A 132,363-nucleotide genomic window follows, 5' to 3' on the forward strand; every position below is an offset into this window, starting at 1 on the left:
AGCGACATGTGGCGATGGCGGGACGCAAAGGGGTTCCGGCCGCTCCGACGCTCCGCCGCACCACGGTTCGCGCTCGGCGGCAGCGGCGGCCTCTCGCTCCTCATTAGAATTTCAGGGCGGCCGCCGGGATCCTGCGGTCCCAACATATTTTATTTAACTGCTTTTGTAGAAGCTAATATTGGGCTCCTGTGATCTATAGCGGAATTACAATTTTAAGGGTCAAGGAGGGATTTTGATATGAGGAGGATGGGCACAATTGCTGAGGGAAAAAATCTCACAAGTTCTCTTTAAAAATAAATGAGAAAATCGGTAATCCAGGAACGGCTGCGTGGAGCAAGGAGAGCAGGAGAGCAGCAGAGCAGGAGCGCGGGATGCATCGTATCGACAGGCGGCTGCACGCTGCCAGGGCCGCCAGAAATCCTTGAAACAAAGAGAAGTTGTGCCGCTGCTGCCCACAGCGTCTCTTCCTCAGGAAGGAGCAGAGGAAAGGTGAACGCTGGGCCCTGACTCCTCCCCTCCGTGGCGGTCGCTCCTTTTTCCGCCCACTCCCCATCACGCGCCGCCGGAGGAGGGAGGGGGTTGGCACATCACACACACTCCTAACCTTTGAACCTGTCATCCGTGTGCCCCCCATCGCCATCCCGCGTGAGTCGAGAGCGAGCGAGCGAGCGAGGAGGAGAGAGAGAGAGCGTGCGCCACTCGCTGATGGGATCCTCCCTCATTAATATTTAACGAGCCTCGTTCTGGAAAGGTGACAACGAGGGGCATCCCTGGAATTTGCCCTTTCCACTATGGTGTGGGAGAGCGCAGAGCTGGAGATCCTCTTCGCTCTCTGTAACCGGGTTTAACCCGTTGGACCGCGGGTGAGACGCCGTTGGGTGCCCCCCCCCCCCCCCCCAACGCCCACCCCCCCCCCCCCCCAACGCCCACCCCTCTCCGGCACGCCCCCCACCCCCACCCCGCCCCATTCGCTAGTAGGCTCCTCAGTGGCCTGTCAGAGCAGATTGGCTCCATCAAAGCTGACTGGCTCTCATTCTCCACAAAGACGTCCCGGGTTATCACTGTTGGCTCAGATCTCTGCGTATGAGGAGTGTGAGTGGCAGGAGCGCTTCCACTGAAGCCTCGCCGTCGGTGAGACGTCGTTCCGCGGAGCGAGCGGCGCGATGAGGCTCCGTACATGGCTCCGCTCGTGGCCCCTGAGGCGGCGTCCCGATACGCCGCCAACCGTAAATCGCTCGCGTTTGCCCTGCGAAACGGCCCGCTCGCCGCTGGCTCTGCCCACACATCCCGCTTCACGCGCCTTCGGGGCAGGTGAGGTCCAAAAGCGGCGAGCAGCGCAGCGGCGGCGCTCTACCTGTCTGACGAAGACGATCGCAACCTGTTGGGGTCCATCTCGCGGAGACGCCCAAACCCAGGATGGAGGCGTCACACCGGTGTGTCTGGGATACGTCACTTTCAGGGCAGGAGGCGTGTCAACCGTTTCAGAGCCGGTCGAACGGGGGGAAGGAACAGGGGCCGGGGGAGGGGGCGAGGCCTGTGCTCTGGCTCATGATGGACCAGCTCATCTCCACCTTGTTGGCTCTCGCTGCTCAGCGAGGGAACGAAAGACCGGCGAGTCCCTCTAGGACTCGTCGCCGCCACGGACACCCGCACAGGATGTGGCGAAAGCGCTAAGAGGAAAACGGCAAGTGAAGAACACAGAAGAGCGCGGGAATAAATGAGACGAACGAGGTTCTCCTTGAAACACAGTGCTGCTTTAATGAGTGTTAAGCAGGGAGCAGTTCGTACAGCACAACAGTTCACAGCTCCAGGAGGTCGCAACTGCAGAACCGCGTGAGCTTCTGCAGCAGGACGTCAGAGTCAAAAAGGCAACACACTGCAAACCGTCCCGGTCGCGGCCGGCAGAAACTACCGACCGTGGGAGTGCAGAGACGACGGCCGTTTCCTCCGTGGCTACGAGGGGAACTCGAGCGCCGAGCACAAACGTGACGAACGGCAGAGACGGCTTGTAGCCGACGGGCGGTGCGAAGGACCACGACGGCCGGGGAAAGCGGTGAGGGGAGCTCAAGGAACGAGGGAGGGAGGCGGCTCGAAAACTGGGCCACGGTTCTTGGGAACTTTCTAGAAGTCGCCTGTTTGACTCGGAATTTGTCTCGCGGATCCCGGAAGTGGTTTGTCGCGGTGCCCGGAAGCCACGCGGCATGTGACTCGCTTAGAACGCAGTAAAACCCAGGGGAGGGGGGAGTGTGTGTGTGTGTGTGTGTGTGTGTCTGTGTCTGCGAGGGTGGGCGTGGCCAGGCCTCTGTAAACATCGCGTCTCCACGGTAATGAGGAGCAGCCGCACGCCCGAGAGGAGGGCGCCGGCGCTCACCTGGCGGCTCGGTCCAGGTGTGGCCACGCCCCTCTCTGACCGGCTGCCAATTAAGAGCCATTAGGGGTGCGGAGCGCGGAGCCCGAGTCACTGATGGGGGTTAACATCAAGCTTAATGAAATATTAAAGTGCGCCTGTACCTGCTGCTACTGTGCCCCCTCGGAATAAGATATAACCTATTTTTGACAAGTTTTCATCTTCCTTCGTGGAAGACGCTACATGAAACCAAATCAGTGCCAAGAAGGAGGGTAATGAATAATCTATTCCATATTCCAGAGGCACCAGGAGCCGAGAGCGCGGGCGGGGGGCGGGGGCGGGGGCGGGGGGTGGGAGCAGCGGATCCTCGCAGATGATAGCGCGAGTCTGCCAAGCTACCTCATGACATGGCGGAGCTTTAAATAATAAAAAGGGATATAAACAAATCATTAGCCCCCCTCCCCCCCGCCGCTTGTTTAATGCGATATCTTAATGAACATAATAGCCAGGACTAATAATGAAAGAAAATAAAAACATCTAAACGGACACCAAGTTGTCGGCGATGCTCAATTATTCCCCTGTCAAGTTTTTATGATTTAATGAGGCCCTCTGGGACTGACGTCTGTCAGTCAGCCGTGACTTTCTGACACCATTACAACTTCAAATAGCGAGCAGCCGCCATGCCTTCCTTGGGCTGCAGGAACGAAACCATCTGACAGGTTGGGAGAAGGAAGTACGGCGTGCGCGCGCACGCACACACACACACACACACACACACACACACACACACACACACACACACAAATAGAAACAGAGAGGGAGAAAGAAAGAGGGAGATGCGCACACACCCCGACACAGTGGATACGAACACACAGGAACAGAGACGTGCTGCCACACACGTGTGCGTGCACGCAGGCAGAGAGACAGACACACACACACATATATGTGTGTGTATACGCACGCACGCACGCACGCTCAGAGGGCTGATCAATCTGCATGCTGTTTGGAGAAACCAATCACCGAGGTCATTATCTGATGAGGTTTGTCAAAGTGGCGCGCCGCGGCCCGGCTCCCCCCTCGCCCTCCTTCTCCCGGCGCTCTCCGTGATTCCTCGCCGTAATGATGCGTCTCGACGGGTCGGCCCCACGCGGGACACCCAGAGCTGCACAATTTTGTTGGCCATTAATTTGAGCCTTTGAAGGCGGGAGCTCAGAGCGCGCCAGAGAAAGCCCCCCACCAAGCCGCCTTCCAAAATAAGGCCGTCCGCTCGCCCTGAAACAGAATACCAAATGGCCTCGGTGGCAGCGCTCCGCCGGGCCCCGCCACACCCCCACACCGCGCCGCACCGCGTCGACCCGCACGGGCAGCCCGCTCACACTCGCCACTTTGGGCAAGCCGCCCTTTTATTTATTTTATTTTATTTCATGATGGCGATATGAAAGGGTCTCCCCGGCGCTCCTCCCGCTCGCCGACGGCCGACCCGGAGACGGCGGACGGGACTCGTTACTGTGGCCGTTTCTCCCCTGGTGCCAGAAGGTGGGACGTGCGCCACGCTAACAGCCAGCGTGTTGCCACAACAGACTCGACCTGATCTCCGCTCCGATTTAGGGTGTTACATCGCTATTGGTCCCCAGTTTCAAAATCAGTCTATCAGGGGTTATTATGTATAATTACACCACTTTACATGTGTTAGTGAGCGACAGCATATGATCAAAATAATAGAAATCTCCTTATAAATAAATACAGTTCTATACAGGTATCACGCGCCGTCATGCAACTTTTACAATGATCACGGGAGCTGGCGTCTCCAGGGAATGTGAAGCACGTGTCGTGTGCGGAGGGACGGGTCACGTGTGAGGATCATGGCTCAGCGCTGCTTTCGAGAGGCACCTCTGCTAAAGGCGCTGATTCGGCAGGGCTCCTGCACAGCACAGGCTACGAAGGCCAACATGAGTCAAGAGATGCCAACAAAGACCAACGGAGATCACTGGCCCCCAACGCAGGCCAAGGCAGGCCGATACAGGCTAGCACGGTTGGCCCAGATGGGGAAAAGGGAGCCTCGAGGGGCCATGCTGATTGGCTGTTTACTGAGGAGACCTGGAAACGGACCTTTCCGGAATGTTCTTACAGACCTTTGCCACACAAGACTGCAGCAGGAAGGCCTGATAGACACTTAACATCTGTAGGGTTTATCGGCGCCCTGGCCGAGGAAAGGGAGGGCTTCTTTAACTCAAACTAATAAAGTTCCACAAGGGAGGGGGTGTAGTTTAGCCTAAAGCAAAGAGTGAAAATGAACTAAACAAACAATCATGAGGAACACAGCCCCTCGTCCCGTGTGCTGGGAGAGCGGCAGGGCTGGACGAGGACACGAACGCCCACGTTCCTCCCTGTCCCGTCTCAAGGGCTCCAAGGTACCGCGATGATCCCTCCCACCTGCAGGGCGTGGGGGCTTCCATGCAAACACACAAATAACAACAGAGAGACACAGGAGGAGGAGTGACAAAGGCGGGCTGAGGACCCTTCGCAGCTCCAGACATGATTAATGTGACCACTTTGTCCTAATTAGTCCCGCCTGTGCTTCTGTCACCATCAATCACAGGGGAGGCTGAGGAAGGGGTCGGGGGCGGGGCGGGGCGGGCGGGGGGTGCGGTCAGTTCCCTCTGATGTTGAAGTAAATGGCCAAGACGATGGTGAGCAGGATGATGGCTCCCAGGACGAAGACCAGGATGCGGTTCTGGATGATCCTGCAGGGACACAGAGAGGACACGTCCAGTGACTCAACACGCAAGCGTCCCGCAACGGTCACACGGCCTTCCTCACACACGCACCGCTGCGGCAAAGCGGTAGTTGGCAGGTCCTTTTTTCCATTCCAAAATCCTCATTAATAGAGCTTAAGAAGGCGGCTTATGAAATATTGACGAGCGCACGCCTTTCCCCCAAACAAACACTTAAGGCAGAGCTGCGAAACTCGCTGCTGAACATGTGATCAAATGCAGCGGCTCCACCTGGACTTGTCGACACGGCGCCCCCAACCTCCGTGCGACAGAATCGCACCAGCCGAACTGTCGCCACGCAGCATGCGAGTGGAGCTGCTGCAGCGGGTCTGTGTATTCAAATGCTTCCACTTTCAGCGCGCGCACACGCACACACACACACACACACACACACACACACGCACACACACACACAGCTCAATAAAGAAGATTCGAGTGGTATTACGGGAAGGACTTGAAAGGATGAGGGACGCAAACAGTGGCATCGTGGTGCCACCCTCCAGTGAGCCCACCCCCACATCCACAATGACTAAGTTCTCACATTTGACATGACTGCTGAAGATGTGTCCAGTGTCCACTTCCCTAAGCAGGAGACGAATGGCCAGACCTCCCCGCATTCATCACTCGCGCAGCGAGCCCCGAACCCGAGGCCCCGCACTGCCAGCCCTGCTACACCGGGTCTCGCACCGATGACCCCGACACGCTGACACAAATAAGGATACCAATACATGTGTGCCTGCGAATACGAGTACCAGTACGTGTGTCTGTGTGAGAACGTGTATACATGTGTGTTTAAAGGACACTGCAGTCCTGACCAAAGGGACCGAAAGGCTCGTGCTACAGCATCACCTCATTTACGACGCGGTCGACGGACGAGTCCGTAGCAGCGGGGCGAAGACGTGAGGAGCAGAATCAGGAGGAAGCTTCTGGCTCCATGTCGTGACCTGTGAGCTGCGCTCCCTCCTGTCCTCCGCAGCCTGGACCCCCCCAGCGCCAACCCAAACGAGATCAACCGGAGCGATACGCACTCCCGCAGGTGGCCGAACGACACCCCGTCGGTGTGAGCCCTGCCCTGGCCCGCCCCCCCACCCGCAGCTGGGCTCGGTGGCTCTATGGTCGGACCGGGAGCGCCGCACGGTCGGGTCCTTGCCGCTCCGTCATGTTTATTGAGAGGAATAGGAATAATCCTTCAGCCATTATTAATGACGCGCTCCTCTCTATGGCTCCTGTTTTATTTATTCCTCCTCTTCCCTCAGTCTCCAGCGTGGCCTCGCGGGGTCCCGCGTGTACCGTGGGGGGCGGTGGGGGCACTGCTGAGGGTGCTTTCTGCTGTTTTGGAAATAAAATTTAAAAAAAAAAAAGAACCAAAGGAACGGCAGTCAGATAAGAGGTGTAACCCGAGTCCACTGTGACCTGGCGTGCGCGCAAGCCACGATCGCAACCACACGTCAACCACACGTGAACCGCCGTCCCACTGGTCATAGACAGGGCTCTCAGCGCGTCCCATCTGACCCTCGCCGTCAAACACGCAGCCAATAAAACTGATGAGACTGGGTGTGTTACAGCACCGCAGAGTTGGGGGCCCATGGAGCAGCCAGAGCCAAGAGCATGGGGCGGGACTATGGGGCGGGGCTAAGGGCGGGGCTAATGCATTTTTAAAGACACGGTTCAGGGTGTGGTTACAGGCAGGACTGGGAGTGGCTAAACGATTAACTGTTGATTAGGGTGTGTCTAAAATTAGTTAAAGGCGGGACCGGGGCATTTCTGAAGGCGGAGCTTGAGAAGACGCCACAGTAGGACAGTATGCAGGGCAATGATGGTGGTACCACGGTATCCCTCTGACCCCAAAGGGTCACACATGTTGAGTAACATAAGAGCGATGAAAAGAGCCCGGTTTTCTGGACCCCGCATTAAGATGGTCGAGGTTGAAGCACGTCCGGCGACCCCCTGCGCACCCGTGTGAGGGACAGAGAGGAGACGGCGGAGCGACGTGCGCAGACACAGCGCAGCGAACCCCGTGGAGGAGCGATAAAAGACGGGCCAAAGGAAGGGGGGAAAAAAAAAAGCAGTTTGAGAAAGTGCGTTTAACAGGGGAGGTGGTGGAAAAAAATTCCTCAGAGACAGATAAAAATAATGAGGACTTTTCTGTCAGGAAAGATTTACAAAATCGTACCAGTGTTATTAAAATTTAAAATCCTTTTTTTTCCACAGTTTTTCTGCACCCCTTATTACCAGCTTTAATGAGGACTGGGATATACCTCCACTATGAGAGGGCTTGTTGTGCAAAATAAACCGGAGCCCTTCTTCTCCCGGGCTGAAGGTAGAGACACATGCGTGTGCGCGCGCACACACTCGCTCACACACACACACACACACACACACACACACAGACACACACGGACACAAGTTGATTAAAAAAAATAAACAAAAAAAGTTCCACCCTCGTCGACTGAGCCAATAAAACAAATAAAAATCAATTGCTGTCTGACCGGTTCAAGTTTCTGAAAATCCTGGGAATAAACAGCGCCGGGTGGAGCAGCGGGCGGGGGGGGGGTCAGTCGATCAATGCATCCACAAACGGTTTGACTGATGGACAACGTGCGGATCGTCCATGGGCATTCCGTCCATCCGTCCGCCCATCCATCCGTCCACCTCCTAACATCTCCCTTCTGTCTCCGGTCACACAGCTAGCAGCGGTTAATGCTCCACGGGGCCGTGTGGACAGCGGGAGGCCCCCGTCGGCGACGGGCGCCGCGGCTCTTCACGAGTCGCAAAGAGGAGCCATGAGAGGGATGATGAGTGCGATGAGTTCGATGAGCGCGATGAGCACCTTCACAGCGATCAATTACTGAGAGCCAGGAGGCGCCGGCGCACGTTCCACCGCTCCTCATCTTTGTTTAAACAAAAAAAGACATGGTGAGATTCTGCTATCCTGCGAAGGCTGCAGGCATGAATTGTTTTAAATGCACGGGTCTGGGAGACTCCCCTGCTCCGTACCTTACCTCTGGTTAAAAACACACACACACAACAAACCCCGAAACAAAAGAGAGGGAGAGGGAGGCGTTTCGCAGCCCAGCTGGTGTTTGCCAATAAATTATACAGTCCGAGGGCCGGAGACCGGGTTCGTACACGCGTGTGTGTGCAAACCACCTGAAGGACTGTGATCTCATGGCACCAGCGCCACCCCCTTCCTCACACCTCAGCCTGCGTTAATATGCACACCTCCTGCTGAGCAGCCCGGGTTCAGAGCCAAAAGTGGTGTGTGTACAAGGGAGTAACAGCACTCTTACTTTGCTCAAGTATTTACCCAATAAGAAGAGGACTCGGGACATGACCTTGGCCAGGTACGGAAGCAGGCCCCACCCCCTGCTCCGCCCTCCACAGCCACACCTGTCATGCTGTCACTCAGCGCTGCTTCCATTACACCGCTTTCTGAGTAAAATTTGAGCCGGCCTCTTGGGTCGTGGTGCCGAGTGACGGGACGGGACGGGACGGATCGTCCGTAACGGAGAGCAGAGCGTCTCTCGGAGCCCAAGAGGACAGCCGCCGTCGGAAGCGGCAGCCACAACCTCGCATCGCTGGCAGAAGAGAGGAGGAACGCAGAAACAAACAAAAAGGCTTCTCCACATTCTTACTTTTAAGAGGCGGGGAGCAGGGTGCGAGGCGCCGCGCGGCGGGGCTCCTCGTGTCAGAAAGGGGCCGCTTTGCGAAGCTGCTGAGCGCTGTGAGACAAGCGGGACCGGGCTGCGCTACAACTTCATACATTTTTTATTTGGCAGCTAACAATCCGGCTAGCGGCCTCGGCTGGGACCGGGGCCTTTGCTGGAAAAGGTGTTGGGGGGGTGAGGGGGGGGCGAGGAATGAAACACACACACCTTGTTTGCAGCACTTTGTGGGATTTTCAGGAACTTTTGCCTGCGGCAGCGGAGGAGTTCGGCAGCCCCCCCCCCCAGTCTGTGATGTATGGGTGGCTCCTTCACACTCTGTTTTATACCATCTATACATTTCTCACACACAGACACACACACACACACCACTCTCGTGTTGTCTCGAGGGGGGTCAGGCAGGCAGGCATCGGTGAGGCCTGACATTGCGCTGCATTCGTTTGCTTCCCCTGGAAAAAGTGAACGGTAACGGTGTCTGTGTGGTGACCCCCTGCAAACAACTCTTCAAACTGCAGACAAACGGTGAACAAAGACCCAAACTGCCTTTCTATTGGTGCAACGTGGCCCAGCAGTCTCTGCTCCGAGTTGAGAAGGGGGGGGGAAAAAAAAAAAAAAAAACAGATAAAGAACATTCAAACAAACTTCTCAACTTGAATCCTGCTGCTATCTTCGCTGATATTTCACCGCATGAATTTTTCTGCACTCATTTTTACGGCTTCGGATCCGTTCGTTTCAGGAAGCGCAGGACAGGGGATTCGTCTGCTGGGGCGAACGCGAGGGTTCAACCCCTCCTGGAGGGCTGTGGGAAGCCGGTTCCACAGTGGGAACCCCCTCTGGCCGAACCCGAGCCCCGCTCTGGTTTCAGAGACACACACACACACACACGCCATTTGTTCCAGTGGAAATTACATTTACATGTATTCATTTAGCTGTTGCTTTTCTCCAAATTGACTTACAATGTTAGTCTACCTACAATTATTTACCCATTTATACAGCTGGGTAATTTTACTGGAGCAATTTAGGGTAAGTACCTTGCCCAAGGGTACTACAGCTGGAGATCGAACCAGTAGCCTTTGGATCCAAAGGCAGTAGCGCTAATTACTACGGTACCAGCTACCCCCAATAGAAATTACGGTACAGAGGTGCAAAATCAGTGTTCTGAGCTGCAGCTACAAAAGATAATGATATGAAGGGATCATTCAGAAACGCTGGAAACACTCCGACATGACTTTCACTCCTGACTTATATGGATGACCCGCATCCCGAGCAGGTGGGAAGTCAGCGAGCGAGCAATCACACTCCTTGGGGAGAGGTGAACTCAGAGGGGTGTTGGCAGTGGACAGGGACTCAGCAGTGCCGAAGAGCCACTGGGAGCAAAGCGCTGTTTATATCTTTAATAATCGGCCTTCTCTGGACATGACCGCCGCTGCCGCCACGCCGCTACGATTTTGCACACAAAGCGCCTGCGTTCCTGAGCTCCACCAGCTGTGTGTTATATTACACAGGCTGCTGAAAGGACGTAACACAAGCCATGAAACCGTGGGCCTCCAACAATGTGATGCACATAAATTTTTATTGTTTGCTCAGGATTGAAATCTCATTAGGGCCCATAATTCTCCCGTACATGTCAGCGTCTGGGGGGAGGGGCGGTCCTGCCTTTCCGACACGGTCCTCGCGTCACCTGCTCTCGCTGGCGGCCGCCCCCCCCACTTCACCGTTCACCTTTTTACACCTCTGTGGAGTGAAACCACATGTCCACTGGAAGGGGGGGGGGGGTTGAGGCACAGAGGGAGAGCAGATTAAAGTAATGACTAAAAGACTTTGGAACCAACAGCAAAACTTCCAAAAAAAAGTCACACGGAACACTCAGCAATATGAGTGCGCGCGCGCACACACACACACACACACACACACACACACACACACACACACACACACACCCCTGCTAAGCAAGTTCACACTTCAGGAACCCCTTTCTCACAACCTCTCAATGACCACCAACAAAACTAGCTACAGCAAAGAGCAATAATCAAATCAAAACAAAAAGCAATAACAATCAAAACTGAACAAGTGAACAAACAAAAGTGCAGACAAACAAGGATGCAGCGCCCCCAGCGAACACCGAGGAGCTGCGAACAACAGCAAGAGGTGACAAAAGCCACTAACGAGCAACACGAAACAACCAACAGCAAAACAAACAAGCAGCAGCAAACAAAAAACACAAAGCCGTCAGAGAGAAAAACAGCAACTGGCAATAAACAAACAGCAGTTAACAAACAGAAGCAACCGATTAGCAGCTCGTCTTTCCAGTAAGATGCGGCTCAAGACAACCGTTCTCCCACAGGGAAGTAAGAAATTTATGCTGATGTCTACGGTTTCTTATAAAATCTCACTGAAAGAGCCTCCGTGTTTACCGATTTATTATATTTGAACAAAAACACTTGGAATTTACTGAGCATCCAGGTTTGCCAAAAATTGATATAACTTAGAGATATGAAATATCCCTGAGAAAACATGATGTGAACAATAACAGCTGGAATCTGGGTAGTTTTATGCTCCCAAATCTTATTCACAAAAAGTATTCATAAAAATCATGAAAGGTCATAAAAGGTTAAAATCATAAAGGTCACTTTGATGCATGACTTTAACAGACAGAGTTGATCATTTTTAATAACAATACGCTCAGAGGATGTTTCTTGACACAGCACTTCCAAATCTGGATCACCAATGTCACAAAAGGGTGTGTCTCCCACAAAAGTTTATTCCCACCCGAGTCTGAAACTGCTTGTCCCAAGTGGGATTACGGTGAATTGGAGCCTAACCTTACAACACAGGGCGCAGAGCTGGATTGGGAGGGGACACACCCAGGATGGGACACCAGTCCATTGCAAGGCACCCCAAGGAGGGCTCAAACCCCAGACCCACCAGATAGCAGGCACAGGCCAAACCCTCTGTGCCACCGCGCCCCCATCCTCCCCAACCATATGAGCTCTTATTTCAGGTGTGAAAACATAGACGAATACCATTCCTAAGTGCTAGTGTTCAGTTGATGGTACAACGGGGAAAAATCTGAGTGACAAAAGGTTTGTTTTTTCCCCCAAACACGGAAAATTCCCACAGCGTTTCCTCTGTACGCGCAAAAAATGTGATCCAAACCAAGTCCAGAATGACACCTATAAATCCAGGCTTAAGGCCCACATGTTCCACATCAATGGCACGCAACACATCTGTGTTACCCGCCTCATCATTTATTTATCTTATTTTCTCTCAACTGCCCACAGCGTGCATCAGTGTGTGAGCGAAGGAGAGTGTGTCCACGGCTGCCCTGAGATGGACCTGTGTCCTTGCGTCCAGGATGTACTCTGCCTCGTGCCTTCAGCTTCAGGAATCGTCTCTGGTCCTCTGTGACGCTAGACTGGACCAGCGGTTATAAATAAATAAAGAATGGATTCTGTCGCTCTTATAATAGCTTTATATAAATGGCTGAAATTTATTGTAAATAGCTTGTAGCCCACATATCATATAGATTTTTCGCTAAAAGCACTTGGAGAATTCCCATGAAACGCTTAAAGGCGCTATGCGGTATGAAGATCACTGTATCGCTGTGATCACTCTCAACCCATGTCTGCTGAGCCCTTTTTAAAGCATGAATTGAGATGAACGAGCAGTAAAGAGGAATCACACATAGTCATTCCGATCCTATCTGTTTTATCACTTTGGGTTTTAAACTGATAGGTGAGGCTTTCCTTTGCCTTTGCTTTGGGGCTCATTGCGACAGATGATGGTTTTGCAGATATGCGTGCAAGCGAGAACACGGCCACACGGCAGCGGAGATGTGCAGAAGATGCCATGGCCTGGGTGGGTGGGGCTGCTTGTCCTGCATGGGCCTCAACATCACCGTGCCTCCTATTTTGAAGTAAAACATCCATCCCTTAAGGTGTTTCTCCTATGCGAGCCACATGTGGTCCTAAGTGTGAGTGGGACTCTTCCCACATGTCCATTAGGAGACAGTCGCTCTGTGGGGGCGTGGAGCGCTGAGTGGATCATGTTGACCCAGAACTGCTGTCCACAAGCCTCGCCACGTCTCCCTGCTCATTCGCTCTCTCGCTCTCTCTCTCTCTCTCTCCACCCATGTCTCCCTGTTAAAGTGTGTTAAAATTTCAGCTCTGCGCAGTGTCAGACCACATCGCCGCATTTGACACTACAACTGAGGTTTTAGTCTCCCTAAATTATCGATGCGGCTGCATTAAATTTGCAGAACTGCCTTCCCCGTGCGGCGGAGCAGTGAGCGGGACGCGCCGGGGATCCGTCAGTGAGACACCGCGCACATGGATACGGCTGCACAGACGCACAGAGGACTGCGGCTGCGGTAACGGCATTATTGAATTGTTGCTCCGGCTCCATACCCAGCTGCCCCAGGGGGCCGCAGTCGATACACTCTGCGCTGCGGCCGACTAATAAAGACCCCCGGCCCCCAAGGGTCGGCTGCAGAAAACACCAGAAAATCTATGGCAGTCAAGTGCTGGGAGGGAGGGGGTTCGCTAATGACCCTGACAGCTACAGAAATTAATTAACACAGACCACATCCTCCTCCCGCACCTGTCTGTGTCCCTGTACCGCAGTATGACCCCAGTGTGACCTCTGCTGGCTGTACAGCCACAGGTACGAAGCGACAGGTTACCCAAGTGCTGCAAACTCTGTGCTGTACACGAGTCCACAGCGTGTGTGTGTGTGTGTATTTCGATGAGGGAAAACAAGGCTTTAAGTTCTGCATGGGTAAACATCTATCGTTAGGATGCAGGTAGAAGATGAGGCTTTCCGGCACTTTCCGGAGAGTCCACAGAGCGGCTGGTTCCACCTGAGTGGTGAACAGGAAATCCTGGGTTCGCGAAAAAGGTAAGCGAACAGGCGGCTCCCCCGCGGCCGGTAACTAGCGTCTCCACGGCGCGGACGCTTTCCTCGCCACCTTCGACAGCCCATCGACCCCGGCGCCGCCGGTCGAAGCCCCCGGGCCCCTGGCCAGAGACGGATTTACAGAGGAGGTAAAAGGTGCTTCTTCTGTCTAAATAAATCAACAGTGCAGCGTGAGCTGAGCCCCCACGATGTGGGAAAAGGGGCCGCATTCTGGTAGGACCACGTGCTCACATTACACACACACACACATACACACACACACACACACTTTACCATGAGTGCTTCTGAAGACACGGTGACTGTCAAGGTGTCTCATCTGTTCCTGTTCCCAGACACATGTCACACGTCTACATGTGCATTTACATCTATTCCTTTATCTGACGCTTCTCTCCAAAGTCACTTCTGGTGTGAAGCTGCTTTACACAGCTGGGTAGATGTTATAGCAGCACTGTTTTAGGATAAGTACCTTGCTCAAGGGGACTACAGCAGGAGGTGGGATTTGAACCTGTAACCTTTAGCTCTGAAGACGGGACACACCGGGTCAATGGGAGGACTGGCAGAATTGCCTTTCAGTGACCAGCGAGTCCCAATGAATCATGGGAAATGTGCCACAAGGTGGGAAACCACAGGTGGACGGGAGGCGCTTAAAACCCCCACGCAAGAGCAAACAGCAGAGTCAAATGGGGGAGTGAGACACCCCCATCCCCCCCATCCACGAAGCCCTGGAAGCCCCCTGGGTTTATGAACAGGAGCTTGTCGTTATTTTTACCCAGCAGGGTCACCGGACACCGTGGAACCCCCCTCCCCGCAGGGGTGCGAAGGCTCAGATACCGCGGTGTTCCGTGGTGCCTCCGCAGCGTCCCAGGGAGCTCACAGACACGCGTGCTGCTGCACACATCGCCCCGCCCCCTCCGCGCACACACAGCGTCGACCACGACCGGCAACGGAACGACCCGGAATACCACACACACGCTGTAGGTCAAGCGGAGCCCCGCAGTCCCAACGTGCGTGAAAAATGACTTTCGCCCATTTCTGAAAGCCTCGGCAGTAGAAGGAACGGGGGGTGTGGGGGCTCCCCACCCGGCACGGTGACGGACGTCCAGGAGCGTATTGGGCGCCTGCTGAACCGGCGGAGCCCGCTGTCAAAGAGAGCTTTGTGAGCGCTCTGGCCGCCGGCCAATCAGATCCTCCCGCTGTCTGTCGCCGGCAACAAAATGGTGCCCATGGTATTCGAGTCATGCCAAGGAGTGCAGACAGGACGGCTGCCCGTCCCCTCCCCCGACACTACCGCCCTCACCCCGCCCGACCTGTCTCAACCCGGCCCAAAATACGCAGAGGGGAAAATTACCTGTTTGGCCGTTGGCCAAGAGCACCGTCTACAGGGCATCTTTATCTGCTCATTAAGGCACCCGTCGACACACTTGTACCCCTCCGCGGGACTCTCCCCTCACTCGTCACCTGCCACAGGACCTCCCGCTGAGTGGACAGAGAAGGGTGTAGCAGGATCCCCCCCCCCAGGCCGTCGAGACACAGTGCAAATTAACTCCATATTTGCAACGAGATGATGAGAGTACGTGGGATGGAGCCCAGGAAACGGGGGTGACCCGGGCCTTATGGCGCCACGGACATACACACACGCACACGTAAACGCACCTCTGCGGGACCTGCCCCTCCTCCAGCTGACGGCCGGGTGCGAGCCGACGCAAACACAGCCCTGCCTGTCACTTACCTGCTATTGTTAGCTTAGCAGCGGGGGCAGAGCGCCAAGGGCCCCATGGGACGCCACGGAGACGCGCCGCGGGCCTTTCCCACAGTGATCGCTTAACAGCTCTTCGCGCCAATGACACAGCGTAAACAGGCACATGCACAGCACACCAGTTTGCATGTCACAGGGGACGAAGCTTCCTCTTTGCTGTAGTTTTGGCGTTGCCGTGGTAACCCGGCACTCGGCTGCTGGACACACAGCCAGTGGACAGGTGGAAGTGCAGGAGGACCCGGCGCGCTCCAGTCCGACCCGGTCCCGTCTGAGCCATAGGTGCCACAGGAGTGAAGAGTGCCCACGCCCGTCCATTTCGAAGCACGCTGCTAAAACAGGCGCGCTTGTTTGCTCCGCTCTCGCTCGCACCCGGGTGACCTGGAGTGACCTCTGCGTGTTCGGCCTACGGCCACACGCCGCACTCCAGCCCCTCTTCCACCTCCTTCCTACTCACCGGCCCTTCGCAGGAAGTACGGGGTGATCTGTCCTGCGCTCGAACCGCCACACGCAGGGGTCCACCCAGCAGTAATAGATTATCATAACAATCTATTATATTATGTAATCTATTTATAATAATTTTCAGAAAGACGTGAAGTTTGGGCGGGAAGACAGTTCTCAGTGCTCTCAGCGTCAGTTGGCTGATCAGCAATGATGTCATTGACCACGGCGACCGCAGACACACACACTGGGGTGATTAAATGACACTTCTGCATTCCTGCAGGAGGCGCCGCTGGTCACAGCCCCCCCAGCCACTCGCCTTGCCGGTTCGCACCCAGAGAGGCCAATCCGGTGGGGACAGATTAAGCCGCAAGACTTGACAGTAAAGCAGAACATCATGTGCCAGGTGGTGCAGTGGTTGTTAAAAGTCCTGGGTTCAAACCCTATCTCCTGCTGTAGTACCCTTAATCCAGACACTTACCCTGAACTGACAAATAAAAAATTAAAAAAAAAAAAAAAAGTGTACAAATGGGTAAATCAGTGTAAGTGAGATAAATGAATTAAAGAATAAATAAGATAAAATAAAGCTCTGATCTGCAGCTGCCATAATTAACTAGGGGGCGAGGCACACTGAAGGGTAACACCCACAGACCCAAGGAAACCAATCAGACTGTCCCAGTGAAGAGCACTGGTGGTCCAGAGCAGTCCTCCTTTTCTTCATCGCCATCCTCTTGTGTGCTCCTCTTAGGGAGATGTTGGGTCCTTACCGGCCCAATGAGCGAGCGAGCAAGTGAATGAGGACGGATGGAGAGGGGTCTGCAGGCGCACGTGGAGGGGGGAGGGGCTATTACATAAGCAACGGTTAAAATCGGCTGATGATACAAAACGAGCCCTGAAAGTCCACATTTGCCCGCCGGTGAACCCCCGTAATGAGCCAGCTCCTCCACGCCGTTCTACTCCAAGCGGTCGACCCCACCCACCATCGTTGGCCCACATTATATAGCTCCGATGGGAACAGCTCCTGTCTGCACCGCCCCCCGTTTCGTTCCCTTAATCACAACGCCTGGACAATTCTCACTCGCCAGTTTATGAGACGAGGGCGATCCTGGGAGAAACCGCCGCCTCCCCGACAGGTGACGAGACGCAACATAGGACCGCAGGCTGTGAGGCGAAACATGTCCTGCCTCTGGAGCAATCCGGGTTGTCAAGGCAAGGAAAAAACTGCAGATGATCAGGACGAACGAGTTAAGTCTCGCAGACAAAACACACACACACAGGTATTTGAACATACACTTCATGTACGCTGTAGTTTGAAGCAGGAAATGCCTTTGGAACGTAAGAGGAGATTCTATCTTGGTCCCAGAGGACCTCGGAGCGGTGACCTCATCTTCACCTGGGTCTCACCTGGTAACCCCATTTCCACTCACAGCCAACACAAGATGGCTATTCGTGTCCTTTTTCGTTACTATAACTGCTCAACATCAGAACGCCACCAAGTTGGTCCAAAAACAGCTGAACTAAGAGAAAGAGCGAGTGCCGACTCAGTTCCGGGAACAACCTTGATCAAGGGAACTATAGCAGGGGCAGGGATTCAAACCAAGGGCCTTTGACTGCTAGGTGACAGCTCTAACCACTACACTCCTACCATCTCTAGCACCATTTGTTGCTGGTTTCTGCAACAGAAGAAGTGTGAGAGAAGCACATGCAATCAAGCGACCGTTCCAACTCCCTGCCCCCGTGTCCATGTTAAAGCATGGACCAGCTAGCGGCGGGATAGCGACGCGGTACATGCCGTCCTCCCGGTCCACAGACGCATGAGGATGCGTCTCGCGACGAGCACAGCACGGTCTTTATTTTGCACCGCACACAATGGACAGTGGACACGCACAGACCCCATAAGAAGCGGCGAGTCGCGGGACGGTTGCCCCATTGTGGGTCGCTCACGGTCACAATGGCGACTGTCGCCGTCGACGACGGGAGCCAAGTGCCGCCTTTTACAAAGAAGTGAAGCGTAGATCTGGTGCAAACGGTGCTCGCGTGCTCCTGTCACGCAGAAGCCACACACAACGAACACAACACGGGACAATTCACTGCCGGTCATTGAACCGCAAACGCAAACGGAGCAGAATCTGCAGAGCTACAGGAACTGGTGCGCAAGGTGTCGCGCAGCCTCTTGCCCTCGTACCCTTCCGTTGTTTCTCTTGTGTACAAGGCCGCGCCTCTGCACTTGGGGTCCAACACACGTGGGGACCTCTTCGTACAGGTTCCTGGGGGGCCTCCCGTCAACGCCATTTTCGAAGCGAGGCTTCAGCCCCAAGGAGCCAAACAGTATTGTGGCGTCAAAAAGAGCCTTTCAATGTCCAGAGAGCGCCCTGCGTGTGTCTTACTGCACTGTATGACACCCCTGAAATACTCCACTGTACTGCACTATACCTCTATGTGGCCCAGTGAACTCCACCGTACTGCCATGTACCCTACTGTACCCCATGGTCCCGCAATGTATCCTAGTGTACTGCACTGTAGCAAGTACTGTGCCCGACCCTCCCCCCACTAAATAGCACAACCACAGCACTGGGAACGGACCACAGTGGCTGAAGGTCAACCACTCACTTCCGAACCTGGTGGTGCATCGGTGTCCTCCCGTGTCCCATCTCCCACCAGCGGAAGTTAAAAAAGCAGTGGTGATTGTTTCCCGTTGCAGCCGTTGACCAGGGTGAGGCGCCCATGTGCACCTTTCACTGTTCCTGCAGAGGCCCTGAGACTCCTGAGAAAGGCAGCAGAGCGTCTGTCTCCGGCGTCCCTCCGGCCGCTTCCCCCACATCGATCTGCTTACCGGGCAGATCAAAGACAGGCGCTGCAGCGGCGCATTTAACCTTCGTGGGGTCTTCCCCCGGCACGCCTAAATATTAATGCTAATAGTTCCACACCCAGCCATGTCAGGCAATTACAACACGTATTGATCCGCTCATCTGCCGGCCAATTAAAATCCGGCCCTTCTAATGTGCCCGGGCACTTCAAAGGGCACCCCATCGATCGACGCGTCCCACTTCTACCGTTTACCGTAAGAGCAATAAAGCCGAACGAGGCCTCCTATACAATGGAGCGTTCATGGGTACCACTCGCTCACTGCGCCGGCACTTCCTGTCCGGCTCCTCCTTCCATCTGTTGCTCAAGCAGCGTTTCCTCTATATATACATACACGTGTGTGTGGTCAGATGTGGGACTCATAACTGTCAGTATGAAGACCACGCTGGAAGGTACTGGACATAAGCTCCACTGTGTCTCACCTCTTCACCTCAGACATTCCATCTGTCTCAGACACCCAAGGATCCTTCTGGAATGGGCCCGTCGGCTGCTGGCCTGCTAACTGGATTGTTTGTTTGTTTGTTTGCGTATCTCCAGTCTGCTGCGACCTCCCACTTGACTCTGGGCCACCAGGCATGTTGAAACGAGGAAGTGGAAGGCAGGGCGTCCTGTTGAATGGACCCACCCCCCCACGAGCAGTATAACACAGAACAAACACAGAGTCGGTCTGCACACTGTCACAGGTTACGGCTTAGCAGACACTACAGTCATGTGCAGGCAGGCCCCCACCGCAGACCACACTCCACAGAACAAACAGTTCGCCCAGCCATTGGCCGTTATTTGGTCTCCCAATATTCGGTTTTTATACTTATCTGAAGTCCAGGATTATTAATAGCACTTATCAGTAATCGGTCTGCTCTTTCATTTATCAATGCATGACATCCAGTCTGGGGAGTGACATTCGATCCGGCACAATAAACTAAGACTGCATCTGGGAACTGCTCCAGGCGGCTGTGTGAGAAAGACCATGGAGATGCACTGCATTGTGGGAATGGTGTACCCACACTCTAAGGTGTGTTCTGGTACCCTATGGTCTCACTTGTGTATTCAGATGTTTGTGTTTGCATAGCTGTGCTTTAATATTCTAATTATTCTTTAATTCAAATGGGACACAAAGCCACCTTCCTCAGGCCAGTCCACACACACCACCACAGAAAGGTTACTTTATGACTATATGAAATCATTATTAATTTCACAAAAATTTATTTTATACATAATTTCATTGTTTTTGCATTTAATTGCTATGTTTCACACAACTTTTCCTTTGAGATATTAGGGATCATTGAGGGTGATATGGTGAACTTGGGATGTCCTGAAATGAGCTGGAATTTTCCCCACAATAAATAATGGAATAATTAATATTGTTATTTTTTTTAATGTTCGGTCTGTTTTTAAGTGCAAATGAGGATTGATCTATGGGGAATGAGTATATTCCCACTCCCGCACACATGTGGCGCAGTGCTAAGCGAGCAATCACATGTGGGAATTAAGTGAAGCCGGGAAATACTGAAAACAACCAAGAAAGAGCAGTTCACAAACGAAGGGCACCGCTATGCATGTGTGCACATGCACACAATGACGTTACGGTGCACCAATTGTCGGCTGCATGAGGCCATTGTCTGCGGCCCGCCGTCTCGCACCCGTGCACCACGTCGGGCCCCAACTATCCTCCCTGACTGCTCCTTTGTGTGGGTGCGGGCAACAATGGCGCTCTTCATAGGGTTACAACAGCGCAAACGCGAAAGCGTGACCCACCGTCGCATGTCTCTTCGACGGAGTGACCGCCGGTGGCCGGGCGCCGTTCACAGGCCGCAGCACCGCACAAGGGCGCTCTTTTGGCGGAGCCACAAGGAGCACTTTTACACACAAAATAACAGAAAAACAAACAGAAACAACAGCTATGATAAAGGACATGAATGCAAACTCCCAGAATCCTTCAGTACGGCGCCAGCCTAGTGTGTCTGCTCTTGACCGTGTACAGCAGAACCGACTACTCTCACACTGTGGTCACACCTGGGGAGGTTAGAGTACGGTACACTGTAGTTCATCCAAAGTGGAATGCTCAGGGTAGTACATTAACTGTGGTACGCTCGGTGCAGTACAATCACCGCGGTATGATCACTGCAGTCAAGGTGCAGGTCATTTATGAGACTGCAACGGAGAGGAGGGTGGACAGCCGGTGGGACTCATTAAACACACATTTCCTCCTCCTTGACCGGCCTTGAAAAGAGGCAGGAAGTAGAGGGTCCTTCACACGACAAGAAGAAGAGTAAACGCACCGCGGCCACCGTTTTACACCGCACCGTGGAGAAGTGTGCTGGATGGTCAGGTCTATAGCTATGTGAGGACCCCTGTGCTCGACAGGAGAGCCAACTTCCTCTTCGTCTCCAACTCCATCACCCTTCATGTCCACCCTCTTGTCCACTGAAGACGGGAACGCGTGTCAACCTCCACGGCGCCACCCCGAGGACGCATGGCTCCGCACAGCCAGTGCGCGGCTCGATTCTCACAGCGACGCCTCTGTTTACCGCGCTGCGCTTGCTGCCAAAAGTTTAATAAAAGATTTGTGAAAGGAAAGCAGTGTTTAAATTGTTTATGTGGAGCGCATCCCGAAATAGCCGCCCGCCGAGCCCTTTTTAGCTCCTACTGTACGCAGGGACGTCTCGGCGAACAAGAGCCGCGCTCGGGTCACCGCGGTGTTCTCGCAACGTTGCCTGGATGCTGCGGAAACGTTACCGTGCTTCTGAAACCACGAGAGCCAAAAGCGGAGCGAAGCGGGACGGCTCCCGGGGCCCTGTTCGAACGGCCGCAGCTCAGCACAGATGCGGTGTTACGCTGTTTTACCGCACTCTGCAGTGGGGAACACAGTAGGAGGGAAGAGAGCACAAGAGAACGTGAGTACAAGTTAGAGCACTGAGGCCACGATGAAGCAGAAGATTCAGTCGGACACTTTCATCACATTTCACGTACGCTGTTTCCGAAACACCTGCAGTGTTGGGTATCGGGGTGTGGTCACTGCGGCCGTACCTGTGTGTACCTGTGTTTACCTGTGTGGGGCCCCAGCCTTTCTTACCCCTGACGTGGCCATTAGCAAAGACAGAAAACAGCTCCTTTCACATACACAGCCAACGGGTGCAGCAGAAAGCACTTAAGGGTTTGAATGTGAACGGCTGAGGGACCGAGGCTCTGCCTCCCCATCAAAGAGGCAGGTTTCACCATGTCTGTACTGACAGTGAAGCTGAGGTTCGACGCAGAGCTCTGCCTCCTCTCCATTAAGTGGAAGAAAGCTGGGGCCGCGCGAGTCGCTCAGCACAACGGGTGAAACGAATAAAATGCGAGAAAGTGAGCAGCAGGTGACATGGAGCCTCGGCGTGACCCCATCCTCCAGCGGGGGGGCAGGAGCGGGGCGACGAGGTTCCGGTGCGCTGAAGGCCAAGGGGGCCGTGGGGCCACAGGAGTTGCACTCTGCCTGCCGCCTCTGTTTAATTGGCAGACTGAGGGCGGCGCTCGGGCAGCAGGTGGCCTCACCTGGACTACAGGTGTGCGCTGTGCGCGTGATTGACAGGCCAGGCCGGCACCTTGCTGTGGGCCAAGGGCACCACTGAGCGTGCCTGAGAGAGAAGCCCCGCCCCCGCTAATGGCACTCTTGGCTGGCGCCGGCCACACACACTGGCATGTTGCGGAGCGGCGCTCCCAGGCCTGTTAGCTGCAGGGCCCTAGAGTTAAACGGCAAATGGGCGGGGGCCTGAGCCCCTGTGGACACTCTGCATTGGGGGGACACGTGTCCAGCTGGCGGGCGGCATCCCATGGACGACGGCGTGCCAAACATGGGCCTGTTGGCCACATCGTGGGCTCCCCACGCCGGTCCTGGAACCAGAGCAGGCCACTGAACTACCAGCTCTTACATACACACACATACACACACACACACCATGGACTGTTCCCAGAATGCGGAGTGCTCTCCCCAGTTGACATCTGTTTCCACACACTTTGGAGACACACACTGCTGTGAGGACTGTTTGTTTGTGTGTGTGTGTGTGTGTGTGTGTGTGTTTGCGCTTGCGCATGCACCACTGGGTGATGGACCCAGATTAGCTCCCAATCAGCACCGGTGGGTTTAACACATGTGCCACCCGCTGCGGCGCTCTGGGGTCACTGGGGGCGCTGTCAAACATGTGGCCTGCAGCTCTGCTAAAGCAGGTCAACTGCCGGCACGGGAGACCGTATGGACCCTCCGACGTGAGCCGGAACCTTCCGTGCACATGTGATGCGGAGACCCCGCGAGAAACACAAACTGCTTGCCTTCTGCCGCTGTGACACACTTAGAGATGGTGGACGGACCGCGCGCCTGCGCGCAAGACCACGGAGGGAGAGTGCGATGGTTCAGAGCAGGTTCCGATGTGGGTTCGAATCCAGCTTAGTTCCAGTGAACTTTGCACATTCTCCCCATGTAATGTGAGCTTCCTCCCACAGTCCAAAGACTTGCTTCAGGTGGACTGATGACTCTAAATAATCTGAAGTGCAGTACGCACGTGTGTGCGTGTGTGTACGCGGGTCTGCTGTATAAATGTGTGAATGATGGCAGGGAATTTACTAGCATATTTACCAGGTCAGTTCAATGCTAATAGCACTAAATAACTAGTCGTTCCTGTGGAGAAAAATGTCTCCTTGTGAATGAATGGAAAAGCAGTGTGTGTTGCTGATGGTGAGCGATAAGTGATGAACGATGAGTGAAGAAACTGCTTTGCGAAGGGATCCGTGTGGAATGGGGGTCCGAGGCTGTGGTGACACCTGGGACAGCTGAACATCGGCGACTCCCGACAAAGGAGTCCTTTATCTAAGACAAAAGAGCCCCCAAACAAAGATTGGAAAAATAAAGATGTTTGGTCCTGTAAACATTTCAGACTTTCACAGCAGAAGCAGAAGAACGGATCAAGTAAAACAACAGCAAAGAGTAAACGAAATGGCAGCAGGAGAGCAAAAGACTCGAACGACTCGGTGAGAAGGTCCCTCAGCTGTCCTCTCTGACCACAGGGCCTGACGGACCGGTCCATTGTCCAGCACGGACTGTCCACTCCTCAGGATGATGGACAGCCGTGTTATTTCCTTCGCCGATTTCCGTACAACTCGGAGTAAACAAGTGCGTTATCACAAGAGGAGGAGGTACGGACACGGATGGGGGTTTCCCACAGTATGGACACTGAGTCCTGGACCACTGCCTATGCCTGCATACAAGACACAAACAGCCCTGTGTTGAGTTGACAAGGAGTCCATTTTTTTTTTTTTTTTTTTAACAATAATGCAGTGAAAGTTTATGGAGCAGACAGATCAGGGGCCAGGAAGAGATGTGTCTTGAGACCCTTCTTGAACATGGAGAGGGATTCAGCAGCTCTGAGGGACAGAGGGAGCTCATTCCCCACCATGGACCCAAAACCGAGCACCTTAAGGTTTTTGATTTTAGACCTCTTATGTGTGGGACCACCAGGAGCCCAGAGGTGGAGGAGCTGAGCAGTCTGGCTGGGGCGTCGGGCAATTGGTGTTTCACCAGTAAGGTGTTTTTCTTTTATTACAGAGGCATGTGTTTAACCGCAACACACACCCCAAACACACCAATGCTGATGACTGAGATCCCAGTAGACTGCTGGTGCAGACTTTGCCCCTCAGAGCTGCCGAATCCCTCTCAACGTTGAAGAAGGGTCTGAAAACACCTCTCTTCATGGCTCCTGAGGGGGAGACGGCAACGAGGTGTCAATGGGCAACACCTGGCTTGGAAACGCCCCTTAGTGACACGACGAGAAGCAGAGGGTCAACCACCACTCCCGCTGCCTGCTGACACCGCTAGGGTCCGTCTCCAGTGTCCTCTGTACGCTGTATCCCTCGCCACGAAAGACATTTTATTGTATAAATATATATATTTATGGACACCCTCAGAAGTGTCACTCAAAAGCTGCCAGGCCCAGTAAAAAAATGTAAGTTTAGTGCACGCCAGGTTTGTTTGCTCGCTGTCCTCCAAGGTGCACGGGACGCTCCGACAGCCGCCCGACAGCACATGAAAAGGCCGCCATCTCTGTGGGAGCCACTTCCACCACTGATCCTGCATTACGAGCGCAAAGGGCCCCTGCTCCCCCTGTCAGGAGATCACCTCTCCAGACGTGCCGGTGAAGGGAAGCTGAATAAACCATGGCTTCAACGTGGCGGCGCCGTGACCCCATCGTGTTTAAACGGGGGAGTGGCCCAGTCTCCTCCGCCACGGCCCATGAAGAGGCACCTGAAAGGAAGGCCACTGTAGAGGGACGAGGGACATTCACACAGCAGCCGCTGCTCAAGGCTCCTCCCACTTGTCCGCGTAGCATTGTTAATAATACCTATAAAAAGTATTCACCCCCTTTTATTGAACCTGGCTTTTTGACAGAAATATACTCTTTAATGTAAAACCGAAAACCCATTTCTACAAACCAATTTCTAATTAACTGCAACAACTAAACCACAAAGGGAGTGAGTGCATAAGTATTCACTCCCTTTACTGAAATCAGTTGTACCAAAACTAATTGTTTTTAGAAGTAATTTCACTGGTCCCTTGGTCCTCGGCGAATTACAGTCACTTAAAGGAGGCAGAGGTTAAGATCCCAGGGGCTGGAAAACGAGTCGGTCGGGGGTGGGGTCATTTCTCAGGGTGCTGAAGTGATACCACCTCACCTGAATTTTTGGCCAACAAATCGCAGAATGACCGCAGTCCGAGAGCCTCGGTGAGGACAGCAACCATATTGGAAACATGCGGGCGAAATTTGCAGATTCGTCAAATGCAGCAGCAGTGCGTTTGGGTCCTGCCCCGTGTGGCCAACGGATGGACCTACTGCCGGAACGCTCGCACCGCGGGCCGTGGAAAATAGGGCCCCGTTCCCGGGACGACAGGAGAGCGGCGCTCGTTTGCCAGTGTGGCGCTAAAGTTCAGAGAGCCGATGGCTGGAGACGGCGTGTCTCCGAGGGAAACGAACCAAAGCATATCAGCCGCGCTGAATAAATGCATAGATGGGAACGAGTACAAATGTGGTACAAGGAAGCATCCGGCACAGCCCGGGGAAGAGATCAGAGCGAGCTGGAGATGGGGGACCCAGAGGGAGAGCGCCCCCCAGGCCTCTACCCACACACGCCCCACTTAGCAGCGGTCACTGAGGTCCCGTTACGTGTGCGCGCACACACACGCACACACACAGGGAACAGACTTTGAGAGAAAAGGGTGGAAAGCAAACTATGCAAACAAAAAGGAGCGTTGTCGAACCTTCCGCCCAAGGTGTCATAACCCATGTGCGGGTTGGGGGGGAGCCCCACATGGCGTACTGCGTTCACAGGACTGCTGGTCAACTGTGAATATCATCATAATGCTGAAAAATTACTGTGTTTTTACTGGAACTGGGGCCAAACGCGTTACAGTCGACCCAAGGAAGCGAACCCAGCACCGTTCGGTCAAGGGGCCGTCACCTTCGGCTATGACCCTGGTCTCTTGACTCTACGGAGAGACGCTCCTTGTATTTGGCCAAACTGAGGAAGGATGCACTGTCCCGTCTGGACACGGGACCCCTGCTGGTGCGTCGGCGCGGTGAGGGACCGCAGTGAGGCTGGAGGAGCCGTGTGAGGAAGAAGGATTGCGTGAGGGAATGCGCCCTGCCCCTGGTGCCCCCCATCCCCAGGCGCCCTCCCTCGCTCCCGGAGCAGTAATGAGGCCTTCCCCGGCGCTGCGCTGAGCGGGGAAAAAAGGGAAGCTAAATAAATAAAAGAATAAAAACAGAGCGAACCATAATTTGTTATATCTTTCAGCTCCAATTAAAAATGATGTTAAATCTTTTTGTTTGACTTCAGAGCGGCTCCTCGCGGCCCCCAACGCGGCCCCCATTTGCATCGCAGTGCAGCCCACGAGAACCTACTGCATTCCATTAATTATATGACCTACATATCTCAGCTTTAATACTGTAGGCTGGGGGGGGCTCGAACCCCGTACTCGGGCAGTGTGGAGATGTTGAGGACGTCAGTCCTCACCGCTGTACCCCGCCACACCCCCACACCCGTACGTGGCGTTTCACCTCCACTGTTTGTGTCTGCGTGACAGAGAGTGGGGACGGGACACAGTGGGCTCCTCCTGCACTCGTTACGTCAGACATGTGGACAAGGAGGACGGTGAGGACAGTGAAGACAAGGGGCAGCATCTTGTCTATGAGCACATGGAGCAGACTGAGGTAGACCACAGCGCTGGAGAACAACCCCGCACAAGTGGTCCTCCACTTTCTGTGGGGTTCTGTCCTCAAAACCTGTGTTATAAATTACAGTTCATGCTACAGTATGTCATCGTATATTTTGACTACCGTTTTAATGCTTGGTTTTATATTCTGCCGAATGAATGAGACTTTCAGGTTCGCATTTCCACTATTTGCTGAATGTAAGAGTTAATGTTTATTTGGTTTATTTTAATTTATGACTTTACATTTACAGTTACAGATTTTCTCCAAAGCAACTTAAATTGTTAAGGTGCCTACAATTATTTACCCATTTATACAGCTGAGTAGTTTTACTGGAGTAATTTAGGGTAAGTAGCTAAGTTGCGGGTACTACAGCTGGGTGTTGGATTCCAACCTGTGACCTTTGTACTTTGGCCCTTTGGGTCCAAAGCAGCAACGCTAACCACTACACCACCAGTATATTTATTGTGATGTTTGCTGTATTTGATGCATTTTAATACTTTATTGAAACATATTAAAGTCACTGGAAATTAAAATATTATATAAGCCATACGGATATCTACACAATTTACATAAATGCTGCATCGTACAATAGGAATGTGTTATATTTTCATTATAACATTTATTATATTATATACATCTTGTTATAGAATTCCACACATATATACTAGTATACAACAATACAGTTCACTAGATATATTTTCATGCTATTTTCACTTTCCTTTTACTTTCGCACACCATTCCTGCCAGCCATATTTTTTTAAAAAAAAAAAAAAAAAAAAAAAAAAAAAAAAAGGTGGAATCACAAAGAGAACCACCATCTTGAAACACTGACCAAAACGCTCAGTGCAGCATTGCATTCTGGGAGGAATTGAGCTAAGAGCGAATCCCTGCGTGTCTGTGTCGGAAAACCCAGTGGCGAATCGAACCTGGTACCCGATGCCACACTGCAGCACTCAGGGTGCAGCGTTCAGACCTGTCCATCATCCCCAAACACTCAAACATCGGCCAACCGTCATCCACCCCCCATCACCCTCCCATCCACTGTTCGTGTGGAACGAAAGAGGCAAGGTGAGAGAGAGCTCTCCTTCACCTTACGCACATTTGACATGGTAACCCTCCGTCTCAGTCAGATAGAACCAAACGCCACAACCCAACACACTGCGTACAGGAACAAGTGTGGAAGGCAGAGCACGCTTTCTCTTTTGCAAATCATTGCCTAACTGCTGAGGATGTGAACTGCACCCACCTCCGATGAGGTGAAATACCGTGGTCCACGGGGTGCTGCTCATTTCCACACAGCGTGCGCGCACACACACACACACACACATGCACATGGGAAACACAGGAGAAGGTGAAACCTCCATTAACAGAAATCTTTGGGTGTGAGGTGTTACATGGACATGAAAAGAGTGGTTGTGTGTGTTGCCTCCGTGCTTCCCGGTTATAAATGAATGTGAGAGTTAAGAAATGCTTCATTTTATGTAAAGCAGGCCGTGTGGCCCGGAGCTCACTGGCTGCGCCGTCCCGTCAGGCAGAAAGCGCCCGTTTAGAAAAGCCATAAATCCTGATTTGAAGGGGCTGCTGTGCAGACGGGGCCGCGCCACTCGCACCCCTGCCTTCCCAAATGCTACGTCTGATTAAGTCCTCCCATTAAGTGACAGCTGAACTTTAACATTAATGTGATATTATTTAAATAAGTGTGCGTTATTTACTTTGCGGCGGGAAAATGATGAATGATCCCCGGACAGCGGGCGGCGCTCTAATGAGAGCTGACGAAACGGAGACATATGCACAATATTGGTTACAGTTGGCATCACCGGCCTGTGCGCCGCACACGGGCCGTCCTGATTGTCTGCACGCACCCAAGCATCTATTTCAATTGCCACTTCCTTCCTGGCCGTGGTTTTAAATTTAGCCCGTGTCATTTACATATTAGTCTTAATGAAAAAAAGCGGGGCGACACGGCTGAGGGGCCACCGGGGCCCCGGCGAAATGGAGATGTGACAGGCATTTAGCGCCGCGCCGCTTTCCTGTGTTCCTGCTCTCGTTGCCGTTTCTGTTTGTCTGCGCAAAGCCGGGCGCTTTTCATTACAGCCGAAACGGAACGCTACACACACACACACACACACACACACACACACACACACACAGAGCGTTCAACCCAGTGCAGAGCATTCGAGGCCCTTTGTTCACTTAGCCATACGTTCAATACTGGGGGCCTAAGTAATACAGTGGTTAGGAACATCACCTTGCACTCAAAGCCCCTGGGTTCGAATCCCATCCCTTGCTGTGGTACCCTTAATCACAGTACTTACCTTGAACTAATACAGTAAAAATTGCCCTGCAGTATTAATGGGTAAGTCATTTACAAACCTAACACTATAAACCACTATGCAGAAAAGTGTCACATAAATAATTTCAGCTACCAAATATTAAATGCCAACATTACATTATGTAAATGTTAAGTGCATCTTGTTAACTGTGCAAAAAAAAAAAACTCTATATATATATATATATATATATATATGCGCATTTGAATACAGCAAAGAATTATTGAAGCCTTATTATCTGAACATTATCTGAATGCAGGGAGGATTAGGGTTTTAAATACACACACGCACATGCACGCATACACACACACAAACACAAGGGTAAGTCAAAAAGTATCCGCAACAATATTTGCAGAAAGAGTTTAAGCACTACAGCAGATACTTTTTCACTTCCTCCTGGCATCCAGAAGCACTCTGTGCCCTGATGATGCTGTAATCCTGCGTCTGTGTCTAAAGCTCTTCATTTCTTGATGCTCCCCCTTTTTTTTTTTTTTTTTAAAACTCTGAGCTCTGAGTTGTGTGTCTCTTTGGAGGAATGTGTCAGATCCAGGTTGTTGTCACAGAAGTAACATTTGGATAAAACCGACGACCATAACGAAATGTAAAACTTTATCTGACACTTCTCTCCAGGGTTACTAACATTGTGAGGTTTGTACATTCAGCTACTGACACTGATTTACTCATTGATACAGCTGGGTGACTTTTTACTGTATCAATTCAGGGTAACTACCTTGATCAAGGGCACTGCAGCAGGAGGTGGCATTCAAACCCCGGACTTTCACCCTACAAGGTGTTGCTCTAATCACCATGGCACCTGCGTGTCCTAACGTAAAATAAACAGCGTTATGCTGCTCTAAAGGTGTGTTTCCGTGGGAACACGGAGAGAGTGTGGTACACACACTGCCGTAACACATGACAAACAGCAGCCCTACAAAGGAACAAGGCAGCAGAGGCAGCGCTCCACCCCTGTGCCACTGCATGCTGTCTCTCACTGACTGCGTGTCATTTCAATGTTCATATGTAATTGAGACGAGTGAACCGCAGCACTGTGTGTGTGTGTGTGAGAGAGAGAGAGAGAGAGAAGCTCACCAGACACACTAAGCGTGGCCATACCTTCTTCTTACCTTCTCAGCATTCCCGTCAGAATCCTGGAGCTCTTCCCAAGGTTGGCGTCTGTCTCCCTCAGCTGTAGGGCACAAGGAGAGTTGTGACGTTACTGTTTCCATAGTGATAAAGGGACTTAAACAAACAACCGGCCACCAAGCCGACAGGTGCAGGTAGCACAAACCTTTTCCTTTTTCATCCATGCATTTTCCCATCTCCACCCCCTTTCCCTGTGTGTGTGTGAAGCTCTGTTTCTGAACCCGTGTGATGAGCAGCGCAGGCAGGAAGTAACTCGGGGCTGCCCTCGAAGGGCGCTCTGGACGCCCCGTGTCACAGGAAGTGCTATGAGAGGTCGCGGCCCCCAGCCCTTCCCTCCCCTCGCCTCCGCGGCTTCTCCAGCAACGATGCGGTTCGGGTGGAATGCGCCGCTTGGCGTGGGATCCCGCCTGAGAGCCGCCCGGCGTCCTGCTCCACATGCCGGAGACGCCCTGGGGAACGTCCCCACTCTTCCTTAAATACACTGTGTGACAGCAAGCACTGCAGCCAGGAAACATAAAAAGCCCAACGCAATTATTATATTATGGCTGGATGCTGGAAGATGCCGGAGACCTTCTCGCAGCCTGACCTCCTGCCAGAAGAGAAAAGTCGAAGCAGCCGGAAGGAAGACGAGGACCGCGATGGAACCGGAAGAAAGTGGACGAAACGAGCAGATGGAGCTCAGCGAAGCTCCGAAAACACAGGGCGATGGATAAGGAGGCGCACAAGTGCAGCAATGCCACCCCACAAGACTGCTCCCCTCATTCGTCTGGTCCCGTACGATTTCACCGCCCTTTCGGATGCGACCAAAGCGACGAACACGAGAAGAGCGACATCATCGCTGGGAGAGGAGCAATGGTGCCGGAGCGTCAGGCTCTTTTACGTTCGATAATCGGAACCAACCGCGTGAACAGATCACAGCAGCAACATCTGCACTCTCCGGGAGACCCAGGCCATGTCCTTTGCCATTTACACCACAAATACTGTAAACCGTTTCATTTGTAGCTTTTCAAAGCACAGCTTTGTTCAGTGAAGTACCTGTGTGTGTGTGTGTGTGTGTGTGTGTATCACTTCTGCTCACTCTGTCATAAGTTCAAAAATGAAGGGCGTCCACATTGCGTTTCTTTACATCCTGTCTTCTCTTTCTGTTCTCACTCTTTGCCCAGCAAATGGCCTGGTAAAGGGAGCGGCCGCCGGGGCTCGTGGGATACGCCGGCCCTCAGCTGACTGCAGCCTTTGAAAGGAAATGTTTTATTTCCTTTGAAATCGACTTGCGGTGCCAGCTGACTTGTTGTGATCTTTAAGCATCCCTCGTAAGGAGCTCCTTTGCCCGACCCCTGGCTGCGATCGCGCGGCCTGCTGGTCAGCCTCGGACAGCTTCTGGATCCGGATCCCTGGCTCCGGTGCCAGAAAGGGCCCCACACCTGAAGCTTAACCCCCCCCCCCGGCCCCTTGGCTGTAGCGCAGACTTGAGAAAACTTTTACCGCACTGCTGCACACCAGAGTAAAGTGCAACCGTGGAACATGCAGGAAACAGGTCTGATTAAAATCAGTCCGGTTATGGTCATGACTCATTCCTATTCCTCTTGGGTGCTCTTTACTGCCATCTATCATCCGGGAGGGTAAACACAGGTTCCGTACATGTGGCTACAGATACAAATTTACGAAAATAAATGTGAAGAAAATGAAGGGGAAAATACATAAATATGAAAAATTCAGAAAGCAAGGAAGCAGTGTACTGTATTCATAAACTGGTTTCGGGGGAGGCGGGGAATGGGTGTTACTCACCCGATCTCGGGAGCGCTGGATCTTCTCTCTGTCAGTGTGCAGATTGGCCAGGATTTCCTGGCCGACTTGCTCTGCAAAACAGGGAGACACACAAATACATTTCTTCACTTATTCATTGATCCGACATGTCTGTCCAAAGCGGCTTACAGCATTAACCTGCTTACCATGATTTCTCATTTACACAGCTGGATACTTTTTACTGTATCAAAACAGGGTAAGTAGCATTATCAAGGGTATTACACTGGGGCGGAATCTGAACCTGTAACCTTCGGATCCAAAGGCAACAGTTCCAATCACTGTGGCACCTGCTGCCGCACGCAACACCGTCCCACTAAAAGTGAATGGCGAGCGCTTTTCATGCTGTCCAGTACAAACACCCTTTATAGCACATTGATGCACATTTAGAAGAGCGGTCGAGTTCCGGTTCCATGTGTGACGGACCCAGTGCACCTGAGAGCAGAGCAGAGACACGCTCAGACTACTAAATAAAATAGAAGGAGGAGGGGAAGGAAAAAAAAAAAATCAGATGCCATCGGTGACCCCACAAGCTGCAGTCACACTCGGCTGTACCGTTCCTCTACGCTGGTTGGGGGGGATGAGGGGACACATCTGGGTGTCCAGGGTGAGATGGTTGCACTGAAGCACGGAGATGCAGAAAATCTCGACAAACACACGTGGGAGTGCATGGAACATGGGATCACGCACACGAGGGATCGCGTTCACGAGAAATCAATAAGCGCACACACATTCGCACACCCGGGACGCACACGCCGAACAGAAGCGGGTGGTGAGCTCTCCCCCCTCGACTCCGGGTGGGATGAAAGCGGCGGTGGCCACCGCCCGCCACTCTGGGCCCGGGAGCTGGCTGCGGGAGCGAGCCCGGTCGCCAGCAGGCACCCTTTGAAGCGGCGCGGAGCTGAGCGGGGCCACGCTGTACGGGCCCCCCCCGGTTCCCGGGGCCCGGCTGGGGAGCCAAGAGGCGTGGGACCCCCGCTCCGGCGCTTTCAAGTGAGGAGGCGGTGGCGCGACGTCCAGATGGCCGGGGCGTGAGGGAGGTATGAGGCGGTCCTGGTGGACGGGGCCGAAGCGAGGAGACGGTTCGCCCCAGCAGGTGGACGCTCCTTCACAGGGGCAAACAGCAGCTTCTGCCCGTTCCCCCATAAAGCGGGGGGGGCGCTGGTCACACGGCCAGATCCTCCCAGGAGCACCTGAAACACGCACGCGAGACCCTCGTCCTGCCTCCACCACAGCGGATGACGACCACGGCCCCCTTCTGCTCAGCAATCCGCCATAGCTTTGCTCCTCCAAGTCGTGTGGTCATCAGCACTGACCGTTCGGCCCGTGTCTGAATGTGTGTGGCGCTGTCAGACTGCATGATGACCGCTGTTCCCACATCCAGCTTGCGGTCACTGCCACAGCAAAGCAGCGTTGCAGAGCATTTCAGCAGATGTCCACTTATTCACTTATTTATCAGTGCTCAGCTGTTCATGGGAAGGAACCGTGGTACTATGATTGTGTTTCTACTGGATGTACCACTCACTCACTCATTCCAGAACCCCAAAGGGAAGCACAAATGAAGCGTTCAGTAAATAAAACAACATTTCTGCAGACAAAACAGGGTTACTGAAGGATACACAGAGTCCCTAAGAAATACGGTTATCGTGGAGCAGGTGGAGTGTTTGGCGTTAAGACGTTATCGCCAAACGTTGAGACTCATATATAAACTGTTAAGGTTGACGGGCCAGTTGTCATAAATTCCATATTTTCAATGTCCAAGGCCACGGGTAATGTCACCATCTGACTGTGGCGCTAAGGTAAGACTGCAGCGCAGTCATAAGTGGGCGTGGCTCTTCAGGGGTTGGACGTGTTCTGAATTCCCACCCTTCCCTGCAGAAACAACATCCACACGTCTGAAATGCGTTGCTTTGCCCGACAGCTTTTTGTTGGCCGCTGTCGAGTTTTGAATCCCTGGGGCGGACAGACAAAAACAGGCTGAAGAACCCAAACAAACGAAACAACAAAAGTGCGCTAAGAGTGAGCGCATTCGAAGGAGCCGAGGAGGAGATAAACAAATTAAATGGAATAAGGGATCTTTACGCAGATCAAAGGGAGGCGGTGGGACGTGCCGGGCGAACGCCGCGAAACAGCGCAGCGACTGCGGTGGCGAACAAACGCGAACGAAAGCAGGCAGGCCCTATCGGCCCGTGTTGGGTCAGGAGTCCTCGTCTCCGTCTTCGGCGGTCCTGCACGCGGTCGACCGCCTTCATTAATTTCCACTCGGCGCAGACAGAGTGAAGGATTCACAGATTAAATAAAGCAGTCAGACAGATATATGACAGATAGGGCAGATTAAAAGAATGAACACAAAGATTAATAACAATAATCGTAACGACACACACGGGCGTGTAGAACAGAGGACCTGCGTGGGGGAGGTGAAAGAGGGACCCTGCGGCTGCTACCGGGACAAACGGCGTCCATCGATCTCCGTCCCGGCTGGGGGGTCTGCGGGGGTCGCCTCCAATTAGGGTGTTGTGCCGCGTGAGTCCCGCCTCTGCAGCGGGTGGGGGGGGCAGCAGGTCTGAGAGTCCGAGTCAGCGTTGAGGGACCGTCAGAGCGAGGAAGGAAGGTCTCTATCTCCATGCTTCCTGAACATTCCGTCTGCGGTCCCACAAACGGATCACTGCAACTGCAGGGCCTCAGGAAGCCAGGCAGGATCCTGGTGCTGTACCTTAGAATGAGGTACATCACCGCATCGACCGAGAAGCGCTCGGTACAGGACTTGTTGGAAGCGCAATGCGAAGACACACTTATCTAGAAGACACACACACACACACACACATTTTCAGAACCGCTTGTCCCATACGGGGTCACGGGGAACCGGAGCCTACCCGGCAACACAGGGCGTAAGGCTGGAGAGAGGGAGGGGACACACCCAGGACGGGACGCCGGTCCGTATCTAGAAGACTGACTGCAAAAAGTTCTAGGATTACTGCTATTATTATCATTTAATATTTTATTTATTTTGGAGGCAGTATGCCATTACCTTGGATTCACTGGATCTGGGTTCAAATCCCACCTCCTGCTTTAGTGTCCTTCATCAAAGTACTTACCCTGAACGGAAACAGTAAAAATTACCCTGCTGTGTAAATGAGTAAATCACTCTGGAGTCAGATGACATCAAATTCAACTTCACTGTCATCCCCAGAATATGTTTAAGACATAAACAGGAGTGAAACTGTGTTTCTCCTCGACCACGGTGTGAACATGGAGGAAAACATATACTGTTACTACCACTAAAAAAATATTTACAATAAAAACTGCAAAACTAAACACACTCCAGGATAAAGAGCAGTGATATGTTCAGTCTGGTAAATAGCAATGTAAACAGATTGTACAGGAGAATTTTATTCTTCTTTATCAATTTAGAGGATGCAAATCAGAGGACAGATCATCACCACCAGGAAGAGCACCTCCAATGTGAGAACGTGATGAGATGGTGATCGTCTGGCCCAAGACAGTGTCCTCCTCATCAGGGTGGACTCGGTTGCTGACCACACTGTGACCGTGTGCCCTGTGGCACGCTGACCAAAACAATGACCAGACAGTAAACCCCCCCCACAGTGCACAGCTGTGGCCCCCTGCGGGTCAACATCTCTACTGTGCGCTGAACCTCACAGAGACCTGCCATGTGTAACCAGTTGTGTCATGTCTGATAAATGATATCTGTACCCTTTGGCCCCACCCCCTTTAATGTGGGGCTGTTAGATGGGGGCCGGTTCCTGTAAACAACAGCTTAACATCGACAGCCCAGAGGAGGTATCTGTGATGAGGGTGTAACTCCAGAAACACTGTCCCAGGATGCCCCCCCTTGGTGAACACAAAAAATTGGAGAAGTCATCAATTTTACAGAAGCTACTTTGCGTGTGTGTCTATGAGAGAGCGAGAGAGACTACCGACACTGATTTATACAGCTGAGTAATTTTTAGTGTGTCCAGTGTGTGTACCTTGATTAAGGGACAACAGCAAGAGGTGGGATTCAAACACAGGTCTTTTGAGTGTGAAGTGACAGGTCTAACCACTGCACCACCTGCTGCCTGTTCAGTAAGCTGGAGGTAGAAAAAGTAGCACATGCCCAAGGGTGGCGACTGTCCACGGCCCAGCACTCGTACCATCTCGTGTACATCAACAGACACGGGTGGTGGGTGAGCAAGGCCACGCCCCTGACCCCCTGTGGGGCGGCGCTGGGTTCCTCATGGCCAGGTTCCCGACCCGCCAAGCTCCCGCTCCCGCAAATTATGCCTGATGAAGACAAATCTTTATTAGTTCGACCCCCATTCGTCATGTGGAGATGGCAGCACCGCAGCCCACCCCCACCCCCCCGGCCCCTCACACCGCTCCGGGAATCTGCTGGAGCCGTTTAAAATGCTGATTAGAGACAATTGGCGTTTCTCCGAGATGTGAGGGTCAGTTATGGGTGATGAGACGTAGGTCTAATGGGTATAAATGACCGCCGCTGCTCCAAACTAATGGAACTATTTATTTAAGCAGAGAAAATAGATGCAATTTCTCTCACTTGGGCTCATTTTGTCCTGCTTCGAAGTTCAAACATTCCCCCCACCATCGACTTCACAGGGCCCCTCCCGCCCCACCCCATCTGGGAGGAGGGGGCAGTCAAACCACGGTGGGCAGTGAGAGGTGGGTGGGCAAAGGGTCTGCTTCACCAAGGGCATAGGGGCACGGGCAGGGGGGAACAACGGCACAAACGCCAAGAGAAGGAGGACCACAAAGGAAGGAGGTAAACGGCTGAGTCCCGCCGTAACTACGGCGACGGAGATCTGATTGCCAGGAGCCGCCGAGTGGCTTTAGCCAATTAGCATCCCACCAGCAGCGAGGCGCGGCGGAGCCCACGGTGCTAAACAGTAGTGACACGGCTAACCTGCCCCGTGCCGCCGGGCCGAGGGGGTCCGCAGGGGGTCCGGGAAGCGGGGGGGCACGAAGGCTCTGCCTGTCAGCAAATTGGCCCGACTTAATCAAGCACTCCTACTGAAGCATCCAAATTGAAACTAATGGACTTTCCCGGCAATTGTGATTGTGAGCGCAGACACGTAGAGAGCGGCGCGCCGCCTCCCCCCTACACATTCCTGTACGGGCCGTGCGAGCGTGTCAGCGTGTTCGTGTGTGAGGAACTCGTGGACAGTCGCAGTCCACAAAAATCGTTTTAAATAAAACGGCCAGCAGGCTTTCTTCTAAGCGTAAAGCAAAAGACCATAAAAGTGGTGCTGCTACTTGGTCCTCTGTGTCTTCACAGCACAGAGGATGGACGGACACGGACACACACACGGACACACACACACACACACACACAGGTACATCACTCACTCCAGCAACCGGGACTTCTGCAGAGTCTTCTGTCTGGAAACAACAGCGGATTAATATCTATACTGACAACTGTATGCATTTATTAAAGACTTTCAGGTTACATCCCAGATAGAGTCTCAAATAATAAAAAATGATCATGTCATTAAATATTAATTATCTGACACCTTTCTCCCAAGTGACTTACACCGAGTTACCCACTTGAAGAGCACAGTAATTTTAACTATCCATTCAGCATAGGTACTATGCTCAAGCGCTACAGCTGGGGGCGGCACTCAAACCCAGGTCCTTTGATTGAAAGGTGACAGCCCTAAGCACCACGCCACCAGCTGCTCCCAACCTGGACTCAGAACTGAAATGGAGACTCAAAACAGGAGGAACCTTTAAGCAAGACAAACACTCTGCTACGTTCGAAAAACAAACAAACGGATAAACGGGCAAAGCGGTGAGTTGAGGTGGGAGGTGAACTGCGCCAAAAAATTTCATGTTTCCAAATCGGCCATTACAGACAATTTATTAGCCAAATGAAGGGTTCGGAGCGGCGCTCCTCTCGTGCCGCGACAACGGCATTACCGTTGATTAAAGGAACGGCAGCGCTCTAATGGGAAGTTGACAGACACATCAAAGCGGCCGACACAAGCGCGGCCTTAATTACGAGCGCGGCAGCACACCTCCGGCCGTCCGGCGCCCGTCACCAAACCGTGCACCTCACCAGTTCATTATCCAATAAAAGTCCTCGGAGCCCAAAAAGCTACGCGCACAATTAGCAGAGACCTTGGGGAGTCTTTATTAGCGACTCCGTGTCCAAACACCTTCGTTAGATTTGTCAAACGGACGCCGGGAAAAGGTGTCGTGGGCGCGACTGCGGTGTCCGCCGGAGCGCAGGTCCGAGCGCACCGAGACCAATTTATCACCTCTCAGCACCTGCTGCTTGCAGCCAAGGAGCGGAAACACGTGAGGAATGTGGGAAATATCTAATAACGTGAATGTTGGCTGTCCACCGCTGAGCCGATGCAGAGGGTGGCTACCTTCGGCAGGTGCAGCGCACCTGTGGCCTGTTTTGTCCATCTTTATGGCACAGACTCCATCATTCGAACCACTGCTCAACAACTAATTCTACTTTTCTAAGGCTACTTACACCGATTTACCATTTACGCGGGTGGGTGATTTACGCAGTCCTGGTGAGGACTTGAACCTGTGACCCCCGAGTTCAAAGGCTGCAGCTCTAACCACTATGCCCCCTTCTGAAAGCCAAAAAAAAAAAAGTAACTCTTACTCAACTACACAGAGTACCTGAGGGCATTGAAACTCATTCCCTTATGGGGAAATAAACCTGCAACCTTCAGGGTCAGAAGTCCAACTCTCGTAACACCCCCCATGACCTCCACCCTGGAAGCACAAAGTGATTCGATCGTGGTACAAAAACACAGAGGACAGGGTGGAATTGCTCACTGCCCACAGCTGAAGAGTGTGTGCGTGTTTTTGTCGAGCAACGGGCAAATAACGGCAGCGGCAGCAATGTCTCCGCTTGTGTTTAAAGAACTCTAAATATATCGCACGCCTCTCCTCTCCTCGCTAAGGCCCGGCCCGCATCCTGCCGGCGCCCATAACGGAGGAGAACAGTACGTGGGAACTGATTTGAGAATGATATGTAAAATACGCACCCCTAGCAAAGCAAACAAACAGCCTACCGGGAAACGGGACTGTCGGCGGTAATTTAGCGCTAGCAGAAATCGGGGGCAGAAAACCAGGACATCAAACATGAGTGCGGATGGAGAGGGGAGCGCTGCTCGGGTTTACTGTGTCATAAAGAGTTTTGCCACTGACAAAGCCTGACAGTTACAGATACTTAAGATTCTTTTCCCTCAAACTTTGAAATCATAAATACACATGAGCGCATCGCCTCTCCAAACAAAAATGAGGGAAAACACGTCAGGCGTTTATCAATCACATGGGTAAAAGCCCTTGACTTGTGTTTGTCCAACCAAATACCGTCCTCCGTGTCACTGGACCTCTGAAAAATTAATTTTTAAGTTCTCACTGCAAAATAAGAAACCGCATGAAACTGTAATCAATGATAGTTCAATCAAGTATTAGGCCCAACTGCCCCAGTCAATCAAGTATCAGGTCCAATTAATTAACAGCCACAGTTAATCAAGTATCAGGTCCAATCAATTAAGTAACCCCCCCCAGTTAATCAAGTAACAGCACTGATCTATCATCAGCTCCAGTCAATCAAGTATCAGGTCCAATCAATTAAGTAAACCCCCCCAGTCAATCAAGTAACGGTTCCAGTCAATCAAGTATCAAATTCACCCAGTTAAGTAATGGCCCCTAGTCAATCAAGTAATAGCACCAATCAAGCAACCACTCCAGTCAATTAAGTAATAGGTGCAATCAATTAACAATCCCAGTCAATCAAGTAACTGATCCAGTGTATTAGTGACAGCTCCCTTCGATCAATAACAGATCTAGTCACTCAAGTAAAGGCAGTAATCATTCATGTAATGTCAGCAGTCAATCTAGTAGCGGTAACAATTGTTCAATTAACCAGTAGATCAAGTAACGGCAAAAGTTAATCATGTAATGGCACTAATCATTAAGTGATAACTCCCATTAGAGTTATTACTTGAACGATCGGAGCGTTACATCATTAACTGGTTAACCATTATTTTATTATTGTCTATAATTTTATTTCTCCCATAATTTTCTCCTTAAGAAATCCAGTCCATTAATAAGGGCTTCATTTAACTTCAATCAAGTAATGGTGCCAATCAATCTAGATGCTGCTGTAATCAATCAAGTAAAACCTCTAATCAATCGCGTAGGTTGTCATGACAAACCCCCCCCAAAATATCAAAGTGACTGTGATAATTCTGTAGTTGTGGAGAGTTACACACTGGGGGAACAAAGTCTTGCCCTCCGGTCCTTGGTCCCGGTCACACCGCCACAGCGCTCCCACTTGACACAACGCGGGAACTGCAATGCCGACCCCGAGGGGAAGTTCTGCAGGAAAAGGCGGAGTTTGGGGCGAAGACCCCGATCAGTGGTCTCAGTGCTTTCTGTTTAAGACTGAAACCCAAAGCAAAATTTTACAGCAGCAAGAAAGTGTAAAAGGGCCAAGGCGCCTGGCAAGACGGAGCGAGCGAGCGAGCGGCGTGTGCTGTGACTGGCAGAGACAGACCAACTCGGGGAAGCGGATCGGCGTGTCGGTCCACGTGAACAACCGCCCTGCTGTAAGGACGTCAATCAGGGCGCCAATCGCTTCCAATGTTCTTCCAAACGAAGAACAAAATCGCGCTCGCGTGAAACCTCCCCCCGACGCACTAATGAAGCATGTCTAACTTTTTAGACATGGCAGAACTAATTTAATCTAACTTCTGAGCACACGGCACCATCAAATTAATTATTCATAAAGGACACGATATTATAACTCAATTGTCAACACAGTCCCTGTCCTTTTTAAATCCCCGCCTGCCACACTCTCTGTTATGCCGCTTTCTGTGAGGTGCCTCGCTTTTAATCTATTACTGAACGTTACACTTCATTTTGGTTGCAGTCGCACAAATAATTTGCTTTGTTTTGAAGTTCCTTGGCGGTGTGCAGAATTCCACTTCCCTGCCTCCCCGTGGGTGTTCGAACCCGTCAGTGGGCCGGCCACACCAAAGGGAGACGACACAGAGATAATAATAACATAACCCGGACGCCGTTCTCCGCTCATACATAATACATGGCGCCGTGCCGAGACAACCTTTTTAATGTTGTTTAGATTGCCGGACGGGGACGCGAGAAGCTGCGTCGCCACGCTGCGGAGAATGACCGGCGCGCGTCCTCCGCCGCGTTCCTCCCGCACCCTGGGTGACGTGACGAGAAACGGCCCGGGAGGCCCCTCCCTCGGTGCCACAGGGTCCTCGGAACCAGGAAGGGGAAAAAAATGAAGGCCGGACGAGCGAGTGTCCTTTCCCTTAGTGGAAATAGTATATACAGTGACACGGTACATGAGCAGGTGACGAACGCACACACAACTGTTAATGTGTCAATGCTGGAAAAACTTACAGTAAACTTACACAATTTACTCTCATCCATTCATCTACATTAACGGAGCAAAATGCTTACTGTGTGGATAGCTTCAGAGGCAAGACGTACAGAGCAGGGTGGTCACACACATCCATACACACACACACACACACACACACACACACACACTTATTCCTGAGCTCCGGCCACATCGGCCACCCCCTCCCCCCCATGACCAATACAGTACTGGCCTACATGGTACTCTGTGTGTGTTGTGTGTGTGTGTGTGTGTGGCCACAAAGGGTGCTCTGTCTCCCTCCCCGGAAGCGGGGTCAAAGAGGGGCATTGTGGGCTGGGGGTCAAGAATCCCTCACAGCCTGGACTGCCAGAAAGGACAGAGAAGAAGGGTGGTTGTGAGATCATATCCTGTCATTGAGCTGTCAGGAGAACATCCGCCGCCCGCCTCCCTTCTGGGGGTTCGATTTCAGAGCTGTTCGGGAGCCCACGTCCCCTCCTTCTGCAGACCTGCTGAAAAACATGTTCATAGTCACAGTGCTTCTGCTTCTCTCTCGATAACTTAAAGAAAACATATCTGGTGGAAAAGTATCTGAGGAAGGAAAACCCAGTGACTTGAGCTCCACCCACCCCAGGAATGTGTCTCCTCTGCAGCCCCATCCAGCTGTGCCTGCGGTAGGAAGTGGAGCTGGAGGACAGGAAGGTGGAGCACAGAAAGAAGAAGGCGGAGCTGGAGAAGAAGGCGTGGCAGGCTAATGAGAAGGGGGAGCTCAGGTACAAATGGGCTGAACTGAACAACGAGAAGCTGGCCATCCTATGTGTAACAGGATCCTATGTGGAATATTCAAACACACACTATGCATTTTTTGCACGTGGTGTTTCGTTTTGATCTACTTACTACATTTAAACATGGCTGGACAAAGTGATAAGAGTGCGAAGAAGTGATCTGCTGGTCCTAGTTGCAATGAGTTCCGTGGGGGGTGTGCTGCCTCAACCACTTTCCCCCCCCACTGAAACTGTTATTGTATCAGACAAGTTGGCATAATGAGATGTTTCACAGAACTCTGTATACAGATGCGCACACACACGCACACACATTCACACAATGGATCAGCGTCCTGCTCCAGGTGGCACACTGGCTGCGCTAGAGGGGATCGGTGTGACAGCTCCTGTTTCCACGTGGCACGGCGCTTGAGGGGTTAAGAGCGATGGCTCCGTTTCCTCGCACACTGAGCCTAATTGAGCCTGACGCGTGACAGCCCCGTGTGCTGCCACGGCGACCAGCCCGCCCCGCCTCCACTGACAGGGGGCAAGTGGCACATGGCGACGGGTTCTGGTCTAGCGTGCCACGTCACGGGGGCAACCGCTGCACCCCCTCCTGAAGTGCCGGCGTGGTACAGGGGCCAGAGGCGGGGCGGGCGTTGTTCAGAATTCCCCGCAACATACACTTGAGTTCCTGCACAATGGAAAGGGAAAATTTTGTGCTAATTTATTTTTGTGCTAATTTATTTATTGTATAAAGTGGCAGGGTGGCACAGCGAGTAGCAGTAGGGCCCCCCAAGCCCAAGGGGGGTCGGTTCAGGCATGAATTTGAATCTCGCTCAAACTGTACAGTGTGCGCATATCCCCCCCATGTTCTCGAGGGTTTCCTCCAGATGCTCTGGTTTCCGCCCATAGTCCAAAGACGTGGGGAATTTGAGACTGAATTTCCCGTACCGTTAGTGCACGTGTGCAAGTCACTGAGTGTGAATGCTTATCCTGTGATGGACTGGTGTCCCATCCAGGGTGCACCCTGCCTCATGCCCCGTGTTCCTGTGATAGACTATGCACCACCGTGATCCTACACCAACATGGATGGATGCATGAATGAATATTACCGTACGGTATAAAAACCGTACATTAAGTGTACCTTTGTCCTCCAAAGTAAGAGCCAATCTGGCCACGGAGAGGGGGGGAAATGGTTACTCTCTTAAGGGAACCTAATAACAGCAGAACTGAACAAAGATGGACACGAGGAGCACTGCCATAACCGTTGACCTGGCTGGCGTTTCCTCTCTGAAACGAGCTACGTCAAAGCTGCAGCATCTGGCCTAACCCAAATAAATGAACGAAACCTGTTTGCATTAGAGCCAATTCAACATGCGCCCCGCAGGCCGAGTCGGCCCGGTTCTGCACGTGTCAGCTCGCCGCAGCCGCTGCCGGAACTTAACCCTGACAACCGCGCTGCATTAATTCACACTTCCAATGTCATACAAAACATTCGACTTCAAGCCAAAATCAGGCAAGATTTAAGCTCATGGCTGTTTTATATATATGTGTGTATAAAAAATGGATTAAATGAGTGGGAAGCAGAGCTGCCTTTAATGAGCTCCCCAGGCAAGGAGCAGCTGGGACGCGCTGCTGGCTTTGAGGAAGAGCCCTGGCACTGCTGTAGCCCGACGGCCACGCCGCAGCCTCTACCTGTCAGCTGGCCCCGGTCGCCTCGACCCGATCTGTGTCCAGCACTGGATCGCAACCTCTACCAGGGAGAGCGGTGACCTGAACTGATCCCTTCAATCGCCTGGGAGACACCAAGCAAATTAAAATACCAGTCAAACAACCAAGTAAAGAACCAATGAACCAACTAAGCAACTATCCAAGCGACCAATGAACTAGTCCAGACATCCGAACAACCAGTAAACCAAAATCCAACCAACCAACCAACCAAACATCCAGTGAGCCAATGAAATGACCAAAAAAAGAGAAAAAAAAATATAGCCAAACACTGAAGCCAACATTGAACCAACAAACCAACGAAGCACTCAGTGAAGTAAATAACCAAAGAATTAACCAAATAACCAACAAACCAACCAAGCGGTCAATAAAACCAAGCAAGCAAGCAAGCAACCAACGAGCAAACGAAGCGAGCGTCCAAAAACACCGTGCACCAATCGCCTGGATAACCAAACATGTCGCAGTGTCAAAAGACACCACACAATGTGTCAGATCCCACAATATCTCCAGTGGGTTCTCTCCACGTCTGCATTCCCACAGTGCTCCTTGTGTTCCGACGGGCAAACGGAGGCCGTGGCGCTCGATGGCGATGACAGCAGCGGGCCTCAAACAAGCGTGCCTTTTCACAGAGCAACCCCAACAGCTGTCTGCACCGCGGGAGATGGGTGAAAGGGGGCAGCATCGGGCAGGTACCCCTGGAGCGTGGCCAGCAAAAGCCTGGCATTCTGCTGCTGCCGCTTCGCTCCTCAGCCATTAGCACCTGTTGCGGACAACCCACGTGATCGGAGCCACGGCCTTTAAAAAAAGCCCTGATTAAAATACCAGACCGTGACCCTGATATATATGGGGGGTGGGGTGGTTCAGGAGTGGCCCCTGACTCAGGGCTCCTTCTCAGAGGAGAGGCCACATGACTGAGGGCTATGATTTTACCTTCTTCTGTGCCTACATGACCTGCTAACCCCCTGCAGCACAGAGACCAGCGCAGAGCAGAGAACCCCTCAGGTGTGTGTGTCAGCATGTGCATGTGTGCGCGCGCATATTGGTGGGTTCTCTTGCAGGACCCCGACAGGCCGGGCGCCTCGGGTGCGAACGCCCCCCAGATCAGGGTCAGCGGCTCCAGTGTGGACGCAGAGCCCTCGCTCCTTTCAGCGGCGGAGCGTCACTGGCCTCCTGCAGCTCGCCAGTTTACATGACAAAAAAAAAAAAAAAGAAAAAAGATCAGGGGCTTTTACATGATAGATGTTTCAAAGAAATCATTTACGAGTCCGTTTCATAGACAACAGCGCTGGAGCACTCTATTCACCACGGGCCGGACTGACAGCCTCTCTAAAGTGGCGTGTTAGAAAATAAAAAGTCTCCACTCAAAGACATGTTAAATGTGTCTAATACACAGATCAGGAGCTTTTAACACAGGCTTTTCCTAATTAAGCGTGGATCTACCACAGAGGAATCCCGTTCCGCACGCTGCTGCCACCACCACCTCCGGCACCGCCACCTCCCGTCCATGCGCGCCCACAAGTGCAGGAAGGAATGAGGCATCCAGGGTTGCGGGGCTCCAAATGCCGCAGATGTGAGGTGACCTTTAGCGTACAAGTATCACCCATCCAGTCATATCCCATGGTACAGAAGAGCGTATGAAAGGTGGGAATTGAATATAAATCAACATATATTGGAAATTTTATATACATACGCCTGCGTCACTCTCTAACTCACTTTGTTCGTAACTTCAATGTTATTTTTACCATCAAGTCAAAGTCAATAATAAAGTAAGAATAATAGAGATGCCCCTGCGCTCATTTACAGGTTAGGTTCTGTAAAAATCTTATACGGCAACAACATATAAAAATATATATAAATAAATACTGTAATACTGTTGAAATATGTTAAAAAGTAAATTTTAAATTTAAAAATCCCGAAAATATAAATTGTCTGCATAAAGTCCTGTTCAATGCCGACTGTTCAGATTTCAACGATAAACATTCCTCAACTTGTTTTTGGTGAGGACTGCAAACAGTAAAAACTATGGAAGTGAGTTGAACTGAACTGGTCTCACACTGTGATTCTGTTTAAATACTATTCCGTTTTACTGCCACCTATTGGCATGGAGGGTAAATGCAGGTCTATTTTTATCTTTTCAAGTTTTTAACTGGAAAATGTTCATATCTTCCAAGGTTCACATCTTTGTTCTTAGCACAAAGATCCTGTTTACAGCACATATAATTTAGAAACCATTAAAATAAAATGTTTTTGGGAAACTGGAACGGCGCAGTGTGCCTGACCACAGGCGCAAGCTACGGAGCGCGAGGGAAACGTAAGATGGGAAAACGTATTCTGACAGTCACATGGAACATGAGCACTACAGGTATGCAAATGGGCCCCATAAATCTACAGCAAGCCTCGGCAGCCCTGCCTGACCCTGAGGGTGGAGCTGCCGGCAGGTAGGGGCAGCCATTAGAGACGCTAGGACCGTAGGGCGCAGGTTAAAGAAAGGGGCTCTGGCTGAGCATTCCCATGATGCCACGGGGTTTCATTGTTCTCACAATGGTGCCTGCAGTAATCTCACATCCCCACCGCCGAAAACTGGGACACGGTCACAGACATAAAAAATATGAGGAAACAATTAATAAAAGCCAGACAGAACTGCGATTCATGCATAGTGGGAGAAAGCAGAGAAGATTAAAAGGGCAGTTTGTTCTTGGATATGTTTTATTGCTCCATTGTTATGTGTCTTTAATAAGCCTCGCATTAAAACTACGGCATCACATTTTAATGCTCTTTTAGCACACGTTCAAAATCACTGCGTTAGGTGTTCGTGTTCCGATTCAAATTTGCGCCGATTATTTGCACACTCGCTTCTTCTGGCAAGGGCCCGGGAAAGATTTTCCATTTGATTCCCTCCAGGTGACTGTCAGCCAACGGAGAGAAGCTTTATGTTTTTTTGTTCTTTTAAATCTACTTACACGGAACTGCTACAATAGAAGAAAAAAAAAAATTACCCAGCTGCATAAATGGGTAAATCATTTCAAGAAGCTTAGTGTATAAATCTCATACTGTAATCTGCTTGGGAAAGAGGCATCAGATAGATTAATTCTAACATTATTATTATTATTATTATTACTATTAACAACAATAACAATAATAATAGTGCAGCAGGTGGCATAGTGGTGAGAGCTGCTGTCTCTGACCTCGAAGGTTGCAGGGTTGAATTCGACCTGCTGTAAAGCCTCAAGCAAGGCATTTACCCTAAATATTGCTCCAGCAAAACAGATAAATAAAATTAAAAAAACTACCCACCTGTATAAAAGTGACTAAGATGTTTTGGAGAAAGGCACCGGATAATCAATTAATGTAAATAAATAATAATAACAGTAATTATAATACATATGAAACACAGGTTGCCATGCTGTCACTGCAGATCGGTCACCGGAGCCCCGTCATTTCCGCCCATCCCCAGAAACACGGAGCCTCGATTTAGTGCCGAATTTCCGCAGATCGGCTCCGGCTCCTCGGGCAACTTAATTAGTCACTCGGCCTAATTGCTCCGAGTCACAGAGACGGGGGAGAACAAGCACCACAAAGAGACAAGACCAAATTAGTGGAAAACAAGAAAGGTAGGTGGCACTCATCTCCACCATTGATCTCTCTAATTGAAACTTTTTTGCTGCCTCTCTCTCTCTCCAGAGAGAACAAACCCATTCGGTTCAATGGATGCACCCCGGCAGGCCCGTCTCAATTAGCGGCACGGCGCGGCCACCAGGGGAGGCCGCAGAGCGGGGGTCCCCGAGCGCGAGAGCGACCCGCGACCCGAGCCTGCCGTGGCGCACGCGGACAGGGAGGACGGCCGCTCCGCACCTCCCGCAACAAAGGAGTCTCCGCGTTGCCGCCCGCCGAAGCACGTGACTCGTCGCTCGCCGTTTGAAGTGCAAAACCGTCCGTCAGTACACGGTGTACACAAGAAACCCGCGCACGCCGTAATGACGACTGCACCCCGGCACGAGTCTTCTGGGGCTCCTGTGACTGCTGTGACAGACATCACCATTTTTGAAATATTTAAGCCTTTCGCACGATCACTGCGAGCACAATTTTTCCTTTGTGAGGAAACGTGTGCAGAACAAACAGCGAGATCCTATACCTGTTTTTCAGGGCAATTTCACTCCCCTTTTTTGCATTTCTACTGCGGAGCCTGAGCACAGTCAATACAAAGAGAAAGCAAGGCGCTTCTGAGCCGGCACACTGCACTGCCATCTTGAGGCTGGAGGACCAAAAAGCAAGAAAACAATAACGGTAATAACAAAGACACAACAGATATGAAAATGGAAAGAAAAAACCCTATACATTATTTACATATGGTACAATATGTACAAGCACACTGTATAATGCTGCGGAATTCGGAAGTTAAATATATTCCTAGCGCTGAGGTATACAAGCATAAATCACAGCGCGGCTCTTCTCACTGCACAAAGCTGACCCTCTCTGGGGCACAAATAAACATGCACACACTGTGCAGGCTCTAATCAGAAAGAAAGAATAAAATATATTCGGCCATTAATATTTTAGCAGACGGCCATGTGAAAGAGCATGAATGATTAATTTAGACATCACCTCTGTCACAATATGTTAACCACCATACTGCTGATCCACCTTTGAGAATTCAAAACAAAGCCCATTTCCTTTTATTTTAATGTCTGCTAGCGAATGATAGTCCATGCATATCGATCGCGCGACAGGGACCATCACCCGGGAGGAGGTGGCCCGCAGCGCGTGCCCTCGGTCCTGCGCCACCCCCGGCACACGGGGGAATACGCCTGACATGAGTCACACAAAGACACCTGCATTTCTGCCATTTTTCATTTATTTATTTATTTTTTTTAAAAATATTTTTGCCTGCATGCCTGTGCGTTTGAAGTCTTGAGGGGGAGCTGCAAGACGTGGAAATATGGTGACGCTGGTTTTAAAACTATTAATAAAGTACCAGAAATACGCACACACGCACGCACCCATACACACAGCCACACAACACTCACACTCATACCCACACAAATGCACCCACACATACATACATAAAAGGGCTGTTGTACAAAATTTAAAAATAATAATTTGCCTGAATGGTAATCGACATCAGGAATGGAGTCCAAAGAGGTCAAATTGCTAGGAAAAAAAAAAAAAAAAACATTTCGAAGAAATTTTCCCTTAAATATGCAGGACTTGGAATGAGACGATATCAGAGTATATAAAGGGATATGGATCAATATGTGATATAACTGGATGATCTTTTGCCAGGGGTTACTCTTTTACTCCAAGGAAGAGCGTTGGGGGGGAAGAAAGTTCCGGTATGAAAAGTTTTCCTAATAGATTTTGACAAAGAGCCGGCAGGGTTTGGAAGAGGGCTGGGGTCTGGTCAATATTTCAACAGTGCCGAGCTTCAGCAGCCAACACAGAGCCGCTACCTCCTCACACTCACAGCGGGAGAACCTGGCGTGGCTAGCAAGGCCTCGAACCCTCTGGGGGCATCTGGATCGAAGGTACCATGCTGACCAATCACGGCGCTGCTCACCTGGAAGGTCGTTACTACACCAACCGATGAGGTCACTGTTCACCTAGATGTAGTTACTACACTGACCAGTGAGGACTCTATATCTGGACGTTAATGTCACTGACCAATAAGAGCACAGTTCATCTTAAGTTAAATACATTTACCTGATTCCTTTCTCCAAAGCAACTTACAATCTTAAGGTTACAATTACTGTAAGTAGACAATTATTTACTCATTTATATAGCTGGGTAATTTTACTGCAGCAATTTAGGCTAAGTACCTTGCTCAAGAGTACTACAGCCAGAGGTGGGGATCAAACCTGTGACCTTCGGATCCAAAGGCAGTAGCGCTTGCCACTACGCTACCAGCTGCACACATTACAACACATTACTGACCAAAAAGAATATAGTTCATCTTAATTTAAATACAACACTAACCAATAAGAGCACATTCTCACCAGGATGTTAATATCGCTCACCAATGACATCAATGTTTACCTGCAGGTTTATTAAACTGACCAATGAGAGCGCCGTTCATCAGAATGTTTAAAGGTCACTGACCAATGGCAGCACGGCTTATCTGTGTATAACTATCATATGGACCAAGGAAGGTACTTTTCCCCTGGATTTACAGGTAAACTATTAGTTAAATTACAGGGTGTGGGGTACTGTTACTGATCTGGGACCTGTTCTCTACCAACTTGATTTCACTCAGACACATTAATAAGGGTGCAGAGCACACGTCTGGTCGCTCTTGATGGTATCATTTCCCGTTTTCTTACAACCACTTTAGTGAATCTCAGTTTTCCAATTTCAACCAACTTTTTGGACCTCGCGAAACCGGGGCATCATTTACATCTACGTGAGGGGGCACCCAGGAAAACCCAGACGACACGTGTTCAACAGCAACACTACTACCCTACTGCACCCGGCCGTGTCGCTCAGCACGCCCCTTCGGGCTGATACCCGACATCGACCCAAACACGCGGTCAAAATGTCCCTGTTGTGCATCGTGCACAGCGGGGATGATCAGATTTGGGCAGTTAGTGGAAGTACAGCGGTAATGCGGGGTTAGAATCAGGGTTACAGAGGGTGCGGTCCATAGAGAGGAAATCCAGAATCGGGTGCCCGGACCGATTTGGGCTACAACCCAAGCCCATGTGTTTGTGCGTGGGGGTGGGGGATTAGAGAGGCACCGATGCGCCACGTACGCCTTTGATGGCATTATTAACACATTCTGATTACTGTGGTCCAGTTGTCACAGAAAACATAACCCCCATCTGAGCAGGAGATGAGCTCTTTTCCCGCACCTCCCCATGTCAAAGCCGTCCACTAATTGAAATGGGAAACGTGGTAAAACACTAATAGAGCGACGGCGAGGTGCGTCTCGCTTAATGGAAGTGATAACTGCTGTTTTCTCACATTAATTCAATTGCACGGCACTTTGCGCTGCCTGCTACTGTAGCCACAGAACAATTTAACACCTCTCTAAACGTGCGGCGCGCTTCGCCTGCCCTCCCTCCCTCCCTCCCTAGCCAGCGACACCATTGCCCACAATCGGCGCAATAATCACCTTTTCTGAACGGAAAGAGCGTCTCATTAAGGGCCACCGATCTGATTGACAGCCTTTGATTGTACGGCAAACGCACCAAATTAGCGAACAGTAGGGGAACGGGCCCACGGTCCCTCCGACTGTCTCCTCCGACTGTCTCCCACTGTAATCACTCTGCGCATGTGCAGCTCCGCGCCTCCGGCCCACGGCCTGCCTGACCTCGGGTCAGAGCGCTAACAAATACAGGCGTTCTGCGACTGTTTGGCCACCGTTACTATGGCGATCCGAGCTACCCACCTGCATTGTCGCCGCAATCCAACTGATGAGCATGAACAGAGGAACACCAGTGGATGTGGGATGCTGCTCGAACTGACACATCGCCGTCACGCATCTCCTTCTCCTACACGGCAGTGGCACATCACCACACCCCCCACGGTGCTCCCTTTCCAGCATTCACACCTGGATGCTACTGGGAAGGATTCGGGAGAGCGCTGCACGTGGACGGCCTGCGAAACAGAACGAGTGGGGGGCTCCGTCACGCGACCCGGACCGGAGTTATCAAAGGGTCGCGGCTGGCGCTTCGGAAAAGGACGCGGCGCAGTAAACGCTTCTTCCGCCAATCAAAGAGCCGTTAGTTAACAGGGCGTTGCACTGCAGGCGCCTGACGGCGTGTGAAACGTATACACCAACAGGCGCCGTCCGTGTGTACAAATAGAGAGAATCAAAGTGAGAGGCCCACAAACGGCATGCGCCGAAAGTAGGACACAACCTGGCCAGAGAGCGAGGGAGCTGGGGAGTCTGGGAGCGGCGGGGGCGGGGCGCCCGGCACATGAAGGTGGTCCCGGGCTGGGAGAGGCTCAGGTGCCAGTTCTGAGGAGGCCCTTCTGCTCGGCGCGCCCCTCCTGGGCAGGCGGCGCCAGGCTGGGGACCGTGCCAGGCGGAGGAGTCCAGGTGGCCGCAGCACTACGTCACGACCGCCCCGTGGACGAGTGAGGAGCCGCAAAACGGGAGAAACGGCACAGATGGCCTCAGGCAGAACCGGGCCGCCTGCAGAGACGGCGAGGGAGCGGGAGCCGTTGCGGCCGTGACAACATGAAAGGGTGGAGAAGGATGGCTAAGGTCCGTCGCACTTGCCCTTCTCCAAGAGTGCGGTACTGCGCCGCAAACACCGCAGAGTCTCGGTTCAGTCACTGTGTCAGGTTCCATACCCCAGTTGAGGGAGACACTTCTCACACGCTGTTCCTGCACTTCAACTCACTCTTCTATGCCATGGCTTCAGGTGGAGCTGTGCTTGAAGCCCACCTGGACCCACTTGGGCTGGACGTTGTGGACAAAAATGTGGTGTTTTACCAATCTGATGTTCCATTAAGGGTACGCAGGCAAATGAATCGAAGACCAAATCAAGCGGGAGCTGTGGCGGTCTGCACCCCCCTTCGGGAGTGACCACATGACGGTCGGATCAGGGAGAGAAAGCGGTCATCTTTAGCAGCTGCCTTCCTCATCTCCTCATCGGTGGGGGATGGAAAACGGCATGGGGGCCGTACAGATGGTAGAACTGTAACCCTTAAAGTCTGTGTGATGTCGCTCTGACTAATGAAACGCCCCAAGAAGTCATCCCAAAACACACGTCAGGGTGCGGAACCCAGAGGGCCTCTGGTGTCAGAGCCATACGACCGCGTTCAAAAACTTTTACAGCTTACGAAAGTCGACCGTATACGAACAAGTTTTCACGAGGCCAGTTGTGACTGTGTGTGTGTAAGATTGAAAGAGACGCTCCTCCCGTTCATCCAGAGGACACACCACTTCACCTAGTCGGCTCCTGGGAAGATGACCACGTGATGCCACGGTCGCTGTTCCCGTTGTACCCCCAGCACGATGGCTGCCGCTGCCAGGGTCGAAAAGCTCTTTGGTAGGAGAAAGACCACAGTTCCTGCGTGTCTGTACAGAACACAGGGAACGAGTTCATACTGACCGTGATAAACGCTGCAGTCGGTGAAACCCACCGCCCACCTCCACCAAAGTTGCGAAACACACTTGCTCCATATTTCACAAGTTCTCATACTTACTTTTTGTTCCTTTTTAATCCCAAAGAGAAGAAGAGCACAAGTGCTGCAGCTCCACATGTCAGGACCAATAACCGCTTCCTGCTAAATCTCTTTTCCGTCCATAAAACAAATTATGCCACATTTAGACACAACCTTCCTGCTTCTCATTCTCTCCTCAATTCCCTTTCATCAGGAGCTGCAAATGGTCCGACTCCCCCCGCGGTGACCGCCAATGTTCCTTCGCGGTCACACGCCTCGCAGGCCCACTGCACGTGCAGCGCATTCGGGACTGGTGCCATCATCACACGGAGACAGGCATGTGGTGCACTGGTACACACATACATGTACATCAACACTTAATGAACCTGGAGCAAAAGAGCGGGACTAAAATAAAATGTAAGAAACAACCGGAAAGTGATGGCAAGTGACGCCGGGTACAAGAGATCAGATTCCTCTCGGCGATTCTGTTTAATGGGCCAGCAGGGAGCATAGTGGTTCCAGCTGCCCCCCTGCACTTGAAATACCTGGGTTCAAATCCCACCTCCTCCTGTAGCTCCCTTGCTGAAAGTTCTTACTTTGAAATGCTACGGTAATAATTACCCTGATGTATGAATGGGGAAAATCACTAAATAGCTTAACACTCTAAGTCGCTTTAGAGAAAAGTGTGAGATAAAGAAACGTAAATAAAAAAAAAATGTCAAAGTGACAAACGGCCTGCAGGACCACGGGGGCAGAATGGGAGGAAGGATGGACAGAAATATGAAGAGAAATAAAAATGTAAGATGATTAGAAAAGGATGGACGCTCCAGGCGGAGGACAGTAACTGTGCAGGGATCAGCAGCTGTACCACACACACAGAGACACACTAACATTTAATGCGGTATTGATGTTCGCAGCAGGCACGCAACAGCAAATCACACCAATAAATAAATAAAAGTGTAAACGGAGTCGCCCGGCGAGGAGCCGCGCTCTTCTTTCCAGGAAACTCTCGCCGCTGAATCGTCCAAAGAATTTAACAGCGTGTAAAGTGTGGAGTGACCCGGAGCTGCGCGCTTCTCACCACCCGGAATCTGCAGAGCCGTTGCGCCAAGGCTCTACGGTGGCTCAAGGGCGCAGCCTATCTGTGGCGCGGCAGAACTGCGGCTAGACTGCTAGACTGCTCCGTGTGCAGCTTCAACGGCCCCCTTTTTTCCCCAACCTTCAAGGTTGTCTTTGTGGAAATTTAAAAAAAAAATTTAAAAAAAAAGTCAACATTATTTTAGATAATTTATGCCACAGCACTCCTCCAAGGGTGGCCACTTCTAATTATACACAGACAGTGCCGTCTGTTGATGCCAAGAAAAAACTCTTTTTCTTTAAATAAAATGTTTTGATGCACTCATTTCCGTCAGGTTGTTTATTTATGCACAATGTATAGGAATTATATCAAGTACGTGTGTCTGTCTACTCAGCGGTTCAGTATGGATGTAACAAGAAAGCCGTTTCTGGTTGTGTGGTTGGATCCTGCACCACAAACACAACAAACTTGCGTCGAGTGCAAGTTTCCCCTGGGCTCAGGAAGCTCTGAGGGCTCGGCCCCGCAGCCCCGCCCCCTCCTCGAGCCGGGACGGGAACGATGCCGCCGTTTACGGCCCGCGGTGCCGTTTCTCGGGCTGCTTCGGCCCGTGCCCCCCCATTCCGCTCGAGCGCTCCTGCCGACCAGCAGATGGACGGACCAGCTGACTGTGCAGCACGTGCGTTTCATCTGTCCAGGTGTCCTGCGCATGGGGCTGCAGCGTGGCAAGGCTGGGGGGCCAGGGGACGCATCGTCACGGCAACAGACGGATCCCACTAATTATGTTGTTTTTCTGTTTCCGGGAGGTGGGGGGGGGGGGGGGGGGTTGCTGGGGGTGGATGGGCAGGTGGGTGAGGAAGGTGTCTGGGCCTGTATGGTACAGACAAAAATGTACCACGTTTTGGGAAATACCGAAGGCGAACAAAAACAAAGAAAATCATAGTAAAAGAAAGGAGAAAGAAGCAGCGTAACCCCAAATCTTTACGCGATCAAAAAGCTTATTATACTTGCACACAAAAACAAGCTGTGCAATTGGTTAAAAAAAATATATAAGTTATGGCAGCTACCGTACAAGTAGAGCCATTATGGCAACTGATAACAGACTCACACTTCAGAAGTACTGACACACTGGAATCAGGGAAAATAAAAAAAAAAAAAAATCTAAAAGAAAGGAGGGGGGACTGTCAGTACTGTGAACAACTGAAAAAGGAGGATGAAAAATACCAGAAAATGTTGGGAAACAAGAAAAAGGGGCAAACAAAATAGTAATAATGAGAGTAAGAATAACAACAGTAATGATTTAAAAAAAAAAAAAAAAAGTGCTGGTGGGCAGTGCGTTACGGAGCGCACTCCAAGTGCTGACCACATGGCCCTGGGCAATTCAAAGCGAAGCGGGCCCCATCGCCATGCTCTCCTCCCGCTCGTGCCCGCTCCCCCCTCATTAGCGAATTACGTGTCTCCGCCGCCGTCAATCTGCTGTCACTGCCGTGTCACTCTCTGCGCGCCATTAACATTTATGATCCCGGCCCCAAAGTGACGAGCGGGTACCTCTCTCCGTCTCCCATCCCGTCCCGTTCGTTCATTTGAGCGCGTTTTGAAATTTCGGCGCCTCTGATCTGTCAGCTCTTTAATGCGTCAATAAGGAAGCGCCCATGGGGGCGTCTCTTCTTCCTTTTGTCTCCCATTTCCTTCTAAAACATTTTATTAAACACAATCCAGTGGAGCCAAGTTATTTTTTATTTCCCTCTCTCTCGCCGCTCTCCCCGAGCGTGTCACCCGTGGGTCAGCGCAGCGGCTGTTCCGTCGGGAGACAAAGCGCCTTGTTTATTTCCTGCCATCGGAGAAGATGACAAACGAGACTCTGATTGATTACTGGATTCTTCCTGACGGCGATGCCCTCTCGGTTCACGCACGACTTCGGGCCACTTTCCTCTCACAGATAAACTCATAATTCCGGGCTTTCTACTCTGTGTGTGCGTGCGTGCATGCGTGTGTGTCTCTGTCTTTGTGTGGGGTATTTACCTCCTTCCATGGTAACTCTACACTGCAGTGAAACCGCTTATCTCCTGCACTTAATCAAGATCATCTTTTCTCGTAATCTTCTGTTAAGCTCTAGTAGCCTTCCAGCCTTTATAGACTGCAGATCTTTTGTTTATGGTAATCCCGTGTTTACTGTAGTTTAGATAGCCAGGCTGCCCCGGATCATCGGGCACCAATCGGACGAGCCATTTCCACCCTCTGGCCCGCGGTAAACCGTTGTAATATCGCTCCGCGTAGACTAACCGAGTTTGGCCAGCAGGCTGCGGTCAACTAAAATTATTTGAATGTCGTTTAAATAAAATCGAGGACAAAACTTTGCAGTCCGTCGTCAACACTTTCTCAACTAACTGTCGAGCGATGCTTTTTGGCGCCGCGGTGTCAACGGAGACACTTGAGCGGAGCCAGTGTTGCAAGGTTGAATTCGTACCCTGGGCTCAGACCCCTGCATAACCCGCACCCCATTCAGCCACGTCTTCTGCTCGCTCAGCTACGGCCTAAAGTGTCCGTATGCCGGCGTGCCATTGTGTGGCCGGAGGCCTTTGTCTGCGCGGCTTAAACTGCCGACTGCACCTTAGCTACCGCAGTTCAAGCGTAAACCTACTTTTTTTGTGTGTCACAATATATACTGTTGCCAACGAGCCGCTAAATCCCGTAACCAGCTGAGTCCTACGGAGCCAAAGATAATGCCAATTTATTTGCGGTGTGTGGCTCGCTCGTTTTCCCTCCTCCCCCTCGAACCGATTAAAATTAAGCCGTAAACATGTGACGATGGAATTAGCACATTTAGCGAGGCCCTTTTCCCACATCCCATTTTGCGCCAGTGCGGCTGATCCCTGCAACCGTACGCGGGTGCAATTTTAATGACTGGCGACGTTTTTGAAGTCCACATGAAAAAAGCGGCACTCGCCGTTTGTGGTGGCGCTAGATATGGAGGCTGAGTCGGCTGTGATTGGTGACGGCGCGGACACGGAGTCCGTCTCTTCGATAGGATCGGTGTCATTTTCCTCTCCACGATAAGGCGCCTCGCTGACAAGGCCCGATTAGGGAAAAAAAATTATTATTACGATTTCTTTCATCCGCCAGGGGCTTAGCGATAAACAGCTCACCCTTGGGTAGACTTACGGGGTACAAAATGTTATACCCCGCATATACACTTAAAAATCGACCTAGAAAAAGGAATGTATTTGCTAACTACTTAAATACAAAAAACATACAATTTTAGAAAATTATCGTTTTCACAGTAGCTAAATCTGTGTACCTTGAATTTTCCCCTTCTTTTCACCGAGTTTTATTTAGGAAAAAATACAGTTTATAAAATACATTTTCTAGATCGGCCCAATAAAATGTATTTTACTTATATAACTCGGCGTATTTGCATAACTACAAAATCAAGTCGTGAAATATTTAACTCGGAAGAGAGCACAGCACCATGAATCAAACAATTATCAAAAAACTTTGAATTCTTTTTGAAACACAATACAGTATTCAAAAAAAACAGAAAAGCTATTTAATATGCTATACCTTGAGGAAATCTGTTTTTACTAAGTGTCTTTACAGAAGGGAAATGAATGGAAAAACAACTAAAATATTAAACAGCCTGTACCACCATTAAATGTAGTCAAGCAGATATTTAGAGAATGTTTTTCAGCACTGTATAAAAAAAAAAAAAAAACCCACAAAAATAGTGCACGGATTTAACTAAAATAAGCAAAATCCATTTTGTGCTAAGAAAGTAATATTAAAGAAAAATTACACAAAAAAATTCCAAGAGAACTCATTTATCAACACTAAAAATTTCCACAAACCTCCAAAAATGTTGGTCCTTCTGAAAAAACTGTGTTTTAATTTATCTCTTCATTTTAGAAAACTTTTGATATTTTATGTGACAAATGTGTAAATATTTAGACAATAATCATGGGCACAAAATAAAATGCAAAAAGAAAAAATCTCGACTGGTAAAACCGCAAGACTCTGGCAAAACCCTGTATTTCTGTCAATTGTATCACATTTAATGGATTGTGTTTAATGTTTTATCTCAGTATCTGTGTGTCCAGGGAAAGCCGCACAACTCTCCGCTCGGTCTTGTTAAACGAACACTGAGGACACGTCCCACATAAATAGAACCACTTATCCACATCCACTGGCTCCACAGCGTGATGCTATACAGCTACAATTAATTAATATTTCAACAGTCTGTCAATATAAACAAGAAAACAGTCACTTTTGGATGAAATATTAAAACAAACATTAATATCTAAAAAAGCTTACGTTTTATTTGAAAAAACAGAATGAGAAACAAACAATAGTGTTAGATGATGTGGCATTTTTGATTGCTTTCATAAGCAACATTTAATGCTGTATATTACAAATTAATTATATATATATTATAATTTCATTCACTCACTTTGTATACAAGTAATCAAATAAATTCCATTTTTTAATTTTTACCTTATCGGTCTCTATTTATACATTACATATAAACATACACACACATATATTAAATGCATAGATAATGTTAACGCTGCATACTTTTTACTTTTTTCTCTAGTAATAGTAATAACTAAATTAAAAATATAAAAAGTTTTTTGTTATATATTTTTATATATTATTTTTTTTTTATTATAAACAAGTTTAAAAATAAATGAAGAGCTATAAATCCCATTTCACCTGATATTACTATACTACTCATTACCGGCAAAAACAATTGTGTTAGAAGAAAGCGGGGTGTCGGCAGCCTGTCCAAAGTAGTGCGGCTGTATGCGTGTGTGTGTGTGTATGTATGTGTGTGTGGCTGTTTATCGGCAAGCGTTCCCTCGCGACGCAGAGGGCCGGGATGAGCAGGAGCGCGGACGGCAGAGGGACACTCCAGCACCCGTGGACTTACACAGCAAGTCTCAAAGCCGTCGTGGGCTTCAAACGGGAGCCCCCCCACACACACACTTATTTATATATTTATTTATTTTTATCGCAGCTCACTTTGCTTTCCAGAGAACCCATATTGACAGTGACAACAGCAGCCTCCCAAACCCCTCCTTTAAACTGCCGCTGCAAGAAAAAAAAAAAAAAAAAAAAACTGAAACAGAAACAGAAATGAAACCGCTGTAAAACAAATTGATGTTCCCTTTAATACAGTCGCCACATCATCACAGGGTCGTCACGTCTGGCGTGGTGACAACTGCAGACCTGTTTAGCGGCACATCTCCGCTCCGATGATTTATCACAAAACAAACAGGAGCGGGGGGAAAAAGGGACCATCGATGGAGTCCTCGCTCGCCCTGATTGACAACTCCTAATCAGCTTATCGGAGCCTAATAAAGCCGATGGCCACCGGAGTCGCTCTCCACCTGACCGTGGGTGAGGCCCCATCATGCCAGGCCGGTGGGGGCTGGCGGGGACCAGCCGGGGGCCCTCTCCGCTTATCTCGACGAGCTGAAATCAATCCCTAATGAGCTATTTCATTTTCACATCGATCTGGAGCGGAGAGCGACAGGGAGCACGCGGCCCACCCTCCACAACGCCGCCAAAGTCCGTTTTTCTTCTGCCCCGAGCAGCCGTTCAAGGGGGACGTGAACACGCTGTGCGTCTTCCCCTTTCGCCTTATTTTCACCCATCGACTGGCCGTTCCCTGCATCGAGATCGAAAGTGCCGCGCTGCTTTTCTTCGGCCGACTGACTGCACCATACGGAACTGTAAGACGGCGGCACTTTTGAAGAAGCTCGCTGTGTCGCAAGCGTTGACGTGCCTTCAACAAATGCACAAAATGAGACGTTTACGCGTGAGGCCACGGAGTGGCGATGGGTCCGTTTAAAGGTGCAGAGAGCGCGGCCGAAGCGCCCCGGACTCGGTCGGCGGCCGGATGACACGCAGCTCCTCACGCTGCGCCCACATGAAAGCCGGTGGGCCTTTGAAATAGAAAACCTGGGGAAGGCGTGTAGCTGAACGGTGCCGCTCGTCTGTCGGCCGGCCTGCTGAGGAGTATCTCCTCGGTGCGCGCTTGGCAAATGAATTACAGCGAGGTCAAGTACGAGCAAACAGCGCGGACACCCTTTAGCAAGCACCCAGACAGGCGGGCGGCGCTACTCGGTGAGCGATGCCATGTTGATATGACACAAACAAATAATCAAACAATAGCCTGACAAATGAAAGTGCCAGAACAAAAATGAAAGGGCAGGGGTCCAAAACGGCCGTGTCGAATGGGGGTCTCCACGGGGCCAGAGAGCATTTAATTCCCACCCGGCTCCGTTCACGGTAAAACCAGCCAAGCTGCGCCCGGAGCCGCCCGTGCATGACGGATCGGCGTGCAAACGCCCCAAAACGGTGCCGCTCCTGCACCGATGAGCGCCAACGTCATTCTTCCCCATGTAAAGTCGAACCCGCTTGATGCACATTATTTCCAACTTCTCAATTTGTGCGCCCATAATTCCAATTTATTTCCTTCCTTCTAATTAAAACTTAATTTGGCGCTCAGGGCTCCCACGTAGGCCGGCGATTGGAAGCGGTGCGAGCGTGTGCCCACCGCGTGTGCCCGCCCGCCACTAATGAACCCCCATGTGTTATTTATGAGACAAACAGCGCCCAGCGGTTACGGCGCACGGCCCTAATAGTGTGCCATGTTCAGAGCACTTCGCCGACGTTCACACGATATATTGGTCGGCCAACCGCTGTCAGAACATGCGCTGTGACGCAAGCTCCTTAAGTGAATACATAATTATATAAACAGATACGTGAGACTTGCACGGGGTTAATAAGTGGATGCGGTTCAGCCCGACCCCTTAGGACTGAGGTCACCCATTAGGACAAACGTGTTTATGCCAAACGCCTTCGCTTCTGTCTTTGTTCCAATAAAAATTAAACAAAGAGCACATATAAACAAACTAAGTAAACTGATCGATAACTGACATTAGGTCAATTAATTACCCACATTAAGAAGTTATTTTGCAATGTAACAGATGTACATAAAATATTTTTTCCCCATTTGCCTGGAATCCAAGATTAAGGCTCATTGTAATAGCAAAAAAAAAAATTCATTTTGATCCATATTTCAAGACTGGAATCTAAGATCAAAATATTTTGACCCCAACAGCTACATATTTGTATGATCTGCAGAACATTTTGTACTATAACACTTCCATGGCCACTGTCAGCTAGTTTGACAATGCCGTCGCGAAACAAAAATAATACATGTTCCTGTTGATGTATTTAATTCACAGTTTATTCACTCAGCAGATGTTCTCGCATGGAGCCATACGTGACCAGAGAGGAAATGCATATTTGTTGGTTTTCTCTGCTTTCTCTTTAACTTCAGTCATTATAAATTTTTCCTCATTAATTAATTCATTAATTTTTACAAGGCGGCTCAGGAAACATTAATCCAGAATTGCTGGTGGCGCAGCGATTTACTTCCTCGCATTCTGCAGTGGCATTAGGACAACACAAACATATGGTGGGAAGGGGAAAAAAAAAGGTGTGAGGAGAGAAAGGAAGCGAAGAGGCGCGTGCGCAGAGCCATTAGAGAAAACCCTGCTTCCTTCCCAAGGACAAAAACAGCCCGAGACCCCCCAGGGAGCCTCGCTGTCGCCCGACAGCCACCGACGTCGAGATCTGGTGCGAATGCGGTGCTGCACACGGGCAACTTTCTGCATCTGCATGAGAGCACAGAAGGAAGCGGGGCTCTGCCCGGGCTTTGGAGCTGAAGCTCATGGTGACCGCGCCTGTGTGCGGTCGAGACCCCGGTTTGCTCCCGTGTCGGGCCCTCGGTGTCAAGGCGGCGGTCCAGCTGGGGCCGATGGGCGGGGGCGAGCACGGAGCAGCGGGGTCTCCTGGATTAGATGCGAGGGGCGAGAGGGGAAACCCTGGTGCCCCCAGCGACCTCCAGAGTCGCTATTTGTTCGGGGTTGAAAGCACAGCAGATAAAGGGCGTCTCGCACTCCTCGGCCCCTCGCTTCCGACAGGGCCGCCACACACCTCCACCGAGAGGAAAGCACCTTCTGCTTTACAGCATAATATCCTGACACAATTTTTTATGCAACAAAAGCATGACAAAATTAACTGTAAGCATATTTCCCAAAAAACTAAAATAAAAAAATAACCAAAAAACAGTTGCATGGTTTAAGGTTCTAGCCACCGAAACAAAACACGTGGGCCAAGGATTATTATTTGAAACAATTGAAACTAAATTTTTTAGCAGCGAATGCAAATTTTATTTATGAATTTGTGAGCTCTACTTACAACATCAAACGGGGATGGTCTATGCATCCCATCCACCACTTGAATTATTAAATGTGCCGAGGTAGTGTGCTACCCGCCCTGCCATTATAGTGTAAATTAACAAACTTTCTCAAACTACAGCAGAAGCGACTGAAAGGCGGTTGATACTTGAAGAATGAGCTTTGATACCTCTCTGAGGAATACACAGCGCCTCAATGTGGCAGCGGAGGAAGAAAAGCAAGCAACATTTATATTTCATCTATTTAAAATCCAAATGAGGTAATTTTCCAATCGTTAAACATAAAACAGACCTTTAAAAAATCTGATTTAGGTTTTAGGGTTGTTGTGTTTTTTTTTCTAAGCACATTTATTGGTACAGAAATGATGACGCTCTTGTTTTTGTTTCGTTTTCTGCGGGTGATCCCAGAAAAAGGCTTCGGCTGTTTATTCCAGCAGCCGCCCGTCTTTGTGCGCGTTGCGAACACGCATATGGGCGGAAATCGAGCTCCCCCCAACACGCCCCGCCCTAGCCGTGCGTCTGCCACTAGCGCCTCTACCTCGTACCCTCTTTGATGTGCTCCCGAAAATGTCACCAGCCGTCACGGCTGCGCGGCGCGTCCACGGCTGCGCTCCGTGAGGCCTAGCTGCGCTGCTGCTACTCGGGTCGTACCTGTCTCCACGGCGATCTGGTAGCCCGCCTCCAGTCTGCGCGATGACCTTTCGAGTCTCTCAGTATTGTCCAGCAGATGTGCTCTCTGAGACGAATGGGAAAGAGGGAGAAACACCATAAACAATGAGTGGGACAGATGGAATGTCACCCTAAATAATCAATACCTTACAAGAATTAAAAAAAAAAAAAAAAAAAAAAAAAAAAAAAAAAAAAAAAAAAATCTACACTTTATTCCGGCGATTTTGTTTACTCACGATTCCAGTGTGTATATACTTATATATATTTGGATATTGCCCACGGTCATACAGCAGAGATAACGTGATGTGCACAACACTTATGACCATAACAAAGACACTTTCAGCAGCTGTATTAATGAGTGATATCAGTGTTTGTCTGTGTGTAGGTATGTTCAAGTATGTGGAGCTGTACATATGGCCCGAATATTGGCACGGTGTCGTCCCCATCTCTGGCCTTTAATTGCACTTCTCCAGCCTCTACGTGGCTCCTCTGTGCAGGTGCTCAGAGCTGCTACCCACAGCCTGCAACTCATTATTTCATATTTAGCGTCTGGGGCAAAGTTGATGGAGGGAGGACGAGTTAATTGAGATATAATAAATGATAATTTGCTGCTTTCATGCAAAATAATCTGCCGACGTGATAGCTCTGAAAAAACTCAATAAACTCCCCATTAAAGCAGTCTTTAAGCCGATTAAACTGCACAAGAATATCACACGTTTTGAAAAAGGAACTATTTTCAAAAGACAGAAAGACATTCCACTGAGAGGGGCCTGAAAGGACAGTTAATGGTTTGCAGCCACCACCCATGTCCTCCTCCAGAGCTGAGTCACCGGCCAGGACCAGTAGGGGGGGGCCTTTTTCGAAACCGTGGTCAAGGTAGTCAGGCTGCCCACCAGGCCACTGAAACAAGGGGATCTTTTTAATAATACTGCCAACATTGATGCACAATCTACTCATCCCCTGAAAAACACTGGTTCCTCCTGTTGTGGCCAAGCAATACATTTGCAGACATTTATTTATTTCTATCGCAATTTTTTACATATCTGTTCTCTATAACTTCTGTTTTTAGCGGCACAAACAACCAGCATTTACCCTCCAAGCCAACAGATGGCGGTAAAGTAATAAGTGGTGCTCAATAATGGCAATCAGTAACAAAATGAGGAATGCTGCATATTTCTTGGATAAATCATTCACCAATCAGCACTGAGACATTTTTATTTTCAAGAATTTCAAAAGAAAGTCAAAATTAATACAAATATTGAAATAAACTGTTGTTTAAATTGACATATTTTTATTATAGCAACAGCCAAGATTTTACAGAACTTCACCAGGGAGTAAACTGAAGGATGCTGGCTTTACCGACTTGTTAAGGGATAACAGTAACTCTGGTCCAGTGCATATTTACATCCAGGACCCGTGTCTAGCTCAGTGACTCGCACCACCTACTGTCACCAAAGCCTTCGTTGCGGTTACGCTGAAGATACGATCCGCTCCGATTCCAGACGTACAAAGTACCGCAGACTCGACTGGGACCTGGAGATCTATCGCTGGAAGACGGGAGGAAGCCTACATAGGAGACCACCATGACAACAGCTTTGTGGAGGTGGAGACGTCACCGGCGGCAGGTAACCGCAGGGAAGAGATGCCAGCTTTAGCTTCAGCGACGCTGATGCGAGGTACCCTTCTCCTGCACGCAAGCAGCGCGCAGAGTACAGCCGACCATGACGTGGAGCGCCTCGCGATTGATGTACACATGGTGTCACAGGCGCTGTGAGGAAACGACGCCCAAGAGCGCCTCCAACAGGCCTGCCTTCATGGGCAGCAAGAGAAGTGTCAAAATCACATCAAATTCTGTCCGGCGACTCCCCCGACAGGCACAGGGGACACAACAAGAGCAGAAGAGGAACAGGCGTGCATTTCAACACATTATTCAGGTAACGGACCTTTTGTGCAGTCTTCGCACAGCCAATATTAGGCGGGAGTAATTTTTTGAAGTTATTTCGCCCGTTGCCTTTTACCTTCAGTTTGTACCAGTTTGCCGTGACTTTGAGAGTGACCAAGCGGCTCTGCGGCCTCGGCGAACACGTTACACTTCCTCAAAGGCAGGAGGGGAACTTTGTGAAGAAAATTTAATCTTTCCCTCACCGAAGGGGAAAAGAAGAAGAAGAAAAAAAAAGGAGTGAATCTCCAGCTCTACTAAAGCTGTCAAAATATGTACAAACTAATCACTCTGAGGAGGAAGAAAGGAAACGACGACATTCCACTTCTCAAAGTTTGACAATGAGAAAAAGAGGAAAAAAAACCCATCCTCTGAACTTTTTTCCTCCTCCACGTCGTTGACAGATGTCATTTAAAATTGCAGAAATACTTTTTAATAGTTTAAAGGGGGGGGGGGTGGAGGTGGGGTGGGGGGTGGGGTGGCGGCTGGGGGAGGAGCGGGCGCGCAGGGAAAAGGGAGCCGCTTCCTCCTAATGAGCCCCAATGGATCCGCCGAGACGAAGGTGCCGTATTGACATGCACGCTTAAGCTAATACACCTAGACCAGGATGCCTCGGTGCCTCGGTGCCTCCGAGGAGAGGCAACCAGGGATACTGACAGAGGATCTCGCTCCCCCATCTTCAAAGAAGTCGAGTGATTAGTATGTTATCATTACCATTCGAAACGTGATTTCCCTATTCCCTCTTGGCAAAGGTGACACGTCTCAGGAAGGCGGCCGGCAGACTCTCGCAGCGAAAGCCACTTCAAAGCTTTTCCTTGAATCTCTCTCTCGCTCTCCCTCTCTCTCTCGTGCACGCTGTCTTTTTTAAGGGATGGGGGGTAGGGGGGTGGATGGGGGGGCATTTCACGATGGTGTTGGTAGAGCGGGGAGGATCATTAGAACGACGTGCACCGGCTTGGTGCTGACAGAACCCAACGTCGAGGGTCAGGGAGGCGTAGAAGCCCAACAACAATTAATGCGGGCCTCGAGACGGCCGGCCAGAACCAAACGGATCGATGGCGGGGGGGCACAGGGAAAACGATGTGCATCTGGACCGTATTAAAAAATAAACGATAAATAGAGCCAAGTATAAAGACGCCCCTGCATTCCAGACGCCACCTCCTTCCTGCAAGAGCTGGTCTTTGCGTCACCTCTTCGAATGGGTTTCGCCTCTCAACCGACCCTCTCCCAGACACCCGAGCTCCGGGCGCTGTCGTCACACCAATGGCAGCACTCAGGTGGCTGTGGGGGTGCAGATGTGTGATCCCTCAATCAACCAACCAACTCTTAATCAGCCATCCAATCAACCAATCAAATGTTTACTTATTTGCATGGGAAATTTTTTACCAGAAAGAACTGCACATGAGCATTTTCGATCGCGTGCCAGATTTTTTATAATTGTTTCAAAATGCTGCACAAGCAAACAAAAAAAAAAAAAAAAAAAAAAAAAGAGTAAGGCGTTGCGGAGCGTCGCAGCTTTGCGGCACCAGTGCTAATCAAACCGAGAAGCGACACGAGGCATCCAGTTGTTCACCAACAGATAAACGCCATTTTTCAACTCAACACATAAAGGTAAACTCCATATTGTGAGCGCCTGTATGCAAGTTGGCATTTCTCCCTGACACTTCCATTTTCTACAAAGACCTTCCTGGGAACTATATAATGTGCTTTTTTGTTGTTGTTTTTTAGCGAGAGACACGCTTCAGTTGTACGTTATAAAGAGGGAGTCGGGAACAATGCAGCTGTGCCGAAAAGATCCGTCTTGTGTCTCTCCGTCTCCCCCCGTTCGATATCAAACACACCGGCGCGCGCTATCACAGCTTTCAAAAGGGCAGATGATTCCTTATTATTTCAATAAGGATGAGCGTCAAACTGAATAATAAGGACAGCTCTGCTTCATCACCACTATGTGATCTTTTCCCAGTTTGTTTGGGACTTGTAAGATGAGAAATTACAAGTGTCAAACAGCACTGAATATGGGTGCTAAATATTTAAACATGTTTTCCAGCGATGGAAAAGTATAGTTTTTAAAAAGAGTGGTAAGTGTATATTAGCTGCACGGTCTTTGATTAAATTGCTGCAATGGAGACCACTCTTAAGAAGAAGAAGTGGAGGGGGGGAGTGAAAATGGGGGGAAAAAACCAAATGAAATGGAATAATTATGCACTCTGTTTCGGAACGGGGAAACGGCTGTGCAGGTGAGGTGGGGAGAGTTCCCAAAAGCTTCAAACACGTTCACCCCATTTTGTTTGTCAGCATGGCGGTGGGTGGGTGGGGGGTAAACAGAAAATAAATAGAGAAACACAAGTTAAGGACTGAAAGTGCTGAGTACTGTGAGCTCAGTGAATTATGAATGGTGGCAGGATGAAGTGGCTTTGTGCAGAGAGGGTTGCTCAGCCCTCGATCCCCGTGAAACCGAGCGAGAAGCTAAACAATGTGCAGGGACTCACACGGTGCGGAGGAGACGCGCTCCCAGAGGGCACACACACCCCCAAAGGGCTGCCGAAAACCAGGGCGCGAGGACATCACTAGCGGGGGTGCTGTTCACGGGACAGGGGTTGTGTGAACCAACAGCCGAAGAAGTGAGCAGTGGGCCAGAGACCTTCAGAAAAACAGTTTTGCACCCAGCTGCTCAAGGAGGGACTCTGTGTCTAAGAGGAAATACGACTGCAGTGCAGCCTTTTCTTCAACATCTGACATCACCACTTTAAATAAGAAAATATTATCACCAAGGTGCAAACTCAGCAACAGTGCAACCATCAGATGCTGACAGACAGTTGTCCCTGCCTAGTGTACCGATTAATGTGCCAGATTGTTGTACACACGACATTTTATAAAATTATTAACTAGCAAACTTGGCATGATATTAATCATCTAATCTAAAGAGTATTTCTACCTGTCTCCATGTGGACTGGTGTTTCTGCGTTTGTCCAGAGAGCGAGCACTTGAACGATTCTGTGTGGCGCGAACTAGGCCGAGTGGCACGAGCATGTCGCCGAGCTAATGGAGGAGGACATGAGAGTGGAGATCCTGCCTCTATTCTGGTATGGGAGTGAAGCGGGGCTTCCTTCCCCAGGAACAACAGTCGTCTTTGTGCCAGAGTTCCAGCGACGGCAGTCGTGTCTCTAAACTGGGGACTGACGCTGTGCAGAAGGGAGGGTCAAGAGCTAAACATCGAAACACTTGCTACGTTATTATGTATGATCGTGGACAATAAATTATTTGCTACTTTCAGGTATGTGTTTATACTGTATAAACATCAGCAAATAACTGACACCATGTGCACAACACACATACACATTTTCTGGCACCGCAGGTAAAAAGAAAAACATTATTATTAATTTACGTGCATACGTATAATAAATCATATTTCATTTATATAATCATTAAACTTCTATTATTCTTTTGATTATGTTTTCAGAACCACTATAAAACAACAAGAAATTTTCATTACCAAACAACGATTTAATAAAAGTGCTGTCATTTGTAAGTAAATATCAGCATGGCAGCTGCACACAAACTATGACATTGTGTGCAGGTGTGTGTGGGGGGGGGTCCTTAGAAATCACATTAAACTGTTTGCATCTGGGTGAGTGAGGAGCACGAGCAAACCATGTCTGAGAGCAAGCGAGTGTGTGTGTGTGTGTGTGTGTGGAGGGGGTTGGCAAGAACAACACTGGGCTTCTTTAACTACGAGGAAAATCAATTGGAAGCTGAGAAAGAAATGAAGACTAAAATAGCTAGCGAGGAAGTACTCACCTCTTCACGTAACTTTATCAGCTAGCAAGCAGGGAGAAGGAGAGAGAGCGAGAGAGAGAGACAGAGAGAGTGAGGAGGAGATGAAAAGGAAGACATGGCAGGAGAGAGATCAGTCATGCGGCAGGGTACAGAATTAACCTTGACGATTTATCTGTTTGCATGTTTAGCATTTAGAAATCACAGACAAACACATTAAACGAAGCTAAACACAGATTCATGCAGAGTTTTTGAACAAACAAAGATCAACTTCTTGCGCTGTCACATTAAACAAAGAGAGTGGGGATGGATTTCTCTCCTCGTTGCATCTAAAGTATCATCATCAAGGAAAAAATAAAAATCAGAGTCACATCACAACACTTGCGATGGCAAAGGCAGAAAACCCAGAATCCCTCAGTACAGCAGTAAAATGCCGAGCTGGTACAGTACAAACGAAAAGCAGCAGTCATTTGCGGGCCATTTCGCTTTTTCTACACACATCATAACCCATTATGTCACTTTTCTGGGGTCTTGCCTTTGAGTCTCTGCACCCACTGACACACTTCCCACATTTTGATACTCCGTACACACACTATAAATACACCAAGAGCAGATACACTATGTTTTCATATGGACTAAAATTTATTGCGCAATTCAGACCTTGAATTTATCCATTTTATTTTAATAACAGACTACATTAGATGGGACAAAACTTGGTGAAAAGTGAATTTATATCAACACAACTCCTTTTTTCAGAATAACCTTGGTTTTCAAAGCGCATTGTGTAAAAATAAAAAAGATGCGAAGCGTTGAAGCTTGGTGTTCCTTCTAAAAACACCTCACCCTTCACACGTAGGAAGACAAACGAATTTTGCAGGAGGGAAGAGGAACAAGTTTCTTAATTTGTCAGTGGTTGCAGGTGATTTTTTAATCTCCGCTCCTTCGGAGAGATTAAAGGTTACGAGATCTGAGGGGAGGCTCCAGGCCATTATTATCTCCTCTTCTCATCTCGCTCTGTACTGTTTGGTCATTCTCAATTTTCTACTTTTATAATTTGCTAATGTATTAGAAAGAGGCAGGACTTGGATCACAAATTATAAACTTGATTCCAGACAAAAGATTTGCAAAAGCGATGCGAAATCACCCCCGTCATTGCCACAGAGGCAGTTGCTGGGACGACTCCTGGGCTCCTCAGCTTAAGACATTGGGGGGAAAAAAAGTAATAAAATAAAAAAAAAAAAAAAAAAGAAAGAAAGACAAGCCTCAATTTGAGAGAACAATCAAGCTCGGTGTAATCAAAATTTTAAAAAAAAAAAAAAAAAACCCGTATACATACACATTGTTAACAGTCGCCAGTTGGAAAAAACGCCAAATAACGCAAATGTGTTCTATTGAGACAAACTGGCAGAACGATCTCTGGTTCCCTATCCTCCACCAACACTCATGTTAGCCCCCCCCTTTTTTTTTTAAATTCTTTTTTTTTTATTTATTTATTTAAATTGCCATCGTTACTAAGGGCTGTATTACCGCTACCACAACAACTGAACAATATTGAAGAGAAGCCTGTTCAGTTCTAATACCCCCAAGGCCTGAGGGCCGGGGTGGGGGATGAGCACCGAGAGCCTCAGTACAATAGCTTGGGGACATGAATATTAGAACGGTTAGAGCAAAACGACAAACTAGGATTGATGACCAAGAGCGTCGCTTCTGCGTTAAACGTTAAATTGACTGTGCTAACGTATTAGTTAGCTAGAAAAACACTAGGGATCATGACCGAAATCACAAGACAGTGAAAATCGGTGAGAAAAAAAATAAACGTTAAGAGACAGAGGCAGCTTGGGAAAGCAACGAGCTCCAGAAACCTGAGCCATGGAGGCAATCGCACCATAAAGAAATTCGTCTTGTCTTTCAGTAAAAAGGGGGACACTTTGCTGATGCGAACTGTCTTTTATTTTTAAGGTCATCACCCCAACGTTAGCTGCATTATTTAAAAGGGCCAAAGTTTAAAACTACACTACAGATGTGACTATTTAGAGTTTCACCAGACCCACCATAACCAATGATCGCTTGCCGGGCCCGCCACGGCTTTCAATAGGGACCAAACAAAACTTGTTCTATCTTATTTGTGCTGCTTGGCCGACCGCAAGCCCTCGTGGAGTATTTGCAAGCGACTATACGAGAGATTGTGTGCTGCTCTTTTCGGGTGGGGGCTCTGCCTGCTTTTCTCTTTACGAGGTTAGAAATCCATTAATATGAATAACATGTATTGCAAGAGCCCCTCAGTACGAAAACGCAGTAAACACGGAACACTATAAGATGCTATATTTCGGTATGCAACCCGTTCATTTTTTTTTTTTAGCTAGCTGTATTCAAAATTGCATGGCTGCAATTTCTCTCTGTTAGGATAATCAGCGGGTTTTTCAAACAAAGATTTTTTTCCTTATTCAACACGGAATTCGATACAAGTGGTAATCGGCTTCCTTTGTAGCCCGTTGAATCTGGTCTGTGCCGGCTCAAACCAGTAGAATCTCTAGTGGCCGAGCCTTCTGCTGTGACTGAAATCGAAACGATGCTGCAGAGTGCTCGTAAGAGAAATTGTGTCTCTGTGTGTGTGTGTGTGTGTGTGGCGAGCGAAGCCGTGGTTTGTACGTGTTGTGTGTGTGCGAAAAAACGTGTGCAATGCGCCACCATCACATTATTTTGGGGGGAAAAAAGCGATAGCGCCAATTCTGTCTCTGTCCGCGTACAGATAACGAATAAATGCCGAACTCTATTAAACCGGCCTTTGCACATTATCGCAGGGCCAACACGCTATTTTCAGAAGTTATGAAGGCTCCCCATTTATTTAGTTATAAATCCCTGGCATGTAACGAACAGATTTGTGTCTGGTAATGATCTGCTCAGCCAGGGCTATAGGAAATGATCCTGACCTCTTTCAGATCGTAAGGAATTAAACTGACCGATGTGCCCCGAGCCCCCCACACCTCGCCATCTCCATCATTCCCGTCTCATTTTGTGGAAAAACACACTGAAGTTCGATGTACTCCACACACAGCGAGACCAAGGCTCGTGTTATCTCCACAAGTTTTTAAAATGGAAATTAAGTAAATGTGGCACCTGGGAAATAAATAAAAAACGGCTCTATATAATTTATTTATTTAACCTTGTGGAATCGTAACTGTTTCACTGCCAACACTACCTTTCATTTTTTTTTGTCAAAATATCTTTATTGATCTATAAACTGGACATAACGTATATATCATTTATTTTTAGTTTAAATAAACGTTAAATATAAAATTGTTATAGATATAAAAATATACGCTAAAAACATTCAAAAATATTATGCATTATAAAAGTTTCAGTGTATTTTAATAGCTACTTGTTTAAAATATATTGTCCTCTTCCGCTGTAAAGTGTACTGTATAAAACGGCATAACAGGTAGAAAAACTAAACATGGAATACCTTGTTTTTTTTATTTCAGATTAAAACAAAAAAGCAATGTGTATATTCATATGCATTATTTAAAAAAAATCCATTATTTATATTAATGTAGGTATATTTAAAAACCCTGTATGTACATTTTGATAACATATTGCTGACGTGTTTATACATAGACATACACACAGACACACTATACTGTATATATTTGTATTATACACAATTTATCCCTCCAGTTGTTCCTATTTATACATATATATGTCAATGAGCATATTGTTGCATGGTCGTATAGGGAAGCTGGAGTACTTAGTAAACAGTTTAGCAGAGCTGGAATAACACAAACACAACATTTAAATGTGTTTTTTTTTAATCAATACACAACCTTCCTTCAACTGAAAAGCAAGTGTTCTGAAAGACTAGTTTAAAAATTTTAAATCTATTTATTGAAAAATTAAATTTGTTATTGAAGGACATCATATTACTAGGCAAATCTGACAAAAATAGAAACATTTTCAATTTATAAAGTAGCCTGTTAATTTTTATAATTTCTAAAGTTCAATGCTGGTATTTAACAAAAATTGTTTTCATATACAATGTGTATACACACACACACACACACACACACACACACACACAATTATGATATGTACATATACCTAAAATATATAAAGATGAAAATTAAAAGCATTCACATAGACAAATTCATAAACTGTACATAATTTAATCTTTTTTCCAGTCTGTTTTTGACGATACTCCTGGTAGCTCATAAACCTCAAGTTTTCACATAAAATGTCACCATCATCAATTTTATTTATTTTTTTATTCATTCACTGTGCTGCACTAATTTGGAGGGAATATGCATATCAACGCCATATCTCAGCCAGCGATACATATGTTTGTAAGATGAGGGCCACAGAGGTCATTACTGAAATGGTAATCAGGAAATTTTCAAAAAGAGACAACTTTATTTGACGGCAGGCTGTCCTGCGAGGATGGCGAGTGACGCAACCGCGCGGATAATCAGGATACGGTGCGTAATTGTTGAAAGCACCGCTCGTGGAACTGTGAGCATGTGTGGTGTGTGTATGTTGGGGGAGGTGTGTGTGGGGGGGTGTGCGCGCTGCTCAATAGCAGCTGCGTAGGTGAACGGCAGACAGCGTGTGTCTGCGCTCGACACAGAGCGCTTTAATGCTGAACTTCACAAAACAGGCAACTCAACATTATTTTAAGAACATGTGGCATACTTCCCTGCTATTTTGATCAATTATTGAAATGGTCCTTTAACTTGTGATACAAATAAATCAACAATTGGTTTTTTTTCCCCCCCCCATTGCACTTCGTTTTACCTTTCTCACCCTCAGTTTGACTACATTTCTATAGTTTATATAGTCAAGTGACGTCTAATTCATATGTGTGTACTTACCGTCAGTGCTGTGATAACTCACCTCCAGGGAAAAAAAATCATGATTTAACTTTCACTGGTGAATGCAGTATTTAAAACTGGCCACGATCAGAAAAGGGAAGGGTGAAAAAAAAAAAAAAAAAAAAAAGTGCGTGGCTGCTCTCCACTTGCAATGAAGGCGGTGGGGCTCCTACTGGACACTCGAGAGCCACAGCCCCCCTCTCAAAGCCCAAAGACATACGGACCCATATAACTCTGCCCAAAGAACTTTGGGTTTCTCTTGCCACTTTCAAAAAGAAAATGACGACTGTCAAAGGTTCCCTGGAGGGAGGGGGCGCTTTCTTTGGGCTGGGAGGTGTGGGTGAATGAGTGAAATGGACAAGTCAGCAGCTCTTGGATACCGCAGGGCACCCCTCCATGCTCCCCCACCGGGGTGGCCAGACGACGGACGGCGGGGACGGCGCTGAGCCGATTCAGGCGGTGGCTTTGCATTAAGTAGCGTTGCTTCCGCTTCACTTGGCGCCAATGCGGCGGTGACGGGGAACAGCTTGCGGAGAGGCCGCTCGTCCCCGACCCCAAGCCCGGCCCCCGCCCAGCCACCCACTCGGGCCCGGCTGATTAGCGCCCTACCTGACTCTCGGAGGAGCTCCCTTCGGCCCCCAGCAGCTCATTCCGCACCTCGTCACTGTAGGCGATGCGTGACCTTTTCTGCAAGCAAAGGGAGGAGGAGAGAGAAAAAACAACAATGAGGAGGAGTGCTAGCAGGGCCGTCCTGAGAAGAACTCGCAGCGCTATGGCACGGGAGCCCTCTAATGGAGGAACGAGCGAACGGAGGCCCGGTCGAGAACCAAGCCTGATCGGCAGAGTCTGCGTGTACGTCGCTTCTTCAGCCGCCGCCTGGAAATAACAAAAAGCATCTCCGCACTAAATAAATAAAACGTGAAGAATGAGGAAAGGAGGAGACGCGGAAGAAGCAGAGAATGTATTAGTAAAATATCAGTTGGCGATGATAAATCCTTACTCAGACCTGTCACTGCTGTCAGCTCACTGCTGTCGCAGCCCTCTGATAATCTGGATCTGGGCGGCAGAGAGAATAATTTATCACGCCGCTCCCTGAGATTGGCATTCTGTCACTTTCCGGCTTGCCCTGAACTTCACAGCCGTGCTTAACCGCGATGAGCTGGAAGCACGGCCCCAAATCATGCTCCGCACTGCCCCTTCCTCAAGGTGGAGAGGCAGGGTGCGAGCACGGTGCCTACAGACACGAATCCCTCAAAAGACGGAATAAAAACGGACTTCGGTAAATTTCTCCGACGGTCATGTTGGGACGAGCGGAGTTAGGAGGAGCCCAGCGATCGAACGGGGGCCCGAGACGGCAAACACTGGAAAGATATTATTATCATTGCTATTATTGTTATTACCATCATTCTATGAGAGACCTTCATTCAGAAAAGGCACATTAAATTAAAGGGGACTTAAAATATTAGATACCCATCTCCAAGTGGCTGGATCACTGCAAAATTGGTTAATTTTCACCGTATCAATTCAGAGCAAGTACTCTGAAGGGTACTGCAGCAGGAGGTGGGATACGAACCTGGATCCTTCTGATTGCAAAGTGTCACCACTACATTTCTATCATTTCTTACTTTCCACAGCTCCTCCGACACCCCCTGGGTATGAACCACGTGTTCTTCCTCATGCTGCCTGCGGTGGAGCAGCACAGATAACGGAGAAATTTATGCACCTATCTGTTTGGTTAGGGTATATCCAGCCTGGGGGGGCCTTATCACCGCAGCATAATTGTGGTACAAAACATACTCCATACCTGCTCTTAGAGGACAACAGAGGAACCGTGTGCATTATACAGTCGGCCAAAGCGGACAGGAAGAAGCCGGAGCAGCATGCCCTTGAGGAGGTGGACACAGGTGGACAGAGGACAACCACCATAAACAGTGTTTCTTCAGAGAGGCAGCTCCAAGCGTGATGCCGTAAAACAATATCTGTGACAGAGCTCACGAAGAACAAAGATAGAACTTTTTTACGGAACTGACAATAATATAAAGCATATATTTGTGTGAGCAAACAGCTCATGCAGTATTTGGGAACACACACAAACCGTATACACCACAGAAAGAATTTACGCTCATGAAACTATCCTGAGTGAAAGACACCATCCCGTGGTTGTAAAAGACATCCGTATGGAGGACACCTGACAAGGAAGTCTGATCCATCTTTTGCTTTTGGTTCAAGTTTGAAACAAAAAAAATAGTTACGCTGTTTTGCGCACAGTTAAAACGAGGTATGATCTGGGCTGCGATCCGGACTTTCCTCACAGTGATCCTGCAAAAGGACGCAGGGATGGAAAACACTGCGACGCTTGACGGAAAACGGCAATATGCTGCGAGGGAATGTGCCGTCGATCGTAAATAAAACTGTAATTGCAATCGGTGGCTGAGGACGGGAGCCGAGCCAAGACTTCACACCACTTTTTGTAGCGCGTCATTTTCTGTGTAACCGGGGGGAGGCACACGCACGCACATACACGTATGTTCATGTTTTGCTCGCAATGTTCCACCTCTTCATTTCTGTGCCCTTTTCTGCGTGAGCGCGCGCGCGCACGCCCGCCTTTGTGTCCTAGGATCCTCATTCAATCTGCACAGACATCTCTTCGAGAAATTAAGAAACAAAAATAAAGGCGCATGTTGAGCGTCTGCAGACAGATGCTTGAAACTCAGGCCCGAGCGTGACAAAAAGGAGCAAGGAGACGGGCGACGTCGCCCTCATTGCGAAAAAGTGACGGGAAAAACAAAGCGTGCTCTGCTCATCTGAGTCCGTCTGTAGTGACCTTTAAATCCCCCCTGCAGTGAAGTGAAAACACGGTAAGGACAAGTGCCAGAATTGAACAGCACAACAGCAGCTGCAAAGTCACAGGCCTTCTTAATTTGTGCAGTTTTAACGAAATAAATTATATTTCATGAAGTATTAAGTTTAAAAAATAGTTTTGAAAAAGTCTGTCTGTCCATTTCTTAATTTCACTTTTAAAATGGTTTCTATGAAAAAAAAAACAGTGACCAACAAATACACAAAAATACTCCAGTTAAACCACACCAATTAATTAAATAAATATATTAATTGCAATAGAAAAGTTTCTGCAAGAAATGTATTTAAGGAAACTTGACGGTTGTGTTTAATAGGTCTCAAATTAAAACTGTACAAAACAACATGAAACCAGACAGGCAGGACTTTGAAAAAGGAGAGAATGAGCAGCGCGTAACATACAGTACCGTACTGCACGGGCGAGAAAAAGACTTTTTTTTTTAATCCTTTTCAAAGGTCTTTCTTTTGTCATATGTTTTAATCTTGGGTGAGAAATTGCTTCTATTCCCGGAAGCACAAAAAAAGTACAAAGATCTTTCTTAACTTTATGCAAAACGGTCTATCTGCCTTTTAAACAGATACTTCTCGTCAAACTGAGGACCGAGGGTTTCGTGTCAAACACAAACACACGTCAAACACACACTTTACCTTTTGTTTGACACGGATCAAGCAGGCTCTCCGTGACCCATCAAAACACGGCTCTACATGTCTGCATCACGTATGGAAATGAACATATCAGAAATGCACAGGATGATAAATATATAAATAAACATGCAATGTATACCGTGTTTGTGTGCTTATCAGTGCCATATTACATTACTATTATTGCTGCAATGTATACAGGAACACACAACATACAGTCAATCTGCATGCGTACACACAAACAATAATATGTAATTAAAATACATACAGGAATGTATGAATCTATGCTTTAAATGAGAGCTGACAGCTCATCAGCCTCAAGTTTTCACATTAAAAACGCCATTTATGCCATTTCTTTCTTTTTTTGATAATTTGGAGAGACGAGCATTTCGACTACATTCTCAGTTAACAATAGATATGTTTAAAAGATGAGGGCTGTGCAGGTCATTACAATATCTAATAGGCAGACAAGTATTAACTCAAACCCTAGTGCATTACATTTAGTGTAAATATTAAATTTAAGGTAAATTATAGGTTTCACTTTGGCACCTTCCTACGAAAAAATAACTGCAGGAGCTGACAAATATTTTTACTGTAAATAAGAGACAAATGAAGCGTGGGTCCGTTGACAAGAGTCATGGACAAGGGTAGCGGACCACATTAATGGCACCGGCACCACCGCCCATCTTTCATGTGGCCCAGGACTCGTCATCCTCTCTCGAACGCTGACGCGAGTCACCGTGTCCCAATGCCGCAATAATTAATCCCAATCAAATGGCGCTCGATGGCCGCGCTCCCCCGTCCACGGGGCCAGCCAAGGCCGCATGGGCATGCACAAATTATTGTGCTAGCTGTAAAAGCTAAAAATATAAACAGTTCATTAAATTCGCTATAAAAGGCGTAAAATACCCAGGGGCAGGGTTTAATGAGACAGCCTGAAGGGAGTCGGGGCCCGTTTCCCTCCGACTCGGCACCTCCTCCCCGCCGCCCCCCGCCACACGCGGTTGGTGGCACACGCCGGAGAGTAATTAATGATATTTAATTTACAAAGTGCGTTTCATTAAGTATTTCCACCACTGGCAGAAAACGGCCATTTCCCATTTTAACTTAATGGGACTTTTGTCTGATTAAATAGGACTACTTCAGAGCGCCCTTTAACCTTTTCTAAGGTAAACAATGAGTAAACACCGAACGGCACTTCAGGAAGCGTCGTCTCAAAGCCGAGGCATTGCTGGAGGCCTTCCGGACAATCGCCTGCCAGCGGGAAGTCAAAATAACAACAATAAAAGCATCACTGTCACTAACTATTATCACTAATATTATTATTAATTATTATTAAGCTGTTAAACTGCTGTATTTTTATTTTTTTTTTTTTAAATACATATCAACAAACAAGCTGGTGGGAAAGGGCTGTGCATCAGCTTGCCTGGACGTCCTCGGCTCCAGAGGAAGCCGGCTGCCGCTGGAAGAAAGCGGAGACCTTTAAGTAGGCAGCAGTATCACAACAGCTCCCTTAATAATTCACTTCATCACGGCGGGGGGCTAAAGCACTCCACAGCCAGGAACAATATCACACCGCGGTTACTTTTTGTTTTGCCGTTTCTTTTTAAAACAGAGAAGGCAAACAAATTGGCGGCGGATGTTCAATTAAGTCGGAGCTCCTTGCATGTTTGATATGTATCAGATGAAGGCGAAAGCAGACAAACTGTCGTAAACGCACTCTTCATCTTCCGCAACGCCGCCGTCTATCATCCGCATAGAGAAACAGGCCAAAGGTTCATTTTCCATATTCGGGGAGGGGGGGAAATGTGTCAAAAACCCAGAGTAGGTGATTCGGTAAAACAGCTGTTAGGTACTTTTACACATCAAGTAACTAAATATTTCAATAAACAGACTCAGCAAAGGCAACAAAAGACAATTATTAGAATCATCACAATAACAATTATTAAAAGTGACTGCATAATTACAACAAGTAATTGTTATAGTGTCACAGAAAGTATCGAATATTAATCATTTAAACGTATTAACTGGTTTGCTCCTCACTATTGACGCTACTCAGTGGTCAGTGGATACACCTGTAGTCCAAGTGTCTACGAGTGGTCGCTAGGGGAAACAATGGATGCACCTGTAACCCAGGTGTCTGGGAATGGTTGCTAATGAACGCTAGGGACGCACCTGTACCTGGTGTTTACGAGCAGTTGCTAGGGGTGACAGCTGACGCACCTGTGCCCCAGGCAACTGGAAGGGGCTGCTAGCCGAGATGAGGGACACACCTGTGCCCCTAGGCATCAAGGTCAGATGACAGCCGAAACGGCACCTGGCCGCACTCCCTGACCTTAAGCGAGAATTATGACTTCCATGCCTTGTGATATCAAGGGTTCGAACTGAGGAATTCTGCACACAATTACTAATTTTCAATTCCACAGAGACACCTGAGAAAGCAAAGTGAGCTGTATGAAAAAAAAGCATTTTAACACAAAGCTCAGTTTCAAAATGCAAGTAGTGGCAGTTAAAAGAAACTGAAAGTAAGGGTGTGGGTAAGAGGAAAACTAACCGAGCTCTGAAACGGATTTTATATCATAGCAGATATTAAAGACGGGAAATTTCAACCTTGTTAAACCAGAGTTGAAATGAAGAGAAGTTTAAGGGAAGTGCTGCTACTTTCATATCTTGGAGATCCTCTGTCAAACTCGCTTCCATTGTTTAACCTGAGTGGGGAGAGCAGTCAATCAGCATAACAATTCCACGCAGAGGAAGGGGAAAAATGGGGGGGAGAGGGGAAGGGGGGGAAAAAAAAAAAAAAAAAAGACGACTCGATGTGAACTCCAGCGGAAAGTGCAAATTCAACCAGCTTTGATTGAAGAAACGGCGGATATTTTTTGAAGGCCGGGGATTCGCTCTGAATTGTTATTTCTTAAAGGCATGAGAGCAGATTAAACCCAATATTAAAATATGGAAGCAGTTCTAATGAAAAATCAAAGGTCTGTTCTTTCTTTTTTTACTCGGCATTAATAGACAGCGGTCCAAGATGCCGGCTATGAACAGCAAACAGAGAGACAGCAGAAAAATCAATAGGCAGAGCGCCGGTGGGAGACAGGATGTGAGCGAATGGAGAAGGTCCGGGGCACATCAGGCTGGTATCTCGTGGCGTGCAGTGGGGAATAAAGCAGGACTCTCTGGGTCAACACCACAGATAAGGTGAGATTAGAGGGAAATGGAGGAGGGGTTCCTGGGGGGGCAGGAGGGGGGGCTCTGCGGTGCCGGATACCTGGAGAGCCGGGGACCAATTGCCCATTAGCCCCTGGCTACCTGCATATGGTTCACTGAACCCTCCACTGAAAATAACTTTGCTTTTTTTAAATAACAAAAAATACATCGCTTTTAACCCATTCTTGGCAACGAGAAGACAGACTTTTTTTTCCAAAAAAAAAAAAAAAAAAAAAAAAAAACCTGGTGTCCTCCAGTTGCTTAAAAGCCAAGCTTCCGATTCTTGCAAAAACAGCACAACAAATGCAAGAATACATCACATGGACGGCAAAGAAATATGCGAGTGCGGCCTGGGTGCTTCCGTGTTCCGTGACCAGACAGACAGGGATACACGCACATTAGCACTTTTTCGCTGCTAGCTCGTACCTTGAATAACTCGAGAGTCTTATTGATGCTGAATGCCAAGCTAATTACCATGAGAAAAGGGGCGACGCGGGCAGTCTTCAGTTCATCATTTAGCTCTCCATCCTTCAGCGTGCCTTTGTTTCTGCGGACCCAGTTTAACCGAGATTTGAGATTTCCTTTGGTTGACCCAAACCTCTCAGAAAGCACATGTCCAGTCTCAGCAGGCAGTGATGTTTTTATATATATATATATTTTTTTTTTTTTTTTTTTTTAAATAAAAAGACCCCTCCGGTATTAGTGCAGTCAGCCAGGTTAGACTTCATTTCATGTGTTTAACGTTGTTATTTCCCAGGACAAGTGAACACACCGTTTCCCTGGGAAACTGGAGTTATCTAATTTTTATATGCTGGGGCCTCGACTTGACACTAAAATTGGGACAGGAATCTGTTCCTAACTCCATTTGTTAGGAACTGAGAAGTGGCTTTTACCATGCCACATTCAATAAAAACAGAATAATAAATACATCCACCCATTTTTTAATTGGGTTAGGTTTTGTACCCCAAAAAAACTCAGAGCTACAATAAAGGAAAAATTCTCTAATGCTTCCATCCCTTCATTAGCAAAAATTGCTTGCCCACTACAGTGTCGTGGTGTTTGCAGGCTTTCACACAGACATGGGAGGGAAGAGAATACATCCCTTGATATGAGGCCACTACCTCACAGCAAAACACTTCCATTTTATCACTTCTTCCTAACTTCAAAACTACTTTTACACAATCACCATAATCATTTGCACAATCAATAAAAGCCTAATGAAACTAATGCTCTTATTTTTTTTGTAGAAACTTATGTAAATATGTTGGATATACAGTGAAGCCCCATGATAATGTGAATTCGGTCATAATACAACTGGTGATAAGTCCTGTTTTCCACCCACCAACGGTTATTCTCTTATTATTCTATTAGTATTGATATTTGTCACATCCATGTTTTCTTTTTAATAAATCGGTCTATTTCCTAAACGTGACAAATTAAAACCAAAATGTAAACTTCTTTCCTTTCTTCAAAACAGTAAGTGGAAGATATTGTTTAATCTCACAATGACGCTAGCCCGTATTTTAAAACTTTTTGGACCCCACTTATCTTGTTATGGCAGAGTCGCAATGTAGCTAGTTAAAAAAAATAAAAAAAAAACCCCAGAGTTCATTTTAATGTTTATAGACTTCAAGCCGCATTAAAACTAAACTAATTTAAAATGAGTAAAAACAAAACCACATACTCTCCAAACACCACAATTCAATGCTGATTGTTGACTAATTTCATAAACTTGTATAATGTGTGTCATATCCATCTGTAATTGTGAAGAAGACCAGAGTCTGGCTGTAAGCATGGGAATAATGACCCCTATTACAGTCTCACTCAGTGCGTTTTGCTGCCAACTAATGGTGGAAATAAGAAACACAGGAAATTTTTGCGTTGCAACAACGAAACTTTTTAAAAAAAAAAAAAAAAAAAAAAAAGCTATGAAGAAAACACACTTAAAATATATACGTAAACTGGGAAATGTGGGCATTTTCAGAAATTCGTAACTCAAATCTTCAAAACAAGGTACCGGTGCATAACCTTTCCTGTTAGCTCACACGAAAGCACCTATTCTGCTTTTTCCACAGATTTTACCCTGTGCCCATTTCTGTGTGCTTGGCCTCCCAAAAGGTCTCTGTTCTGACCTGTGAAAATAACGGGTTTACCACACAATTTTCAGGTTTTCCACTTAGTGGAATGTGTCCGCAATGTAACGGCACTGCTCCTGACACCAGCAACCTACGGGTTTGCTAAAATCTACACGAGCTCTTTGGTCAAAGTAGCACTACAAAATATCTGCATCCTGTCCTGTTCTATTCCAGCTGAGTAGAATATAATTGAGAAAAGGAAAAGGAAAAAAAAAAAAAAAAAAAAGCTTCACCATGTGCATGATGAGTGCTTGAATTAATGCTGGGCTGTATTTATGATAGCTACCAAAATTAATATTTTACTGCATTTCCAACAGCCACACAAATTATCGTTTTCCTATATCTACCATGGCTGTATGAATTAACATTTCACTGTATCTATGACAGCTGCCCAAAGTAACGTTTCACTGTATCTACAGCTGCCACCTGAATTAGCGTTTCACTAATTTGCGAGAGCTGCCCAAATTAATGTTTCCCTGTATCTATGACGGCCGCCAGAATTAATGTTTCACTGCATCTGTGATGGCCACCCGTATTAAAACCTCACTGTGACTGTGATGTCCAACCAAATTGGCATTTCACTGTGAATGTAATTTTTTCCTTAAGTGCAGACTCATTTACATTCAGTCTGCCGAATTTTAATAGTTCCACAAAGGGACTGCAAAACAAATTAAGTAAAACGTTACAGTGATTCATCAAAAAAAATTGTAATATTAAATATAAGGGACATAGCTGTTGCACAATTAAGAAATATATTATGTTTTAATTTTTTATTTTAGTACCGAAGCACAAAAACTGGGGGGAAAAAAGCCTTATTAAAATAAACATCAAGGAGAATGTATAAATATCAGCACAGACTTTTCATACATCAATAAATGTAAACTAAATCACTAAAAGAAATTGTCTTCAAATGGAAATTATTCATTCTATTAATACACCATCCCGTGCTGCAGAACTGCATTGTCAGTAGGATTTTTTTTTTAAATTTTTAAATTTTTTTAACCAACTTTTGATCAATTCATCATGCAGCACAAGGTGAAAGAACTGTAAACTTTGACATAGTGAAAACTAAGTATGTCCATAAATTAAACCAAGTAAGTTTTTTTTCTCTCACTTACAGAATACAGTTCTAAAGGGGGTGGGGGGAACCAACAACCGACCTCTTGTGAAAAGCAGAAGAAATGATGCAAAGGTGATGTTTACAGTCAAAGAGCTTTAGGTGAAGATTTTTGCTGCTCCTACTTTTGTTTGGGGAACAACAAAAAAAAAAAATTGATATGGGTAAGAATGACCCAGCGCATAACACTATTATCCCAAATTTTAATTTTATCAAAACGACCACAAGATTCACACCCTCGAGAACTGTGGTGAAACTGACTGCAGAAAAATGAACTCATATCGTTATGAAGACTTATGTTTTCAAGAAAATAAATGCTTCGATTGGGGGGGGGGGGGGGGGGATCGAGGGCTTCAACTGAGAACAACACTTCCTACATCACCATTCACTGCTTCTTGTAAATAAACCAGAGAAACAGGACAGTTTTGATTGTCGGAGGCTGGAAAATGTCAGGATTTCAAGTTTTGCCTTAACACAACCAATAATTCATAATGCATGCCATAAATAGTTCATGATTTTATACTTTAAGCCAGTCTAGCAAATCAAACCCCTCTGTCAGCTCTTCTCGTCCCCATTGTCAGATTATCCCTGTCTGCAGGTTCGACCTGCCACTTCCACTTGGCGGCGGCGCATTCCACACGCCACGCAGGAGACACCATGGCACCGACAGGCGGCCAGCCACACAACGATGCTACTCTAACCCTTATTTACCGGAGTACAAACACGTCACTGTTTGTTAGCGCTGCCACTTGACGCTCTATCATACTACAAGGTTGAGAGATGATCGCCTGCTTTATTGCAGAGCTGCTGAAATATTACATTATTATTATGCAGGATTACTTTACTCCAAAAATAACAATATACAAAGGACATCTATTCACCCAGGTGCAGATTTTTACTGCGTTCAAGATTGTTTCTCATCAGACAAGACACAAAATCAGTTGCGTGAAATGTTTGCGATATGAATTGGGGGAGTCTCATCTCAGCAAAGTGAGGGAGCAGCACAGTACTGGACCATGGTAACGGTCTACACCACAATGACTCTGTAGCACCATAAAAACAAAGTAAATGCAGCACAAGTGGGGTTAGTAAGTGGACAGTCCACTTTTCTCCATTGCAGTTCATTAACAACGACTAATAATTCATCCAAATCCCCCCCCAAGGTGACCTTCAGAAATACTTGTAGTGATTTACCCATTTATACAGCTGGGAGATTTTCACTGTACCAGTTCAGGGTATTACAGTGGGATGGGGGATTCAACCCCAAGTCCTTTGAGTGCAAGGTAATGGTTTTACCCATTATCCCATTTTCTGACCCCCCAGGCTCATGCAATCACACTCAGAGCATCCTCTACCTCACAGACTACCCTCCACACACACACACACACACACACACACACACACGCGTGGATGGAATCATGCTGAGAGTAAACCCTGGCGCCTGCAAGAGGCTGGTGAACGAGCGACATGTAAAACATCCCCACAATAAAGGGCCGTGTCCCCAACTGAAGGGAAGATTATCTTATTTACAAATAAATCTGCCGAGAGCGAGCAAGAAAATCCCATCCAAAGCGGAAGATTTCCGCCGTGAACAACATCTTCGGCTGGACTCCGGCGTGACTGATGGCCCGTTAAACTCTCTCGCACAAAGCATAATCTACACAAATTCTCCTCGACTTACAAATTTCAACAGCAGAAGTAGCACTTTGGGGAGATTAAGAAGTGTCAACCATCCGGCTCGCCGTTGTCTCCCCTTATCCCTCTTTGTGGAGTTTGCTGTACTGGGTGGCGGAGGTAAAACCCACCCCAAGAACATTCTAGAAGTCCTGAGTTCAAATGTAGAATAAATGGATTATGACACAGTCGCCTGCTAATCGAGCAACAAAACCCATAAAGTCTTTTAGGCTTAACAAAAATGTACACTTTAAATCAAGTGGTTTACACACATCTTACATGCGGTTTACACAAATACGAGAGGTTCGTTGTAGAGAAGGCAGTTGACACACTGTGCTCTCCATCTGAACCCTCCAGTTTGGCCACTAACCGGATCGGGGGACCATCGCTCTGATCGAGAGCCCAGAAGTTTCTGATGACTGCAGAATGATACGCGGGGCCCCAAGTCCTTGGATGGAGGACAACTCCTGAGCTGAGAATCGGCCCCACGGTAGTCCACCTTTCAGAAAGGGAACCTCACGGAGCTTCATCGGCACATCAGAGCAGGAAGAGGAGAGACGGTGTTAAATACGCTGTTCAGGTGGTGCACTGGATGTCTGGAAACAGCATTCGTAGAGTAGCTGACCACACCCTGACCAACCCCAACTGTCTCGACCGGCCCAGGATGATAACGAGAGCCACGGATGATCTCCTGCAACTTCCCCCTTCATTTGCAGACCAGTAACAGAGATCAACCCACCGAAGCGTCACGTCATCTGATATCGTCTCATCCCATTTCCACACCGAGACAATCAGTGCAATTGAACAATCGACAATACATGTCGTATGCCCTTCCGCTGGCGTTCACAGAGCTCACCTTGACGGTTGTGTCCCAAAGCCAAAACACTACCTTAATAGCACCCACCTTGGCGGTAAGAACAAGAAGAAAACCGAGGGATCTGTAACCATCAATAATGTATGTTCACGGTCAGTTGGTGTGTTTATGAGAGTGAAACATGACAAGGCCTTTACTTCAATGAGAAACGCATGTGGGGGTGCCTCGCTCTCCTCGCTGGACCCAGGACGACACTCAGGACCCGATGCTGCGACAGAGCGGCCTGCGAGCCTGAATTCCTTGAGCAATGTGGCCATCTGCTGGCGGGGAGGTGGCGGCACAGCGCTGAGCCCCTGGAGCGCATACATCACCTGGGCTCCGCAGCCAAGAGGCGTTCTGCAGCAGCAGCGCTCCGGAACTAATGTAATTCACGCAACACGACATGCATTATTACACCGGCGCGCTAACAACACTGTCACTACACCACCGCTGCGGTGACAGCAAAATTATTTAACGCGTTCTAAATTAACATTTCCTGACAAGCAGCGAGAACACAAAAGTACACTTGTGCGTCGACGCCCAGAGCGTCAGCATCCAACACAATATCCAATATTTCTACACTCGACTGCTTTTCATAATTAATCAAACAGCATGCCTCAATGAGCCAGGAGAATCATGGGAAATTCCTTCTGTGCTCCGCGAGCACTCCGTACATATGGCACGCGTCTGTTTGCTGAACGCACGGAGACAGGCCTCCAGCTTTCATCAGCGTAAACATGCAACGCATGTAAATAAATAAAGTCCACGTCTGGTAAGACGCAGCCGGCGTTGCGGTGGCACCTTCCTTCCCACGGACCTTTGTTTTCCCAGCCTCCTACCCAGTGAAAGTGACAGACACACACACACGCGATCATATCAGTGTTACACACACGCACCTTCCTTCAAGTGACACTTATCACACGCAGCCGGCGCTTACATGTCCGACGCCTTTACTGTCAAGGAACGCTCGGGTCCTGTGAGCGCACGGTAATTTGAAGTGTAGAGAAGTGTACACTTGGAGTAAAAGAGCCGGCTCATTGTGGGGGGGAATTAATTTAAACTTTCAGCTTTTTTCCATTCCTCGTACGTCTACGCATTCAGACTCTGCAGTGCACTTTTTAAATTACATTTCATCGGTGTCAGAAAGTCCACTGCAGCGTCTGAAACTCGTGTCTTTCCTGTCGCAGAAAGAAGAAAAAACTATCCACTGTTATAATACTAATAATAATTAGCTTGTTTGCTTCCTACATTTTTAATCTACATTCCTGTCATCATGAGCCACTAGGCTGTACAGCTACAGGGAGAGCAAGTGGAGGCATCGTTCTGGTGGTCTAGGATTCGTGGACATAAAGTGAAGTTATCCTGGTGGAAACCAAACACGGAGATGATGCAGCTCCAGCATTTCCTTTTCATCAGTGCTTAATGAATCTACACACACACACACACACACACACACACACACACACAAAAGGACACACTTTGAGGGTGTTTGTTTCATAGCTCCACAAAGCTTCCTGGAAACCTCCAGTCGACCGTCTCTGGCCGAATCCCGCTGAGACCACATGCTGCACACAGGCCACTGTCCGGTCAAACCGCTTGTGTTCGTGGGCCGTTCTGAGAGAAACACCAGGGAAAACAAAAACAAACAACTGCCATTTATGTCCCTTTGCCCACCACTCAGAGGGTCCAACAGTACAGCAAAGTGCTGCAGAACCATGGAGACAAAACCTCTCCCCAGAGGAGAAAGACCAAAGGTACCAAAATGTGTGTGTGAGGAGAGGGAATAAGGAGAGATCGCAACGAACGTGTGTGAGGAAAGGGAAGCGAGAGAGAGACCGGAATGTGTGAGTGTAACAAGAAATACAGACAGACCAGAACGTGTGTGTGAGAAGAAAGAAAGAGAAGCCAGAAATGTTTGTGTGTGAGGAGAGGGTATAAAGAGAGACCAGAAACGTGTGTGTGTGTGTGTGTGTGTGTGTGTGTGGGAAAGAGAATAAACAAACAATGAAATGAATGTGTATGAAGAGAGGGAATAAAAAGAGAGTAGAACATGTGTGAGGAAAAAGAGCAGAGAAAACCCAGAAATGTGTGTGAGTGTGAGGACAGGGTGTATAGAGAGGCCAGAACTTATGTGCGAAGAGAGGGAAATGAAGAGAGACCGGAAACGTGTGTGTGTGTGTGTGAGAGAGACAGAGAACTGGGAATTTTTTTTTAAAAAAAGAGAGATGGCAACATGAGCATGTGAGGAAAAGGAACACAGGCCAAGCGACCAAAATGAACAGGAATTCAGAGAAAAATCACCGGTGTCTGTAAGACCAGCAGGTCCGCGGTTCATCCAGCCTGGAGGAGGTGAGCTGAGGGTCGCGTTCCATTCAAACCTCTCTGAACTGCGTGCTGTGCAGCACCGTGCTGCTGTGTCCTTCTCAGTGTCGTTAGCTGTACGCGACAGAGCGCACGGAGCTAATCCAGGTTCGAGAGTGACTGCTGGCCACCAGTCAAATGCTGCTGACAGATGTTTTTACTACAGTACATGGAGAGGGGACCCCTGGAACATCTTGAGGTTCTTGTGTTGTCTCAGGAAGTCGTAGTATCCTGCACCGTGGTGATGTCAAAGGTGAGGGAATTGATCAGAAATGCAGTTCATTGCAGCTCTATACTCATCTCCACCAGATGTGATCATCAGTCTTTTCAACACTCTCCAACTCTTACCTACTTGTGCCCATGACTCAGACCATCCAAGGTCTCCAGAACAGTTCAGGGCCGGCTGCGCGATGTACCGAAGACATACAAGTGAGGTATTATAGGGTAAAACAATAAAGGACATATGGGCATAAGGGGTTACTGTTGGCGTAGTGGTTCAAGCTAATGTCTTTGGAGCCGAAGGTCACCGGTTTGAATCCTGACTCCTGCAGTACCACAGAAGCTACTTACCCTGAACAGGGACAATAAAAATTGCCCTGCAAGGTAGCGTAATGCTGTAGGGCACTTTGGAGAAACGTGTCAACTAAACAAATAAATATAAATATGATGAATAATATAGTATGTAAAAAATAATTACATGATACTGATATTTGAGACAGTAAATAACAATGACATTGTAAAAAGTACGGTCCAACAAAGGTCACTTCTACAGTATGGGAATGGGGGGTCAGAAATACCTGAAAACAGGTATTGATCTCAGCTCCATCTGTCCCTCTGTCTCAGCACCGTGTTCCAGGGACACTAAAAGTGTCCGATTCTGGGATTTTTTTTCCTTCCATTTTTAAAAAAAAAATTAAACACAGCGACTAACTCGGCACAGTGGGTGTTAATTGCCTGATAATTAAGCGCCGCAACAGTCAAGCATGAAAAGCTAAAGATTAATCGTGAGGCAATTAAATGCCCACCATGAGGACAAACAAGTCCCTCTCCAAGACGGGGATTTGACTGTGATCCAAGGCGTCCCAGCACCACTTCTAATCATGTGATCACTGGCAGAGATCAGCTTCCCCCGCAAACGCTTTGTGCCGCGTTTAATCCGCGCTCGCGTCCCTCCTGTCTGTTATTCGGTATCACACATCGCCGCGGACGCGCCGCTAAACGCTCCCTTTAAATCCCGAGCTTCAAAGGCCCGAACCCGTGACCAATGAGCCCGTCACGTGGATAGCGAACACGTTTGTTTTGCACTCGAACTTCACAGGCCTGGAACTGCGGCGGAAAGTCGAGTTTGGCCATTTTATTTTCGGGATCAAAAAAACAAACAAAACAATCTAAAACAACACATTAAAAAGATACACGGGTACAGGTGTTCCTCCAGTTACGACACGTGTGACTTGCAGCGGCCGCCCCATCGACCTTAGCATGTTATTTCTGCGTCCTGACGTTTGGTCGTAATGTGTAACGACAACCGCTCCGTGTGCCGTGCGAAAAACGTTCATCGGTCAGCGCATCTGTAAGCCACTACGTTTTCTCTGCAAAACTCTTTATTTCCTGAACATTTCGTTTGCGATTCCACTCAAGATACCCTCCCGCGCCCCCACAATGGCTAACAGAAAACATGAGGGTTCAGGTGGAGCACAAAACAAAAAGCTGGAGAGAACAAAGTAACTGAAGATGAAGATGGTGCAGCAGGAAAATTATAATAACGCACTGTATTTATACATTAATATTATTCTACATTTAGCAGATGCTTTTGTCCAAAGTGACTTCCAATGAACTCTATGTAGTGCTATCAGCCCACACACCTTACTCACCGTGGTGATTTACACTGCTACACACACTGGGTCACTCATCCATACATCAGTGGAACACACTCTCTCTGTTACTCACATACTATGGGTGAACCTGATAATATTCTACAGCATATTCCTATTATAATGTGAAAGACTAGTGAAAAATATAAGAAAGCATAGCACTGCTGTACGTGAACTGTTCATACGTCAGTTTACTTAATACAGCGTGCCCAGGGCTTTGCGACATACGAAAATGGTGGACCACCAGTAACCGCAAAAATATTAATACAAATAAAGGTATAAAGAACAGATGCTACAGGTTTATGGGAAAGAGCGCCAGTGAATTTTGTCACCTTGTTCTCATCGTAGGGACAGTGTAACTGTCTCCCTCTGGGTCTCATATCAGGAGTGAGAGTGAAGCGCATCTTCTAAGCTGCACCTTAAACCGCTTGACACAACTGGCTCTCGCTCCATACCATGGTACCGCTTCCCCAGCACCGCTAGAAGCTGCCCGTGTATCTGATGCAACCGGCGGTTTACCTTGGATGAGGTGTGTGCTGTTTAACAGGTGAAAGCAAAATTGCGATTTAAAATGCATTTGTGGCTTTGGGTGGATGAGACTGTTTCTTTCAAGAGCGGCAAGACTCATAAATAACTAAACAAGGACATCTAGTGGTAACGAGAGGATCGCCTTGGTGGGCACGAGCCGCCTTTTCAAAGCACGCTTTGAACCCACGACCGGGGGCTGCGAACACACAGGCTACCGGGTGCACACCTCCAGGAGGTTGGCCTCCCCTTGGATCGCGAACGCGCCGGGTGCGATTGCCAGCCGCTGGAGGGCAATTTCCTGCCGCGCCGCGCGCTGCGGCCCCAAATTAAGCACGACTGCAGGGCGGTCTCTCCTGTAACTTCTGAACCGCTCCATTTAGCTTTAATAAGTCTACCTGTCAGTGGCAGAAAGGAGAGGTGTATCGATGGAGAAGTGTGTTGAATTAGTCAGAGCTGGACGGAATGTGTTTCCACTTTAAAAGGGCAAGGCGAGGGTACGACAAGGTCAAGATGAAGCGATGAGGTTGGGGGAAGAGCAGGGCAGGACAGGTGCCGTAAGGGCCGGTTGAGGGTGAGTGTGGATAAAGACGAAGGCGGAAAGAGGGACTGATGACGGTAAAAGGAGGACAGAGTGTGTGTAGGTGCAGTCAGGGTGGGACGGGTCCAGGACAAGGACGGGATGACTTACGAAGTCTTTCTCGAGCTTCTCCATCTCCTGTTTGTAGCTCTTCATCCTGTTGGTGTACATGCCTCTGCTCTGCACTGGGATCTCCCTCAGCTCCAGGTCCATCTGCTCCAACTGAGGGAGGGGAGGGGCCAAAACACAGGGCGGGGGGTGAGACACGGGTGCACGGGTCCCCGAGGAGCCCACAGAGCAAAGAGCCAGTTCCACAGCAGGCGAGAGAGGTAGAGCGCCCCCCTGCGCGCCCCTCAAGGAGACGAGCAGCCAACGCCAGCGTCGACTCGCCTTTTCCAGCTCGCTTCCCTGTGTTCGTCAGTTCAGAACGCAACCTCGCTACAACAATGCCTGCGACGTGTCACATCATGTCACTTAAAAGCAAATTAGCGAAAAGGGTGCAGCGGAGCGCTGGAGCTGCGCAGACGCCGGGAAGCCACCCGGTGTCACCGCACGGCATTATGAATATTGCTCATACGGGAAATTTTCCAAATTCATTATTTAGAAACAGGAGTGCAGAAATGACTGATCAAAGACGTACCAACTCTCTGACTTCTTCAAGCTGTTTGTCAACATTTATAACCAGCTGCGTCTTCTCCTCTGCAAGGGAAACACAAAAGGGTATTGATCAGTTGATGGAAATACACCGTTTCATGCCAGCAGCTCGACTCCCCCACAGAAGGAACAGGCATTTGAAGATATATTTACACGCTCTCAGCGCATATGAATCCGCATTTGATGTCTCTTTCTGCGCAGCCTGGTTACGAGCATCGTGCAGGAGTACCGCACACACTCCGTGTGACTCCGAGGCGAGAAGATGCCCGCGAGGCTCGTGCTCCTCCGGCTCCTGGTCTGCTGACCCCCGGGGGGCCTCGCCGACGGGCCCCAAGGAGCCGCCGGCTGCTGTTCCACCTTGTTCCGCCCCCAGGGCCTCCTCTCTCTCTCTCTCTCTCTCTCTCACACACACACACCATCACCTGCAGTTACAGATGTCTCTATTTTCCATCCAACAAGCAGCGGGCCCTTTCAAATTTACATTCATTTCCGCGCGGTCCGGCTCTTCCACCTTGCTGCGGCGCACACACACTGCCAGCAAACGCACGCTTGGACTACGAGCCTCCTTGCAGAATCCCATTAAGCAGGTGGTGTGGTGCATGAGCCTTGGAGGACCAGCAGCTCCCCGAGGCACCGAGGGAAACCTTTCAAACGCAGCAGAACTTTCATTCCAAACTCAGCACAACTTTGATGAAGTTCATCTTTCGGAGACTGGATGTGAACAGGAGGGAAGACAAAAAGCTAACTTTTCCTGTCACACACACATTTAGCCGGGCTAAATGTGTGTGTGACAGGAAAAGTTCACAGAAATCACACGCTGGTTCAATAGTGCAGGGAGAAGTAAAACGGGCAAGTTGGAGTAATAAACACGAAGCACCAGAACATCTGATTGGGGAAATCAAACTTTAATGGTCATTAATTAAGAAAGAGGCATGGGAGAGGCCGCCGCTCCTCGGGTTCGAGAGCGGATCTGGCCGCTGCTTGCCAACATCTCCATCAGTGGTGCTAATGAAAACCCGGGCAATATTTATCAGTCAATAACTGACAAACTGGCTCTGCCTTCTGAAATGTAAACTGGCGGCCCAGCAACAGAAACACCACACACACACACACACACACACACACACACACACACACACACACACCCCATACATTTCAAAACCATTCTCACCCAGTGTGCCCCCCCTTTCCTCTGGTCATCAAATACATTTTTAAAAAGTGTGTATAACCTCGCAGCCTCAACAATAAACAGCCAGGGGCATTTTTTCCGCACAGAATGAAACAATGTTTTGAGGGCCGGCTCGCGCACGCCGCGGCGAGCATTTTAAAAAACACGCGTGTCGATACGGCGGAAGGCGCGCGGAGGGTCCGGCGCGGGACGGCTCCGCTACGACGGCGGCCCCAGCGGTGGGCGGGCTCTGCTGCGCGCGCTGCCTTCGCGCGCCTCCTCAATTTTTAATCACCAGTGATTGACAGCCGTCCTGCTTTCATAAAAACCCGCGTTCATCTATTATAGAGAAAGACCTTGTGTTTGTGTGTTTTCCTCCCCTCCCCTCCAATAGCTTTCCGCGGTAACCCCGCGGCACGTGTGATCCAGCAGTCGAAGCGCGGCGCTTTGAACCACTCAAGGACGCCGACCGACTCTCTTGAAGGCGGCGCGAGGCGGCAACGCTACAAAAGCAGGCGGTGGCCTTTGTACAGGACGCTCTAATCACTCGAAGCGGCCGGGCGAAGCGCTTTCCGAAGGACGCGACTCTCTGAGGCGGGGCGGGGCCCAGGGTTTCTGTTTTATTCACGCCCCCTACCGCACGTGAGCTCGAACCGCCGGCCGACGAGCTGAAGTGGAATTGCTTCTCTCCATCCATCGCGCTCTCAGAAAAGTGCTTTTCATCTCGAACTCAAGGTCGCAATCACACTCTCAACACTGGCGCCGACATTAAACATTTATTCTAAATGTTCTTCAAATTTAACAAGACAAGTGCGAGATAAACAGTCCCGATTCATTATTAAATTTAGAAGTTCTCCTGTGATTGATTATTTCTCCATGGTAAATATTTCTGAAGTGGACTGAGAGACCGACCTTGGCGGTGCCGAACCGTAACCGACACTCCGTACGTTAAAACAGCAAATCTTTGTGTTTCCAACTTGTTTCTAAGTGGCTCGATGCTTCGGCGGGGTTGGTCGCTCCGACCAGCAGGGGGCGCCAGGGAGCCTCAACAGCACTGGCCACCAGCGGGTCCCCGGAGGGGAACACACACGAAAATCAGGGGGGCTGGAGCTGCATGTGATGCTGACAGTGATGTTGGAGGAGGCAGACGAGCAGAGGGGAGGGGCCACATGAGCGGGGGGAGGGGCCAAAGGAGGAGCACACGCAGTAACTGAAGTCATGCCCATTCATAATCATCCGCACACAGCTACCAGCAGTCCAGAACACCTACACCACACGCTGCCTAAGAAAGACAGATCATGAAAGATCATAGTCGCCCCGCACGAGCACTTTTCTCTTTTCTTGTCTGGAAAGCGGCTCAGGTCTATTCGAACCCGCACTGCTAGGTACAGCAACAGCTTTTACCCCACTGCTGTAAAGGTATACAACACTCACTTGTCTCACCTTTAGTAACTAGAGTTGGACTGTTCCTTCCAAGCACGCTGGTAAATTACACTGTCACTTTAAGCTTCTCATTCTCATGTTCTGAGTTCTCTGGCTGTCTACTGTTATTTATTGTTGTTATTGTTACCGTTATTTATTGTTATTGTTTATTAGCATTACTCATTGTCATTGTTATGTTTTGTCAGTATTATCTATTCTTTTTGTTCATAGTCTGTGGAGAAGCATTCAAGAAGAATTTCATGGTACTTGTACCTATAACAATAAACTTGAAACAGGTGCAGAATTCGGGCCAATCGCATTCCACAGTCAGGTACCTAATAGCTGCTTATCAACTGTAGGGTCATGGTGCTCCAGAGTAAAAAACCATACGATATATAAAGCAGGATTTACCCAGGATGAAGTGCCTATCGATGGCGGAACTCTAACGCAGAGTCATAGTTCACATTCGCAAACTGACCCGACACACGTCTCTTCGAAATGGGGAAGGGAAAAACAAAGCGGGATTCGAGCCTGTAACCCTGGAGGTACAAAGTAACAACACCGTGCGCTGATCAACCGTACAGACAACTACTATTATCATTATTAGCATCACACTTAATTCATGAGTGTTTTTAAACCAACAACCTTCTGGTTCCAGGTCCAGCTCCTACACCACTGTCAGCATCAATGCTTTAAGGGCACATTTCGCATTTTTTCGGATTTTTTGGGCCGAGCCGACCCAAATGAGAGCAGTGCCTACAGCAAAAGGATGTCTGCTCGAGGTTCAAATCCCTGCCGCTTCAGCAACCCCACAATGTCGGATGGAGAAAAGCCACCAACATCACGCTTTGCAAACTATGTGGGCAGCACAGTGGCACAGCGGGTAGTGCTGCTGTCTCACAGCGCCTGGGTGGTGCGAGAGAACATGGGTTCGATCCCAGCTCAGTCTGTGTGGAGTTTGCATGTTCTCCCCATGTCTGTGGGTTTCTTCTGGGTGCTCTGGTTTCCTCCCACACTCCAAAGAGATGCTGTTCAGTTTCATCCATAGTGTGTGAGAGAGAGTGCGTGTGTGTGTTCCACTGATGTATGGATGAGTGACCCAGTGTAAGTAGTGTATCTCGCAGGGTAAGTCACTGTGGTGAATAAGGTGTGTGGGCTGATAACACTACATAGAGTTCATTGGAAGTTGCATTGGAGAAAAGTGCCTGCTAAATAAATAAAGGGAAGCGTTAAAAAAAAAGTAAATGTATAGTGGGTAGCACTGGTGCCACGCAGCAACTTGGATGTGGGTTCGCTCCCCTCCCGATCTGTGAGGAGCTTGCACATTCACCGTGTTCTCGTGGGTTTCCACAGTTCAAAAATGTGTGTTTCAGGCTCCTGACTACAAGTTGCCCAAGGTGTGCAAGCAAGCGCGTGTGTGTGTGTTACATTACTCTGCTGTACAGTTCAGTGAATGAGTGTTTACTCAAATGCATCTAAAGCTCTAAGTCACCTTGGACAAGCACAGGCTAATCATCATTTACCTTGTTTTGGATAAGAATGTGTGCTAAATTAATAAATGTAAATGTACACAAACTTACACACATTCTAACAGAACTGTCGTCCAACTTGAGCCTCATTGGAGAATTTTAATAAATAAAAACACACATAACCTGACACAGAGCTGAGCACCTGAGACAACCTACATACTGTCTCTTCGTTAAATATCAAGCAACAATTATCTACATTTATTCATTTAGCTGTCACTTTTCTCCAACGAGGCTTACAGTGTTAAGGTTACAAATAATTTACTCATTTATACAGCTGGGTAATTGTACCGGAGCAATTTAGGGTGTGTACTTTGCTCAAAGGTACTACAGGCGGAAGTGGGGATCCAAAGGCAGTAGCTCTAACCACTACGCTACCAGCTGGAGGAGAGCAGGACCGCCTGCGTTCAACTCACTTCCCCGGTGTTTACAGCTCACTTCTGGTGTCCGTACAATGCTGAAAAATACCGTTATCCTCCTATCGCTCCTAGTATTTGGAGATTCTATTGAAGGTCATTTTACATTTCCTTTGGTTTTAATCCAGCCCAAAATTAACTAAGAGAAAAGACTTAAAAAGTCAGTATTTTTATTTATTACAGTTACATCCATGATTTTTACGGAGTTTAACCAGAGAATGAATAAAGGAACATATGTACTATCATCTCCTCCGTGAACCGCCACCTTACCGTGGTGGAGGGGTTTGAGTGCCTGAATGAGTCCAGGAGCTATGTTGTCTGGGGCTATATGCCCCTGGTAGGGTCTCCCATGGCAGACAGGTCCTGGATGACAGACGAGACAAAGCGCGGTTCAAAAACCCCTTATGACGGAAAAATCGAGGCTTTCGTTTACCCCGCCCGGTATGGGGTCACCGGGGCCCCACCCTGGAGCCAGGCCTGGGGGGGGGGGGGGCTCGCATGCGAGCGCCTGGTGGCCAGGTCTATGCCCACGGGGCCTGGCCGGGCTCAGCCCGAAGCCATGATGTGGAGCCGCTCTTCGGTGGGCTCACCACCTGCCGGAGAAACCGTAAGGGGCCGGTGCATTGTGATTTGGGCGGTGGTCGGGGCCGAGTGCCCGGCCGACCCAAACCTCGAGATTGTGTTCCAACTACAGGGGGATCACACTCCTTAGCCTCCCTGGGAAAGTCTATGCCAGGGTACTGGAAAGGAGAATCCGACCGATAGTCGAACCTCGGATTCAGGAGGAGCAATGCGGTTTTCGCCCTGGCCGTGGAACACTGGACCAGCTCTATACCCTCACTAGGGTGCTGGAGGGTTCGTGGGAGTTTGCCCAACCAGTCCATATGTGTTTTGTGGACCTGGAGAAGGCATTCGACCGTGTCCCTCGTGGCATCCTGTGGGGGGTACTTCGGGATTATGGGGTTCGGGGCTCGTTGCTACGGGCTGTTCGTTCCCTGTATGACCGGAGCAGGAGCTTGGTTCGCATTGCCGGCAGTAAGTCAGACCTTTTCCCGGTGCATGTTGGACTCCGCCAGGGCTGCCCTTTGTCACCGATTCTGTTCATTATCTTTATGGACAGAATTTCTAGGCGCAGTCAGGGAACGGAGGGTGTCTGCTTTGGTGGCCGCGAGATCTCGTCTCTGCTTTTTGCGGATGATGTGGTCCTGTTGGCTTCATCAAGTCAAGACTTGCAGCGTGCACTGGGGAGGTTTGCAGCCGAGTGCGAAGCGGCGGGGATGAGAATCGGCACCTCCAAATCCGAGGCCATGGTTCTCAGTCGGAAAAAGGTGGATTGCTCCCTCCGGGTTAGGGGGGAGTTGCTCCCTCAAGTGGAGGAGTTTAAGTATCTCGGGGTCTTGTTCACGAGTGAGGGAAAAATGGAGCGGCAGGTTGACAGGCGGATCGGTGCGGCGTCCGCAGTAATGCGGTCATTGTACCGGTCTGTTGTGGTGAAGAGGGAGCTGAGTCGTAAGGCGAAGCTCTCAATTTACCGGTCGATCTACGTTCCTACCCTCACCTATGGTCATGAACTCTGGATCATGACCGAAAGAATGAGATCGCGGATACAAGCGGCAGAAATGAGTTTCCTCCGCAGAGTGGCTGGGCGCACCCTTAGGGATAGGGTGAGGAGCTCAGTCACCCGGGAGGAGCTCGGAGTAGAGCCGCTGCTCCTCCGCATCGAGAGGAGCCAGTTGAGGTGGCTCGGGCATCTGTTCCGGATGCCTCCTGGACGCCTCTTTGGGGAGGTGTTCCGGGCTTGTCCCACTGGGAGGAGGCCTCGGGGCAGACCCAGGACACGTTGGAGAGACTATGTCTCCCGGCTGGCCTGGGAACGCCTTGGGGTTCCCCCAGAGGAACTGGAGGAGGTGTGCGGGGAGAGGGAAGTCTGGAGGACTCTGCTCGGACTGCTGCCCCCGCGACCCGGCCCCGGATAAAGCGGAGGAAGATGGATGGATGGATGGAACACTGGGCTGTCTTGACTACTTTTTTGTGTCTCCAGCCCCCCAATTTTATTTTATTATATTTGTTTATTCTTTCGGGGGCGTGGTGGCGCAGCAGGTTGGACCGGGTCCTGCTCTCCGATGGGTCTGGGGTTCGGGTCCCGCTTGAGGTGCCTTGTGATGGACTGGCGTCCAGTCCTGGGAGTGTCCCCTCCCCCTCCAGCCTTGCGCCCTGTGTTGCCAGGTTAGGCTCCGGGTCCCTGCGACCCCGTATGGGACAAGCGGTTCAGACGATGTATGCGTGTATGTTTATTCTTTTGAATACATACATGGGGGTAGCGGGTCGCAGTGCTCCGAGCTGCTGCCTTCACATCCAAAGGACTCGGGTTCAAACCCCACCTGCTGCCACAGAACCCTTAATGGAGATATTTACTCCAAACTGATTCAGTAACATCTACCCTGCTGTATAAATGTGTAAAATCACTGTAAGCCTCCTGGAGAAAAGTGTCACCGAAATGAATATATGTGACTATTTATTTACCTGCAGAGATTCTGTCACTGCGATGCGGATGGGTCGCCACAAGGCCGCTCGCTCGGTCACGCACACCGAGAGCTGTTCGCACTCCTCATCAACTGACCCGACACACACCTCTCTGGTCCTTAACATCCCAAAAAGTATGTGTGTGCGCGTGCGCATACTACTCAAAGTGCAGTTCCCTCCAGGATCAATGAAATCCTTTATCAGTGAAATCTGTTTAAAAGGGACTTGTGATCTGCAAGGAGTTACAGACAAACAGAATTACCAACACACTACTGGTCACGGCTGCTATAGGAGGTTGAGACCTGCCTGATGTATGGGACACACAGAGACACACAGAGAGAGAGAGAGAGAGAGAGAGAGAGACACACAGAGAGAGAGAGAGAGAGAGACACACAGAGAGAGAGACACACACAGAGAGAGAGAGAGAGAGAGACACACACAGAGAGAGAGAGAGAGAGAGACACACACACAGAGAGAGAGAGAGAGAGAGACACACACAGAGAGAGAGAGAGAGAGAGAGAGAGAGAGAGAGAGAGAGAGAGAGAGAGACACACACAGAGAGAGAGAGAGAGAGAGAGAGACACACAGAGAGAGAGAGAGAGAGAGAGAGAGAGAGAGAGAGAGAGAGAGAGAGAGAGACACACAGAGAGAGAGAGAGAGAGAGAGAGAGAGAGAGAGACACAGAGAGAGAGAGAGAGACACAGAGAGAGAGAGAGAGACACAGAGAGAGAGAGAGAGACCCGACGAATCATGAGTCCCGAAACCGAGTGTTACCGCTGCGCTCGCCAGTCAGTGTCCCCGTCGTCTGCTTCCCTTCACGACAAACACACAGGCGAGATTTTATTCTGTACGGGCCGCTCGCGCCGCCCCGGCCTGTGCCTGAGGCGACTCACTAGCCCGGCTAACTAGCTAATTAACTAGCCGACCAGACTCACCACTACCAGTCTGTCAGCGACGCTCACTGACTCACTCACCGCCGGCCAGTTTGGGGATGCGCCCGATTTTGTTCGTAATCTCCGCCGTCAAGGTGCCGAAGTCCTGCTCGTACGTCTCGAAATCCGACGACATGGTGCGTCTCGCAGCGTCCAACACCTGTACGTGTCGAGAGGCGAAGGATGAAAACAATGTTTCTCGAGCCGTCGGTATCCCGTCACTTCCGGGTTGCGCCACGGAAAAACACGTCCGACCGGAAACCGGGCACGAGTCGTGCGCGTAGTTCCCGGACTATATATATATATATGTCTTTAATATGCGATGCTGTGTTTTCTTATTATTATTTTTTTTTTTATGGACGACACCTTTTGGTTCTGTGTGGTTTCGTAACACGCGTTATGCGCAGGAAAGCGTCTTTTCCGCACCCGTCCGCGTCACGTGATCAAGTCGCTTCGATGCGGTGTGTCACACTGTGTCACATTCCCGCTCCCTGCCGAAGAAGTGCGCGCTGCTCTACTACAGTAAGAGCCTGGTGACGGTCGCGATCGCGGTCATGACCACGATCTCGATGGTGACCGCGCTGCTCCTCTCCAGGCGCTGAACCTGCGCGCATCGGACTCGGCGCCGTGGGTCCGCGTGGCTCCGCGTGGCGGAGGACGGAAGGTGGGGAGATCCTGCATCACTTAGTTTCAGGAAGTCGTGAGTGTGGAGATCGGGGGCAGATCGGGAGGAGGAGGAGTGCGAGTGGGGCAGTTGGAGCGGCGGAGAGAGAGAGGAGCAGGTAGGAGCCCCGCCGAGGTGGAAAAAGACACCCGGACGGGCTGCGCGCGTGTGTTTTCTTAGTTGAAACACCTTTTTCTGTCCGTCGCCGTACTTCTCATTGAACCGAGACCGCGCCACGTTCGGCGCGCGCGCGCTCACCGAGGAGCCATGGAGACCGCCGCGCGCGCTCAGACCAGACCGAGGTCTTGCGGAACATCGCTGGAGGAAGATGATGTGGAGATGGCTGGTGAAGGCGATGGTGCCGATGATCGGCTCCACACAGACCCCCCCCCCCGGACCGGTCGGGTTCTCTCGGTCTGCGACAACCGCGACGACGGGGATGACGATCATGATGAGGATGAGGATGAGGAAGAGGAGGGGGGGGACTCGGTTACTTTGTGTCGGTCACGCAGCGTGGTGCCCACACTCGGTGACACTTCGGTTGATGTGGGAACAACCGCGCGAGCCGTAAATGCTGCACGTAAAACGCGCGAGCGCGCGCAGCTGCGGCACTAAGGATACTTTGTAACAAATGTGCGACGGGCGGAGCGGAACTACAAAGCGGCCTTTCGCGCCACCCGCGCTTCGCAGATCCCGCTTGTCATTATGTGCAGCGGATATGATATGAACGGAGTTCGGAAATCGATAAATGATCTCCCGGAAAAGGCGGTCCTTTGGTGTTTGCTTCACGCGACGGCCTTGAGCTGTGGGCATCGCGTCGCGTCCCATCCCACAAGAAGCCGGAGTGAGATCTATACCCACACCAGTCAAGAAAGCACTACTGAGATTTACATTATTCTTCTCTCTAAAGCAATTTACAGTGTTACTACTGTATCTTTAGTTATTTACCCATGATTTATACAGCCAGGTAATTTCACTAGAAGTACCCTGCTCCAGGAGGTGGGATTTGAACCCATGACCTCTGGGACTAAGGGCACCCACTCTAACTGCTACACTACCAGCTGGCCCATAGCTTTTCCTGGATGATGAGCACATCTCCACACATCCTTTGTTGCGGCCTAAAAGCAACATGTGGTTCCCAGGGCATCGTAAACATAAAAACGAGCTGTATCGTTAACGCCGCTCTTCTAACCCGCCTCCAGTGTAACGCGGCGAATAAAACGCCGGACTCTTGATCGGCTTTCCTCGCTCCTCGGCGAGTAAGTTTAAAGGGTGAAGTGAGAGCGGGCAGTAAACGTCACTGTGAGCTATGTGCAGCGCGGTCAGGGCGACAGCGAGCAAATCGACAGGTGAACCACAGCGCGGCACAATCACGGTCGGCATATATTTGCATATTTAAATTTATTCATTTGCCTGAAGCTTCTCCTCAATGCGACTTAGTGATTTACCCTTTTTATATCATTTTTTGCCGGCGCAATTTGGGGTAAGTCCTTTGACCAGGGGTGCTGCAGCGGGACGATGGGATCACACCCGGGGTCTTCGGGTTCAAAGGGGGCGGTTCTAAACACTACGCCCCCTGGTGTCCGCAGGGATGTTCTGATTAAACCACGTCCCTCTCAGGCCCTCAATGGAGTAATACTTTTTTTTTTTGAGATTTCCTACCTTTGTCACTTCGCTGCAGGCTGTAGCTACAACGTGCTGGACACCGTGTCGACCGTGACCGCGTTTCTGTGTTTCTGCACAGCTCACGAGGACCGGGCTTCCGCGACGGCGTTGAGGATGCCACGCAGCGTCGGAACTGAACTCTCCGGAAGACGCGCTGCTCCAATGATCTGTGCCGCATCCGCTCTCTGGCTGCTCGACAGGATAAGGAAAAGTCCGTCGTCATCGGTGCCCTCGCTTTCTCTGTCTTAGTCTTGGCTCCTGCGGGCTGCCCGGGAGAGAGGGAGGCGAAAGCCGCACGCGCACGCTTCCTGCGGGAAGATGAGCATGCTGTCCGCCATCGTCAGGTTTGAGAACCTGCATGAGCTGCGGAGGCTTTGCCACTGGGGGCCGATCATCGCCTTGTCCGTCGTCGGCGTGTGCTCCACCGTGGCCATCCTGGACTCGATCATCTGGTTCTGGCCGCTGGACAGCACAGGCGGGAGCGTCAACTTCATCATGCTCATCAACTGGACCGTCCTCATCCTCTACAACTACTTCAACGCCATGTTCGTGGGCCCCGGCTACATCCCCCTGGGCTGGAAGCCGGTGCGTAGCGAGGGGGTTTAAGGGTGGGAGGGCAGGAATGGGCGGGGTCGACGATGGCGGTGCGGCTCGTTCTTTTACTCGACTAATCTTTGCGCCGTCAGGAGAACCCTCAGGACACCTTGTACCTGCAGTTCTGCCGAGTGTGCCGGGGATACAAAGCGCCGAGATCCCACCACTGCCGCAAGTGTAACAGGTGAGGGCGAGAGACGAACTGTGAGATCCCGCCGCCGCTTCAGCGCACCGAGACGTCCGGATGTTCGTTCGGGGAGGGGTGACGGCAGCCCGCCTTTCTCCTTCCAGGTGCGTGATGAAGATGGACCACCACTGCCCCTGGATCAATAACTGCTGCGGTCACCTGAACCACGCCTACTTCACGAGCTTCCTGCTGCTGGCTCCGCTCGGCTGCATCCACGCGGCCTTCATCTTCGTCATGACCATGTACACCCAGCTCTACGACCGGGTGAGTGGGGTCACCCCCTGACCTCCGTCCCCAAGGCAGGGGCACCGGCGACATGGGCTGAGAATGTCAACTCCGCATCTGCCTTGTCCTCTCGATCTGTAGATATCGTTTGGCTGGAGCTCAGTGAAGATCGACATGAGTGCCATAAGGCGCAGTCACCATCCCATCATGCCTTTCAGCATCTCGGCCTTTGCGGCCACGCTCTTTGCCTTGGGCCTGGCGTTGGGTACCACCATCGCTGTTGGGATGCTGTTCTTCATACAGGTGCGCCGTTGCCTGGCAACACGCCACACGCGAGGATGCTGTGCGCTGCGCGGACGTTCCATGCGTCTTTCTAGCCTTCTGGCTCTTCGGGGTTCGGTCACGGTGTTTATTTTTGTTACTCTCTCTCTTCCTGCGTTCAGATGAAAGTGATCCTGAGGAACAAAACGTCGATCGAGGTGTGGATTGAGGAGAAGGCGAGTTGTTCCGACCCATCGTCACGGCGACAGTCGCGCTTTTCCTGTAGCGAATCTCCGTGCGGGAAGCCGCTGTTGTACTTTCGAGGGGTTTCCAGCGCGCGCCTCCGCGGTCGTCTTCCGAGCTGGGGAAGATGTAAGAGACACCGAAGTGTTTGCTTTTCCCGCAGGCTAGAGACCGGATCCAGTACTACCAGACGGGGGAGGAGTTCATCTTCCCGTACGACCTGGGCGGCAGGTGGGAGAACTTCAAGCAAGTGTTCACGTGGTCGGGGGTCCCTGAAGGAGACGGCATCGAGTGGCCTGTGCACGAGAAGTGCCACCAACACACCCTCACGGTACGTGTGCGCGTGCGTGTGTATGGCAGCGTCTTCTTTATTATGAGCTTTAATATCGTCAACGCCTTCGTTTGAGCGTGAACAAAAGCTTCGTCTCGCGATCAAAAGAATGTCTTCGAGCGCCAAACATTTGTTTGTAACGCTGCACGGTGACCGTAACAGCATCGCGTCCGCAGCGATGCTGGGAACTTTGTTCACGTTATAAACACCGCCGAGCCAAATTATGAAAATGTCCCCATCCAGTGTGCCGCATGTCACACACTGTGCTTGTAAGGTAAGAGTTGCATATTTATTCATCAGACACTTTCCTCTAAAGTGACTTCCAATGAGCTTTATGTAGTGTTATGAGCCCACACACCTTATTCACTACGGTGACTTACACTGCTAGATACACTACTTACACTGGGTCACTCATCCATACATCAGTGGAACACACTCTCGCTGTCACTCACACACTATGGGTGAACCTGAACAGCATGTCTTTAGACTGTGGGAAGAAACCAGAGCCCCCGGAGGAAACCCACACAGACACGGGGAGAACATGCAAAATCCACACAGACTGACCGGGGATCGAACCCACGTCCTCTTGCACCAACCAGGAGCTGTGAGACAGCAGCGCTACTCGCCGTGCCGCTCAGACCACTGTGATACTCCCCACTACTGTACTTGAATTTACCAAATTTTGGCCAATTTTGGCACCAGGTTCAAAGCACTGAATATTCAGTAACTTTTAGGAGCTGACGCTCTAGAATATTCTGGTGGCTGTCATGTTTCAGTGTTTTTCTAGAACGTTCCAAACACACACACACACACACACACACTGTCTGAAACCGCCTGTCGAGTTAGGCGAACCGGAGCCTAACCCGGCAACACAGGGCGTAAGGCTGGAGGAGGAGGGGACACACCCAGGACGGGACGCCAGTCCATCACAGGGCACCCCAAGCGGGACTCGAACCCCAGACCAAACGATTGAATAAAAGTATAACATTAATGGACAAGCTAGAAATAATGATATTTGTCCTGCTTTCCGGTGGGTCTGGGGTTCAAGTCCTGCTTGGGGTGCCTTGCGACGGACTGGTGTCCCGTCCTGGGTGTGTCCCCTCCCCCTCCAGCCTTACGCCCTGTGTTACCGGGTAGGCTCCGGTTCCCCGTGACCCCGTATGGGACAAGCGGTTCTGAAATGTTACAAATATTATAAACTGTCAATGTTTCTGTGGGGTGGAACGGTGTCACGGTGAGTAGTGCGCTGCTGTCTCACAGCGCCTGGGTGGTGTGAGAGGACGTGGGTTTAATCCCCACTCAGCCTGTGTGCAGTCTGCATGTTCTCCCTATGTCTGCGTGGGTTTCCTCTGGGTGCTCTGGTTTCCTCCCAAAGACATGCTGTTCAGGTTCCCCATAGTGTGTGTGTTCCACTGATGTATGGATGAGTGACCCATTGTAAGTAGTGTATCTAGCAGTGTAAGTCACCGCGTTGAATAAGGTGTGTGGGCTCATAACACTACATAGAGTTCAACGGAATTCGCTTTAGAAAAAGTGTCTGATAAATAAATACATGTTTATTTGATCCCCTCACAGTGGGAGTTTGCCTAATGGTGATTTCACTCAATGAATGAACCCCGTTGAACGATGGATGGGTGTATTATCTTGACCAGTGGCTCTAATTCCTGCCTTCACCTTTCCCATCCCACAGATTGAACAACTGAAACAGAAAGCTGACAAGCGGGTTCGAAGTGTAAGTACCTGCAATACGTCGCCCGTAACAGCAGGTGGCAGTAACACTTCACATCCGCGGTGAAACGAAAGCTTCCGCGCAGCGTCCCGCGAAACGCGAGCTTGTTTGGCGCAGCGCCACGGTGAGGCGTGCGAACGATTTACCTCCCCACCCGGCAGGTTCAGTACCGAGTCATCGAGGACTACAATGGCGCCTGCTGTCCAGTTGGGAAGGGCTTCAGGACCTTCATTCGAACCCCTTGCACAGAGGAGCCCAGGATTCCGCTGACCCGAGGAGAGACCATATTCGCCACCAGGGGCACTAAGTGAGTCTCTGGATCTGATCCTAATGCTTAACCTGAGCTAAACTAGTCTAAACTCCACCTAACTAGTCCTGAACTTCAGCGTAAATGAGCTTGAAATGCTGAGCTTTTTAATGCAGCGCTTTTAGCCAAACGGTCGGGTTCAAAGGCAGGGCTCATTCTTCCACTTTCTGACTCCGCCCTGTCGTCCCTCCAGGTGGTGGATGTACGGAGACAAGGTTCTGGAAGAAGAGCAGACCCAAGGTAGTGTGTGTGTGTGTGTGTGTGTGTGTGTGTGGTTGTTTCTCATTGGAGAGGACTGCACTGTGTGTAAAGGCCTTTGTGGGCTATAACTGCTGATGGACGGGACTAACGGGCGGCCTGGTGTCGTTGCAGCCGGTGGGCGCATACGAGGGTGGTTCCCGCGGAGGTGTGTGGAGAAATGTCTGTATGACTCCGCAAACAGCCCCCCCGCGGACGGCGCTAAGAAGGATAACTGACGCTTGCGGAGACGACCATGCTGGGAGGCGGTTCGGTCCGAGGAGGATGGTGTCCCCCGGGGGGCGGGATTTCTACCTGCTTTGTGTTGGAAACGCCTTTCGACTCGAACCTGTTCTTTTCAGGCTCCGGTATCGTTGGTTATGCATTACTGTGGTTGTGTGGAACAGGCTCTTGTCATGACATCACTGTATGTTTTTGTACAGTAGAAATGACACTTTTATTTTAATATATTTTATAATGATGTCACCTGCACTCTTGATTCCAGAAATAAATGACCCCCAAACGACGGCACGTCTTTCCAGCGTCTTTATAAATTCCGTCCTATGGTATTTACAGGTATTTCTATATCACGTCGCCCTCTAAAATGGTTCGCAGACCTCTGGGCGGCGCTAGAGATCATCCACTGACAGTTGACACACGAGCCAAAATCTGTGAGGTACTTTAACCATCTCGCAGGGACTCGGCACTGCTCAGGTTCACTGTTCTGGCCCCGTGCGGGTGGAAAGGTCAGAGGTCCTCGCCCAGGGAGCCTTGCCTCACTGGATGTTGGCGTAGAGGCTCTCGATGTGGCTTTTGAAGAACTTGGTGAGTTCCGCCCGTTTGGCCTTCAGCGTTGGTGTCAGCAGTCCGTTCTCGATGGTGAACTGTTCCGGGTGGAGGTACAGGTCTTTGACCTTGGTGAGTTGGGGGCGGGATTATGTTAATGAGCCCGGAACAAAGCAGCATCGGTGGCGTGAACAACGCGAGCGGTGACTCACCTGTTCGAAAGACTTGAGTCCTGCTTCCCTGCCCAGCTTCGCCATATCCGACAGGATTGCTTTCTTCACTTGCTGCACGAAACGGGGAGAAGAATCTGGGTTAGCGACTCAACAGGGGCATCTGAAGATGATGGCGACGGAGGTGAGGATGATGATGAGTCTCCAGTTGAAGGCTCGGTGTTTCAGTGACTCGGACTCACCTGGTTCCGGCAGAGTTCCTCGAAGGAGCCTTTAACTCCCAGCTTGGCAGCGAAGTCTGGCAGGACTTCTGGATCGGGAACCACAATGCCCACCAGGCTGGACTAGTGCACAAACACGGGGGGACATGAGCTGCATCCCACCCTCATTCCCAGTGGCCCACCCCTCATTCTCTGTGGCCACACCCTCATTCCCAATGGCCCACCCCTCATTCCCAGTGGCCCAACCCTCATTCTCTGTGGCCACACCCTCATTCCCAATGGCCCAACCCTCTTATCCAGTTACTCCATCCTCTTTTCTAAGGCCTCACCTTCTTCTACAGAAAGCCCACCCTAGTGGCCCGTCCCCAGTCGCAGTGACTCAGCCTGGTCACTAAAAGTATGTGAGAAGCCAGATGGGCCAGTGCAGGTCCTCACCTGTAAACTGTCCCCGTGTACAAACACCTGTGCTACAGGGCCGCTCCTCAAGTACATGTTCTCGATCTTCTCGGGCGCTATGTATTCCCCTTGGGCCAACTTGAAGATGTTCTTCTTCCTGTCGATGATCTTCAGCACTCCGTTCTGCCAGACGAGGTGGAGGAAACACAAAGGAGAGGTGCAAAACAGAGAGAGGAAGCTTTACCGATCACTGCAAGATGCCCAGATGCCGGGTTATTTAACATGACGACTAATAAGCGCGGAAAAACAGTCGGCATATGTGACTGAACCTGGAATGTCCCTGAAAGGCAGAACGCTGTGACTACGTGAGCTCGGTGGGGTGAAGAACAATACGCCCTAGTCATTGGCAGTGGGGGCAGACTGGGGCAATAAGGCCTAATCCACTGCTGCAGGGGCAGGGCAAGGCAGGTCCCCCAGAGGGGGAAAATTCCTTGGAGAAATTAAACGTTGAATGTTAATTAACATTCGCCTGTCTGTGCCCACAGTGGGCAGTTCTAATTAGGGTGGGTAATAAACCTGATGCACACGAGAAGAATATGGCAGAAAATCGAAACCGCACGGAGCATAGTTTCAGTTAACGCCAGCGCTGTCAGTTTAAGCCATCACGTTTGACACTCCCATGCATTTGTGAACTGGCCATTTTGGCGACGCAGCCACTAAATCTGGGCCTCACGACTTCAAGTCACTCAGCTGGTCAGACCATTCACAGAGTTTCAGCACCGCTATCGAGATAGTCCAGCACTACCAACACCTCGTACCGGCAGCCACTTCCCAATGTCCCCCGTGTGAAGCCAGCCATCCTTGTCCAGCGCCTCGGCCGTCCTCTCCGGATCCTTCAGGTAGCCCTTGAACACGTTTCTGCCTTTAATGCAAACCTATGATGGGAACAGAAACCGGAGCGCAAAACAGATTTTATTTAAAAGAAGAAAAAAAACAATATTTGGTTAAATCTATGGTCAAGAAGTCAGACCAAACCAAAGTGTCAAACGGAGAATCTTAAGAAGTTGCAAAACGGAGCCGTTATTGCTGTAGGACACTGAAGTTCACGCGTAGCTTTACCTCTCCCTCCCCGTTGGAAGAAAAGTAATTCATTTCTTCCACATCCACCAGTTTCACAAAGTTGCAGGGGATGGGAGGTCCCACATGTCCTAACAACCGAAAACCAAATTAGTCCCACGGAACGTGACTTCCTTCAACCGATCCCACCACAGCAAAAATCTGCACACCAAACTCATCCCATGCAGAATGTGTATGTGCCATTCTGTAAATAAAGGGACCTTAGTGACATCTGACATGGGTTTGCTGGTTTGGGGGGGTCGCAACTGAGGCACAGTCACCACATCAAGAGGTAAAACAGGAATCTGGACGACTGAATCAAGGGTATGCTCAGTGTCTGTTGATGTCAGCAATAATGAACAGCTCAGTAAGAGCATGTCCAGAGGTGAGAACTACGGTCCTCTATGAGTTACCTGCCGACGAGTCGCCTGGCAGGGAGAAGGTGCAGCTGGCAGTGCACTCCGTCTGGCCGTAGGCCTCGAAAATCTGGGAAAGGGCGACACAGTCGGTTCATTGCCAAGCTGCCCGCTGGCATCGCAGCATCGTCTTGGAAATGAGAACTCGCAATCGAGCAACAGACGGCTGCCAGCAGATAGCAGAGCGGTTCGGGTCTCGGATCGAATCTGCGCGATGATGACGGGGCGATAGAGTGGGGTTTGAACTGTCCTTCTGAATGAGAGCACAACGCAGGCTCACCTGACAGCCCAGACTGGCCCGGAGGAAGTTGAGGACGGTGGGGGAGATGGGAGCAGCCCCAGTCACCATCACCCGGACACGGCCTCCCAGCGAGGCCTAGGGGAGAGTGAATCTGTCACACTTCTGCTAGGACAACAACTTTGGCTCTCGTTGTCCTCCACCTCATCGTGAGCTGTCCCGGAAGCCCACCCACAGTACCTGTAATTTGTGGAAGATGAGCTTGTCCCAGACGCTGTCTTTCCTGATGACCCCTCGCTTGACCTCAGACAGTTTCTTCTGGATGGCAAAGTTCAGCAGCCACTTCTTAAAGGGTGTCTGGGCTCCACTCTGGACCTGCCATGGAAGATGAGAGATTGTGACCAAGGGTGGTACAGACGAGCAGGGAAACCTGTTTTCCAGCCCACGGTGACCCTCCAAACCCCTAGTGGGCGGCGTACCTTGTCGTACACACGGTTCAGCAAGCGAGGCACCGCTGGGAACACGGTTGGCTGCAGAGTTTTCATATCATCAGGCAGCAGTTTGATGTCTCCCTGGAAGAAGCCCACCTTGGCCCCTGCACTGTATAACACTGTCTGAATGAGGGAAAGCACACTTTCCATCAGTCCTCTGGCCTCGCCCCCAATGGTCATGTGACTCATTTAGAGCTGACTTCTTCAGATTTTTTGTACGGGATGATTTGCAGAAGATCTTACAGAATATCTAGTTTTCCACACAAGATCCATTACTCCAACTGAGAGTTAAAGTTGTGTTCTGTCATATGTTCCATCGCGGTACTTCATTTACCTTAAAGAATCATTTTGTGTGTGTGTGTGAGAGAGAGAGAGAGAAAAAGAGAGCGATATCACACATTCTGTCAGGAGTTTTGGGTGTCATACCTGAACAATTCTCTCAAACATATGAGCAAGCGGGAGGAAAGAGATGGAAACGTCTTGAGGAACTGGGATGAAGGCGTTCTGGAAGGAGGAAATGAGACATTGATCAATAATACCTGAAGAACGGATGTGTGAGAACAAAGTGACACATTTAAAATTCAAAGAGCAAAACGAACCTCGAAACATCTGACTACGGCAGCGGCGTCTGAGATGATGTTCTCGTGGGTGAGCATGGCTCCCTTGGGATCACCTGCACTCAGGGAAAAGTCCAATAAAACAGTCAAGAAAAGTGATGTGAGAATACACTCTTCTACTCATCCTTTAGAAAAAGTGTGACATGAACAATCCGAACGTTGCAGAATTTGTTACAAATGTTGCTAAAAACATACATTCTATAACATAGGCAACTTCATGAGGGCAGAATGGATGATGGACTGAGGGTGAATGGGTGACAGATGGAGGAGGGAAGAATGGATGCTGCTGAATACAGAGTGGTATGGAGGACAGAGCACTGAAGGTAAATGGATAATGAAGGATTGAGGGCAGACAGGATAATGGAGGACTGAGGGTAAATGGATGATGGACAACAGGAGGAAGGATGGATGCTGATGAACAAGAAGTGGTATTGGGATGGGGGACTGTGGGCAGGAAGGATGATGGAGAACTGAGGGTAAATGGATGATGGACAACAGAAGGAAGGATGGATACTGATGAACTCGAAGTGGGATTGGGATGAGGACCGAAGGACAATGAGGGCAGGATGGATGATGGAGGACTGAGAGTAAATTGGTGATGGATGATGGAGGTCTGAGGGTAGGAAAGATGATGGAGGACTGAGGGTAAACGGGTGATGGACAACAGAAGGAAGCATGGCTGCTGATGAACTCGGGAGGGAGGATGGAAGACGGAGGCTGAGGGCACCTGTGGTTCCACTGGTGAAACAAACAATGCTGAGATCTTCAGGCCTCGGAGGCTACGGGGAAAAACACCGATCAGCAGCTTCTCCACAAGAGCGTCCCAGAAACAAATTAAGGTAAAAGAATCCGAAAGGAAGGGACACGCAAGCATACTTACAACCGGTTTCTTTAAATGTTCTTTCCCCAGCACCTGGAAGAAGAAAGACACCGAGTGGAGATGTTGTTGTTTTCTCATCGTGATTTTCTTGCCCTTCTGGACACCTGCTTTAGAAGCTACCCGGAGAGTGCTAAGGATTAGCAACATCCTCCAAAAACTACAGGGATTTAATTAGCCGCAGGATTATGGAAGGGGACAGACTTGCTGGGACTTTGCCCCTTGGGCCTGCAAGAGGAGTCCTGCCCCCACCCGACACTGCAGTGGCCACTTTAATCATTTATTCATTTTTATTACTGATATTTAATGGACGCTTTCACAGCACAAAGTTCCACATCGGTCTAGTTGTGCAACTGTGAGTTTTTACTTAGGACAAACAGCGTCTGTGTTTCCAGAAACAGATATATCTGCTATTTCTCAAGGGTCAATGACTGTCAGAAAGTTCCAGGACACGGACACCTGACGTTCTGAGAGTCACAGCTAGCAAGTCCATAGACACAGAGAGGATTGGTGCTCTGGGACTCGCAGACTCTCAGAGACGAGACTCGGTGCATCACGGGACACTGATGACTTTGTAGTCGGAAAAACTCGTTTACCTCCAGCTCCTTCATGGACAGCAGGTCCACGCCACTCCTTCGGCCTCGCTCGACGAGCTCCTCGCCGAAGGGGTCCATGAGGACGATGGTTTTGAGCACCGGGGTGAGCCCCTTCTCACAGTTCCCCAGAAGTACCTCCGCCTTGTCCGGTTTGTCGCAGAGCACCGTACAGATGTCCGCTGACGGGAGACAGAGTTCCAGGTCATCCTCAATCCCTCAGTACTGGGCACTGCAGCAGGTAACTGCGACCGCGTTCGTTACCTCGGTTGATTATGAAGACCAAAGCCTCAGGCCCCAGGGTGTCGTAGAGAGGAACCGCCACCATGGAGTAGGTGTAGCAGGCCAGCTCCGAGATGATCCACTGCAGAGTGGGATGTCAAGTATGAATGAAGCGTTCAGCAGTCAAACAAAGTGAAAGAAGGTCAGGTGGTTCTTCTGGTCTGGAGGCGATTAGTATGGCTGAAAAACAGCTCTAAAAATCTGATCTTCCTGTAATGCTGGACACCGCAAGTTGGTTGGTTGTAGGATGGTAGATGGTTGGTTGGTTGTAGGATGCTTCTGGAGGAGTACCTCAGGCCGGTTTTGGGCGAAGATGCCAACAAATTGGTCTGGAGAAGGAGTCAGACCTCGATGCAGGAGCCCAGACCCCAGGTGCTCAGCTCGATCCAACACCTGGTGAAGACAGGTCAAAGGTCAAAGGGAACGGACCTACAGAGCAAGTAGAGGAAAGTCCACGGCCTTACAGGTGTGGGCATGGCTTACCTGTTTGTATTTCAGCCAGTGGTACGGTTTCCCCGGCTTCCTGTAGCCCAAGCATGGACCATTGCCTGTGAGGGACACAAAGGCTTATGGAAGTTCAACTCAGAAAAGGAATGACGTGATGTTTCAGTTCCCTGATGCAGCAGGACACAGCTCCTCCTCATCAGAAGCCACTTTCAGATTCCTCGTCGCCTCCTTTCCGGATCCCGTGTTCCACAAAGGCTGCGTTTACCTGACGCGTGGAACCCGCGCTGGAAAACCTCGTACAACGTCATTGCGTCCTCGTAGTAGCAGGACACCAGCTGGTCGTCTTGCAGCAGGGCGCTCTTCCTGGCTCCGTCCTGGGGAGACCAGAGTCAAACAGTCCTCTCCACCCCAGCAGGGCCAGTACAGACTCTCATGACCCCCCCAAGGTGGTGCTGGGAGTTCATGGTGTTAAAGGATTGCAAGATGTCTGCAAGTACTTGCAAGCTGCTGGTAGATGTCCTTTCAAGCACCATGATGGTGGAGGAGAAGCATATATATTCACCAAGAGATCATAAAACATTAAAATATCTCTGATGATGATGAACGAAGATGATGTTGTGACACTTTCTACGTGGGTTATGTTAGCGGTCACGTTGGGCACTTCCTGAATTTGTCCCTTCCCTCGGTTGCACGGTTTCCACGGCGACGGCTCACCCTGATTCCTACGGATTGTTGGTCGAGGTCGACGGGAGGGTGGAGCGGTTTGGGCCGGGTGTTGAGCCAGAGCAGGGCGGTCGCCCCTGCGGCGAACACGGCCACCAGGGCCGGCGTGGACAGGGGCGAGAACAGGAAGTGGAGAACTGCTTCCATGGTGATGTCGCTGTGCTGAGGAGGAGAGTCCTGTCACACACCGACCTGAGCCCGGTCCTCTGAGCTTCCCTGTATGAGTGTGTGTGTGCGAGTGTGTGAATGCAGGCAAAAGTTCACGATCGCTGCACGAACCTTTGGACTTACGTGTAGCGACAGCTAAGAGTGTGTGTGTTTGCTCATTGCTTTTCACACTTAGTCTTTTTATGCAGAGCAAATCCCCCCCCCCCCCCCCCCAAAGTGTTTCCCACCAAAAACAACCGGTGACCACAACGATGGGAGACGTGAGCCCAAAGATTCATAACACGGCAGAACGAGTCGTCAGAGTCAATGAAAAGACCGAGAATTCTCCCGAACGTGAGCGAGCGCACCGAAGTGTGTCACGGTGTCACCGCGTCATTTCGAATTCAGCTCAGCAATGACCTCGAACCCAGCGATGAAAACGATGTAATAAAAAAGCAAAAGTGTGCTGAAAAGCAAACTGTCGCGTTGTCCCTGTCCTCTAACGCTGACTATGGTTTTACTGTGCGAAAAGCCCTTACTGCTCGAATTCAAGAGTCGCTGAAATGCAAAATGCATTTAAACTGCAATACCTCTTATCAGCTGCGTGTGTGTCCGTGTGTGGGTGGTCACTGCTGCTGGCCATAAAAGATAATCCTCCGCTCTATCAGTGAAAGAAACCTTCGGAAAGCAAATATGAGTGAAGTAACGGACGCTTATCGAGTCCAGGCCGTTACAAAATGAGTATACGCACAATAAATGCAATATAATAAGAGCACATGGGGCCTAAGGGGAAGAGAAAGCCACGCACAGCTTCATTGTTATTGTTTCCGAAAAAAAAAAAGAAAAGGAAGGGAATAGCTTTAATGCAACCGAGTCAGATGTCAATCGATTAATGATTACCAAGCTGTGCCTCCTATTATTGTGTGGTATTGTACTGCATGTTTTTCTTTAAAATCGTTAAAAAAATGCGTATTGCATTATGATACTGCATAATTCTTTCTGGACCTCATCATAATTAAACGGTCAGATTGTTCTGAATGAACTCATTGTCCAAAACTAGGCTCAGGGAATATAAACGTATAGAAAAAACCTGTGTATTGTTTGAATAGAGCTATTTAATTATTTAGGTTTATGCTTTGATTTCGGGAAATGAGCAGAATGAGTAAAAACAGAGTGAAACTAGATGAACCTGTGTTTGGAATCGGGAAACCCAGCAGAAGGTAATGTGTTTCATCACACAGTATCTGGAATGCAGTTTCCCAAATTGACAGTTTTATCAGCCTTTCCAGTAGGAAAAGTTCCCCTTTTAAGGATGAGGAGTCACATGGACGACCAGACACCCCGGTCCCTGCGGTAAACGGCACTGGATCGATGTACAGTACCTGAGTCTCCTGATCTCAGGTGATCCGTGGAGTCGCTGCCGTCTCGTTGCCGCAGAGCTCTGCAGCCGCACAAGAGAAAGACAAGGAAGTCGCACGGCCGGGATCAGCAGCAGTCTGGTAACAAGCCGCCGACTTTTGAACCTTGGCAGTCTCCTTACAGATAAAATGATTGAAATGAGAGTCCAGGTGTCGACACTCTGTTGTGCCCCCTCCTCTCAATAAAACTGTCATTTTACCTTTGCTTACTCCACATTCCTCAGAGCAGCTTTGAGCTGATTATTAATTACAACCATTTAATGGGAAAACAAATTTAATTGAAATTAAAATCCATATTGGAAGACTGAAATTCCATATACTTTTCTTCTTATTATTATTATTATTATTATTATTATTATTATTAAATGTACCACAATTGGCTCCTCAGCCCTGGTCTTGAAGTCCACCATCCAAACATGGTTTCTCAGCCTAGGTTTCTCAAAGACTTCAAACTTACAGTCATCAAGAGACATCACACCCAGCTGGGGTTTCATCTTATTCCAACCTAAGTGACTCTGGTGTTAAGTGGAGCCAACACTACAAGCAAGGACCAAGCCCACAAGACCAGGGCTGAGAAATACTGATCCAGGGGGATACGTGTTGGTGGAGAGCCACCGCAACATCACCTGGGCTTCCTTGTGATCATTAACACTCACTTGTGATCATTAACACACCTTGGGAAGAAGAGAGCAAGACCCAACACATCCTGCTTGTTCTGCATTACCTCTAGCTTGTTTCACATGTTCGTGCATGAGGGGTGAGGGGCCAAGGCCAATCAAACATGCCTGTCCAGAGCTTGGGGAACCCAATTCAAAGAAGCAGATGATTTCCAGATGAGCTCAAAAGCTCCAAAGGAAGAAAACAGCACAGCTGAATACAAAGAACAAAATGTTGAATTTTGTTTCTTCAAAAATAAAGAAAAAAATCCTGAGACTCAGGTTAAGAAGGGTTCTCCTCCATGCATGGATTTTGATAGGTGTGAATGTGATGTAAATGTGTTATGTGTCAAATCGTAGATGATATCTATGATGGGGGGGGAGACTTTGACACCCAGTTCAGTGACACATTAATAAACAGTGTGGAAATCGCTGTTTCACAACTACACCGAGTCGGGTGTCACAGTCCTCTGTGGTACCTGGATCATGCCTATGATGATGATCCAAGTGAACTTTGATACCCAATTATTGTCTCAGGTGAACACCATAGGAACCTTTGGATTTTAGAACTATAAGTTGATCAATATCAAATGTGTAAATTATTGCCTTGAACTAGTCTGTTGATTAAGTCACTCACTTAGTGTGTGTTCTTTGATGGACATCATATAAAGAGATTCTTTAATGACCTTAGACAAAAAAGTGAACATCTAAACTGATCCAGGGTCAGTACTTGAGGATACTCTCCAGGTGGAATGATGGGGACTTCCTGGTGGACTGTGGGCTCCCATGAGTCAAAGTAATCATCCAGAGGAGGAACTTCCGACCACAACCTTGTGTTTTGTGTGAGAGGAAACAAGGCTTGAGAGCTGTTACCAGTTCAACTGAACTGTACAGATCAATGTTGTGCCCATTAAAAAAGTTTTGTTCCAGAGATGGCCGGCAGAGGCTCTGTTTCTTTGCACAGGTCAGATTCACTCATGCTACAGTGGTGGCAGAAGTGGGATATGCTTAATTACATGCTATTTTACCATGAGTACAGAATATAGTGGTTGTGGCTGAGATTAGACAAGCCAGTTAAGGTCACCTTGGATGAATAGCTGAAGAAATTCGTAAGAACATCCATCTTAGCAAAATAGACTCCCAAAATCCCATTGTGTGCAGCATGGACTAGTTGGAAGTACTGGGCACGAGTATAAGTTTCTTCAAAGAGTACTTACCTGTAAATGGGATAATTAATATTTAATTCTAGGAATTTTGTCTATCTGAATAAATTGACCATGTCTCCTTCTGCTGGGGTGTCTAATAACATCCAGTGAGAGGACACGCTGGCTAAGGAGTGTATTCTGAGTGGGCATCTCAACAAGGAGTGAGCGGTTGTGAGGAGATATGCTGCTCCTTAGTAGACACAGCAAAGCAGTGTTGAGTGGTTTTCTGTGGAAGCAGGTGTCTCAGGTGATTCACTGAGCTCCTAGTGGACATACAGACAGCATCACTGGGGAGCTGCTGATCCTGGGCTCTGCTGTATAAAGAGGGCACCAACCCTGACAGCACTGTGGCTCAGAAGCAGGATGATTCAAACTCTGAAGGTGGTCATTGCTGGGCACGGAACCACAGCTTTCCTGTTGCTCCTTACTGTGGTCCTAGGCAGGACCTATGGCGCTAGGTTCCTGGTGGGCCTTCAGGCTCCACAGAACCTTTCCTACCCATTTAGTGCCCTGCGGCTGGGCAGTGCCATCCAGCTCGCTGTGAACCGGGTCAACTCAGACCAGGGCTTCCTGGGTGGCCACAACCTGGATTTTGTATACACTGACTCAGACTGCAATGCGAAGATGTCACTGGGAAGCTTCGTTGACCAAGTGTGGAGGGAGAACATCTCAGCGCTCTTTGGTCCTGCTTGCCCAGAGGAGGCAGAGGTAAAGATGAGGATCATATGTTTCAGATACTTCAAACAGTAATAATCTATATTAATTTTTTCCTCTCTGTCATCGTCCACTAAATGTTGTCCTGTGTGATATTTTTCCAACTATAGCACTGATGTTCTAAACTTCATCTTTTGTACTTTTTGAGAACAATAACAGCTTGTGATTTTCAGAAATATCCTGTCAAAAAGAGGTGATTGTTCTCGCTCAGGTTACAGGGCTCATGGCATCCAAGTGGAACATCCCAATGTTCAGTTTTGTGGGACACTCCGTGAAGATGGATGACACTACTGTATACGACACATTCGTGAAACTGGTGCCATCACTAAAAAGAACAGGGGAGGTTCTTGTTAAAACGCTTGACTTCTTTGGCTGGACCCACATAGCCATGCTTGGAGGAGGGTCTAGATCGAACACCTGGGACAAGGTGGATGAGCTCTGGAAGTCTGTTGAACAGCAGCTGGAAACCAGGTTCAATGTGACGGCAAAAATCAAGTTCGACACCAGCAACCCGGAGCTCATCCGAGTGAACGTACGGCACATCTCAAAGGTTGCTAGAAGTAAGTCGCCATAATCACTGTCCTCCATGGTTTAACCTTTGTGTTTGCTTGATAAGGAGAAGAAACATTTTTTGCCTCATTGACAGATCAGTATCAGATACCAGTGTATCTTACATCTGATAAAATTAGGCTTTGGAAAATCATAAAAGTTATATGACGGTGATCTACCTGAAGGTTATTGTTTTTAAATACAATTTTTTTCCATCCACCTAGATGTATTAGACTTCGTGCCTTTTCCAAAATGTCCAACATGTCGGCTTAGAAAACTTAAATTCTAAAATGAACTTCGGTTTATGTCGCCACAAAGTGACCTGTGTACTGCATGGCGGTCAGTTACCTGATGTCTCCCGTGTTACTCCTAGTTATCGTGGTTCTCAGCAATGCGAAAGATGCCAGTGATCTGATGCGCGAGGCCGCTAAACAGAACCTCATGGACGGAGAGTATGTGTTTCTGCTGGTTCAGCAGTTTGAGGTCAGTGGTAACATGGTGAGTAACCTGTGTGAACAAAATCTGGGAATTACATTAAATGTAAAAGTTATTTAAGGGTCTTATGATGTTTCTGTGGTGTATGTTTTGTGCTAGCAGTTCTGCAAATTTAACATGTAGGAATTGTGAAAAGTGAATCTTTCCCTCACTGCACCTGATTCATACACCACAACGCGACTGTTTTACCTTGCTTATGGAAGTATTTGTGTACATGTGTACAAACTGTCAGAATGTTTGAGTTTATTGGTTAACAGGATGCCCCCTGGGAGTCTTACATGGGTTCTGCTGGACCAAAGGGGTTCAGCGGAGATGAACAGCCCCACCCTGAAAGCGCTGTCATCTCCATCCCTTGCTAACAGGAAACCCTGTGGAAGTACATAGCCAACGATGTGAAGAACCATAACGGCCTGCGCACTTTTGACATGGTATTTGTCATTGCTCAAAAATCATATGATGCATACGATTACTCTGACTTCTTCAAGCAAGTCCACGCAAAGCTGAACAGAGCTCCATTCTACAGCAACTTGTCCTCTGAGGACGAGGTAGCACCTCCAGACTCCGGATCTACAGCACACAATGAGCCACACACATCACTTAAATATGTGGTATAATATAGGAGAAATAAGCAAAAACAGATGGTTTGTGAAACAAGTTTTAGTTAATGTGAAAAGCAATGCAGTTAACTTCCCAGCTCACCAGCTCTTGAATATCATTTGAAGGCCTCCTCAGTGAGAAGAGATATACATCAACAAACCTGGAAATGGTGTTAAAATTAATATATTGGCCTAAAGTATTCATTCAAACAGCATTGAGATTTCATAACTTTTACGTGGTTTTTTTTTCCTTGTGCCCAGGTCAGTCCATATGCTGCGTATCTCCATGATGCTGTTCTACTCTACACCATGGTCTTGAAGGAGGTCTTGAGAGATGGGAAAGACCCCCAGGATAGAGGAGAAGTTCTCCAGAGGCTAAGGCACAGAAGCAACATGACATTTTATGGTAGGTCACTGGTGATGGAGCTGCTTCTTGGACTGTCCACACCCCTTTGAAAAGCAGCTCCTCCTGGGTTCATGCATAACTGGACAGTGTGCAGAGAAAAGAACACTCACAGACACCACCAAATAAAAAGATAAATTAATGGACAGGAAGATGAACCAAGAAGTGGAACTGAATGATGGGCTAAGGGAACATATTTCTGAATGTGCTCCAGGGGCGACAGGTTTGGTGTACTTTGACCCAGAAGGAGAGAGGGTCATGGATTATTCTGTGTACGATCTGCAGCCCTCAGTAAATCTGTCCACATTCGTCCCTGTCCTGCATTTTGACAGCCGGACAAGGACACTGAGGTAAGAGCCCCAGCAGCTGCCCGAGGCGCCTCCAAAGACTGCTTTTCATGGTCCCCTTCACACACTGCTCAATTGTCACGTGGGAACACATCTCCTACAGGCCCACCTCCAAGGTCTCCTTCATCGTCTGGCCGAAAGGCAGGCCCCCCACAGACAACCCTCCCTGTGGATTCAACAACGAGATCTGCAAATGGCTGCTTGAAGGTGAGCATCATAGAGTCAACTGTTTGTTAACCAAGGGGTCTAATAATCATCACAAGGCACATGCAGATACTCCAGACACATTTAGGAAGTTGAGCGCTCCTATATGAAAAAGTCGGCAATTAAACATGAATTGCATCATTATGCGAGCCGAAATGTCAAAATAAAAGGCTGAAAGTCTAACAGTCAAAGCTGAAGGAGCCAGTTGTAACGTCCACGCCCACAACACAAGCGACAACACCTGACTCCGCGCTAGCTCCTGATTAATCGCTCACCTTATGAAGACCGTCTTCAGCTCCCGTACCGTTGCGGAATCTCGTTTGGGACAACCGCCCTTCCTCGCGTTACTTCGCACACACACTTACTCTATTCTCTGTTCACGATCTCCGGTTTTTGACTCCTTGCTTCGTTTTCTGATCATGTCCATGGATCCTCGTTCCTGTCCTGTTCACCGATCGACCGACCCTTCGCCTGTCCCTGGTTTTGAGAACTTGCCCGTTCCCTCAACTTCAGACAAACAACGCTGCACTTGGGTTCAGCCGTCCCGGCTCCCTGTGTTCCGCGTGACACCAGTTTCCCACAACTGAGGTCTTTCCCCATGTGCTCTTCTCAGACATATCTCTAACCATCCTGCTGGTGGCGCTGCCTGTGATTGTCCTGGTGGCCCTGATCGCCGTCAGCCTCCTGATGGTGCAGAAGTGTCGGCTGCAAACCCGGCTCAATGACTCTTGCTGGTGGCGGATCCACTACAGCGACATCACCGTCATAAAGGAGACCAAGGTATCCTCCCGTTGAAGTATATTTGTTTAACGTATCAGCGTCAGCATGATGGCAACACAGTCAACCTTTGGGGTCTCAGAACTCTTACATGCTGAGCCCAACTAAGTACAGCTGCATAATCTTGGCGATTGACTCTCTGAATCACACAGGGACTGCTGTCCGTGGGTACCATGGCGACCCAGAGTGCCAGTGGTGGGTCTCAGACTATCGTCTCATCCAACAGCTACGGCCTAAAGGACAACGCAGGCAAGGAGCACATCTACACCACCATTGGCCTCTATCAGGTAAGCATGGGGGCTACTGGACCACAAAGACACACGCTCACTCGTTGAGTGTTTCCTTTGGCAGCTGTGCTCTCCTGCTTCTACAGGGTAACCAGGTCGCCATCAAGTACCTTGAGAGGCAATTCATCAGTGACATCCGCAGGCCCTCCATTATTGAGGAGTTTCAAACGGTGAGATCCTCCGCCACCTGTTGTGCAGTGTCCTTGTCTATTCTGCTCAGCCGCAGTGAGAAGCTACAGTTGGACAATCCAGGCCAGCAGCTGCGGTGCATTTCTGTGAACAGTTATCCTTGATATTAATTACAACTACGACTTTAGATGCGAGAGCTGAAACACGAGAATTTGGTGCAGTTCTTTGGCGCTTGCATCGACCCACCCAACATTTGCATCGTTATGCAGTACTACAATAAGGGAAGCCTGAAGGTATGTGGGCCGTCGTGGACATGAATGTAATGCTCCAGGGCGGAGTCTTTAAGCATTTTGGGAATTTTACTATTTAATATTTACACAGACAAAAAAAACTAATGCAGTTTGTCAGCAGCAGTTAACTATTCTGTATTGTATCATTCCCTGGAACTAGAGCAGCACCCGAGAACATGCTGCAATGATATGTTTTGCGAAATAAAACAAATGCAAGTCAGATAGTTGTTTTCTTTTAGCCAGTAAAACTAGAGAAGAGATTTTACTTGGGCGCCGCCCTTTATTGTTTGTCACCGATAGGACGTGCTGAAGAACTCTGAGATCGAGCTGGACTGGATGTTCAAGCTGTCCTTGGCCTATGACATTGTCAATGTGAGAGTAAAGACACTGACACGTAGAAAACAGCCATTCTAATGGAGACACACTGTTCTGTGGTCCCGTACTTGGTTCAAGATAAGAGCACAAGCATAACAAGATCTTAAGATCTCCTCAGAGCTTTTCACTACTATCCCCATAGGGGATGGAGTTCATCCACAAAAGCAAGCTGAAATCCCACGGCAATCTGAAGCCCACCACGTGCTTGGTGGACAGCCGCCTGCAGGTGAAGCTCTCTGGGTTTGGACTGTGGGAGTTCTGCTATGGCACCAAGCACAGGCTCATTCCACTGGAGGACTCCAAATACAAAGGTTTGACCTTTCGAGTTATGTTCACGTAACGGACCTTAATGTCGACTCACCAGTTTTATCCATAGGCCTTGCAGGAGAGCATGTGTTGTATGAAAGCTTCTGATTGCAGAGCTGTACTGGATTGCTCCCGAGCTGCTCAGACAGACCCAGCTCCCCTTCAACGGAACTCCCAAAGGGGACGTCTTCAGCTTTGCCGTTGTGATGCGTGATCTGATCTACAACGGGTTCGGCCCGTATCACGACCTGCAGCTGGAACCCAAAGGTGCCTGCTTCCTGTTGGCACCACACATATCTTTGTGACGTGCCGTCATCACCGGTCCTCCGCTCACCTTTGCGTGCGGCTTATTGTTTTGCCGTTGCCAGATATCATTGGGTGCCTCCGAGAGCCCAACTCGCAAGAGCCACTCAGGCCTTCGCTCTCAGCCCAGGTGTGCGAGGAGGGCGTGATTTCCCTGCTCAGGGACTGCTGGAACGAAAACCCCGGACTGCGGCCATCTTTCACCTGCATCAGGAGGCGCCTGCGAGAGATCAGCCCCGAGAGGTCAGTGTGAGGACTCTACCTACAGGTAGAACATGGGCACAGGTAAAAAAAGGAAACCATACAAAGAATGAAAAGCTCCATACATACCTGAAGGTAATACTCAGGGAAAACTTTGCAAAATCTATAAAACATACACAATATATGCAAAATTGCCGGATATGCAGCAGGTGACCACTGGCATTAGGAGGGGGTATCGCCGAGTACTTCACAATAACCTATACAGAGCATCTGAGATAACTTGTTTCAGTAAAGGCCACTCAAGAAACACCATACTGCATGTAGACATAATTAACTTAAAATTAAGATTGCTAAATTAAATTAAATTACATTAAATAATCTAGTGATTAAAAACCTTCCAACTAACAGTATCTACACGAATAGCATCTGGTGATTGAAGTGAATGAAGCAGTTTCCACTGCATTTCTCCTTTCACACAGTAATTTTTATTTTTTTAATCACTCAGAAAGATATAAAATAAAATATATAAAAATATATAAAAATAAGAGGTAATACCATGCAGTATTTTTAGAATGGAACAGTGGGTGCTGCTTAATTCTTTAAATTCAGCAGTAGACAACGGAACTTTTTTCTGCTGCTCTTAGAATAACTTTAAACAATAATGTACTCAGACGACACACTGAATAATTACCTAAACAAGAATAAAGACTGACACAGCGTTACTCAGTTTAATGAGCAGCTGTTGCTCAGCACTACTTAATTACTAGACAACTTAATCACTATGATGTATTCAGCTCTTTCCAATTTAAGGATTATATCTGAACTTTGGATTCATTCCATTTAATTGCATCTGGTCTTTGCTGAAACTTGTCACAGATGCAATTAAATAAAATGAGATTATTATAGTAATCTGATTATAATAATAATGATAATAGTTATTATTATTATTACTAATTATATTAAAGGTTCTCTATCTTGTTGCCATGGTCACTTATTGCTCCTTAACTGGTTTCCCTCCAAAATAAATGTTTAATAATTTTGTGTACTTGCTGTAGAATTTCAAGGCTGCAAGCACTACTTTTGCTTTCAGTCATGTAAATATCTTGGACAACATGGTCAACAAGCTGGAGAAGTATGCAAATCACCTGGAGGAAGTAGTAGAGGAGAGAACCAACCAGTTGACCGCTGAGAAGACGAGAGCTGACAAGCTTCTGTCTAGTATGTTACCAAGGTAACTCCATAGTGAAATCCATGTACAGTATTTTAGGCAGATTTTGAACCAGACCACCTATGTAAATGTCTTGCCCTTCATTAGTACAACCCCAGTGCACATCTCCTACATGAAGTTAAGATGGAATAATCATTCTTTGTCGATACAGGAACGTTTGACCTTTTCCTTATGTACTTACTGCTCTAAACACACCATCCAAGCCAAACGGGCATCAATGAACACGGAATTACAATTCCACCAATGTGCATGTTGTGAGCCATGACTTTTACTCTACAGGCTAAGGGTTTCGTTGAGCATTATAATTCGTTTTGAGGAAGGTGCTGCCTGTAGCCCAGTGAATCCCTGCCTGATATAGATTTTCCTGAGAGCAACAAAGAGAAGTAAAATCCTGCTATTTCACTCACCCAAGGAAGCACAGACCAATTTGTATACTTGCTCACAACTTACCAATAATGCAGCTAAAATATTCAAGATCACACCAGGTTTTCAGATGATTTCCTCCATCCAGTACTGCTGACAACCCTTATATATACCTTGGGTCCGACAGCTCACCAGACGATTCTGTCGTTCTCACTTCCAATGCCTCTGTGCTTCCGTGCCCCACAGTTACATTGCTGAGGAGCTCATGGCAGGGAAGTCCGTGGAGCCCATGAGCTATGACATGGTGACCGTCTTCTTCTCTGACATTGTTGGCTTCACCACCATGTGCGCTATTAGCACGGCTCTGGAGGTAGTCACCCTCCTCAATGACCTCTACAGCCTGTTTGATGAAATCATAAAGCTCTATGATGTCTACAAGGTACTGTTGGCCATTGGAACATAAGCATTCGTATGAACTGCTGGTCAAAAGACTAGGCTCATCCACTATTTTGTCTACAGTCCTTTTATTTGAACACTGTCCTCAGGTGGAGACAATCGGCGATGCCTACATGGTAGTAAGTGGGCTGCCAGTCAGCAACGGTCCGCAGCATGCCAGCGAGATTGCCACTATGGCACTGCATTTCCTGTCCGCAATTGGCAGCTTCCGCATCCGGCACCTTCCACAGGAGCACCTTGCACTGCGCGTCGGCATCCACTCAGGTGCAAATATTGGGTCAGCGTTGGGTCAATATTGGGCTCCCCCGGGTTAACACCAAGACACCCTTAGGTCAACTCTAGGCCAACTTTGGGCCAGTGCTGGCTCAACAATGAGTCAGTATGAGGTCAACCCTGGATCAATGGTCAGTATTGTGGCCAAAATGATTTAGGGAGTAGATCCAAAGTTGGAACCTGTCAGCTCTTATTTTAATGTGTTTATTAAGCTTAATTTTCTGTGTATTCATTTTTATAACTTTTTCTCTTGGGGTTCTGCTTGGGGTTTTGCAGGGCCAGTGGTGGCTGGAGTGGTGGGTACCACCATGCCAAGATACTGCCTCTTCGGAGACACTGTAAACACAGCGTCACGTATGGAGAGCAATAGCTTGCGTTAGTATGCTGAAGGTCAATGAGATCAGCAAGGTCTTCCACTTTCTGCATGAATCTGCATATGCACTTCACCGGAATTTATGTACAGGGCAATGCATTTAACACTTCTTGTTCTTAAACATAAAGCACTTAATTTAAATGCATGTTCACATGATTGTATGATATTATAAGTGTATCAAGGTGTACCCTTCCATTGGGCTGATTTGGAGAGTAATGATCAAATTAATCACAATCAAATGATGTCAGTTGGCCTAATCAAAAAACAGACCATGAAAGTTCAATCGCTACCAGAAGACCTGACTAGACAAACATGCATGTCAAAGAAGTTAGAGCTGGGAGTAAAATCATCCATATGTGCTGCTGCTGAACTCATGTATGACATTCTCAGGCTAACCTTTCTGTTCAGCTCTGAAGATTCACATCTCTCAGAGCACGGCTGAAATCCTGATGAAAACTGGCACATTTGAAATAGAAGAAAGGGGAGAAGTTGAAATGAAGGTAACTCTATGGTAACATTGATTAGTTATATCTAACATTTGTGACTGCTGTTTACTTTCTATTGCACACTGAATGTTATGCACTGTGTAGAAGGTTCTTTCGTGCAGACCAGGTGATTCTGATGTTGACTGCGAAGACAGAGCATGTGCTGAATTGTTTGTGATGTCACCAAAGGAATTTTATGCCAGTGTTGATGGTGTGTAAGTGTGTGTGATGTCACCAGGGGAAGGGCTGCCAGAGGACATTCTGGCTGAAGGGGAAACAGGGTTTCCAGCCATCAACTCCCTCCCAGCGAGTCTCTGCTGTGATCCAAGTCTCAGCACACGAAGAGGTGGGACTTCAGACCACGCAGCCAATGACTGTTACGTGTATATTGGGTTCAAGTGTTGATGTCAATGTTTGTGAACCTTCTCATTTTTCCCCACTCTTGGTTTCTGGCTCCAGGAGAGGAAGAAACCAGCCATTGTGCCCACAGCTAGAGATGTAGACAGGAAGGAGAAGAAGACTCAGAGAAGCCTGCCGACTGTCGGGACCTGTGAAGCAGCAGGCACACTTCCTGTCCCGGCCCCACATGGCCCTCGTTTTCTCCAACAAGTTCAAGTGGACTGCTTGTGAAATACCTCACTGAGATACCATTTCACTTCCAGATAACTGTGAAAGCAGGAAAGAAAAGGAACTGATTACAGTGGTGTGTTATTGAAGCAGAAGTTTGATAGGTAAACTAGAGGAGCCTTTTGCTAAACCGCCTATTCTTAAGAGAAGGCTCAGATCCTTCTGATCTGCTTCCAGCTTTGTGCTGCTCCATTGTATTTTCTGTAAAATGCCATGACTGGCATGTGCAAAAGATGCTTTACAAATACAGCTACCGTTACTATGATAATGAACATAGTAAAACCATTTTGAAGAGGCATTGTTGAAATGAAACAAGAAGCAACAATCATACCATTGTTTTCAGAAATAAAAAAAGACCCGTGATAGCTGGTGTGATTGTGACCAGGTTTAACCACACTATTGAAATAAAGCATGATTAAATGCCAAAATTTATTTTTCCAGTTCATACAAAAACTAACCTTTCCATAATCTATGCACTTGTGTACAGTCCATGTATTTTACAGCTGAACAGGCGGAAAAAAACAGTTCAAATCATTTTCATTATGAGTGTTGTGCTTCACGTACGTGAGTTCATCTGCATGTAACTCCTACTTCCAGTCACAGCATCTTCCTAAGTGCTCAAGTCCATTATTTTCCATTTTTGTCAACCACTCAAGTCATTTTACCACAGTCATTATAATTAAAACCAACAGGCTACACATCATGGAGCTCTGAATGCTGAGAAGGGATGTGTAGTAAACTCCCTGAGACTGGACTGTGAGAAACACCCATCCCCTTTCTATAAGTATGTGTGAGTGTGTGTATGTGTGCTGAGCCAGGAGAGGAGATGCCACCAGGTGCGTGGTTATGCCTCTGGTGAGCGCAGGTATGACAGCAGTGCGTTCACCAGCGTGGCGCACAGGAGGCACAGTGCAGATCCTGTGGCCAACAGCAAATGGCACAGCAGGTGATTACACTCAGATACATGACACATCATCAACCTGAAAACACCCCCCGCAAAAATTTTGGTGTAACAACACATCGTATCGGTCGCATAATTATAAACTGACATCACTCTGCCCAGTAAGAGTTAGGATTACCTGCAAAATTTCGGTCACTGGACGACTCAGCAGCTGTGGGAGCAACAGAAATAAAAGGTAGTAAATTTGTAGAAAACCCTTTGACCAAAGTGTGTTCAGATGTTTCACACAAACCTCTGAGTTGAAACTCCACAGTAAGAACCCCTTCAGGAGTTTCCAGCTCAGACCGTAGACTTCTGGATGTACACGGGGCCTGAGGAGAAACCACAAGAAATGGAATGGGGGTAATGGGAACGACACTGGAAAGCAGAGATTTGATCTTCAGAGATCATTCTTACCAGCTGCTTCCTCCAGCCCCTCCCTCATAGAAACTTTGAGACTGTAAGTTTCTTGACGGTGAACATTTATGACTAAATAGGTTCTGCAAGTGTCTTCCACCACACTGTGACCTCACTCACTGGCTGGCAGAAGAGCTTCTCGCCGTCACACACTTGGACCTCACAGTGGAGCCACACGGTGGATACTTTCTCCAGCCGCTGAAAGCGGAATGAGTTGAACTTGAACATGGAGCGGCTGTCCTTGGCGTTCTCGAAAATGGTCACAGTGGAGTCTGAGGAACAGCTGAGAGCCAGAAGAATCAACAAATACATTCATACAGTAGCTCTTCAGGTCATGTAAGATCAAGGTTTAGAAGATCAAGCAAGCCACTACTGACACTCTATTGAAATTCTGCCAAAATAACTTTTACTTTTTCAAATAACAAAGTGTTAAGGCAAGTCAGGAAGAAGGTGGCAAGTCACTAAGTATACAGTACCTGTTGACTATGAGACTCCACCTCTTCCTGTCTGTAGAGTAGGGAGACGGTGTTGCCCAACAGTTGTTGATCACAACTTTGAACCTTAGAACATAGAGCAAAGAACCTAGTTTGGAGGTAAGCAAGTTTGTGTGTCATCACAGTTGCTGTCCACAGGAACACAAAATTTTGGCTTGAAGTGAGTGAAGAAAGTGAGCAATGAGTACAATCGGGTTAAAGAGAGGTAATAGCCAACAACAACCAGCAAACTGGAGTAAAGGTGAGAGAATACAAAATAGTGCCCAAAACACCAGGATTAAATAGAGAAAACACTGAATAATGTCAAACACACTGGGGTAAAAGAGAAGGGATAGACAATAATTCCCAATACACCAGAGTTTAAAACAGGTATTAACTAACAATATTTGATACAACATCATTATGGAGAGAGGAATACTTTCTCTACTAATACCAAATACACTACGGTTAAAAAGAGTGAATAGAAAGTAATATCCATTCCACTGGGGTTAAACAGAGTATTACCCAATTACCCAATAAATCCCAATACACCAAGGGTAAATACAGAGAACACCCAATAATACCCAGAAGAATGGGTTTTAAGAGAGAAAATACGACACTGATGTTAAAGAGAGGAACTGCTCAATAGCACTCAACACACCAGCACTGAAATGAATACCCAGCATGGTGAGGTTAAAGAGAGTGAATATCCAGTTAGGTCTTGTACTTTAAAAGAGTAAACATTCAATACACAAGGGCTGCAGAGAGACAATACCCAAAGTGCTCATACTGACCTACTGCTGAGTCCCTTGGCCTCTATGCCAATGAAGACCTCTGAACCAATCTCTGATGTGTCAATCACATAGGGTGCATCCTTGGCATACAGGAACTTGGAGTTCTTGGTGGAATGAAAATTAGATCTTGTGAATGGTATCAAGAACGAGTGATATGTGTGTGTGTGTTTGTTTGTGTGTGTCCTTCACAACTTCACTGAATGTGAGAAAGAGAGGGCGTGTGGATGGCTACAGTACTCACAGTGAACACGTTCATGGACAACTGAGATTTAAAAGACCCTATACTCCCGTTGTTCACATATACTGTTGCAACTCTGGAAGAAGCAAAGGAACGAGTGAAAAGGCTGCGAGTCATTGAGTCAAGACGCAGACATTCTCTACATACTTGGTTCGGGAGGGTGCGCACCTAGGTGGACCTTACCTTTGGCTGAACACGGCGTTGTTCACCAGGTAGGCTGCTCTGTACGTGCAGCTGAAGGAGTAGTTAACCGGCTGGTTCCTCACGGTCAGAGACGTGTCATTGGAGATGATATAGTTGTGAAACACATATTTGGGGTCTTTGCCATCCATGTACTGAGAACAGAAGATGTATTACAGATAGGATCCTCATGGTGTAGTATACTTTTAAATATCACAAATTCAAAAAACGTTAAAATATTAAGTAGGCTGAAGATGAAATGAGTCAAATCCTGTCCTAAACGCTTGGTGTAAGACAGTGCAGTTGCTGTTGTGTGCCGCACCTCACCTCTGACTGAGTACCACAGTAAGAGTGGTTCCTGGGTGTCAGGTCTGGGATGGAGAAGCGGTAGTACCCAGGGCTGCTGACTCCTGTGTAACAAGTGCCTCCCAGGGACAGCTGGTCAATCTCCCAGCCGTAGGGGCACTCGGGCACGTTGGCGATGATCATGTTTGGGAAACAGGAGACCATGATGTAGTCTGAAATGGGACAGACCACCATCACGGAGAGAACAACGAAACAAAGCAACCTTGTGTATAGCTGCAGTGTGCCAAAGTGACGGCAACATGAACATTCGATAGGAGCAAGACCACTGTTTGTCCTACACTATAGCTAGAGGACAGGACAAAATGGAAGAGTTTCAGTGCTGTGACATGGGTAGCCTTGCTGGAATTCTCACCTGCTTTCTGTGGGGGACATGCCCAGGCCGCAGGCAGCAGAAGCAGCAGGACGCACCCAGCAACCATTGCTTGATTCTGCAGAATATTGAACAGCTACATCACCTTTGGTCTTCAAATCTGGAGTAATGTGGAAAGGTTCCTTTCCTGAAAGTTCAATAGTAGGACACTTACCTTGAACCTAAAGCCACTTTCGGCGTTACGTGCGCTAAACAATTCACTGCTGCAGATCAGGAGATACACTATATATTAGTACACTGTCATTCCAACGATGGAAATACATACAGTGATCTCAAAACAAATAGGGTTCAACAGGCGACTCATTATTGTTTTGGATAAATGTATTTTATATAAGTATGCCTTGGGTATTCCAGAAGTATAAGTAACCGAGGTGAAGGTAAGTTCCTTGTTTAACATCTCATCAGTGTGGTCTGACGAAAAGGAGGGGACGAGAGATACTTACGACAACTTCTGGTCTGAAGAAACAGCCCTCTACAAGTGAGAAATCATAGCAGTACAACAGTGGATGTTCTTTAGGGACCTGTGGTGGTCACAGCGGGAAGCACTCAAGAAGACCACAGCGGTTAGGCTCAACTAGATGGTTACAGGCCCGAGAGGAGTCACAGCTGTTTGGGTCAACAGGATGGCTGCAGGATGCGGGGTGGTCACAGTAGTTAGCTGACAAGACGGTCACCGCACCGAGGATCTCTGCAGAAGGGTCGAGAAGATGGTCACAGCACTGACGGTCGACTTTCATACAGTTGAAAGGATGGTCAGCGCGCTGAAGACGGACACAGTGATGGCAGCAGTCGGCTCTTCTCAATCCCCTCGCACTCCAAGGTTTTTATAGGTCGTCAGGTTGACGTTACCCCCCCCCTCCGTCCACTGTACGGCCTTTTTCAGCCCACCATTGTGAGCCGCGGCACAAAAAGGTTCCTGTGTTTGATGGACATTGACATTAAAATCAGCCGTGTCCCCGGGGGGCGATGGGTCCCCCTAATGGCTGCCTGCAGACCTTTTCATCATACTGCTTTTTAGTACAGCTCTTTGATGGTCCCGTGGCGCAGGTACCAGGTCAGCACTGAGGCTTCGCCCTGTCCCGTGGAGAGAAGACAGCTCGGTCCAGGGATCGGACCCCAACTGCAATTCCCAATTTCCGCACAACGGTTCCAAAACTTCTCACCAGTTGCTCGAGCTGCAAAGGGCAGGTATGTGGGGGTCCGGGTGTGTGTGTGCGTGGGGGGGGGAATTACCTGCACTCCAGGTACCCTGGTA

At 48.9% G+C, this 132,363-nt stretch overlaps 5 protein-coding genes across 12 annotated transcripts; 2 read left to right on the plus strand and 3 right to left on the minus strand.

The window, feature by feature from the left end:
* Positions 1-2,678: 2,678 nt before the first annotated feature.
* On the minus strand, positions 2,679-100,631 carry vti1a (vesicle transport through interaction with t-SNAREs 1A). 4 transcript variants are annotated; one of them, XM_029250738.1, is made up of 9 exons: positions 100,350-100,631; positions 92,307-92,365; positions 91,778-91,888; positions 74,455-74,532; positions 69,008-69,028; positions 63,253-63,337; positions 32,252-32,322; positions 30,448-30,509; positions 2,679-5,091 (listed from the first exon to the last, which is right to left on the minus strand). In XM_029250738.1, exons 1-9 carry the CDS (start codon positions 100,441-100,443, stop codon positions 4,998-5,000), a joined length of 675 nt encoding a protein of 224 aa, XP_029106571.1. In that variant the 5' UTR covers positions 100,444-100,631; the 3' UTR covers positions 2,679-4,997. The 4 variants fall into 4 exon arrangements, with proteins under 4 accessions (XP_029106571.1, XP_029106572.1, XP_018618152.1 ...); XM_018762636.2 differs by having other exon boundaries at positions 5,037-5,091; positions 30,437-30,509; XM_029250739.1 differs by lacking the exon at positions 69,008-69,028.
* A 170-nt stretch (positions 100,632-100,801) lies between these two features.
* zdhhc6 (zDHHC palmitoyltransferase 6) lies at positions 100,802-107,277 on the plus strand. Of its 4 annotated transcripts, none has more exons than XM_018762633.2 (11): positions 100,802-100,971; positions 102,716-103,221; positions 103,323-103,414; positions 103,522-103,681; positions 103,784-103,945; positions 104,086-104,139; positions 104,310-104,477; positions 106,168-106,209; positions 106,368-106,513; positions 106,707-106,753; positions 106,886-107,277. In XM_018762633.2, exons 2-11 carry the CDS (start codon positions 102,955-102,957, stop codon positions 106,987-106,989), a joined length of 1,242 nt encoding a protein of 413 aa, XP_018618149.1. In that variant the 5' UTR covers positions 100,802-100,971; positions 102,716-102,954; the 3' UTR covers positions 106,990-107,277. The 4 variants fall into 4 exon arrangements, with proteins under 4 accessions (XP_018618149.1, XP_018618148.1, XP_018618150.1 ...); XM_018762632.2 differs by having other exon boundaries at positions 100,803-101,089; XM_018762634.2 differs by lacking the exon at positions 104,086-104,139 and having other exon boundaries at positions 100,803-101,089.
* Positions 107,278-115,763, minus strand: acsl5 (acyl-CoA synthetase long chain family member 5). Of its 2 annotated transcripts, none has more exons than XM_018762631.2 (21): positions 115,653-115,763; positions 114,115-114,280; positions 113,666-113,774; positions 113,437-113,501; positions 113,245-113,346; positions 112,936-113,035; positions 112,675-112,853; positions 112,082-112,114; positions 111,929-111,980; positions 111,184-111,257; positions 111,011-111,088; positions 110,573-110,707; positions 110,334-110,468; positions 110,136-110,231; positions 109,853-109,925; positions 109,443-109,531; positions 109,142-109,258; positions 108,363-108,506; positions 107,949-108,050; positions 107,749-107,820; positions 107,278-107,664 (listed from the first exon to the last, which is right to left on the minus strand). In XM_018762631.2, exons 2-21 carry the CDS (start codon positions 114,268-114,270, stop codon positions 107,527-107,529), a joined length of 2,049 nt encoding a protein of 682 aa, XP_018618147.2. In that variant the 5' UTR covers positions 114,271-114,280; positions 115,653-115,763; the 3' UTR covers positions 107,278-107,526. The 2 variants fall into 2 exon arrangements, with proteins under 2 accessions (XP_018618147.2, XP_018618146.2); XM_018762630.2 differs by having other exon boundaries at positions 114,115-114,285.
* A 2,149-nt stretch (positions 115,764-117,912) lies between these two features.
* gucy2g (guanylate cyclase 2g) lies at positions 117,913-127,333 on the plus strand. Its single transcript, XM_018762579.2, has 22 exons — positions 117,913-118,257; positions 118,475-118,823; positions 119,186-119,310; positions 119,670-119,852; positions 120,165-120,309; positions 120,521-120,656; positions 120,757-120,860; positions 121,471-121,637; positions 121,787-121,921; positions 122,008-122,091; positions 122,239-122,343; positions 122,641-122,712; positions 122,858-123,026; positions 123,136-123,288; positions 123,390-123,567; positions 124,616-124,756; positions 125,363-125,555; positions 125,662-125,836; positions 126,122-126,220; positions 126,627-126,718; positions 126,942-127,049; positions 127,163-127,333. Exons 1-22 carry the CDS (start codon positions 117,913-117,915, stop codon positions 127,331-127,333), a joined length of 3,429 nt encoding a protein of 1,142 aa, XP_018618095.1.
* Positions 127,334-128,053: 720 nt separating this feature from the next.
* Positions 128,054-131,337, minus strand: tectb (tectorin beta). The gene is made up of 11 exons (XM_018762602.2): positions 131,263-131,337; positions 131,091-131,166; positions 130,700-130,890; positions 130,376-130,527; positions 130,196-130,268; positions 129,955-130,058; positions 129,164-129,247; positions 128,808-128,970; positions 128,524-128,602; positions 128,410-128,442; positions 128,054-128,248 (listed from the first exon to the last, which is right to left on the minus strand). The coding sequence occupies exons 2-11, from the start codon at positions 131,155-131,157 to the stop codon at positions 128,175-128,177; spliced, it is 1,020 nt and encodes a 339-aa protein (XP_018618118.2). The 5' UTR covers positions 131,158-131,166; positions 131,263-131,337; the 3' UTR covers positions 128,054-128,174.
* Positions 131,338-132,363: the final 1,026 nt, after the last annotated feature.

The sequence above is a fragment of the Scleropages formosus genome, chromosome 3, assembly GCF_900964775.1.
Source record: "Scleropages formosus chromosome 3, fSclFor1.1, whole genome shotgun sequence".
In the NCBI taxonomy this organism is placed as follows: Eukaryota; Metazoa; Chordata; class Actinopteri; order Osteoglossiformes; family Osteoglossidae; genus Scleropages; species Scleropages formosus.

What these genes read in the sequence shown, in the direction of transcription:
- vti1a (XM_029250738.1), bottom strand. Translation starts at nt 100,443, where the DNA reads ATGTCGTCGGATTTCGAGACGTACGAGCAGGACTTCGGCACCTTGACG. An exon ending in TTGAAGAAGTCAGAGAGTTG is followed by an intron (nt 91,889 to 92,306) that starts GTACGTCTTTGA and finishes CCCCTCCCTCAG; the next exon opens with TTGGAGCAGATGGACCTGGA. An exon ending in GGAGCTCCTCCGAGAGTCAG is followed by an intron (nt 69,029 to 74,454) that starts GTAGGGCGCTAA and finishes CCTGCTTGCTAG; the next exon opens with CTGATAAAGTTACGTGAAGA.
- zdhhc6 (XM_018762633.2), top strand. Translation starts at nt 102,955, where the DNA reads ATGAGCATGCTGTCCGCCATCGTCAGGTTTGAGAACCTGCATGAGCTG. An exon ending in GGATGCTGTTCTTCATACAG is followed by an intron (nt 103,946 to 104,085) that starts GTGCGCCGTTGC and finishes TCCTGCGTTCAG; the next exon opens with ATGAAAGTGATCCTGAGGAA. An exon ending in CTGACAAGCGGGTTCGAAGT is followed by an intron (nt 106,210 to 106,367) that starts GTAAGTACCTGC and finishes CCCACCCGGCAG; the next exon opens with GTTCAGTACCGAGTCATCGA.
- acsl5 (XM_018762631.2), bottom strand. Translation starts at nt 114,270, where the DNA reads ATGGAAGCAGTTCTCCACTTCCTGTTCTCGCCCCTGTCCACGCCGGCC. An exon ending in AACAATCCGTAGGAATCAGG is followed by an intron (nt 113,775 to 114,114) that starts GTGAGCCGTCGC and finishes TGGTCTCCCCAG; the next exon opens with GACGGAGCCAGGAAGAGCGC. An exon ending in TGTTTGAGAGAATTGTTCAG is followed by an intron (nt 110,708 to 111,010) that starts GTATGACACCCA and finishes TCCCTCATTCAG; the next exon opens with ACAGTGTTATACAGTGCAGG.
- gucy2g (XM_018762579.2), top strand. Translation starts at nt 117,913, where the DNA reads ATGATTCAAACTCTGAAGGTGGTCATTGCTGGGCACGGAACCACAGCT. An exon ending in AAGCAACATGACATTTTATG is followed by an intron (nt 120,310 to 120,520) that starts GTAGGTCACTGG and finishes AATGTGCTCCAG; the next exon opens with GGGCGACAGGTTTGGTGTAC. An exon ending in GGGGAGAAGTTGAAATGAAG is followed by an intron (nt 126,719 to 126,941) that starts GTAACTCTATGG and finishes TGATGTCACCAG; the next exon opens with GGGAAGGGCTGCCAGAGGAC.
- tectb (XM_018762602.2), bottom strand. Translation starts at nt 131,157, where the DNA reads ATGGTTGCTGGGTGCGTCCTGCTGCTTCTGCTGCCTGCGGCCTGGGCA. An exon ending in ATGTCCCCCACAGAAAGCAG is followed by an intron (nt 130,891 to 131,090) that starts GTGAGAATTCCA and finishes GTCCCATTTCAG; the next exon opens with ACTACATCATGGTCTCCTGT. An exon ending in TGGAGTCTCATAGTCAACAG is followed by an intron (nt 128,971 to 129,163) that starts GTACTGTATACT and finishes TCTGGCTCTCAG; the next exon opens with CTGTTCCTCAGACTCCACTG.